Source organism: Hordeum vulgare, chromosome 7H (assembly GCF_904849725.1).
Source record: "Hordeum vulgare subsp. vulgare chromosome 7H, MorexV3_pseudomolecules_assembly, whole genome shotgun sequence".
In the NCBI taxonomy this organism is placed as follows: Eukaryota; Viridiplantae; Streptophyta; class Magnoliopsida; order Poales; family Poaceae; genus Hordeum; species Hordeum vulgare.
The window spans coordinates 366,961,843-367,106,021 of record NC_058524.1 but is presented as its reverse complement, the minus strand read 5'-3'; positions in this window follow the sequence as shown (position 1 = coordinate 367,106,021).

Sequence of the window (144,179 nt, the reverse complement as noted above, 5' to 3'; positions counted from 1 at the left end):
CTCCAACCTCCAAGAGTAACAAGATCATAGGGAATGCTCAAAACTTTCTCAAATCTCAAATAGCTTGGGTTGAGAGGAGGAGAGGGAGACAATCTATCTTTTGATTGGAACAACTCTCAAAGGGGCTCACAAATGCTCTTGGGATCTAAGATTTGGTGTGAGCAAATGTGTGTGAGGTAGAAGTGTGTTCTTATGAGGATAAGGCTGTGTTGGGCACCCTCTCACGAAGTGGGAGAGGGGTATTTATAGTGGGAGAGAAAAACAACCGTTGGGGACACTTTAAGTCACACAGGGTCCGGACGTCCGGCAGTTCTCGGAAGTCCGGGCGTTCGCAAGGGGTCGAACGTCCCAGGGCTGTAGCTATGACTGGAAACACTGTGAATTGAACAGCGACCGAACGTCCGGAGAAGGCCGGAAATCCGAGTTATTCGACTCAACTTCTTCTGGTGGGAGGTTCCGAATTTCCGTAAGGGGACGGACGTCCGGCCTTCGGACGTCCGGAGGGAGCCGGAAATCCGAGTAATAGAGCTCATGTTCTTGTGGTGCAGGGCTCCGGATTTCCGAAGCCTGTCGGTCGTCCGACCCTTGACCGGCCCTCGGACGTCCGGAGGGAGCCGGAAGTCCGAGTTATATGGCTTAAGTTTCTCTGGTGCATAGTTCTAGAATTCCGAAGCTGGTCGGATATCCGAGCCTCGGACATCCGGAGGGAGCCGGAAGTCCGAGTTATATGGCTCTGATTTCTCTGGTATAGGATTCCGGATTTCCGAAGCAGTCGGTCGTCCGGCCCTCGGACGTGCGGAGGAAGCCGGATGTCCGAGGCACTGGTTCTGTTTTCAGATAACAGCAGAGCAGTGGAGATGTAGTTTGAGCAAGTTCATCGCAAAACCTGTGATCCCCTCTTAATAGTGCGGGATCCCTAAAGACTCAAGAATCATAAAAGGGGTACTGATGATCCATACTTGAGTGTATACTTTTATTCGCTGATCATCACTCCGCACAACTAACGTCAAAGGAACTGATACCTTTGAGTTATCCCTTTCACTTGAGCTTGATGTTGTCGTTCCTTCTTGGCTCAAGTGGAAGCAAGACATGATGAAGTCTTCAAGTAGCTCTCCCATACACAATGTAGAAAGCCTAGCTTATGTATTCATCTTCATTTGTCCACCATGTGAACATCCACAAGAATCAAGCATGTAGTGCTCAGGAATGCTTATCTTGATCTTGTCCTTGTTAGCACATGAGCTTGTCCTTATCAACACATGATCATTAACAATAGTTTCAATGATATATTCGTGATGATCCACTTGAACTTGCACACCACAATCTTGATGACGATCGCCACTTGACGTCATCCTTCATGGGCTGTATGAGATCTTCCTTTTGACGCAAGCCCATGGAAGCACACCTAACCCCCACATAGGACTCTCACAAAGACCATGGGTTAGTACACAAACACGTAATGTACAATGCTTACCATACCATGGGATCACTTGATCCCTCTCGGTACATCTTATACGCTTTGTGTGTTGATCATCTTGATTTACTCTTTGTCTAAGATCTTGATCAACCTAGTGTCTCTATGACCATTCTTTGGATAATACCTTGAATACCATCTTGGTCATCATATAAACTCCTTGAACCCAACAGATGGACTTCAAGAAGTGCCTATGGAAAAATCCTATAAATATAACTTAAGGCAACCATTAGTCCATAGGAATTTTCATCAATTACCAAAACCACATATGGAGATATATGCTCTAACAAAAGGAGAACCTTAATATCCCGTAGTTTCCATTAGGACCTCGCTGCCACGGGAGGGATGGACAATAGATGTCATGCAAGTTCTTTTCCCTAAGCACGTATGACTACATACGGGATACATGCCTACATTAGATTGACGAACTGGAGCTAGTTACTTATCTCTCCGTGTTATAACTGTTGCATGATGAATCACATCCGGCATAATCATCCATCACCGATCCAATGCCTACGAGTCTTTTCCTTCTGGTCCTTGCTATGTTACTTTGCTGCTACTGCTGTCACTCCTGCTAGTGTTACTCTGTTGCTACTGCTGTCACTTTGCTGCTACTGGTTACTGTTGCTACTGCTGCTATCACACTACTTTGCGACTGATACTTTGCTGCAGATACTAAATTTTTCAGGTGTGGTTGAATTGACAACTCAACTGCTAATACTTGAGAATATTCTTTCGCTTCCCCTTGAGTAGAATCAATAAATTTGGGTTGAATACTCTATCCTCAAAAACTGTTGCGATCCCCTATACTTATGGGTTATCAAGACTATTTTCTGGCGCCGTTGCCGGGGAAGCACAACTATATTCTCTGAGTCACTTGGGATTTACGTCTGCTGGTCACTATGAAGAACTGAGAGATCAATAAACTAAAGTCTTGACCTCAACTACGAGGACAGGTAAGGAACTGCGATCTAGCCGTGCACTTGATTCACCTTCAGTTATGTGTAAGTTTGCGACACCGCCTCTTCCTAGAAATCGTGATATGTCGCCTGTGCTTGATAATGCTACTTCTGCTGCCCATGATGCTTATGATGATGCTATGCTTGATACTACTTTGCCTGATGATGCTATGCTTGATACTTCTTTGCCACTTGGTGCATTCCTTGATGCACAAATTGCTAGAGTTCCTGCTAGATGTGATGATACTTCTGAAACTGCTGATACTATTGAAGTAGAACCTGCTATTATGCCTGAATTGCCTGATATGCCTGAGCGTTATGTTATGGAGGGAGAGACAGCTGAGGATTTCTTGCATGTAAGGATAGCTATGATGTTGAGAAATTACTGCGCAAGTGAAAAGAAAAATCTCTGAACGCTAGGATGAAATACGACCCGAAGTTTGCTACTTCGCCTATCTTTGTGACCGATAAGGATTATGAATTCTCTATCGATCCTGAGTTAATCACTCTGGTCGAATCTAATCCTTTTCACGGTTATGAGTCTGAAACGGTTGTAGCCCATCTTACCAAACTGCACGATATAGCCACCCTATTCACTAGTGAGGAAAATATCCGCCACTACTATATCCTCAAGCTGTTTCCTTTCTCGCTAAAGGATGATGCTAGGACCTGGTTCACTTCTCTTGCTCCTAGTTGTGTGTGTAGTCCCCAGGATATGGTCTACTACTTCTCTGAAAAATATTTCCCTGCCCATAAGAAGCAAGCTGCCTTGCAGGAAATATACAACTTTGCTCAAGCTGAAGAAGAGAGTCTCCCACAAGCTTGGGGGAGGCTCATCCAGCTGCTGAATGCTTTCCCTGATCACCCTCTTGAGAAGAACGAAATACTTGATATCTTCTATAATGGACCTACCGATGCTTCTAGAGACCACTTAGATAGTTGTGCTGGTTGTGTTTTTAGGGAACGAACCGTAGAACAAGCTGAGATCCTATTGAATAACATCTTGTGCAATGAGAATGCTTGGACTATTCCCGAACCACCTCCTAAGCCAATTCCGAAGAAAATTGGTATTCTATTCCTCTGTCCTGAAGATATGCAAGAATCTAAGAAATCTATGCGAGAGAAAGGCATTAAATCTGAAGATGTCAAAAATCTACCACCTATCGAAGAGATCCATGGTCTTGATAACCCGATATAGGTAGTAGAAGTAAATTCTCTGCGTAGGTTTGATGAGAGTGATATTCCTTTTGATAAACATGCTAGCTTATGCCTGGATGAATTTGATAACTTTGTTGCCAAACAACAAAGCTTCAATGATTATGTTAGCAGACAATTCGAACAGAATGCTTGTATGCTTAGTCATTTAAGTGCTTGTGTGGACAGAAATGTCAATGATCTTAAGCTTCTGAGTAAACATGCCTCTATGGTTACTACTTAGGTAGAACAAGTACTCAAGGCTCAAAATGACTTGCTCAATAAGTTGAATGACAATTCCGTCAGAGTCGTCACTAGAGGCGGTAGAATGACCCAGGAACCTTTGTATCCTGAGGGTCATCCGAAGAGGATTGAACAAGATTCTTAAGGAGTTAGCACTGATGCACCTAGTCATCCTAAAAAGAAGAAGAAAGATGATAGGAACCTGCACGCTAGCAACCCAGATGCTGATACATCTGAGAGTCCAAACGATGTCTCTGTTTCTGATGCCGAGACACAATCTGGTGATGAACATGAGCCTAATGATAATATCAATAGTGATGTTCATGAAGATGCTCAACCTAGCAATGATAAGGATGTGGAGATTGAACCTGTTGATCTTGATAACCCACAACCTAAGAATAGAAGATACGATAAGACTGACTTCACTGCTAGGAAGCATGGTAAAGAAAGGGAACCATGGGTTCAGAAACCCATGTCCTTTCCTCCCAAACCATCCAAGAAAAAGTATGATGAGGATTTTGAGCGATTTGTTGAAATGATTAGACCTGTCTTTCTGCAAATGCGTTTGACAGATATGCTCAAAATGTCTCCGTATGCTAAGGACATGAAGGATATTGTGACTAATAAGAGGAGGATACCTGAGGTTGAGATTTCCACCATGCTTGCTAACTATACCTTCAAGGGTGGAACTCCTAAGAAACTAGGTGATCCCGGTGTGCCCACTATACCTTGCTCCATTAAAGGTAACTACGTTAGAACTGCTTTATGCGACCTTGGAGCCGGTGTTAGTGTTATGCCTCTCTCTTTTTATCGTAGACTTGAACTGGATAAGTTGACACCCACTGAAATCTCTCTGCAAATGGACGACAAATCAACTGCTTTCCCTATCAGCATTTGCAAGGATGTACCTGTTGTGGCGGCGAACGTCACTATCTTAATAGACTTTGTTATCTTGGATATTCCCGAGGACGATGCCATGGCGGTCATCCTTGGAAGACCCTTTTTAAACACTGCAGGGGCTGTTATTGATTGCAACAAAGGCAATGTCACTTTCCATGACAACGGTAATGAGCATACGGTGCACTTTCCGAAGAAACAATATCGAGTACATTGCATCAATGCTATCGAAAAAACTTCATCGATTCTTATTGAGAGCTTTGAATGCCCTATACCTCCTATTAAGATGAAGTATGATATGCTTGTTGGGGAGATACACATCCCCATTGAGGTAACCTAGTGACTATTCGAAAATTCTCCGTTCTCTTTTTGTGATTCGAAAAGGTTTGTCGAGGAGACTTGATCAACCTCATTGACGGATTTCTTTCGATGACCATGAGATGGATGAATCGAGGAGTCAGAAACCTGTGTTCCAAGCTTTCACCTTCGGTTGCTTAGAAGAAAAATGATAGGTTTCGTTTAGTTTCCCCTATTTTCCGTTTTAGCGTCCCGTGGAAAAGTACCCCTAAAATAAAAGTTCTTCGAACGTCCTGAAAATCAAGTATGATTTTTTCTGGATTTTTTTGAAAAATACTGAGATGAAGAGTTAGTCTAGGGGCTGCACCAGTGGGCCACAAGCCCTGGAGGCGCGGGCACCCCCTGGCCGCGCCTACCTAGCTTGTGGGGTCCACGTGCACCCCCTCCACTCATTCTAGCTCCCATCTGCTTCTCCTACCTCCAGAAAAATCATTTCGCAGCTCAAACCCGTGTTCTTGCTCCTCTTGCTGGGATTTTCGATCTCTTTGCTCAAAGCACCATTCTGCGAACTGTTTTGGGGAAATTACTCCTTGGTAAGTGACCCCTCCATTGGTCCAATTAGTTTTTGCTCTAGTGCCTTATACTTCGCGTATTTTTGCTGCCTTGATGACCATGTTCTTGAGCTTTGCATGCTAATTTTAGCTGGTCCCAAGTAGTTTTGATGCGTAATATGGCCTCTAGGCACTTGTTGGAGTAGTTGCTACGAGTTTAGTTGAGCCTTGTTCACTTTTCCTTTGGGTCACTGAAAATTTCAGAAAAGGAAGATGTTCAGGAGAAACTATCATGGTGGTTCCTCAAGCAAGAGAGGTCCCCGTCTTGCGATTCGGGAGCCTGATCCTTACCAACCAAGGGACACGCATGTACAACCATGTGAATGGCCTTCTGAGGAATTCATGATTGAGGCAGGTTTCAAAGAAGAGTTTGATGCACTTGTTCACAACGTCGGACTCGACAAATTCATCTCCGATAAATGTGAACAGTATGTTGCTCTCACTGCCTCTTTTGTTCGTAGATTCAAATTTTCAGTTGGCCGTGATACATCTGTACTGTTTGTGTTGGGGAACGTCGCATGGGAAACAAAAATTTTCCTACGCGCACGAAGACCAATCATGGTGATGTCCATCTATGAGAGGGGATGTGTGATCTATGTACCCTTGTAGACCGTACAGCAGAAGCGTTAGTGAACGCGGTTGATGTAGTGGAACATCCTCACGTCCCTCGATCCGCCCCGCGAACCGTCCCGCGATCAGTCCCACGATCTAGTGCCGAACGGACGGCACCTCCACGTTCAGCACACGTACAGCTCGACGATGATCTCGGCCTCCTTGATCCAGCAAGAGAGACGGAGAGGTAGAAGAGTTCTCCGGCAGCGTGACGGTGCTCCGGAGGTTGGTGATGATCTCGTCTCAGCAGGGCTCCGCCCGAGCTCTGCAGAAACGCGATCTAGAGGAAAAACCGTGGAGGTATGTGGTCGGGCTGCTGTGGAAAAGTCGTCTCAAATCAGCCCTAAAACCTCCGTATATATAGGTGGGAGAGGGGGGACCTTGCCTTGGGGCTCAAGGAGCCCCAAGGGGGTCGGCCGAGCCAAAGGGGGGAAGGACTCCCCCCCCCCCAAACCGAGTCCTACTTGGTTTGGTGGGTGGAGTCCTTCTTTCCTTTCCCACCTCCTCCTTTTTTTTTCTTTTCTCTTTGATTTTTCTTCCAATGCGCATAGGGCCCTTTTGGGCTGTCCCACCAGCCCACTAAGGGCTGATGCGCCACCCTCAAGGCCTATGGGCTTCCCTGGGGTGGGTTGCCCCCTCGGTGAACTCCCGGAACCCATTCGTCATTCCCGGTAACTCCGAAAACCTTCCGATAATCAAATGAGGTCATCCTATATATCAATCTTCGTTTCCGGACCATTCCGGAAACCCTCGTGACGTCCGTGATCTCATCCGGAACTCCGAACAACATTCGGTAACCAACCATATAACTCAAATACGCATAAAACAACGTCGAACCTTAAGTGTGCAGACCCTGCGGGTTCGAGAACTATGTAGACATGACCCGAGAGACCCCGCGGTCAATATCCAATAGCGGGACCTGGATGCCCATATTGGATCCTACATATTCTACGAAAATCTTATCGTTTGAACCTCAGTGCCAAGGATGCATATTATCCCGTATGTCATTCCCTTTGTCCTTCGGTATGTTACTTGCCCGAGATTCGATCGTCAGTATCCGCATACCTATTTCAATCTCGTTTACCGGCAAGTCTCTTTACTCGTTCCGTAATACAAGATCCCGCAACTTACACTAAGTTACATCGCTTGCAAGGCTTGTGTGTGATGTTGTATTACCGAGTGGGCCCCGAGATACCTCTCCGTCACACGGAGTGACAAATCCCAGTCTTGATCCATACTAACTCAACGAACACCTTCGGAGATACCTGTAGAGCATCTTTATAGTCACCCAGTTACGTTGCGACGTTTGATACACACAAAGTATTCCTCCGGTGTTAGTGAGTTATATGATCTCATGGTCATAGGAACAAATACTTGACACGCAGAAAACAGTAGCAACAAAATGACACGATCAACATGCTACGTTTATTAGTTTGGGTCTAGTCCATCACGTGATTCTCCTAATGACGTGATCCAGTTATCAAGCAACAACACCTTGTTCATAATCAGAAGACACTGACCATCTTTGATCAACTGGCCAGCCAACTAGAGGCTTGCTAGGGACAGTGTTTTGTCTATGTATCCACACATGTAAATGAGTCTTCATTCAATACAATTATAGCATGGATAATAAACGATTATCTTGATAAAGGAATTATAATAACAACTATATTTATTATTGCCTCTAGGGCATAATTCCAACAGTCTCCCACTTGCACTAGAGTCAATAATCTAGCCCTCACATCATCATGCGAATTACATTGTAATAAATCTAACACCCATACAGTACTGGTGGTGATCATGCTGTCCAGTGATCCACTCCTGGATTACTCTGGAACCTACCTGCCATACTTATTGCCAGGCTAACGTCCGGTCTAGTGCACAACATTGCATACATGATAGAACCTATGGCTGAAGCATAGGGTACGGAGCGCATATGCTCTCTATCCTCATCAGTTGCTGGGCACTGAGTCTTACTCAATCTCGTACCTTGTAAAACTGGCAAGAACCCCTTCTTGGACTGTTCCATTTTGAACCTCTTCAAAACTTTATCAAGGTATGTGCTTTGTGAAAGTCCTATCAGGCGTTTTGATCTATCCCTATAGATCTTAATGCCTAGAATGTAAGCAGCTTCGCCTAGGTCCTTCATAGAGAAACTTTTATTCAAGTAATCCTTTATGCCCTCCAAAAACTCTACGTTGTTTCCAATCAGCAATATGTCATCCACATATAATATTAGAAACGCCACAGAGCTCCCACTCACTTTCTTGTAAATACAAGATTCTCCAACCACTTGTATAAACCCAAATGCTTTGATCACCTCATCAAAGCGTTTGTTCCAACTCCGAGATGCTTGCACCAGTCCATAAATGGATCGCTGGAGCTTGCACACCTTGTTAGCATTCTTAGGATCGACAAAACCTTCGGGTTGCATCATATACAATTCTTCCTTAAGGAAACCGTTAAGGAACGCCGTTTTGACATCCATCTGCCAGATTTCATAATCGAAAAATGCAGCTATTCCTAACATGATTCTGACGGACTGAAGCATCGCTACGGGTGAGAATGTCTCATCGTAGTCAACTCCTTGAACTTGTGAAAAACCCTTTGCCACAAGTCGAGCTTTATAAACGGTCACATTGCCGTCAGCGTCCGTCTTCCTCTTAAAGATCCATTTGTTCTGAATAGCCTTGCGGCCCTCAGGCAGTACCTCCAAAGTCCACACTTTGTTCTCATACATGGATCCTATCTCGGACTTGATGGCTTCTAGCCATTTGTTGGAATCTGGGCCCACCATTGCTTCTTCATAATTTGCAGGTTCATTGTTGTCCAACAACATGATTGATAAGACGAGATTACCGTACCACTCTGGAGTAGCACGTGGTCTCGTCGACCTGCGTGGTTCGACAGAAACTTGAACCGGAGTTTCATGATCATCATCATTAACTTCCTCCTCAACCGGCGTTGCAACGACAGAGGTTTCCCCTTGCCCTGCACCACCATCCAGAGGGATGAGAGGTTCGACAACCTCGTCAAGTTCTATCTTCCTCCCACTCAATTCTCTCGAGAGAAACTCCTTCTCGAGAGAAGCTCCGTTTTTAGCAACAAACACTTTGCCCTCGGATTTGAGATAGAAGGTGTACCCAACTGTCTCTTTTGGGTAACCTATGAAGATGCACTTTTCCGCTTTGGGTTCCAGCTTTTCAGGCTGAAGCTTTTTGACATAAGCATCACATCCCCAAACTTTAAGAAACGACAACTTTGGCCTTTTGCCATACCACAGTTCGTATGGTGTCGTCTCAACGGATTTTGATGGTGCCCTATTTAAAGTGAATGCAGTTGTTTCTAATGCATAACCCCAAAACGATAACGACAAATCGGTAAGAGACATCATAGATCGCACCATCTCTAATAAAGTACGATTATGACGTTCGGACACACCATTACGCTATGGTGTTCCAGGCGGTGTCAACTGTGAAACAATTCCACATTGTCTTAAGTGAGCACCAAACTCGAAACTCAGATATTCACCCCCACGATCAGACCGTAGGAACTTGATCTTCTTGTTATGATGATTTTCAACTTCACTCTGAAATTGCTTGAACTTTTCAAATGTTTCAGACTTGTGCTTCATTAAGTAGACATAACCATATCTACTCAAATCGTCAGTGAAGGTGAGAAAATAACGATATCCGCCGCATGCCTCTACGCTCATCGGACCACACACATCGGTATGTATGATTTCCAACAAGTCACTTGCATGCTCCATTGTTCCGGAGAACGGAGTTTTAGTCATCTTGCCCATGAGGCATGGTTCGCACGTGTCAAGTGAATCAAAGTCAAGTGACTCCAAAAGTCCATCGGCATGGAGTTTCTTCATGCGCTTTACACCAATATGACATAAGCGGCAGTGCCACAAAAACATGGCGCTATCATTGTTAACTCTAACTCTTTTGGTCTCAATGTTATGTATGTGTGTATCGCTATCAAGATTCAATATGAACAATCCTCTCACATTGGGTGCATGACCATAAAAGATGTTACTCATAGAAATAGAACAAGCATTATTCTCTGACTTAAAAGAGTAACCTTCTCGCAATAAACAAGATCCAGATATAACGTTCATGCTCAACGCAGGCACTAAATAACAATGATTCAAGTTCATAACTAATCCTGATGGTAACTGAAGTGAAACTGTGCCGACGGCGATTGCATCAACCTTGGAACCATTTCCTACGCGCATCGTCACTTCATCTTTCGCCAGCCTTCGTCTATTCCGCAGTTCCTGTTTCGAGTTGCAAATATGAGCAACAGAACCACTATCGAATACCCAGGCACTACTACGAGAGCCGGTTAAGTACACATCAATAACATGTATATCAAATATACTTCATTTTTCTTTGGCCGCCTTCTTAGCTGCCAGATACTTGGGGCAATTGCGCTTCCAGTGACCCATACCCTTGCAATAGTAACACTCTGTTTCAGGCTTAGGTCCAGCTTTGGGTTTCTTCGTCGGATTGGCAACTGGCTTGCCGCTCTTCTTTGAATTACCCTTCTTCCCTTTGCCGTTTCTCTTGAAACTAGTGGTCTTATTCACCATCAACACTCGATGCTCTTTACGGAGTTCATACTCTGCGACTTTCAGCATCGCAAACAACTCGCGGGTGACTTGTTCATCCCTTGCATGTTATAGTTCAACACAAAGCCTTTATAGCTTGGCGGCAGTGATTGAAGGATTCTGTCAGTGATAGCCTCTTGCGGGAGTTCAATCCCCAGCTCAGCTAGACGGTTTGAGCCAGACATTTTGAGCACATGTTCACTGACACACGAGTTCTCCTCCATCTTGCAAGCCTAGAATTTATCGGAGGTCTCATACCTCTCGATCCGGGCGTTCTTCTGAAAGATAAACTTCAACTCCTGGAACATCTCAAATGCTCCATGACGCTCAAAGCGACGTTGAAGTCCCGGTTCTAAGCCATACAAGACTGCACATTGAACTACTGAGTAGTCCTCCTTACGTGCTAACCAAGCGTTCTTAACATCCTGATCAGCCGTAGCGGGTGGTTCATCTCCTAGCGCAGCATTAAGGACATAATCCTTCTTCCTAGCTTGTAAGATTATCTTAAGATTACGAGCCCAGTCTACAAAGTTGCTTCCATCATCTTTCAACTTAGCTTTCTCTAGGAACATATTAAAATTCAGGGTGACTGTCGCGTGAGCCATGATCTACAACACAAATATATTCAAAGTGGACTTAGACTATGTTCAAGATAATTAGAGTTTAACTTAATCAAATTATTCGCTAAACTCCCACTCAAAAAGTACATCTCTCTAGTCATTTGAGTGGTTCATGATCCACTTACACTAGCTCAAGTCCGATCATCACGTGAGTTGAGTATAGTTTCAGTGGTAAGCATCCCTATGCTAATCATATCATCTATATGATTCATGATCGACCTTTCGGTCTCATGTGTTCCGAGGCCATGTCTGCACATGCTAGGCTCGTCAAGCTTAACCCGAGTGTTCCGCGTGCGCAACTGTTTTGCACCCGTTGTATGTGAACGTTGAGTCTATCACACCCGATCATCATGTGGTGTCTCGAAACGACGAACTGTAGCAACGGTGCATAGTCGGGGAGAACACAATTTCGTCTTGAAATTTTAGTGAGAGATCACCTCATAATGCTACCGTCATTCTAAGCAAAATAAGGTGCATAAAAGGATTAACATCACATGCAATTCATAAGTGACATGATATGGCCATCATCACGTGCTTCTTGATCTCCATCACCAAAGCACCGGCACGATCTTCTTGTCACCGGCGCCACACCATGATGTCCATCAACGTGTCGCCATCGGGGTTGTCGTGCTACTCATGCTATTACTACTAAAGCTACATCCTAGCAAAATAGTAAACGCATCTGCAAGCACAAACATTAGTATAAAGACAACCCTATGGCTCCTGCCGGTTGCCGTACCATCGACGCGCAAGTCGATATTATCTATTACAACGTGATCATCTCATACATCCAATATATCACATCACATCGTTGGCCATATCACATCACAAGCATACCCTGCAAAAACAAGTTAGACGTCCTCTAATTTTGTTGTTGCATGTTTTACGTGGTGACCATGGGTATCTAGTAGGATCGCATCTTACTTACGCAAACACCACAACGGAGATATATGAGTTGCTATTTAACCTCATACAAGGACCTCCTCGGTCAAATCCGATTCAACTAAAGTTGGAGAAACCGACACTTGCCAGTCATCTTTGAGCAGCGGGGTTACTCGTAGCGATGAAACCAGTCTCTCGTAAGCGTACGAGTAATGTCGGTCCAAGCCGCTTCAATCCAACAATACCGCGGAATCAAGAAAAGACTAAGGAGGGCAGAAAAACGCACATCACCGCTCACAAAAAATTTTGTGTTCTACTCGAGAAGACATCTACGCATGAACCTAGCTCATGATGCCACTGTTGGGGAACGTCGCATGGGAAACAAAAATTTTCCTACGCGCACGAAGACCTATCATGGTGATGTCCATCTACGAGAGGGGATGTGTGATCTACGTACCCTTGTACACCGTACAGCAGAAGCGTTAGTGAACACGGTTGATGTAGTGGAACGTCCTCACGTCCCTCGATCCGCCCCGCGAACCGTCCCGCGATCAGTCCCACAATCTAGTGCCGAACGGACGGCACCTCCGCGTTCAGCACACGTACAACTCGATGATGATCTCGGCCTTCTTGATCCAGCAATAGAGATGGAGAGGTAGAAGAGCTCTCCGGCAGCGTGACGGCGCTCCGGAGGTTGGTGATGATCTCGTCTCAGCAGGGCTCCGCCCAGCTCCGCAGAAACGCGATCTAGAGGAAAAACCGTGGAGGTATGTGGTCGGGCTGCCGTGGAAAAGTCGTCTCAAATCAGCCCTAAAACCTCCGTATATATAGGTGGGAGAGGGGGGACCTTGCCTTGGGGCTCAAGGATCCCCAAGGGGGTCGGCCGAGCCAAAGGGGGGGAAGGACTCCCCCCCCCAAACCGAGTCCTACTTGGTTTGGTGGGTGGAGTCCTTCTTTCCTTTCCCACCTCCTCCTTTTTTTTCTTTTTTCTTTGATTTTTCTTCCAATGCGCATAGGGCCCTTTTGGGCTGTCCCACCAGCCCACTAAGGGCTGATGCGCCACCCTCAAGGCCTATGGGCTTCCCCGGGGTGGGTTGCCCCCCCGGTGAACTCCCGGAACCCATTCGTCATTCCCGGTACATTCCCGGTAACTCCGAAAACCTTCCGGTAATCAAATGAGGTCATCCTATATATCAATCTTCGTTTCCGGACCATTCCTGAAACCCCCGTGACGTCCGTGATCTCATCCGGGACTCCAAACAACATTCGGTAACCAACCATATAACTCAAATACGCATAAAACAACGTCGAACCTTAAGTGTGCAGACCCTGCGGGTTCGAGAACTATGTAGACATGACCCGAGAGACCCCTCGGTCAATATCCAATAGCGGGACCGGGATGCCCATATTGGATCCTACATATTCTACGAAAATCTTATCGTTTGAACCTCAGTGCCAAGGATTCATATAATCCCGTATGTCATTCCCTTTGTCCTTCACTATGTTACTTGCCCGAGATTCGATCGTCAGTATCCGCATACCTATTTCAATCTCGTTTACCGGCAAGTCTCTTTACTCGTTCCGTAATACAAGATCCCGCAACTTACACTAAGTTACATCGCTTGCAAGGCTTGTGTGTGATGTTGTATTACCGAGTGGGCCCCGAGATACCTCTCCGTCACACGGAGTGACAAATCCCAGTTTTGATCCATACTAACTCAATGAACACCTTCGGAGATACCTGTAGAGCATCTTTATAGTCACCCAGTTACGTTGCGATGTTTGATACACACAAAGTATTCCTCCGGTGTTAGTGAGTTATATGATCTCATGGTCATAGGAACAAATACTTGACACGCAGAAAACAGTAGCAACAAAATGACACGATCAACATGCTACGTCTATTAGTTTGGGTCTAGTCCATCACGTGATTCTCCTAATGACGTGATCCAGTTATCAAGCAACAACACCTTGTTCATAATCAGAAGACACTGACCATCTTTGATCAACTGGCCAGCCAACTAGAGGCTTGCTAGGGACAGTGTTTTGTCTATGTATCCACACATGTAAATGAGTCTTCATTCAATACAATTATAGCATGGATACTAAACGATTATCTTGATACAGGAATTATAATAACAACTATATTTATTATTGCCTCTAGGGTATTTTTAAGAGCGCGGTAACGGGTGATAGAAGTTTCAACATGGGAGCTATAATAGCAAGGAGGCTGAATAATAATGCTAATGAAGGGGATTTCTTTGGTGGGATCTATGCCACCCGCATAGCAAATTGTCTTGGAGTACCCATCCGTGAAGGAGATCCCCCGCTCCATACAGCTTTCCTTGACCGTGTCGCTTTGACACGCTACCAGTTCCTTGAGAGGGATGATTAATCCCTCCTATACTGTTTGATATTTAACCGGTAGCGTGTTTTCCATATTACCCTTCCTGCTCCTGCCTTGTTTGACTTTCAGGTAAAACGGAGATATTACATAAACAGAGGAGAGGCAGAGGAGTATGAGAGGGAGGCAAAGGCTGCTCGTCTCCGTGAGGCAGCTATTCAGGAAGTGGCTGCAGCGCTCCCGTATACCCCCCATTATGATTTTGGGTGTCGCCCGGACCATGCTTGGGAGTAGACCAACTTAGTCCAAAAGCCTAAGCTTGGGGGAGTACGTGTTTCTCACCGACTTTACATTCTTGCTTATGCTTTCACTTTGTTCGTCGGTGTTCACACTTTGCCACTGTATCATCCATGCTAGTTTACTTTATTTTTCTCGTTTTCTTTTCGTGTGTGTGTCTAGTTTGAGAAAATCCAAAAAGATTCCAGTGTAAGCTTTCCCGTGTAAATAGTTTTATTTTTCTTTGGGTCAAGGTATAAGATAATGGCTACAATGTTTAGTGGCTCTCGCATGCATATCTGTTTATCTGTTAAAGAGCCATATTACTTTGTCTTCTCCTTTGTGTTTGCATGCAGATTCCAGCTTAGTCCAATGCACGAGCATGATTATTATTGTTCACATCATTCGGTCGTGCAAGTGAAAGGCAATAATGACGATATATGATGAAGTGACTGAGCCTGGAAAAGCTGGTATGAACTCGATATATTTTGTTTTTGTAAATATGACTAGCTCATCGTTCCTGATTCAGCTTTGTTGTGAGAGAAACATGCTTGCAATGACAACTTAGAGATCATAGTTTGTGATGCCATGCTTAATTAGCTAGGAGCTTATAATGGTTTGTCTTGGATGCCCACATGAATGTTGAGATGACTATGATGTAGTATGATAGGATGGTATCCTCCTTTGAATGATTCAAGTGGCTTGACTTGGCGCATGTTCACGCATGTAGTTGAAACAAAATCAACATAGCCTCTATGATGTTCATGTTCATGGTGATTTATGTCCTACTCATGCTTGCACTCAATGTTAGTTAATCTCATTGCATTTTGATGACTGTTGTCGCTCTCTATCCTAGTCTTTTGCTAGCCTTCACTTGTACTAAGCGGGAATACTGCTTGTGCATCCACTTCCATAAACCCAAAGTTGTTCCATATGAGTCCACCATACCTACCTATATGCGGTATCTACCTGCTGTTCCAAGTAAATTTGCATGTGCCACTCTCTAAATCTTCAAGAAATAATCTGTTTTGCATGCCGCACCGCTCATGTGGTGACAGGGGGCTATCAGTATCTTCCATGCAAGGCGTGTTATCCTCGATATGTGTTTATTCACTATCATTCAATAGAAAGGGGCCAGTAATTGGAATTCCCAGTTCCATGCTCAAATCAAAAAGATAATTACAAACAAAACTCCCCCTGGATTGATGTTGGTATGGATGGCACCCGAGGATTCGGCTAGTCGTGGAGTGTGATTGATTGGTGGTGGGGGAGTCAAAACTTTACTTTTCTGTTTGGGAACCGCCTATAGCATGTGGAGCGTGGAAGATGGTGAGAACTCTTAGTCATTGCATTGACAATGAAAGCATGCCACCCAAAATTATTATCTCTATTTTCAAAGCTTGAGCTCTGGCACCTCTGCAAATCAATGCTTCCCTTTGAGAAGGGCCTGTCTATTTATGTTCCTGTTGAGTCATCCTCCTCTTATAAAAGCACCAATTAGAGAGCACCTCTGTCATTTTTATGCGTTGCTTTTAACTTTATTGAGTATGACTGTGACTGGATCTTCTTTGCCATGAATTACAATGTTTAGTCAGCCCTTGGTCTTTGAAGGTGCTGTGCATTTATGTTTTGCGGTCTCAGAAAGAGCTAGCGAGATACCATCTGTTCGTACTGCTTCATGTTGTTTTGATTGAAGTGTTGACGTTTGAGACTTATTATTATTTGCTCGCTAGTTGATTATGCCATTGATATGAGTTTACCGTGAGACCTAGATGTCATTTGCTTATGCGGTTTGCTTGTGATCTTGCTGAAATTATGGTTATGAGTTAGACATAGTTGCAACAACAAGATCAAACAGAGTTCGTCAAATTTTTCTTTTGTCTCTTTCAGTTTGTCAACTGAATTGCTTGAGGACAAGCAAGGCTTTAAGACTGGGGGAGTTGATACGTCTCCGTCGTATCTACTTTTCCGAACTCTTTTGCCCTTGTTTTGGACTCTAATTTGCATGATTTGAGTGGAACTAACCCGGACTAACGCTGTTTTCAACAGAATTGCCATTGTGTTGTTTTTGCGCAGAAATAAAAGTTCTCGGAATGACCTGAAAATTTACGGAGAATTTTTCTAGAATTTATGAAAAAACTAGCGCAAGAATCAGCGAAGGATGTGGAGCGTGGAGCCCACAAGCCCACCAAGCACGGCCCCCCCTGGCCGCGCCTGCCAGGCTTGTGGAGCCCACGACGCTCCACCGGCTCCAAATCTAGCTCTATTTAGTCTGTCTCGTCTGGAAAAAAATCAAGGAGAAGAGTTCATTGCGTTTTATGATATGGAGGCGCCGCCACCTCCTGTTCTTCATCTGGAGGGCAGATCTGGAGTCCGTTCTTGGCTCCGGAGAGGGGAGATCGTCGCCATCGTCATCATCAACCTTCCTTCATCGCCAATTCCATGATGCTCGTCACCGTTTGTGAGTAATCTCATCGTAGGCTTGCTGGACGGTGATGGGTTGGATGAGATCTATCATGTAATCGAGTTAGTTTTGACGGGGATTGATCCCTAGTATCCACTATGTTCTAAGATTGATGTTGCTACTACTTTGCCATGCTTAATGCTTGTCGCTAGGGCCCGAGTGCCATGATTTCAGATCTGAACCTATTATGTTGTCGCCAATATATGTGTGTTTTAGATCCTATCTTGCAAGTTGTAGTCACCTACTATGTGTTATGACCCGGCAACCCCGGAGTGACAATAGCCGGAACCACTCCCGGAGATGACCATAGTATGAGGAGTTCATGTATTCACCAAGTTTTAATGCGTTGGTCCGGTTCTTTATTAAAAGGAGAACCTTGATATACCGTAGTTTCCATTAGGACCCCGCTGCCACGGGAGGGATGGACAATAGATGTCATGCAAGTTCTTTTCCCTAAGCATGTATGACTACATACGGAATACATGCCTACATTAGATTGACGAACTTGAGCTAGTTACTTATCTCTCCGTGTTATAATTGTTGCATGATGAATCACATCCGGCATAATCATCCATCACCGATCCAATGCCTACCATTCTTTTCCTTCTGGTTCTTGCTACGTTACTTTGCTGCTACTGATGTCAATGCTGGTACTGTTACTCTGTTGCTACTGCTGTCACTTTGCTGCTGGTTAGTGTTGCTACTGCTGATATCACACTACTTTGCTACTAGTACTTTGTTGTAGATACTAAATCTTTCAGGTGTGGTTGAATTGACAACTCAACTTCTAATACTTGAGTATATTCTTTCGCTTCCCCTTGTGTCGAATCAATAATTTTGGCTTGAATACTCTACCCTCGAAAACTGTTGCGATCCCCTATACTTGTGGGTTATCAATGATGCTTCAAACATTAAAAAAATATGCAAATTAAAGACATAGCATAGTTTAATTGCACGACACATCAACAATCATGCCACATCATCATTCAACCTAGTTCATGACACAAAAGTTCACACAAATAAATGTCACATCAACAATCACGCTACATCAACATCGTCCTCCTCTTCATCTGATTCTTTATCCTCATCCGAAGACGATTCTTCCTCCTCTTCATTGTCGCACGCCGCATCATGCGAAGGTATGTGAGGCAAACTGAAAGAAATGTATCCACCCATGTGATCCGGAGGTGCTCCCATGCCTCTGATGAGAGACACAAAACTCATACAATCCATGGTAGGTCCAAGCCCACCCATGGTATCTCCGAACCCACTGCTGGAAATATGCCCTAGAGGCAATAATGAATTAGTTATTATTATATTTCTTTCTTCATGATAATTATTTATTATCCATGCTATAATTTTATTGATTGGGAACTCAAATACATGTGTGGATACACACACAACACACTGTCCCTAGTGAAACTCTAGTTGACTAGCTCGTTGATCAAAGATGGTCAAGGTTTCCTGACCATAGACAAGTGTTGTCACTTGATAACGGGATCACATCATTAGGAGAATGATGTGATGGACAAGACCCAAACTATGAACGTAGCATATGACCGTGTCAGTTTATTGTTACTGTTTTCTGCATGTCAATGCATCTGTTCCTATGACCATGATATCATGCAATTCCCGGACACCGGAGGAATACCTTGTGGGTTATCAAACGTCACAACATAACTGGGTGGCTATAAAGATGCTCTACAGGTATCTCCAAAGGTGTCTGTTGGGTTGGCATGGAACAAGACTCGGATTTGTCACTCCGTGTGACGGAGAGGTATCTCGGGGCCCACTCAAAAATACTACATCACAATAAGCCTTGCAAGCAATGTGACTAAGAAGTTAGTCACGGGATCTTGTATTATGGAACGAGTAAAGAGACTTGCCAGTAATGAGATTGAACTAGGTATAGAGGTACCGACGATCGAATCTCGGGCAAGTAACATATCGAAGGACAAAGGGAATAGCATACGAGATTATATGAATCCTTGACACAGAGGTTCAACCGATAAGATCTTCATAGAATATGTAGGATCCAATATGGACATCCAGGTCCCCCTATTGGATATTGACCGAGGAGTGTCTTGGGTCATGTTTACATAATTCTCGAACCCGCAGGGTCTGCACACTTAAGGTTCGATGACGTTTTAATATAGTTGAGTTATATGTGTTGGTGACCGAAGGTTGTTCGGAGTCCCGGATGAGACCACGGACGTCACGAGGGTTTCCGGAATGGTCCGGAAAAAAAGATTGATATATAGGATGGTTTCATTTGGTCACCGGAAAGTTTTCGGGCTTTACCGACAGTGTATCGGGAGTGATGAATGGGTTCCGGGTATTCACCGGGAGAGGCCCACCCATCCGGGAGTGAGCCCAACTAACCCTAGGGTGGCGCACCATACCTTAGTGGGCTGGTGAGGCCAGCCCAAGAGGGCTATGGCACCACAAGTGAAAAAAACCAAAGGAAAAGAAAAAACAAGGAAAGAGGGAGGTGGGAAGGAAGGAGTGGACTCCTTCCCCCAAACCGAATTGGGGTGGGAATCCACCTCCTCCTCTCTCGGCCGGTGCCCTTGGGGCTCCCTTGAGCCCCAAGGCTAGCCCCTCCCCTCCTCCTATATATACTGGTGGTTTTAGGGTTTCTTAGACACAACTTTGCCATGTGCAACTCAAACCTATACCTCGTAGTTCTTCCTCTAGATTGGATTTCTGCAGAGCTCGGGCGGAGCCGTGCAGGAATAGATCATCACCATCACTGGCGCGCCGTCACGCTGCCGGAGAACTCATATACTTCCCCGTCTCTCTTGCTGGATCAAGAAGGCGGAGATCGTCATCGAGCTATACGTGTGCTGAACGCGGAGGTGCCGTTCGTTCGGCACTAGATCGGAACAGATCGTGGGACGGATCACGAGACGGTTCGTGGAACGGATCGTGAAGACGTACCACTACATCAACCGCATTTCTTAACGCTTCCCGCTTAGCGATCTACAAGGGTATGTGGATCCGATCTCCCTCTCGTAGATGAACATCACCATGATAGGTCTTCGTGTGCGTAGGAAATTTTTTGTTTCCCATGCAACGTTCCCCAACAGTGGCATCATGAGCTAGGTTCATGCGTAGATGTTATCTCGAGTAGAATACAAAAGGTTTTGTGGGTGTTGATGTTCGATTTTCTGCCCTCCTTAGTCTTTTATCGATTCGGCGGTATTGTTGGATTGAAGCGCCCCGGACCGACATTACTCATACGCTTACGAGAGACTGGTTTCATCGACCAACATGCAACTCGTTGCATAAAGATGACTGGCGGGTGTTTGTTTCTTCAACTTTATTTGAATTGGATTTGACCGAGGCGGTCCTTGGAGAGAGGTTAAATAGCAATTTCCACATCTCCGTTGTGGTTTTTGCATAAGTAAGATGCGATCATACTAGATACCCATAGCAGCCACGTAAAACATGCAACAAAAAATTAGAGGACGTCTAACTGGTTTTTGCACGGTATGCTTGTGATGTGATATGGCCAAAGACATGATGTGATATATTGGATGTATCAGACGATCATGTTGTAATAGTTAATATCGACTTGCACGTCGATGCTATGGCAACCGGCAGGAGCCATAGGGTTGTCTTTAAACTAACGTTTGTGTTTGCAGATGCGTTTACTATATTGCTAGGTTGTAGCTTTAGTAGTAATAGCATAGATAGCACGACAACCTAGATGGTGGCACGATGATGGAGATCATGATGATAGAGATCATGGTGTGGCGCCGGTGACAGGAAGATCATGCCGGTGCTTTGGTGATGGAGATCAAGAAGCACAAGATCATGGCCATACCATGTCACTTATGAATTGCATGTGATGTTAATCCTTTTATGCACCTTATCTTGCTTAGAACGACGGTAGCATTATAAGGTGATCCCTCACTTAAATTTCAAGATAAAATTGTGTTCTCCTCGACTGTGCACCATTGCAACAGTTCGTCGTTTCGATACACCACGTGATGATCGGGTGTGATAGACTCAATGTTCACATACAACGGGTGCAAAACAGTTGCACACGCGGAACACTCGGGTTAAACTTGACGAGCCTAGCATGTGCAAACATGGCCTCGGAACACAAGAGACCGAAAGGTTGAGCATGAATCGTATAGTTGATTTGATTAGCATAGAGATGTTTACCAGTGAAATTATACTCAACTCACGTGATGATCGGACTTGAGTTAGTGGATTTGGATCATGCGCCACTCGAATGACTAGAGGGATGTCTATTTGAGTGGTAGTTCTTAAGTAATATGATTAATTGAACTAATTATCATGAACATAGTCAAAAGGTCTTTGCGAATTCCGTTGTAGCTTGCATTGTAGCTATACAGTGTTTATATGTTCCTAGAGAAAATTTAGTTAAAAGATGATAGTAGCAATTTTGCGGACTGAGTCCGTAAAGTGAGGACTGCCCTCATTGCTGCACCTCGAGCGTCGTGTGTGGATGTTGTGAACATCTGACATACACGTTTTTGATGACTACGTGATAGTTCAGTGTGTAATACTTAACGAGTTAGAAGTAAGGCGCCGAAGACGTTTTTTGAACGTCACAGAACATATGACATGTTCTAAGAGATGAAATTGGGATTTCATGCTCGTGCCCTTGTTAAGAGGTATGATACCTCAGACAAGATTCTTTGTCTACAAAGTAAAGGAGAAAAGCTCAATCGTTGAGCATGTGCTCAGATTGTCTGAGTGCAACAGTCACTTGAATCAAGTGGGAGTTGATCTTCCAGATGAGATAGTGATGGTTCTCCAAAGTCACTGCCACCAAGCTGCTAGAGCTTCATGATGAACTATAACATATCAAGGATATATATGATGATCCTTGAGCTATTCGCGATGTTAGACAATGCGAAAGTAGAAATCAAGTAGGAGCATCAATTGTTGATGGTTAGTAAAAACACTAGTTTTAAGAAGGGCAAGGGCTAGAAGGGTGATACGTCTCCGTCGTATCTACTTTTTCGAACTCTTTTGCCCTTGTTTTGGACTCTAACTTGCATGATTCGAATGGAACTAACCCGGACTAACGTTGTTTTCAGTAGAATTGCCATGGTGTTGTTTTTGTGTAGAAATAAAAGTTCTTGGAATGTCCTGAAAATTTACAAAGGTTTTTTCTGGAATAAAAGAATAATACCTGCGCAAAGATCCACCGGAGGAGGTGGACCAGTGGGACACAAGCCCACAGGCCGCGGCCACCCCCCTAGCCACGCCGTGAGGGCTTCTGGGGCCCACGTGGCTCCACCGCCCCCAAACTCAGCTCTATATCTTCCGTCTCACCCGGAAAAAAATCAGAGAGAAGGTTTCATCACGTTTTACGATACGGTGCCGATGCCACCTCCTGTTCTTCATCTGGAGGGCAGATCTGGAGTCCGTTCCAGGCTCCGGAGAGGGGAAATCGTCGCGATCGTCATCATCAACCTTCCTCCATCGAAAATTCCATGATGCTCTTCATCGTTCATGAGTAATCTCATCGTAGGCTTGCTGGACGGTGATGAGTTGGATGAGATCTATCATGTAATCGAGTTAGTTTTTGACGGGGATTGATCCCTAGTATCCACTATGTTCTTGATTGATGTTGCTACTACTTGGCTATGCTTAATCCTTGTCACTAGGGCTCGAGTGCCATGATTTCAGATCTGAACCTCTTATGTTGTCGCCAATATATGTGTGTTTTAGATCCTATCTTGCAAGTTGTAGTCACCTACTATGTGTTATGACCCGGTAACCCCGGAGTGACAATAGCCGGAACCACTCCCGGAGATGACCATAGTATGAGGAGTTCATGTATTCACCGAGTGTTAATGCGTTGGTCCAGTTCTTTATTAAAAGGAGAACCTTAATATCCCGTAGTTTCCATTAGGACCCCGCTGCCATGGGAGGGATGGACAATAGATGTAATGCAAGTTCTTTTCCCTAAGCACGTATGACTACATACGGAATACATGCCTACATTAGATTGATGAACGGGAGCTAGTTACATATCTCTCCGTGTTATAGCTGTTACATGATGAATCACATCCGTCATACTCATCCATCACCGATCCACTGCCTACGAGTCTTCAACTACTGGTCCTTGCTACGTTACTTTGTCTAGGCTTGTCCCTTGCTACAAAAGGGATTGGGCCACTTTGCTACTACTCTTGCTACTGGTATTACTCTGCTGCTACTGCTGTTCCTTGCTACTTCGCTGTTACTTGTCGGAAGATCCTTTTGTCGTCTCCGTTGGTGGGGAAGAATAGTTCCTCGTCCACGTGCAACTTACTGGCGCCATTGATACAACAGTTAGGAATAGTCTGCCGTCAACAGATTTGTTTCTGGCACCGTTGCTATCATACTACTTTGCTACTGATACTTTGCTTGCAGACACTAATCTTTCAGGTGTGGTTGAATCTGACAAACTCAACTGCTAATACTTGAGAATATTCTTTCGCTTCCCCTTGTGCGAACCAACAAATTTGGGTTGAATACTCTACCCTCGAAAACTGTTGCGATCCCCTATACTTGAGGGTCATGAAAGGGATACTTCATGAAACGGCAAACCAGTTGCTGCTCTAATGAAGAAACCCAAGGTTGAACCCAAACCTGAGACTAAGTGTTTCTGTTACGAGGGGAATGGTAACTCAGGCGGAACTACCCTAGATACTTGGTAGATGAGAAGGCTGGCGAAATCGACGGAAGTATATTATATATACATGATATTGATGTGTACTTTACTAGTACTCCTAGTAGCACGAGGGTATTAGATACCAGTTCAGTTGCTGAGTGTTAGTAACTCGAAATAAAAGCTACAGAATTAAACGGAGACTAGCTAAAGTCAAGTTGACGATATGTGTTGGAAGTGTTTCCAAGGTTGATGTGATCAAACATCGCACGCTATCTCTACCATCGGGATTAGTGTTAAAACGAAATAATTGTTATTTGGTGTTTGCGTTGAGCATGAACATGATTAGATCGTGTATATTGTAATACAATTATTCATTTAAAGAGAATAATAGTTATTCTATTTGCTTCAATAAATACCTTCAATGGTTTATTGAATCTCAATTGTAGTGATACACATGTTCATAATATTGATGCCAAAAGATACAAAGTAGTAATGATTGTACCACTTACTTGTGGCACTGCCACTTGAGTCATGTCGGTATAAAATGCATGAAGAAGCTCCATAGTGATGGATAATTGTACTCACTCATTTTTGAAATGTTTGAAACATTCAAACTATACCTATTGGTATTAACGCATGAAGAAACTCCATGCAGATGGATCGTTTGGACTCACTTGATTTTGAATCACTTGAGACATGCAAATCATACCACATGGGTGAGATGACTGAAGGCCTCGTTTTTCAGTGAGATGGAACAAGAAAGTAACTTGTTGGAAGTAATACATTTTTGATGTGTGCAGTCCAATGAGTGCTGAGGCATGCAGTGGATATCATTATGTTCTTACTTCACTGACGATTTGAGTAGATACAGGAGTATTTACTTGACGAATCACAAGTCTGAAATATTGAAAAGTTCAAATCTATTTCAGAGTGAAGATCGTCGTGACAAAGAGGATAAACTGTCTATGATATGATCATAGAGATGAATATCTGAGTTGCGAATTTTGGTACACAGTTAAGACAATGTGGAAATTGTTTCGCAATTCATGCCACCTAGAACACCATAGTGTGATGGTGTGTCCGAAAGTCATAGCCGTGCCCTATTTGATATGGTGCATACTATGATGTCTCTTATCGAATTACCACTATCGTTTATGGGTTATGCATTAGAGACAACCGCATTCACTTTAAATGGGGCACCGCGTATTTCTGTTGAGATGACATAGTATGAACTATGGTTTGGAGAAACCTAAGCTGTTGTTTCTTGAAAGTTTGGGGCTGCGACGCTTATGTGAAAAAGTTTCAGTCTGATAAGCTCGAACCCAAAGCGGATAAATGCATCTTCATAGGATATCCAAAACAGTTGGGTACATCTCCTATCTCAGATCCGGAAGCAAAGTGTTTGTTTCTAGAAACGGGTCCTTTCTCGAGGAAAGGTTTCTCTCGAAAGAATTGAGTGGGAGGGTGGTGGAACTTGATGAGGTTATTGAACCATCACTTCAACCAGTGTGTAGCAGGGCGCAGGAAGTTGTTCCTGTGGCGCCTACACCAATTGAAGTGGAAACTGATGATGGTGATCATTGAGCTTCGGATCAAGTTACTACAAACCTCGTAGGTCGACAAGGTCACATACTACTGTAGAGTAGTACGGTAAACCTGTCTTGGAGGTCATGTTGTTGAACAACAGTGGACCTACGAGCTATGGAGAAGCGATGGTGGGCTCGGATTTCGGCAAATGGGTGGAGGCCATGAAATCCGAGAGAGGATCCATGTATGAAAACAAAGTGTATACTTTGGAAGAACTACTTGATGGTCATAAGACTATTAAGTAAAGATGGATCTTTATAAGGAAGACAGACGATGATGGTGAAAAGTCACTATTGAGAAAATCTCGACTTGACGCAAAGATGTTTCCGACAAGATCAAAGAGTTGACTATGATGAGAATTTCTCACTTGTAGCGATGCTAAAAGTCTGTTAGAATTATGTTAGCAGTTGTTGCATTATTAATGAAATATTGCACATAGGATGTCAAAACATTGTTTCCTCGATGGTTTCCTTGAGGAAAGGTTGTATGTGATACAACCAGAAGGTTTTGTCGATCCTAAGGATGCTAACAAGTATGCAAGCTCCAGCGATCCTTCTATGGACTGGTGCAAGCATCTCGGAGTTGGAACATATGCTTTGATGAAATGATCAAAGCTTTTGGGTTTATACAAGGTTTATGAGAAACTTGTATTTCCAGAGAAGTGAGTGGGAGCACTATAGAATTTCTGATAAGTATATGTAGTTGACATATTTTTTGATCGGAAATAATATAGAATTTCTGGAAAGCATAAAGGGTTGTTTGAAAGGAGTTTTTTCAGAAGAAGACCTGGATAGAGCTGCTTGAACATTGAGCATCGAGATCTATAGAGATAGATCAAAACGCTAAATAGAACTTCCAATGAAATGTATGCCCTAACAAGTTTTTGAAGGAGTTCAAAATAGATCGGTAAAGAAGGAGTTCTAGGCTGTGTTGTAAGGTGTGAATTTAAGTAAGACTCAAAGCCCAACCACAACTGAAGAAAGAAAAAGGACGAAGGTCGTCCCCTATGCCTTAGCCATAGGCTCTAAATTATGCCATGTTGTGTACCGCACCTGATGTGTGCCTTGCCATGAGTCTGTCAAGGGGTACAAAGAGTGACCCAGGATTAAATCACTAAAACAACGGTCAAAGTTATCCTTAGTAACTAATGGACTAAGGAATTTTTCTTGATTATGAAGGTGATTAAAGAGTTTGCCGTAAAGGGTTACGTCGATGCAAGCTTTGACACTAATCCGAATAACTCTGAGTAGTAAACTAGATTCGTTTAGTAGAGCAGGCATTTGGAATATTTCCGAATAGCACTTAGTAGAAGCATCTACAGGATAACATAGAGATTTTCAAAGCACACATAGATCTGAAAGGTTCAGACTCGTTGACTAAAACCTCTCTCACAAGCAAGACGTGATCAAACCCCAGAACTGTATGGGTGTTGGATTCGTTAAAATCACATAGTGACGTGAACTAGATTATTGACTCTAGTGCAAGTGGGAGACTGTTGGAAATATGCCCTAGAGGCAATAATGAATTAGTTATTACTATATTTATTTTTTCATGATAATCGTTTTTTATCCATGCTATAATTGTATTGATTGGAAACTCAAATACATGTGTGGATACATAGACAACACACTGTCCCTAGTGAGCCTCTAGTTGAGTAGCTCGTTGATCAAAGATGGTCAAGGTTTCTTGACCATAGACAAGTGTTGTCACTTGATAATGGGATCACATCATTAGGAGAATGATGTGATGGACAAGACCCAAACTATAAACATAGCATATGATTGTGTCAGTTTATTGTTACTGTTTTCTGCATGTCAATGTATCTGTTCCTATGACCATGAGATCATGCAACTCCCGGACACCGGAGGAATACCTTGTGGGTTATCAAACGTCACAATGTAACTGGGTGACTATAAAGATGCTCTACAGGTATCTCCAAAGGTGTCTATTGGGTTGGCATGGATCAAGACTCGGATTTGTCACTCCGTGTGAGAGAGAGGTATCTCGGGGCCCACTCGGTAATACTACATCACAATAACCTTGCACGCAATGTGACTAAGAAGTTAGTCACGGGATCTTGTATTACGTAACGAGTAAAGAGACTTGCCGGTAACGAGATTGAACTAGGTATAGAGATACCGACGATCGAATCTCGGGCAAGTAACATATCGAAGGACAAAGGGAATATCATACGGGATTATATGAATCCTTGACATAGAGGTTCAACCGATAAGATCTTCGTAGAATATGTAGGATCCAATATGGACATCCAGGTCTCGCTATTGGATAATGACCGAGGAGTGTCTCGGGTCATGTCTACATAGTTCTCGAACCCGCAGGGTCTGCACACTTAAGATTCGATGACGTTTTAGTATAGTTGAGTTATATGTGTTGGTCACCGAAGGTTGTTCGGAGTCCTGGATGCTATCACGGATGATATATAGGATGGTTTCATTTGGTCATCGGAAAGTTTTTGGGCATTACCGGCAGTGTACCGGGAGTGACGAATGGGTTCCGGGTATTCAACGAGAGGGGCCCACCCACCCGTGAGTGAGCCCAGTAACCCTAGGGTGGCGCACCGGCCCTTAGTGGGCTGGTGAGGCCAGCCCAAGAGGGCTATGGCGCTACAAGTGAAAAAAACCAAAGGAAAAGAAAAAACAAGGAAAGAGGGAGGTGGGAAGGAAGGAGTGGACTCCTTCCCCCAAACCGAATTGGGGTGGGAGTCCACCTCCTTCTCTCTTGGCCGGCGCCCTTGGGGATCCCTTGAGCCCCAAGGCTAGCTCCTCCCCTCCTCCTATATATACTGGTGGTTTTAGTGTTTTTGAGACACAACTTTTCCACGTGAAACTCAAACCTATACCTCGTAGTTCTTCCTCTAGATCGGATTTCTGCAGAGCTCGGGCGGAGCCCTGTAGGAATAGATCATCACCATCACCAGCGCACTGTCACGCTGCCGGAGAATGCATCTACTTCCCCGTCTCTCTTGTTGGATTAAGAAGGCGGAGATCGTCATCGAGCTGTACGTGTGTCGAAACTGGAGGTGCCGTCCGTTCGGCACTAGTTCGGAACGGATCGTGGGACGGATCGCGAGACGGTTCGTGGGACGGATCGTGAAGACGTACCACTACATCAACTGTGTTTCTTAATGCTTCCCGCTTAGTTATCTACAAGGGTATGTTGATCCGATCTCCCTCTCATAGATGAACATCACCATGATAGGTCTTCGTGTGCGTAGGATTTTTTTTGTTTCCCAGGCAAGATTCCCCAACACCCACCCATCCTCCCATGCCGCACATGTAGCTCCGAAGCCACCCATGCACGCATGCCACTGATGCCTCCCGTAGATGCTCCCATGCCTCCCATGGTAGCTTCAAAGCCACCTATGACACCCATGCCTCCCATGGTAGCTCCAATGCCTCCGATGCCTCCCATGGCCATTCCTCTTTTTTGGACTAAGACTTATTCACGAGCTAGATTGACATACTCCTTTTGCTTCTCATCGGGGGTAGATGTGTTTGTGAAGAACAAGTTTTTCTCCCATTCCAACAATCTAGATCGCTCCTCCCATTCCAACCTTCCTCTCCTCGACCACCACCCTCCTCTCCTCGACCGAAAACCTACTCTCCTCGGCCACTGCATCTTGGTTCCTTGCCATCATCCTCACCTCGTTCGCTTCCTTTCTTGCCTTCACAATAGCTTCCATAGAATTCTTCAAATCATCATCTCCTCTCTTCTTCTTCTTCTTCTTCTTCTTCTTCTTCTTCTTCTTTTGCATCTTTCTTGCCTTCATTTGATATTTTTGGCTTGGAGTAGGCAACCGAGTGTGGTGTAGGACTTCTCTTGCCACCATCACTTGATGCCTCCTCCTCGTCATCATCCAAATCAATAGTTGGCTTGCTTGTTTTGCTCTCTTCTTCTTCACCACAGGCTTCCATTTCTCTTCATCCTTCAACACATTGTAGAAATGGGCAAACACGAATGGTCTCCCTTTCCTAAACTTCCCTTTCTTGGTCTTCTTCTCTTCTCCTTGAAATAAGTTTTTTGCAATAGTGAGATACAAACAAAAAACAAGTTAGCATTTCAAACAAAAAAAGCATGAACATGGAAGGAACATAAGGAAATGGCACTTACCCTATCTCTATCATTAGTGCCACTTGGGTTTATCATGTCAACCGCCTTAAGTGCCGCTGCCCACCTTTGACAATCTTTGTTGATTGTCGACCATCAGGAGCGAAGAGGTCTCTCTGTGCGGTAAATACCACTTGTGTTGTGTACATAAAAGTGCTCCTTCGTTCGGATCCAATATGCAGCTCTACTTTGGACCCCTCCAACGTTGGCATCCATAGACACTTGCAACCATGTATTGCATAGCAATATGTATTCATTCGTGCTGTAGTTGCCGCTCTTCCTTTTGGTGCATCGACGGTACCCTCACCATCCTCATCCACCTCAAACTCATGATCATCTTCATGCACTTCATTGGTTTGAGACCAATGAGAATTGTTGAAGCCAACACCTATAGTTGACATATATGTCTCATCATTGAAACTACAAAGTATGTACAAAAAAACTAAGCTATCCATATGTAATGTCCAAGATCCGATCCTATCCTTATTTTGGCACGAGGGCCTCGACAGGGATAGAAGTGCATCTCGTAGTTTCGCAAGAACGGATATCGTTACAAGTAGATATACACAAGAGATGAGTATATGGAATTGGCTTACAGTAACGCCCAAGATGCGATCCTATTCTTATTTTGGCGCGAAGGCCTCGAAAGGGATAGAAGCACATCTCGTCGTTTCGCAAGAATGGATATCGTTACAAGTACATGTACATAATAGATGAGTATTGAACTGGATTACACTCGCCACAAGCTACAGGACGATCATCTCAATACAACAATATATTCAACCATCATGTAGAAGAGCAGGGACCGACTACGGACGGAAGAAAACAATAAAAGAACGACGTCCATCCTTGCTATCCCAGGCTGTCGGTTTGGAACGCATCCTAGATCGACGATGAAGAAGAAGAAGAACTCCAAATAGCACAATCATCGTGCTCACGTCAAAGTATCACTTTACCTGTACCTGCAACTGTTGTTGTAAAATCTGTGAGCCACAGGGACTCAACAATCTCATTTCCAAAGGTATCAAGACTAGCAAAGCTTAATGGGTGAGGTATGGTTAAGTGGTGATGCTGCAGCAAGAGACTAAGCATTTATTTGAGTATCTAACTTATGAGTACAAGAATAAGAGGTGGGGGAGTGATCTACGCACAAACAGACGTGACTAATGATGATCAAATGAATGATCCTGAACACCTACTTACGTCAAACATAACCCGATCGTGTCCTCTTCCGGATGCATAACTCATGAGAAGAGACAATCACGGTTACACACACAATTGGCATATTTCAATTAAGTTCACTTCAATTTATCTAGAACCGGATGTTAAACAAAGTTTCCAAGTTTGCCACATAACCGCCGGCACGGCTTTTCAAAAGATTTAACCCTCTAGGGGTGCTCCAACTAGTCCATCACAAATTACCACATGCTAAGTCAGAAACTTCGACCACGGAAAACCCGTGATCTCCTCGTATTCCTGGTGGAAAACCTCAACCTCGAGATAACCCAAAGTATCCTCTGAATCGATCGCACAATACGTTCGAGAAAGGTAAAACAAATCTAGCAAGGCCGCCCGAAGTGCCGACAATCCCGATAGGAGTCGCATATCTCGTTCTCAGGACACGACCGGATGAGCTAGACGTCGAGTTGGATGAGACCCCGGGTGGCTAGGGGGCGCCGGACATAGCTCAGTTTGGACCAACACTCATGAGGAGCAATGGCCCGAGGGTTGATTAATTATCCGCGGGTGATGGCGGGTCCCTATTCTTTTTATTAGTTATTAGGAAAATGTACTACCAATGTTGGGCCTTGCCAGAAGAGTTTTATCCCAAAACCAAAATCTAGGGGGTCCCCATAACAACCCCAATCATGTTAGGAGCACTCAATTATGGAACATAACACCGGTAGCGAAACTAAGATGGCAAAGGTGGAACAAAACACCAGGCTAGAAGGCCAAGACTTCCATCTTTTACCAAGTATATAGGTGCATTAAATTAAATAGCAATTATATGGCGATATAGCAAGGAACCCATGTTCTCACATGGAAAGCAACTGCACCTGCAACTAGCAACACTATAAGAAGGCTGAGAAAGCAGTAACATAGCCAAACAATGGTTTTGTGGGTTGTGAAAAGGTTAGAGGTTTTCATGGCAATGTTGGGAGGCTTATTAAACAGGTGGTAGACAGCAAGACATAGCGAAAGAAACGAGACAACTAGCTTGGCAATGGTAGTAATGGTATGTAGGGAAATGATCATCTTTCCTGTGATTCCGCTTGGAAGAAGAACGAATCCGTGAAGCAGTCGAACCAATGTAGTCGAACGGATCCTCACACTCCGAACCTATTCGGAACTCTATCGAGAAGAAACAATTCAGAACAAGAATCAACACACGATAACACCACACATATGCATGACAAGATGCACAATCAAATATGATGCATGTCCATTTCAATTATGCAAGGCGTGGCAAAGCACAACAACTAATACTACATGTTAAATGAAGCTCAATATGCAACTAGTTGCATATTCACGAAAATCCATGTTCATATATTTAATTCACTCCCAGGTACATATCAATATTAAACGTCGTTTAACATGGCAATGGGTGAGCATAAATAAACTACACTATCTAGGCATTTTAAATAAGGTCGGAAACAACATATAGCATTTCCGAAATAACCCCATATCTTAATTTTGAAATTTGTCGAGATATGATATAAATACATTTTATATTTATTAAATCATAAAATAAAGTGCACCATGTGATTCTACATGTCATTATAGTCGATTTACATATATAGATCATTTAAAATGGAGTTACGACCTAAATGATATGACCAACACAAGATGATATGGCCCAAACGCAAAATGGTTATTTTTTTTAAATATTGCTTTTTTATTTAATTTTAAAAATATTGCGTTGTATCAAAAAATTGTAAAAATGTGATCCTGTCGGCCTAGCCAAAGCAAATTAGCTCCTATCGACTATGGCTGGGCCGACATGCACTTATCGGCCTTGGCGCCGATTAGTACTAATCGGCCTAGCCGTGATCAATTAGTACTAATTGGCCTACTAGTGAAAAATTAGTATTAATTGGTGTTCGCAAAGCCAATAAGTGCACGCATTTTTTTCCCGCATAATGAACAATTTTTTATGTCCATGATATCATAATTGCTCCTTTATAATTTTCCCATGATTTCTTTCCCGCCTTGCTTTCGCGCCATTTCTTTCCGCATTTCTTTCCCGCCATTTATTTCCCGCCTCGTTTTGCCGCCATTGCGCTTGTCATATGAGTCTATAAAACGAGGCATTGGAACAATCTTCCTCCATCGTCCATCCACACTTGAAAACACAAACGCTCTAGTCATTATGAGTTTGCATTGCTCGGATCAAAGCATTAGGCCTAGAAAAATGAAGAGTGCGAGTTTGCCTCCGGGGATGGAAGTAGTGCGTCGTTGGTGGGACGAATTCTGCAAGGTGAAGGAGGTGACAATATTTTCAGATTGGTTGGGCATGAAGGTTTTCATGTGCGCCAATTATGAGGAAGATCCACCTGTTGCTATTTCACCGTACACGAGACCTCCGGTATGCTTAAGTCATCAAGAATAAACATGTTGTTGATATTATTGTTGACTTGATATTTCTATTTCTATTTTTGTTGTAGTCTCCCCCTCCTCTGTGCAAGTACTATTGTTGGATTGACATGGAAATACGAGACTGGGTGGTGACTGAGATTCATGAAAGAGGTCATCGTGCATGGGCTAGTTGGACGCAGAAGAGCACCGTGAGAAGGCGGAAGAAAAGGAGTAGAGAGAGTGGCGAGAGTACCGTGTGAAGCAGAGGGCTATGCTGCTTGATGAGATGAAGAAGAAAAATCGAGAAGAGGCACTTCGACTCGTGAAGGTGCAAAGACAGTAACAAGAGGCCCGTGAGGTTGAGAGGTAGAGAAAGAAAGAAAGGGCTCGTGCGACAAAGTCAGCAGAAGAAGATCGTGATGAAAAGGAAAATATCCACGTTGGACTCAGTAGATTTATGTTATTCTATCCTAGAAAAGGAAAAGGAAAACGAGGCGGGAAAGAAATGGCGAGAAAGAAATGGCGCGAAATCAAGGTAGGAAAGCGAGACGGGAAATAAATGACACGAAAAATTGGTGGGAAAATTATAGAGGGGCAATTTTGATATCGTGGACATCAAAAAATGTTCATTACGTGGGAAATTTTTTCATGCCCTTATTGGCTTTGCCAACACCAATTAGTACTAATTGGTCACGGCTAGGACGATTAGTACTAATCGGCCTAGCCAAGGCTGATAAGTAGGTCTACAGGCCTATTGGCCCAGCCGTAGCCGATAGGAGCTAATTGGCCTTGGCTAGGCCGACAAGATCATACTTTTGCAATTTTTCGATACAACACAATATTTTTTAAATTAAATAGAAAAGCAATATTTTTAAAAAATAGCCGTAAAATGCGTGCAAATGACAGCGACAACATGTTAGTGATGGATGCAACAAGATATTATGGAACTACATAAAATTCGAGGCAAGTTTAAATGAGGCCGGAACAACGAACAACAATTCCGGAAAGTCCCCATGTGAAATTATGATTCGGTACTGTTCTACCTATACACAATTTTAGAGTTGTGAAACAACAAAATAAATGCTACCAGATTGTTCTACGCATTTTTCTAACCAAGTTACATATATGGATCATTTTAATCGGAGCTACAGTTAATTAGTTATGAAATAAATAATTTTAACATGGCATCTATGCAAAACAATGCGAACATCAGGTTAAAACATTATGAAACATGTATGAAAGTTCTAAATTCTTAATCTACACGAAATTCTACCCATTTTTCATATATAAAACATTTTAATATGATGCGCGGTTATTAAGTTATTGACGTTTTAAAATATTGCATATTTCTGAAATTAAAATGCACTGGTTAAATGGGAAAAATTCACAAACATTAAAAAATCGTGATGGACCAAATCTGCACGCGTTGGATACTATATCATGCACACATCGATCAATAGGTGGGGGCGGCTCACCAGATGGGCTGAGGCCCACGCGTTGGAGCAGGCTGGCTCGAGCGATGCGGTGCACCACTGCTAGGCCATGAGGGAGCGCGTGCATGTGTGGTTGGTCTGGAAACGGTCGATTTGAAAAATGGAGAGAATCAGCAACTAGATGATGAATGCAAGTTTTGAAAAAATGACAACAACGGAGTGCTGATGCAATGTGGATGATGTGAATGATGCGATGATGAGTGCGACAAAAAAAAGAATCACACGACAATAATGGAATGAAAGGGAAATCTTCTGGAGCGTCGATTTCGGGCTGTTATAATTCTCCTACACTAACAAGAGATCTCGACCCGAGATCTTAGAATGAAAAGGGGAAGAGGAAGAGGAAATGAAGAGGTGAAACTTAATTTCTTCTTTGACAAATGAGTGAAACCACCTGAACTTGGATGATGCAATAGATGAAGAATGATATGAGAAACAAGCAAGAATTCAAAAGAAATTTGGGCAACACTTCGGTAGAAAGAGAGGCAAAACTTGCTTAGATGTAAAGAACTTGAAAAGAGAGCCACAAAACTCCAGTGAAATGTATAAGCAAGGAAGAACATGATATGACAAGACGAGATGATGGGCCGAAGAGAGCAACATCACAACGCCTCCTAAACAAAAGAATAGAAACTAGAACATTGAGAAGGAAGAATGGAGAAGAAAATGACAACTTCTACCACAATTGAATTGAAGAGCATCCTTACAATAAGAATTGAACGGAGTTGTTGAAAAATCAACAACGAAAAGAACAAGCTTGTTGTGGGCTTATGAGGTGACAATCCGTCACTAACAGAAACAAGGATTGCTTGGAAGCAACAAGACATGCACAACTTCTTTCACCAATAGGATGCATTGAGAACATGGTTCAACTACAATCACCATAATAGCAACAATCCTAAGGAAAAGCTTTAGGTGAAATCTAATCCAAGATAGCTCCAAGGAAAACAAATGGGTTTACATAGCCCATTCTTGACAATTCTCGTCGAGACCCCTCATGAATCAAGAATGCTATAACACCATCTCAAAAGATAATGGAGGAAAAAATGCTCTTCGAAATGCAAGAGAAAGTTTACTTGAGCTCCTCAAACAAGAATATTGAAGAACACTTTGAGAATGAATTAAATCCTTGAAGAACCACCATGAAGAACCCTTATAAGAACTCCGGAATGAAAGGATGATAGAAAAGAATTGAAGGTGGCAAAAGAATAAGATTAACCTTGCAATATTTAGATGGAACCTCGCTCTGATACCAACTTGTAACGCGTAAGATGCGATCCTGCCCATATTTTGACACGAGGGCCTTGACAGGGATAGAAGTGCATCTCGTCATTTTGCAAGAATGGATATCGTTACAAGTGTACACGTACGGAAGATATGAGTATATGGAATTAGCTTACACGCACCACAAGCTACAACATGAACAACAGAATACAACAATATATTCAATCACCATCAAGAAGAGCAGGGTCCGACTACAGACGAAATCAAACTATAAAAGAATGACGTCCATCCTTGCTATCCTAAGCTACCGGCCTGAAACCCGTCCTAGATCGATGAAAAAGAAGAAGGAACTTCAAATAGAACAATCATCGCGCTCACGTCAAAATATCGCTTACCTGTCCCTACAACTGTTGTTGTGGTAATCTGTGAGCCACATGGACTCATCAATCTCATTTCCAAAGGTATCTAGACTACCAAATCTTAATGGATGAGTAATGGTTAAGTGTTGAGGCTGCAGCAAGCACCAAACAATTATTTGAGTGGCTAACTTACAACTACAAGAATAAGAGGGGAGTATCTACGCATAGACACACGAGAACTAGAATGATCATGAACTGATCCTAAACACCTACTTATGAGTTAGACATAACCCCGTCGTGTCCTCTTTGGATAAGAACTCGCGAAAAGAGATAGGCATGGTTACACATACAGTTGGCACATTTTAATTAAGTTAACTTCAAGTTTGCTATGACCGTGTGTTAAACAAAGTTGCTAAGTCGCCACATAACTGTGGGCCCAGCTTTCCCAAAGATTTAACCCTGGATTGGTGCTCCAACTAGTCCATCACAAACTACCACAAACTGCATCGAAAACCTCAACCACAGAAAACCCATGATCTCCTCTGATTCCTGGTGGAAAACCTCAACCTCGAGATATCCCAAAGTATCCTCGGAATCCCTTGCACAAGACGTTCGAGAAGTGTAAAACAAATCCAGCAAGACCACCCGACATGGCGATGACCCTGATAAGAGCCGCATATCTCGTTCTCATGACACATCGAATAATCTAGTGTACATGTCCTTATAGAAATCACCCAAGTTTCCGTGGGTTGGCCCCACACAGTCCTCTGGGTTGGACCAACACTCATGAGGACCACTAGCCTAGGGGGTTGATTAATAGTTGTTATTAAGCATATATTACAAATGTTGGGCCTTGCCAGACGAGTTTTATCCCAAAACAAAAATCAAGGGGATACCCATAACAACCCCAAGCATGTTAGGAGCGCTCAATATGGAACATAACACCGGTACACAAGTAACTAGGGCTGCAAAGATGGAACAAAACACCGAGCTAGTAGGCCAGGCCTTTCACCTTTTATCAAGTATATAGGTGCATTAAATTAAATAAAAATAATATGGTGATATAACAAGGAATCCATGTTATCACATCGAAAGCAACTGCACCAGCAACTAGCAAAGCTATAAGAAGGCTGAGCAAGTAGTAACATAGGCAAACAAGGGTTTGCTCGTTTGTTGAGGGGGTTAGAGGCTTTTCATGGCAATGTTGGGAGGCTGACATTTAAGTGGTAGGCAGTGAGACATAGCAATAGAAATGAGACAACTAGCATAACAATGATAGTAGTGGTATATATGGAAATGGTCATCTTGCCTATGATCCCGCTTGGAAGAAGAACGAATCCGTGAAGTAGATGAACCAACGTAGTCGAACGAATCCTCACACTATGAAGCGGTTCGGAACTCTATCGAGAAGAAGCAACCCGGAAATAACAATCAACACACAATAAACACCACAACATATTCATGACATGAGGCATAATCAAATATGATGCATGACATGGTAAAGCACAACAATCAACTCATTCACATTAGGTGAAGCTCAATACGCGACGAGTTGCATATTGATGAAACTCCACACCTGAATTACCTAGTTCACTCCCATTTAGGTACATGATAATATTAAATGTTTTGAAACATGGCAAGAGGTGAAGCATCAATAAACTACGCTATCTACACATTTTAAATGAGGTCGGAAACAACATATACCATTTCCGAAACGATCCCATATGTGAATTTCGAAATTGGTCCAGATATGAACTAAACATATTTTATATTTCGTAAACGGCAAAAGTAAAGTGGATCATGTGATTCTACACGTCATTCTACTCGATTTACATATATAGATCATTTAAAACGGAGTTACAGTCTAAAAGATATGATCATCAGAAGATATTATGGCATGGATGCAAAATGCATGTTAACGACAAAACAAACATGTTAAAGCATGGATGCAAAGAGATATTATGGAACAACATGAAATTCTAGAAAAATTTAAATGAGGACGGGGCAACGAATAACAATTCCGGCAAGTCTCCATATGGAAATGAAGATTTGGGTAATGTCCTTCCTATAACTCAATTTTAGAGTTGTTGAACAGCAAAATAAATGCCACCATGTTATTCTACGCATTTTTCTGATCAAGTTACATATGTGGATCATTTTAATGGGAGCTACAGTTAATTAATTATGCAATAAATCATTTTAACATGGCCTTAATGCAAATTAAATGAAAACAACAAGTTAAACATTTTAAACATCGATGAAAGTTTGTTATGGTGAATCTACACCGAATTCTAATTTTTCATGTAGAAAGTTTTTAAATCCGATGCACGGTTATTTTGCTATGAATCAACTCATTTTAATATGGCAACACGCAAAACAATGCAAAAAGTAAGTTTAAATATTTTTAACATGTGTGAAAGTTGGATATTATGAATCTACATGAAATTCTTGACATTTTACATATATAATTTTTTACATGCGAAGCACGGTTAATTAATTATGAGTAATACAAATTAATGGACTTTTTCCGAAATTTGTAATTCATGGTTAATTGGGAAAATTCGCAACAGAGAAAAAAACATGCACGGGCCGAATCTATGATAATATGATACTATACTACGAGCAGGGCGAGGTTTAGTTAGGGCGCCTCACCTTAGCGGGCCATGGCTCGTTCGATGGAGCGGTTGGGCTGCGGCCTACTAGGCCGGTCGGGCGAGGTGAGGCGGCCAGTCGCGGTCAACCGGCCCATGCGCACGAGCGAGCGAGGGAGACGCGGTTAACGGGTGCTGGCCCAGGCCTTGGCAAAGGAGGAGGCAACTGGGCCTTGGGGAGGAGCCGGTCCACGCGGCCGATGCGGACACCGGCGGGAATGGGCCAAGGCCCTCGGAGGGTAGCGGAGCATGTGCGGGCAAGGGGCTGGCATCGCCTCCCCGCTTCCCCGAGGGAGTGCCCATGGCAACGCTTGGCGGCGACAAGTACTCAGGCTGCTCGAATGGCGAGGAGGCTAGAGGAACGTACGGATTCGAGGCTAGGCACCTCAGATTCGGCGACGGCGTGGTGAACGGAGGCCGGATCTTGCGGGCAACCCCGATGGCGCCATGGATGAGCTCGTGGGCCTGGAAAATAGAGAGAGATTAGAGGAGGAGGAGAGCATGAAGGAGAGAAGCGGGAGGGGCGAGAGAGGGCGACGTGCGGCCGCTCCTTAGTCACCGGCGACGCAGCTCCGACGAGCTCCGACGGTTGCAGGGTGAGCGAGCGATGCGCGGGAGTTGGGGCGGCGTGTCGTGGAGAGAGGCAAGGGCGAGCGAAGGGCATGCAGCGGCGCGGCTCAGCCTGATCCGGGCCCGGGTGGGCCGGAGATGGGCTATGCGGGCCTTGGCCGGCGGGAGGAGGAGGCTGCATGTAGGTGGCGACTCGGGGATGATCCGGCGCGGGTTTCAAGGAGAAGCCTAGGGTTAGCCAGAATTTGGACGCTAGGGTGTCTATTTATAGCAACTAGCGCTATGGTAGTGGTTTTGACCCGTTTTCGGACCGTTGGATCTCAATCGGACGGTTCGAAACGGAGGGGTAGGCTAGGTTGTGTTGGAATTATGCCCTAGAGGCAATAATAAATATAGTTATTATTATAATTCCTGTATCAAGATAATCGTTTATTATCCACGCTATAATTGTATTGAATGAAGACTCATTTACATGTGTGGATACATAGACAAAACACCGTCCCTAGCAAGCCTCTAGTTGGCTAGCCAGTTGATCAAAGATAGTCAGTGTCTTCTGATTATGAACAAGGTGTTGTTGCTTGATAACTGGATCACGTCATTAGGAGAATCACGTGATGGACTAGACCCAAACTAATAGACGTAGCATGTTGATCGTGTCATTTTGTTGCTACTGTTTTCTACGTGTCAAGTATTTATTCCTATGACCATGAGATCATATAACTCACTGACACCGGAGGAATGCTTTCTGTGTATCAAACGTCACAACGTAACTGGGTGACTATAAAGATGCTCTACAGGTATCTCCGAAGGTGTTAGTTGAGTTAGTATGGATCAAGACTGGGATTTGTCACTCCGTGTGAACGGAGAGGTATCTCGGGGCCCACTCGGTAATACAACATCACACACAAGCCTTGCAAGCAATGTAACTTAGTGTAAGTTGCGGGATCTTGTATTACGGAACGAGTAAAGAGACTTGCCGGTAAACGAGATTGAAATAGGTATACGGATACTGACGATCGAATCTCGGGTAAGTAACATACCGAAGGACAAAGGGAATGACATACGGGATTATATGAATCCTTGGCACTGAGGTTCAAACGATAAGATCTTCCTAGAATATGTAGGATCCAATATGGGCATCCAGGTCCCGCTATTGGATATTGACCGAGGAGTCTCTCGGGTCATGTCTACATAGTTCTCGAACCCGCAGGGTCTGCACACTTAAGGTTCGACGTTGTTTTATGCATATTTGAGTTATATGGTTGGTTACCGAATGTTGTTTGGAGTCCCGGATGAGATCACGGACGTCACGAGGGTTTCCGGAATAGTCCGGAAACGAAGATTGATATATAGGATGACCTCATTTGATTACCGGAAGGTTTTCGGAGTTACCGGGAATGACGAATGGGTTTCGGGAGTTCACCGGGGGGGGCAACCCACCCCGGGGAAGCCCATAGGCCTTGAGGGTGGCACACCAGCCCTTAGTGGGCTGGTGGGACAGCCCAAAAAGGGCTCTATGCGCCAAGAAGAAAAAATCAAGAGAAAAGAAAAAAAAGGAGGAGGTGGGAAGGAAGGGGGACTCCCTCCCACCAAACCAAGTCCAACTCGGTTTGGGGGGGGAGTCCTCCCCCCTTGGACTCGGCCGACCCCCTTGGAGCTCCTTGAGCCCCAAGGCAAGGTCCCCTCCCTCCCACCTATATATACGGAGGTTTTAGGGCTGATTTGAGACGACTTTTTCACGGCATCCCGACCACATACCTCCACGGTTTTTCCTCTAGATCACGTTTCTGCGGAGCTCGGGCGGAGCCCTGCTGAGACAAGGTCATCACCAACCTCCGGAGCGCCGTCACGCTGCCGGAGAACTCTTCTACCTCTCCGTCTCTCTTGCTGGATCAAGAAGGCCGAGATCATCGTCGAGCTGTACGTGTGCTGAACGCGGAGGTGCCGTCCGTTCGGTACTAGATCGTGGGACTGATCGCGAGATTGTTCGCGGGGCGGATCGAGGGATGTGAGGACGTTCCACTACATCAACCGCGTTCACTAACGCTTCTGCTGTACAATCTACAAGGGTACGTAGATCACTCATCCCCTCTCGTAGATGGACATCACCATGATAGGTCTTCGTGCGCGTAGGAAATTTTTTGTTTCCCATGCTACGTTCCCCATCAGTGGCATTATGAGCTAGGTTCATGCGTAGATGTCTTCTCGAGTAGAACACAAAAGTTTTTGTGGACGGTGATGTGCGTTTTGCTGCCCTCCTTAGTCTTTTCTTGATTCCGCGGTATTGTTGGATTGAAGCGGCTTGGACCGACATTACTCGTACGCTTACGAGAGACTGGTTTCATCGTTACGAGTAACTCCGGTGCTCAAAGATGACTGGCAAGTGTCGGTTTCTCCAACTTTAGTTGAATCGGATTTGACCGAGGAGGTCCTTGGATGAGGTTAAATAGCAACTCATATATCTCCGTTGTGGTGTTTGCGTAAGTAAGATGCGATCCTACTAGATACCCATGGTCACCACGTAAAACATGCAACAACAAAATTAGAGGACGTCTAACTTGTTTTTGCAGGGTATGCTTGTGATGTGATATGGCCAATGATGTGATGTGATATATTGGATGTATGAGATGATCATGTTGTAATAGAAATATCGACTTGCACGTCGATGGTACGGCAACCGGCAGGAGCCATAGGGTTGTCTTTATACTAACGTGTGTGCTTGCAGATGCGTTTACTATTTTGCTAGGATGTAGCTTTAGTAGTAATAGCATGAGTAGCACGACAACCCCGATGGCAACACGTTAATGGAGATCATGGTGTGGCGCTGGTGACAATAAGATCGTGCCGGTGCTTTGGTGATGGAGATCAAGAAGCACGTGATGATGGCCATATCATGTCACTTATGAATTGCATGTGATGTTAATCCTTTTATGAACCTTAGTTTGCTTAGCACGACGGTAGCATTATGAGGTGATCTCTCACTAAAATTTCAAGACGAAATTGTGTTCTCCCCGACTGTGCACCGTTGCTACAGTTCGTCGTTTCGAGACACCACGTGATGATCGGGTGTGATAGACTCAACGTTCACATACAACGGGTGCAAAACAGTTGCGCACGCGGAACACTCGGGTTAAGCTTGACGAGCCTAGCATGTGCAGACATGGCCTCGGAACACATGAGACCGAAAGGTCGATCATGAATCATATAGATGATATGATTAGCATAGGGATGCTTACCACTGAAACTATACTCAACTCACGTGATGATCGGACTTGAGCTAGTGTAAGTGGATCATGAACCACTCAAATGACTAGAGAGATGTACTTTTTGAGTGGGAGTTTAGGGAATAATTTGATTAAGTTAAACTCTAATTATCTTGAACATAGTCTAAGTCCACTTTGAATATATTTGTGTTGTAGATCATGGCTCACGCGACAGTCATCCTGAATTTTAATACGTTCCTAGAGAAAGCTAAGTTGAAAGATGATGGAAGCAACTTTGTAGACTGGGCTCGTAATCTTAAGCTAATCTTACAAGCTCGGAAGAAGGATTATGTCCTTAATGCTGCGTTAGGAGATGAACCACCCGCTACGGCTGATCAGGATGTTAAGAACGCTTGGTTAGCACGTAAGGATGACTACTCAATAGTTCAATGTGCAGTCTTGTATGGCTTAGAACCAGGACTTCAACGTCGCTTTGAGCGTCATGGAGCATTTGATATGTTCCAAGAGTTGGAGTTTATCTTTCAGAAGAACGCCCGGATCGAGAGGTATGAGACCTCCGATAAATTCTATGCTTGCAAGATGGAGGAAAACTCATCTGTCAGTGAACATGTGCTCAAAATGTCTGGGTACTCAAACTGTCTAGCTGAGCTGGGGATTGAACTCCCACAAGAAGCTATCACTGACAGAATCCTTCAATCACTGCCGCCAAGCTATAAAGGCTTTGTGTTGGACTACAACATGCAAGGGATGAACAAGTCTCCCGGCGAGTTGTTTGTGATGCTGAAAGTCGCAGAGTCTGAACTCCGTAAAGAGCATCAAGTGTTGATGGTGAATAAGACCACTAGTTTCAAGAGAAACGGCAAAGGCAAGAAGGGCAATTCGAAGAAGAGCGGCAAGCCTGTTGCCAATCCAACGAAGAAACCCAAAGCTGGACCTAAGCCGGAAACGGAGTGTTACTATTGCAAGGGTATGGGTCACTGGAAGCGCAATTGCCCCAAGTATCTGGCAGATAAGAAGGTGGGCAAAGAAAAATCAGGTATATTTGATATACATGTTATTGATGTGTACTTAACCGGCTCTCGTAGTAGTGCCTGGGTATTCGATACCGGTTCTGTTGCTCATATTTGCAACTCGAAACAGGAACTCCGGAATAGGCGAAGGCTGGCAAAAGATGAAGTGACGATGCGTGTAGGAAATGGTTCCAAGGTTGATGCAGTCGCCGTCGGCACAGTGTCACTTCAGTTACCGTCAGGATTAGTGATGAACTTAAATCGTTGTTATTTAGTGCCTGCGTTGAGCATGAACATTATATCTGGATCTTGTTTATTGCGAGATGGTTACTCTTTTAAGTCAGAGAATAATGGTTGTTCTATTTCTATGAGTAACATCTTTTATGGTCATGCACCGAATGTGAGAGGATTGTTCATATTGAATCTTGATAGCGATACACATATACATAACATTGATACTAAAAGAGTTAGAGTTAACAATGATAGCGCCATATTTTTGTGGCACTTCCGCTTAGGTCATATTGGTGTAAAGCGCATGAAGAAACTCCATGCTGATGGACTTTTGGAGTCACTTGACTTTGATTCACTTGACACGTGCGAACCATGCCTCATGGGCAAGATGACTAAGACTCCGTTCTCCGGAACAATGGAGCGTGCAAGTGACTTGTTGGAAATCATACATACCGATGTGTGTGGTCCGATGAGCGTGGAGGCACGCGGCGGATATCGTTATTTTCTCACCTTCACCGACGATTTAAGTAGATATGGTTATGTCTACTTGATGAAACACAAGTCTGAAACATTTGAAAAGTTCAAGCAATTTCAGAGTGAAGTGGAAAATCATCGTAACAAGAAGATCAAGTTCCTACGGTCTGATCGTGGGGGTGAATATCTAAGTTTCGAGTTTGGTACTCACTTAAGACAATGTGGAATTGTTTCACAGTTAACACCGCCTGGAACACCACAGCGTAATGGTGTGTCCGAACGTCGTAATCGTACTCTATTAGAGATGGTGCGATCTATGATGTCTCTTACTGATTTGCCGTTATCATTTTGGGGCTATGCATTAGAAACAGCTGCATGCACTTTAAATAGGGCACCATCAAAATCCATTGAGACGACACCATACGAACTGTGGTATGGCAAAAGGCCAAAGTTGTCGTTTCTTAAAATTTGGGGATGTGATGCTTATGTCAAAAAGCTTCAGCCTGAAAAGCTGGAACCCAAAGCGGAAAAATGCATCTTCATAGGTTACCCAAAAGATACAGTTGGGTACACCTTCTATCTCAAATCCGAGGGCAAAGTGTTTGTTGCTAAAAACAGAGCTTTTCTCGAGAAGGACTTTCTCTCGAGAGAATTGAGTGGGAGGAAGATAGAACTTGACGAGGTTGTCGAACCTCTCATCCCTGTGGTTGGTGGCGCAGGGCAAGGGGAAACCTCTGTCATTGCAACGCCGGTTGAGGAGGAAGTTAATGGTGATGATCATGAAACTCCAGTTCAAGTTTCTGTCGAACCACGCAGGTCGACGAGACCACGTGCTGCTCCAGAGTGGTACGGTAATCCCGTCTTATCAATCATGTTGTTAGACAACAATGAACCTGCGAATTATGAAGAAGCAATGGTGGGCCCAGATTCCAACAAATGGCTAGAAGCCATGAAGTCCGAGATAGGATCCATGTATGAGAACAAAGTGTGGACTTTGGAGGTACTGCCTGAGGGCCGCAAGGCCATTCAGAACAAATGGATCTTTAAGAGGAAGACGGACGCTGACGGTAATGTGATCGTTTATAAAGCTCGACTTGTGGCAAAGGGTTTTTCACAAGTTCAAGGAGTTGACTACGATGAGACTTTCTCACCCGTAGCGATGCTTAAGTCCGTCAGAATCATGTTAGCAATAGCTGCATTTTTTGATTATGAAATCTGGCAGATGGATGTCAAAACGGCGTTCCTTAACGGTTTCCTTAAGGAAGAGTTGTATATGATACAACCCGAAGGTTTTGTCGATCCTAAGAATGCTAACAAGGTGTGCAAGCTCCAGCGATCCATTTATGGACTGGTGCAAGCATCTCGGAGTTGGAACAAACGCTTTGATGAGGTGATCAAAGCATTTGGGTTTATACAAGTGGTTGGAGAATCTTGTATTTACAAGAAAGTGAGTGGGAGCTCTATGGCGTTTCTAATATTATATGTGGATGACATATTACTGATTGGAAACAACGTAGAGTTTTTGGAGAGCATAAAAGGTTAGTTGAATAAAAGTTTCTCTATGAAGGACCTAGGAGAAGCTGCTTACATTCTAGGCATTAAGATCTATAGGGATAGATCAAAACGCCCGATAGGACTTTCACAAAGCACATACCTTGATAAAGTTTTGAAGAGGTTCAAAATGGAACAGTCCAAGAAAGGGTTCTTGCCAGTTCTACAAGGTACGAGATTGAGTAGGACTTAGTGCCCAGCAACTGATGAAGATAGAGAGCATATGCGCTCCGTCCCCTATACTCCAGCCATAGGTTCTATCATGTATGCAATGCTGTGCACTAGACCGGATGTTAGCCTGGCCATAAGTATGGCAGGTAGGTTCCAGAGTAATCCAGGAGTGGATCACTGGACAGCGGTCAAGAATATCCTGAAGTACCTGAAAAGGACTAAGGAGATGTTTCTCGTGTATGGAGGTGACGAAGAGCTCGCCGTAAAAGGTTACGTCGATGCAAGCTTTGACACAGATCCGGACGACTCTAAGTCGCAAACCGGATACGTATTTATTCTTAATGGGGGTGCAGTAAGCTGGTGCAGTTCCAAGCAAAGCTTCGTAGCAGATTCTACATGTGAAGCGGAGTACATGGCTGCCTCGGAGGCGGCTAAGGAGGGTGTCTGGATGAAGCAGTTCATGACGGATCTTGGAGTGGTGCCAAGCGCACGGAATCCAATAACCTTGTTCTGTGACAACACTGGTGCCATTGCCTTAGCAAAGGAACCACAGTTTCACAAGAAGACCAGACACATCAAACGACGCTTCAACCTCAAAGTGCACACGGATCTGAATGTAGCGGACCCGCTGACTAAACCTCTTCCACGGCCAAAGCATGATCAACACCAGAACTGTATGGGTGTTAGATTTATTACAATGTAATTCACATGGTGATGTGAGGGCTAGATTATTGACTCTAGTGCAAGTGGGAGACTGTTGGAATTATGCCCTAGAGGCAATAATAAATATAGTTATTATTATAATTCCTGTATCAAGATAATCGTTTATTATCCATGCTATAATTGTATTGAATGAAGACTCATTTACATGTGTGGATACATAGACAAAACACCGTCCCTAGCAAGCCTCTAGTTGGCTAGCCAGTTGATCAAAGATAGTTAGTGTCTTCTGATTATGAACAAGGTGTTGTTGCTTGATAACTGGATCACGTCATTAGGAGAATCACGTGATGGACTAGACCCAAACTAATAGACGTAGCATGTTGATCGTGTCATTTTGTTGCTACTGTTTTCTGCGTGTCAAGTATTTATTCCTATGACCATGAGATCATATAACTCACTAACACCGGAGGAATGCTTTGTGTGTATCATACGTCGCAACGTAACTGGGTGACTATAAAGATGCTCTACAGGTATCTCCGAAGGTGTTAGTTGAGTTAGTATGGATCAAGACTGGGATTTGTCACTCCGTGTGAACGGAGAGGTATCTCGAGGCCCACTCGGTAATACAACATCACACACAAGACTTGCAAGCAATGTAACTTAGTGTAAGTTGCGGGATCTTGTATTACGAAACGAGTAAAGAGACTTGCCGGTAAACGAGATTGAAATAGGTATACGGATACTGACGATCGAATCTCGGGTAAGTAACATACCGAAGGACAAAGGGAATGACATACGGGATTATATGAATCCTTGGCACTGAGGTTCAAACGATAAGATCTTCGTAGAATATGTAGGATCCAATATGGGCATCCAGGTCCCGCTATTGGATATTGACCGAGGAGTCTCTCGGGTCATGTCTACATAGTTCTCGAACCCGCAGGGTCTGCACACTTAAGGTTCGACGTTGTTTTATGCATATTTGAGTTATATGGTTGGTTACCGAATGTTGTTCGGAGTCCCGGATGAGACCACGGACGTCACGAGGGTTTCCGGAATAGTCCGGAAACGAAGATTGATATATAGGATGACCTCATTTGATTACCGGAAGGTTTTCGGAGTTACCGGGAATGTACCGGGAATGACGAATGGGTTCCGGGAGTTCACCGGGGGGGGCAACCCACCCCGGGGAAGCCCATAGGCCTTGAGGGTGGCACACCAGCCCTTAGTGGGCTGGTGGGACAGCCCAAAAAGGGCTCTATGCGCCAAGAAGAAAAAATCAAGAGAAAAGAAAAAAAAGGAGGAGGTGGGAAGGAAGGGGGACTCCCTCCCACCAAACCAAGTCCAACTCAGTTTGGGGGGGGAGTCCTCCCCCCTTGGACTCGGCCGACCCTCTTGGGGCTCCTTGAGCCCCAAGGCAAGGTCCCCTCCCTCCCACCTATATATACGGAGGTTTTAGGGCTGATTTGAGACGACTTTTCCACGACAGCCCGACCACATACCTCCACGGTTTTTCCTCTAGATCGCGTTTCTGCGGAGCTCGAGCGGAGCCGTGCTGAGACAAGGTCATCACCAACCTCCGGAGCACCGTCACGCTGCCGGAGAACTCTTCTACCTCTCCGTCTCTCTTGCTGGATCAAGAAGGCCGAGATCATCGTCGAGCTGTACGTGTGATGAACGCGGAGGTGCCGTCCGTTCGGTACTAGATCGTGGGACTAATCGCGGGATTGTTCGCGGGGCGGATCGAGGGACGTGAGGACGTTCCACTACATCAACCGCGTTCACTAACGCTTCTGCTGTACGATCTACAAGGGTACGTAGATCACTCATCCCCTCTCGTAGATGGACATCACCATGATAGGTCTTCGTGCGCGTAGGAAATTTTTTGTTTCCCATGCTACGTTCCCCAACAGGTGGGCTAGGTGAGATGTGTAGAGGGGGTTGGCCTGATAAGAGAGGGAACTTTGTGGCCCGAGAGAGAGTTTTAGAAATCGAAATCGTGTGCGAATTAAGCTGGCGATAGTGCCGCTATAGGTTTATCGTTTCGGTTATCAAACGGACTCGCATTGCGATGGAATTTGGCAGGCGGCCTACCCACACTATCATAAGACCGCACGCTAAATTTCAGCGGAATCAGAAAATGTTTTATACACACTTATAAAAACAAAATATTAATGGTGTCGCGGGCGTGTGCGTGTTTAGTTAGTCTCGAAACGGTCGACTACAAAAACGGAGAGAATCGACAACTAAACAAGGGATGCAAGTTTTGAAAAAATGACATTAACAGAGTGTCGATGCAATGCGGATGATGCGAACGGTGCGATGATGAATGCGACAAACAAACGAATAACACGGCGAAAATGAAATAAAAGGAAATTCTTCAAAAGCGTCGGTTCTGGGCTATTACACCATAAGTATCCATTCATGCAAAAACAACAATGAAGAAATGAAGCGAAATCATACCTTGTGGGCATTTCATCAAACACCTTGTGCACATCGGCCGTCGGCGCAACAAGCGAGCTCGTCGGCGCTTCGGTCGGCGTCGCATCCGCCACACGTCGTCCACCGCTTTGTTCTTCTTCCCGAACCTCTTTCCCTCCTTCACCGCCGCCGAATTTGATGTCTTGAAGAGGGGGACACGTGGCTTCATGGCGGGCGCCGGAGCGACTCCACCCGGTGAGGTTGTACGTGGCGACATGAAAAGACTGTGCGCGAGGCCGATGCTTGGAGGAGGGACGGCTGCGGCGAAGCCAAAGTTCAACCCCACGCTAGGGTTTGTGTCTGCGGTGGTAGCAGCGGCGGAGGGGTTACGGGTGTAGGGACGCGTGGAAGGGACGTTAGCATGGCCTTCCATCGGTCGAATTTCGCTGATGGCTGCGCCCGCTGAGCGAAGGTGGGATGGTTGGAGAGGGTGGCGAAAGTCGGTCACGGGCGCTCGAGTGCCCGGCACGCCGGAACAGACGCATGAAATAAATGACACGCGATGTCGGTTTGCTCCGCGGGTTGAACCAATTATGCGGCGTTTAAGTTTTTTGCGCGTTCGTTGAAGCACCCACAATGATCGCGTGTTTAAAAAGTCTATTTTTCGAGCGGGGCACTAAAATCGCGCCCATGTTGGAGATGCTCTCATCCACGCGCACTGCCCAGCTCCTCCGATTGCAATTGACGGCAGCGGATGAGGAACAATTAGGAGGAAGATGCACAAGAGCAAGGGCCTCCAGTACCGTTCCCGTGCTCGCGTAGCCGGAGTAAGGAGGAGCGTCGCGTCGCCGCCGCCGCCGCCGCCACGTGAGTGTGACAGATGCGAAGAACTCCCCAACTGAAACGCGCGATGGTAGTGCTCCTCATGTCACTCATCACCACTCTCTTCTTTATCCACTTATTCTTCATCAGTCCATTTACACTCGCCATTGTGGCCGCGAAAACTCCCCCGAGATTTGCCGTTGATGTAACTGAGTGCACCTTTGTGCCGGCCAGGAGTGGCAAGCCGAACGCCCAGGCCCAGGTGACCTAGAATGTCTCCATGCTACAGCTTGACGGTGAGTAAGAGCATGCTCCTGTGTCAACATCAACTGTGGTGATCGATAGCTTGACGGTGAGGAAGAATAATGCTCATGTGTCACTGTTAGCAGACTCGGCATGGCCGTCTTCCACAGCGCCACAGTGTGACCATGCTCCCCGCACACGCGCACGATTCTGAGCCTTGCTCGGCCGCTCTGTGCCACAACTTCGTGGCACCGCCATGCTTGCGCTGCTCGGCGGCTCCGCTCTGCAGATCCTTGTAGTCCGTCGGCTTTCACCGTCAACCGAGCCAGCTCGGGCATACTTTTTTTGAAAAAAAAGAAACAAAGTCTTTGGCATCTGTATCAATCGATGCATGCAGCCATATCTCGGCCATACCTTGGAAGCCACATAGACGTTAGTGCAATCCCCCAAGCCGATAGTCACAAGCGACCCGCACAGGTGATCTTTTACGTAAGATGGGCCCCGTCGAGCTTGGCCAGGAGAGACAGGGTAGAAGATGGTTATGACCTCCTCGTCCATGTTTTCTTTAGAAAAGAAGGATTATCTTCTGCCTCTGCATCACTACAACGCATGCAACCTGTTTATTAATAAAAACAAAGATATAGTCTGAAATTCCAAACAATCTCTGATTTATAAAAATAAAGAGTGCCACAAGCGGTTAAAATAGACCAAGATGCCGAGCCAAACCGGTTGTAGATATCCCGAACTATCGTCTCCCAACGGATAGACCCAGTAACCAAAGGCTTCCTGGTTTCCGTAGGAGTGAGTAAGGACCATGTACGGATCAATGCCGATCCCCTGTGAAGTACCTGCAAAAAATATATATGTGGTTGTCCGTAAAAAATCATGTCATTCCTGTTGTTCCATATCGCCCAAAGAAGTGCACATACTGCTATGCGAATATGTCTAGCCATAGTTATGTCATTTCCATGGAGCCACGTATCAAACAAACGTGCCAATGCTACCAGGAGGTATGATATTAAAGGCTATGCGGACTGTTTGCCATAAACTTTTTGCTAGCGAGCATTGGAGAAAAAGGTGTTTGATTGTCTCCTCATGATCACAAAAGCTACAACGTATACTTCCCTTCCAATTGCGCCTTGCTAAGTTATCCTTAGTGAGAATCACCTTCTTGTGAACAAACCACATGAAGACTTTGATTCTTAAGGATATCTTAACCTTCCAAATGTGAATCGACTTGGATATTACTGTTGTGTCAATAAGGTTCACATATATGGTTTTTACTAAAAATATGCTAGTAGTTGTTAGCTTCCACTGAAGCCTATCAGACTCGTTCGGTAGGTGAGCATCCATGAGTCTTCCGACTAGGTGTATCCACTCAACCCATCGATGTCCTATCAAAGTACGTCGAAATTGAATATTTAGAGGATTTGACTGTAATAATATGACAAGTATTATAGATAGACAAATATTGTATGGATAGAGGCGTCTCCCCCAATCACGTATCCTCCCTGAATCTCGTGGGCTGACCATTTCCACCGATAAATTTAGTTCTATGGAAAAAGGATGCTTTCACTTTCATCAAACCTTTCTAGAATGGCGAATCATTGGGTCTTACTGTGACCTGGGCCAAGGTTTTAGATTGTAGATACTTATTACGTAAAATTTGTACCCACATACCTTCAGTCTCCATAGATAGTCTGAATAGACACTTACTAAACATGCATCTTTTCTTAACCTCTAAATTCTCAATTTCCAAACCTCCCCAGTCCTTGGGTCTACATATAATGTCGGATCTAGTAAGTCTGTATTTCTTCTTAACTTCACCACTGCGCCAAAAGAAGCAGGATCGATAAAAGTCCAATCTTTGCTTACTCCTACCGATATCTCAAAGAAGGTGTGACACCCCGAGACCGACGTTCCAGAAGATTCCCCTTCTATTCCGTTTTCGTCGTGTGTATATTTTCTTTTGTGGCATCATCATCGCATCATGTGCATCATCAGCATTGCATCGGCATCCCGTTACCGCCAGTTTTCAAAAGATGCATCCGTTGTTAGTTGTCGGCTCTCTTCGTTGTCCGTTCTGAGCCCGACCATACACGCACGCGCCCGCGACATCGTCAAAACCCTATTTTAAAAGTGTGATGAAAACTTTCTCTGATCGAGGTGAAACTTGGCATGCGGTCGAGATTAGTTATAGCTGGGTCACCTGTCGAATTTCGTCGCGATCGGAGTCCGTCTGGTACCCGAACGGTCGACCGTAGCGGCACCGTATTCGGTCTACCGTGGGACGGCTGTTGGTGTTTTAAAATTCGTTGCCGCGCCGCCCGTTTTCCCTCTCGTCTCCGGTAAACCACCCTACACGACCACTTACCCGTTCTCGCGTGCGGAATCGTCCTAATCCGACCGCACGGTTGGATCAGGAACGCAATTCCGGCTAACCTAGCCCCCCGTTTGTCTATATATAGACCATGTGCATATTTTTTTTAGACAGCCCCTCCTTCCACCTCGGGAAACGCGCCCACCTACCCCCTAACCCTAGCCGCGCAGCCACTCTCTCCCACAAGCCGCCACCCACCGCGGGCCCGCCGAGCCCATCAGAGGCCCGCCCGGGCCCGAGCCGCCGCCGCCCACGTTGTGCCCCCGATCTCCCCGAGCTCGTCTGCTCTGCGTCCCCATGCCCGCCGGCCGCCGTTGCGGATGCCTGCGCGCTGCCCCGTTCCCGTGCCGCTCCGCCCTGGGCCTCGCCGCAGCTCGCCGGAGCAGGCCAGTCCCGCTGCCGCCGCCCTCCCAGGTCGGAGCTCCCTCTTCTCCTATCTTCTTCTTCTATCTCCCAGCGCTCACTCTCTCCCTCGCAGGTCCCGGGCGCCATGGACGCGCAGCTCGCAGCATAGGGCCTCGCCCTCGCCGAAAAGGGACGGATCCAGTGTCGTCGGTCCACATCTGCCCGTCTCCCCTCGGGTCCCGCCGATGGGCTCGCTCGCCGGAGCCCCCAGGAACCACCGCCGCCGGCCTCCATGTTCGAGCGAGCACGGAGCCAGCGCTCGCGCTAGCGTGCTGCTCGCGTCGCGCTAGTGGGCCGCGCCACGCTCCTAGGCCGGCCTCGCCCTGCCTCGCCTCTCTTGGGCCGTGACTCCCCAAGGCCCAGCCGAGCGCCTCCACCTCCGTGCAGCCTTCCTTCACGTCTGGGCTGCAGCCCACTAGGGTGAGCACCCCCTGCCCTGATCTATATGGCGCCTAGGCGCATTTTAGATGTCTTGCGCCACTGTTAGGCCCGTTAGTGTATTAGGTTATTTTTGGATTTTTATTTAATCCAAAAAATAGGTAAATATTTAGATGCCCGTATCTTTTATTCCGTGTGTCGGATCACGACGTGTAGCATATGGTTTCGGGTAGTTTTGCGCGTAGAATCCGATTATAAAACTTGCATATTTGTTTGACGTCGTTTAGCGTGCAATATGCCTAGGTTTACGTGTTGTCTAGATAGGATAGTGCCCGTATTTATTTTTCACGCAAGTACGGATTTCCCGTATGCCGTAGTAGAAATGTTCATGTTTTAGGAACACCATTGCCATGTATTTTAGAGTAGAAGTTGGTATTTTTGCGTGTAGGGATTTGCCGCTAGTTTATTTTCCGTGCTTAGGACATTATCTCGCATTTACGTGTGGCATTATTTTTATTGTGCAACCCCACATATTTTATATTTTTTCGGGGTAGAAAAATCCATGGAATTTTTCTGTGCAATTAGTTTTAGCTTTGGAGTAAGTTAGTTCGTGCGATATTTTGCTATGTAGCCCTATTGTCTTTTTCGTAGGATTTATTCCGTGCTTCGTTTGAAGGAGTTGTCAACTAGAGAGTTGTTCTTGGGTGTTTACTCTAGCCCCTGGTATTTTTGGTTGCAATAGATATGCATGTTTAGGTGTGGTTTTCTTGCTCTCAAGTTGCTAGAAATAGTGCTGATTTGGAGGTGCTGAAATATTTCTAAGTCTGGAATCTGATATATTTTGTTGCTGTCTTTTCTTGCTTGTATCTTGTGATCTGTAGCTCTTTTGAGGTAGGTGCAATGGAGTAAGTTGTAGACCTTGTGTTCTCTAGCTTGCTGTGAATTTTCATGCCATTTGGAATCCTGTAGCTTATGGTTTTGTTGCTGTCAATATGGTTTCAGATGGAAAACTGTAGCTTCATAAACTGCAATTTTCACTAAGTCTGAAATAGTGTGTGGAAAGCCATTTTGTGACTTCTTTTCCTAGTGTTCCTTGCTGCCATGCTAGTAGATGTTAGTTGGTTGTTGTAGTGCTTCTTTCCCTCTTTCATGTCATGCCTTGATTGATTATATTTGAGTTGTGTAGCTCATAGTTGTGGGGTGTAGAAAAAGCTATGTGGCTGATTTTGGCTGATTGTAGTGATTTCTTGTTTTGCTCGTAGATGTTGAACCGTAGCTCCGATTTGATCGTGTCCTACATGAAACTTGCTTAGAATCTCGTGTAGTTTCATTTTCTCTTGCTGGTTGTATGTTTTGAAGTGCTCGTGATCGTCGTTGCACACATACTGCATCCATGCCATCATATCTTGCGGTGCTTGTATCTTTTGAACCGTAGCTCCGTTGGAGATGATCTCTATGTGTAAATTGCTTGTCTCGGTGCGTAGAATCACGTGAACCTATTTGTTTTTCTGTTTAACAACTAATTAAATGTGTTAGTTCAGATCTGGACAGAAATGTAAATTAACATGTGAGGTCGTTTCGGAGGTGCTATATGACATTTCCGACCTCATTTAAAATGCCTAGATAGGTAGTTTATTTACGCTTCACCTATTGCCATGTTTAACCACATTTAATATTGTCATGTATCTAATCGGGATAGAACTAAATAAATAAACATGGAGTTTCGTCAATATGCAACTCGTTGCATATTGAACTTCACTTAATGTGTAGTATTTGGTTGTTGTGAATTGTCATGCCGTGACTTGCATGTATTCAGCTGCTCATGCATCATATCTGTTGTGCATCGTGTGGTCCATTCCGTGTTGATTTGTGTTTCCGGTTTGCTTCATCTCGATAGAGTTCCGCAGCGTGCCGGATTGTGAGGACCCGTTCGACTACATCGGTTCGTCTGCTTCACGGAGGCATTCTTCTTCCAAGCGGGATCTCAGGCAAGATGACCATTTCCTCAGATACCATTACTATCATTGCCATGCTAGTTTTACCGTTTCTATCGATTATGTCTCGTTGCCTACCACATGTTAAATATCAGCCTCTTAACAATGCCATGAAAACCTTCAATCTGTTCAACCTAGCAAACCACTGATTGGCTATGTTACCGCTTGCTTAACCCTGTGTTAGCGTTGCTAGTTGCAGGTGCAATGCTTCCATGTGAAAACATGTGTTCTTTGTTATATCACCCTATTAAATGCTATTTAATTTAATGCACCTATACACTTGGTAAAAGGTGGAAGGCTCGACCTTTCTAGCCTGGTGTTTTGTTCCACCTTTGCCCCCTTAGTTTCGGCTACAGGTGTTATGTTCCATAATTGAGTGCTCCTAACACGATCAGGGTTGTTATGGGGACCCCCTTGATAATTCGTTTTAGATTAAAGCGGGTCTGGCACGGCCCAACATTGGTACTACATTTTCCCAACATAATAATTCTGTTAAATTGAAATGCATAGGGAGTTAGCGCTACCCGAGGAGTAATTTTAAATAATACAGGTAGCGCCAGTGGTGATGGAACTGGTCCAAAACAGAGCATCGTGCGGGGCCAACCCGGGGCAACTTGGGAGATTTCTATCAGGCCACCGTACGCTTCGCTTATCCGTCGTGTCCTGAGAACGAGATACGCGGCTCCTATCGGGATCATCGACACGTCGGGCGGCCTTGCTGGATTAATTTTACCTTTGACGAGATATCTTGTGCATCGGGATTCCGGTGATGCTTTGGGTAATCTCAGAGTTGAGGTTTTCCACTAGGGAATCCGACAAGATCGCGAGCTTCGTGATTGAGGATTTCTATGCGGCTTGTGGAATTTGTGATGGACTAGTTCGAGCACCCCTGCAGGGTTAAATCTTTCGGAAAGCCGTGCCCGCGGTTATTGGGGAACGCGGAAACTTTGTTTAACACTGGTTCTAGATAACTTGAAGTTAACTTAATTAAAATATGCCAACTGTGTGCGTAACCGTGACTGTCTCTTTCGTGAGTTCTTTCTCCGATCGAGGACACGGTGGGGTTATGTCTGACGTAGGTAGGTGTTCAGGATCATTCATTTGATCATCCGTAGTCATGTCCGTTATGCGTAGATCTTCCCCCTCTTATTTCTTGTACTCGTAAGTTTAGCCACCAAATATATGCTTAGCCATTGCTGCAACCTCACCACTTAACCATGCCTCACCCATTAAGCTTTGCTACTCTCGATACCTTTGGAAATGAGATTGTTGAGTCCCCTGTGGCTCACAGATTACTACAACACCAGTTGCAGGTATAGGTAAAGGTTACCTGACGCGAGCGCGTTGATTGTTCATTTGGAGTTGCTTCTTCTTCTTCTTCTTCATCGATCTAGGATGGGTTCTATGCCGACAATCTAGGATAGCAAGGATGGACGTCGTTCTTCTTTTCTTGTTTGTTTTCGTCCGTAGTCGGACCCTGCTCTTCTTCATGATGATTATGTATTGTACTGTTGTGACTCTGATGTAGCTTGTGGCGAGTGTAAGCCAACTCTATTTATATACCTCTTCTTTTCAGTACATCTACTTGTAACGATATCCATTCTTGCGACACGACGAGATGCGCTTCTATCCCTGACGAGGCCCTCGTGCCAAATTGAGGATAGGGTCGCATCTTGGGCGTGACAAGTTGGTATCAGAGCAGTACCGACCTAGGAGCCCCCTTGATTGATCGAACTTGCCGAGTCGAGTCTAGTGAAAAACTGCTTTGAGTCTAGTTATATATCGGAGAGTAGGATTCTTTTTTCTCCTCTTCTATGCTCTAGTGAGGAATCTTGACGTAATAATTTAATTTTAGTCCTCTTCTCACTCAAATTTTTTTAGGATCACGCGGATATTCTTGGGATCTATATGATGCCGATGTGACGGAGTTCTGTCTTGGTGCCTCCTGTCTGACTTGATTTTCTTCCTGGGAGTTGAGCTCCATGGGATTCTCGAGCATATCATTATCATTCAGATTTCTTAGTATCTCAGAACGAAGGATGTTCGTAATTGCTTCAATACTAGTAGTGGCAAGATAACCCCGATGTCCCTAGTACTGGTGCAGATTGTTCGGGAGTACTGCCATACTTTGTATCGTTGTGATCATGAGGGTCTGTTGTAGATGAAGGTTCGAGATTCTGGTCGTGTGTTGACGGATGTGATACAGGTGACGGGTTAGTATAGGAGTTGTGTGTTATTACTCCTTGTTTCCGTGTACTAGATTGCATGACCAGATATTTCGGGAATTCTTAGGTGGAAATTCAAGTAGTTGCTTATAGGACAATCTTCCAACAAATGCATGATGTAGGGTTGGGGTTCGACATCTAGTGGATTCGTTTGTTGACGGTCGACTTACAACGGTACACGTTGTGTCTTAAAGAGTCCTTGTAGCTTGCTACGACTCGGGGACACTTCGTATGTCGGGTGCACTGCCTTGCACTTGATGGCTACTATAAAATCGAGCCCGTGCGATCCTGTCCACGAAAATATCAAACGGAAATCTGTCTCATGAGTTTGTTCTCGCTTGTTTCATAAGCCTCACCCTTTATTTTGTTGAAATATGGTAATTCGAGTTGCTTCGATGTCAAGTGGTGATTTCAGATCTTTCTAGTGGTGTTCTCATATTTTTATGTGAATGCTAATTCTTTTGCTCAAATCAATTCTCTTGTCAATTCTTATCAACCGGAGTCGTCTTGTTAATTCTTTTTCAACCGGTGTGTTTCTCTTCAAGTGGATTCCATCCTCTCCAATTTTGCCAGATCAATCTCTCAATTCTTACCGGAGTTTGTCTCATCTGTCCCAAGTTGTCTTTGTTTTTCCCCGCCATCCCGCCCTTTTTCTTCAGTGATTCAATTTTCATCCAAGAGTTTTCTTTTCATTGTGCTTCCGCTGTCTGTTCTTTTCTCTCTTACCCGGTGATTCATTGTGAAAATTCTCAGCAGATTCGTGTCATATTTGTTCATTCTTGCCATCCTTACCGGTGAACTTAATTCAGCTATCCGTGTTCATCATATCCTAATTATCCTTGTAATTCTTTTTCATGTTGGAGATTCTTTCAGCCTATCTTGGTTATTCATTCCTCTCTTTTCATCCGGAGTGTTGAAGATATCTCGAAAGTTTCGTGTTTTCAATTCTTTTAATTATTTCGAGGTTCTCAACCTCATCTAGTTCTCTTCATAACGGTGCAATATCTATCTTCCAAGTAATCTTTCCAACGGTGGTTTCTTTGAGTGGGCCCATAACCCACAGGTTCTTTCCCAGGATCTTTCCTGGCTCTTTTAATTTTTTCCCGGAGATCCATAATTCTTTTCAACTATGACGTAAGTATGAATTTCATCAGTCATATTCCTTCTCAAGATCAATTTGAATTAATTCTCTTATTTGGCTCAACCTTGCATTCTTATTTGTTCTGGAGTGTCTCAGTAATTCTTGGTGTTGTTTCTCGTCATCATTCTCACCTTGCAAATTCGAAGGAGTGTTTCTCTCAAATCTTGGTCTATTCTCTTGGATATTCGTCATTTCAACTTTGTGGCATTATTTTGAATTGTTCAAATCATGAGTAATCCCTTTCTTGCTATCCGGTGCATTTCTGAATTGTTTCATTCTCGATCCTCCGAAGGCCATCATTTTAGAAGATTCTTCGTTCTCTGCTCTCAGCTTTCATCCTCGATTCTTCTCAATTGTTGTCTCTTCGTTCGTCTCTCGATTATCCGGTGCCTTGTTCTAGTTTTCTCTCACGTGGCTCATGATCTCTTCTTTCTCATGTATCTCCAGTCATTCATGGTTGCCTCATTCATTTCAATTCTCACCGGTGCCTCTTTCAAGATTTCTTCTAGTTTGTGCTCATATCTCTCCTCAATCATTTCAAGAAGAATAAGTGGTATGCTAAATTCGTTGCTAGTCATCAATTAAACTTGATGAAGGATGAGCATAACATAATTCTTATTCTTGTTCTTCCTTCTTCCAAGAGATTTCTATTCTTCTTCCGGAGCGACTCATGATATCAATTCTTTTCTCAAGTGCTTATCTTTCTTTTCCGAAGTTCCAAGTCTATCAGTATCTCTTTGTGAAGCTTCATCTAAATGATTGCAAGGTCATAATCTTATTCTTTTCTACCTTCATACCTTTGCATCATTCTTTTGTATACGGTGGTCCGTCATGGTGGTTCTTCAAGGATGTGATTCATTCTCAAGTGTTCTTCAAGATTCTGTTGGAGAACCTCAAGTTTTCTTCTCTTGCATCTCCAAGTGCATTGGTTCTTCCTTTATCCTTTGAGGTGGTATTATAGCACTCTTGTTAGTGTAGGAGCCTCGAAGAGTTTGCCTTTCAAGTATGAGATAATTAAACCCACCAATTCTATGATCATGAGATATTTTCAACCCATGATTTCTTCATTGAGCTATATGGTTTGGATTTCACCTAAAGCTTTCCTTTGGATTGTTGCTATCATGGTGCTTGTCATTAATCCAAGTTCTCAATTTATCCTCTTGGTGTAAGAAATGGTTCATATCTTGTTTCTCCCAATCAATCCTTGTTTCTGTTAGTGGCTGGTTGTCACTTCATTAGTTTGAAAAGATTTCCATAAGCCCACTACTATCTTGTTCTTTTCGTTGTTGTTTTTCCTACAAATCCATCCAATTCTTCTTGTAAGGATGCTAGCAAGTTCATTGGAGTTAGTAGTTGTCATTCTCTCTTCATTCTCTTCTTTCATATGAGCTAGTTCCCATTATAGTGTTCCGGAGGCATTGTGATGTTGTTCTTTTGGGTCCATTATGTTGTTCTACCAAGATCATGGTGTTCCCTTGTTCTATTTAGTTGTTGATTGTGAATATTGTCTATTTTTCCCATATTATCGAATTTTTTGTCCCATTTTCCTACCGAAGTGCTGCCGAAATTTTCCGTGAATTCTTGCTTCTTTCCCATATCATTCCTCATCGCTTTGCAACCTTCAAAGATCGTTGGTTTCAGTCGTTTGTCAAAGAAGCGACTAAGTTTTTACCTCTTGTTCTTTATCATCCTCTCCCCCTTTCATTCTTGGATCTCGGGGCGAGATCCTCTTGTAGTGTAGGAGAGTTGTGACAGCCCGAGACCGACGTTCCAGAAGATTCCCCTTCTATTCCGTTTTCGTCGTGTGTATATTTTCTTTTGTGGCATCATCATCGCAGCATACGTATCATCATCATCATTGCATTGGCACCCCGTTGCCGCCAGTTTTCAAAAGTAGCATCCGTTGTTAGTTGCCGGCTCTCGTCGTTGTCCGTTCTGAACCCGACCACACACGCACGCGCCCGCGGCATCGTCAAAACACTGTTTTAAAAGTGTGTTGAAAACTTTTTCTGATCAAGGTGAAACTTGGCATGCGGTCGTGATTAGTTATAGCGAGGCCGCCTGTCAAATTTCGTCACGATCGGAGTCCGTATGGTACCCGAACGGTCGACCGTAACGGCACCGTATTCGGTCTACCGTCGGACGTGTGTCTGTGTTTTAAAATTCGTTGCCGCGCCGCCCGTTTTCCCTCTCGTCTCCGTTAAACTACCCTACACGGCCACTTACCCGTTCCCGCGTGCGGAATCGTCCAAACCCGACCGCACGGTTGGATCCGGAGCGGAATTTCGGCTAACCTAGCCCCCCCATTTGTCTATAAGTAGATCGTGTGCATATTTTTTTAGACAGTCCCTCCTTCCACCTCGGGAAACGCGCCCACCTACCCCGTAACCCTAGCCGCGCAGCCACTCTCTCCCACCAGCCGCCAGCCACCGCAGGCCCGCCGAGCCCATTCGAGGCCCGCCCGGGCCCGAGCCGCCGCCGCCCACGTTCTGCCCCCGATCTCCCCGAGCTCGTCTCCCCTGCGTGCCCATGCCCGCCGGCCGCCGTTGCGGATGCCTGTGCGTTGCCCCGTTCCCGTGCCGCTCCGCCCTGGGCATTGTCGCAGCTCGCCGGAGCAGGCCAGTCCCGCCGCCGCCGCCCTCCTAGGTCGGAGCTCCCTCTTCTCCTATCTTCTTCTTCTATCTCCCGGCGCTCACTCTCTCCCTCGCACGTCCCGGGCGCCATGGACGCGCAGCTCGCAGCATAGGCCTCGCCCTCGCCGGAAAGGGACGGATCCAGCGCCGCCGGTCCAGATCTGCCCGTTTCTCCTCGGGTCCCGCCGATGGGCTCGCTCGTCGGAGGCCCCATGAACCGCCGCCGTCGGCCTCCATGTTCCAGCGATCACGGAGCCAGTGCTCGCGCTAGCGTGCTGCTCGCGTCGTGCCAGTGGGCCGCGCCACGCTCCTGGGCCGGACTCGCTTGGGCCGCGACTCAGGCCCAGCCGAGCGCCTCCACCTCCGTGCAGCCTTCCTCCACGTCTGGGCTGCAGCCCACTAGGGTGAGCACCCCATGCCCTCACCTATATGGTGCCTAGGCGCATTTTAGATGTCTTGCGCCACTGTTAGGCCCGTTAGTGTATTAGGTTATTTTTTGATTTTTATTTAATCCAGAAAATGGGTAATAATTAGATGCCCATATCTTTTATTCCGTGTGTTGGATCGCGACGTGTACCATATGGTTTTCGGGTAGTTTTGTGCGTAGAATTCGATTATAAAACTTGCATATTTGTTTGACGTCGTTTAGCATGCCATATGCCTAGGTTTGCGTGCTGTCTAGATAGGATAGTGCCCATATTTATTTTTCGCGCAAGTCCGGATTGCCCGTATGCCGTAGTAGAAATTTCCATGTTTTAGGAACCCCATTGCCATGTATTTTAGAGTAGACGTTGGTATTTTTGCGTGTAGGGATTTGCCGCTAGTTTATTTTCCGTGCTTAGGACATTATCTCGCATTTACGTGTGGCATTATTTTTGTTGTGCAACCCCACATATTTTATATTTTTTTGGGGTGGATTTTTCTGTGCAATTAGTTTTAGCTTTTGGGTAAGTTAGTTCGTGCGATATTTTGCTATGTAGCCCTCTTGTCTTTTCCGTAGGATTTATTCCGTGCTTCGTTTGAAGGAGTTGTCAACTAGAGAGTTGTTTTTGGGTGTTTACTCTAGCCCCTGGTATTTTTGGTTGCAATAGATATGCATGTTTAGGTGTGGTTTTATTGCTCTCAAGGTGCTAGAAATAGTGTTGATTTGGAGGTGCTGAAATATTTCTAAGTCTGGAATCTGTTATATTTTGTTGTTGTCTTGTCTTGCTTGTATCCTTTGATCTGTAGCTCTTTGAGGTTGGTGCAATGGAGTAAGTTGTAGACCTTGTGATTCTCTAGAATGCTGTGAATTTTCATGCCATTTGGTGTCCTGTAGCTTATGGTTTTGCTGCTGTCAATATGGCTTCAGATCGAAAAATTGCAGCTTCATAAACTGCTATTTTCACTAAGTCTGTAATAGTGTGTGGGAAGCCATTTCGTGACTTCTTTTCCTAGTGTTCCTTGCTGCCATGCTAGTAGATGTTAGTTGTTCGTTGTAGTGCTTCTTGCCCTCTTTCGTGTCATGCCTTGATTGATTATATTTGAGTTGTGTAGCTCGTAGTTGTGGGGTGTAGAAAAAGCCATGTGGCTGATTTTGGCAGATTGTAGTGATTTCTTGTTTTGCTCGTAGATGTTGAACCGTAGCTCCGATTTGATCGTGTCCTACATGAAACTTGCTTAGAATCTCGTGTAGTTTAATTTTCTCTTGCTAGTTGTATGTTTTGAAGTGCCCGTGACCGTCGTTGCACACATATTGCATCCATGCCATCATATCTTGCGGTCCTTGTATCTTTTGAACCGTAGCTCCGTTGGAGATGATCTCTATGTGTAAATTGCTTGTCTCCGTGCGTAGAATCACGTGAACCTATTTTTTTTGCTGTTTAACAACTAATTAAATGTGTTAGTTTAGATCTGGACAGAATTGTGAATTAACATGTGAGGTCGTTTCGGAGGTGCTATATGACATTTCCGACCTCATTTAAAATGCCTAGATAGGTAGTTTATTTACACTTCACCTCTTGCCATGTTTAACCACATTTAATATTGCCGTGTATCTAACCGGGATAGAACTAAATAAATAAACGTGGAGTTTCGTCAATATGCAACTCGTTGCATATTGAACTTCACTTAATGTGTAGTATTTGATTGTTGTGAATTGTCATGCCGTGACTTGCATGTATTCAACTACTCATGCATCATATGTTTTGTGCATCGTGCGGTGAATTCCGTGTGTTGCTTTGTGTTTCCGGTTTGCTTCGTCTCGATATAGTTCCGCGGCATGCCGGATTGTGAGGACCCGTTCGACTACATCGGTTCGTCTGCTTCACGGAGGCATTCTTCTTCCAAGGGAGATCTCAGGCAAGATGACCATTTCCCTAGATACCATTACTATCATTGCCATGCTAGGTTTACCGTTTCTATCGATTATGTCTCGTTGCCTACCACATGTTAAATATCAGCCTCTTAACAATGCCATGAAAACCTTCAATCTGTTCAACCTAGCAAACCACTGATTGGCTATGTTACCGCTTGCTTAACCCTGTGTTAGCGTTGCTAGTTGCAGGTGCATTGCTTCCATGTGAAAACATGGGTTCTTTGTTATATCACCCTATTAAATGCTATTTAATTTAATGCACCTATATACTTTGTAAAAGGTGGAAGGCTCGGCCTTTCCAGCCTGGTGTTTTGTTCCACCTTTGCCCCCTTAGTTTCGGCTACAGGTGTTATGTTCCATAATTGAGCGCTCCTAACACGATCGGGGTTGTTATGGGGACCCCCTTGATAATTCGTTTTAGATTAAAGCGGGTCTGGCACGGCCCAACATTGGTACTACATTTTCCCAACATAATAATTATGTTAAATTGAAATGCATAGGGAGTTAGCGCTACCCGAGGATTAATTTTACATAATACATGTAGGGCCAGTGCTGATGGTGTTGGTCCAAAAAAGAGCACCGTGCGGGGCCAACCCGAGGCAACTTGGGAGATTTCGATCAGGCCACCGTACGCTTTGCTTTTCCGTCGTGTCCTGAGAACGAGATACACGGCTCCTATCGGGATCGTCGACACGTCGGGCGGCCTTGCTGGATTAGTTTTACCTTTGACGAGATATCTTGTGCATCAGGATTCCGATGATGCTTTGGGTAATCTCAGAGTTGAGGTTTTCCACTAGGGTATCCGACGAGATCACGAGCTTCGTGATTGAGGATTTCTATGCGGCTTGTGGTAATTTGTGATGGACTAGTTGGAGCACCCCTGCAGGGTTAAATATTTCGGAAAGCCGTGCCCGCGGTTATGTGGCAACGTGGAAACTTTGTTTAACACTGCTTCTAGATAACTTGAAGTTAACTTAATTAAAATATGCCAACTGTGTGCGTAACCGTGACTGTCTCTTTTGTGAGTTCTTTCTCCGATCGAGGACACGGTGGGGTTATGTCTGACGTAGGTAGGTGTTCAGGATCATTCATTTGATCATCAGTAGTCACATCCATTATGCGTAGATCTTCCCCCTCTTATTTCTTGTACTCGTAAGTTTAGCCACCAAATATATGCTTAGTCACAGCTGCAACCTCACCACTTAACCATGCCTCACCCATTAAGCTTTGCTAGTCTTGATACCTTTGGAAATGAGATTGTTGAGTCCCCTGTGGCTCACAGATTACTACAACACCAGTTGCAGGTACAGGTAAAGGTTACTTGATGTGAGGGCATTGATTGTTCATTTGGAGTTGCTTCTTCTTCTTCTTCATCATCGATCTAGGATGGGTTCCAGGCTGGCAGCCTGGGATAGCAAGGATGGATGTCGTTCTTCTTTTCTCGTTTGTTTTCGTCCATAGTCGGAACCTGCTCTTCTTCATGATGATTATGTATTCTACTGATGTGACTCTGATGTAGCTTGTGGCGAGTGTAAGCCAACTCTATTTATATACCTCTTCTTTTCAGTACATGTACTTGTAACGATATCCATTCTTGCGACACGACGAGATGCGCTTCTATCCCTGACGAGGCCCTCGTGCCAAATTGAGGATAGGGTCGCATCTTGGGCGTGACAGAAGGACAGAAGGAACATAGGCATACTCGTCAGAATCGAGTTAATCAAAATCAGCCCACCTCCATAAGACAGAAGCTTGCCCTTCCAGCAACTTAGTTTTTTCCTCAAAACGATCCTCAATACACTTCCACTCTTTATTAAAAATCTTACGATGGAGAATGTGTATTCCTAAATAATTGAACGGTAAGCTCCCCAACTCACATCTGAAGAGTTGTTTATAGGCATCTTGTTCATCTTTGGCTCTCCCAAAACAGAACAATTCACTCTTGTGAAAATTAATTTTTAAGCCCGACAACTGTTCAAAGGCAAAGGATAAGTTTCATATTTCCTGCTTTTGCTATATCGTGCTCCATAGACATGATAGTATTATCAGCATATTGTAGAATAGACACCCCACCACCCACTAGATGTGTTACCAGCCCACCTACTTGGCCTTCCTCTTTAGCCCTTCCTATTAAAATTACTAACATGTTCACAATTACATTAAATAGGATGGGGGACATAGGGTCTCCCTGCCGCATCCCTTTGTGCGTTTGGAAAAAATGACCAATGTCATCATTGACTTTAATTCCAACCCTACATTTTTGTACAAATGATTCTACATGCCTCCTCCATATGTCATCGTATCCCTTCATACGCAATGCTTGTTGTAGGAATGGCCATTTAACCTTATCATATGCCTTGTCAAAATCCACCTTGAAGATAACTGCATCCAGTTTCCTCGAGTGGATTTCATGCAGGGTTTCATAAAGGACAACCACACCCTCTAGTATATTTCTACCCGTCATGAAGGTTGATCGACTAGGTTGCACCACAACATGTGCAATCAACGTCAACCTATACGTTCCTACCTTTGTGAAAATTTTGAAGCTCACATTAAGAAGGCAAATTGGTCTGAATTGTTCAACGCACACTTCCCTCTCCTTACTGGCCCATGTGGTGAGTGAAAGAAACATATGATCCTTGTCGGGAATGTGCTTACATACATATTTAGGATTGGTTTAGGGTTAAAAATAACTGAGATTGATGAGCATAGGGTATCAATTTCAGGGATTGAAAGATGTCGACGGGCTTTCGATTCGAGTACTATTCAACTCCCGATCGACCGATTAGCTCAGCTAGCGAGGAGTAGGAGACTCTTTCGTTCCTCTTGACACCAGATTTTGGATGCAAGAAAACATAATTAAGATGGCTTCAAATAAGGAAGTGTTCTACATGAAAAAGTTTCGTAGTGTTGACGTGAACGTTTTCTAAGTTTGGGCCATCATGAGCTGATTTCATCTCGAAGGCCAAAGCTGTGCTCAAAATAGAGATATTTCATATTCAGAGTACTGTTCGGACGATTAAGCCCCCAATACGTCCTCACATGAGAAACTTTCCTACACGGATTATCTTCGTCTCATCGAAAAAATCGATTTTGATAGAAAAATCATGTCGATCGGAGATCGTATGCAAAAGTTAGAGCCATCGGAGTGGGGCCCTACCACCAGGCGAAATATGGCGCGAGGGATCACACAAATGTTTGATGGATGTCGCGAGGGATCAGACAACTGTCTGATGGGTCGTGCGAGGGATCAAACAACTGTCCGATGGGTCGCACGAGCTATTCGGCCCTCTTGGACGTGATTTGGTGTATTTTCCTTGTAAGGAAAGTCCAGATGAGTCCTTTGCTTGTACGGAAAGTCCAGCCGCCTCTTATATATATTGGAGGTGATGGTTGGTTGAAACAACACATAATCGAACCAATCTATCTACTACTTTTCGTGTTCATCTACTTTTATCTCCTACCCTTGTATCTTCTTCTTCCTCGTTCTTCGTTCGTTCTTCTCTTGGAGGGCAACGATCCACGAGGCCCTAGGGGCGGTCAAGCCGACCTAGGGCAACCCATAGCCGCCGCGCGCCATGACGGGGTCCCTCCCGGGCATGTGGGGGTTTCTGGTATGAAAAGTGCCTGCTGGATGGTGTGCGTATCGCGCTTACGGACAGATCTCCTTTGACATGGGCGCGGTGTATCACCCCTGGCATCGAGGGTTCACGGTGCCGTGTTCGTGTGCAAACACACTTTTTGGCGACTCCGCTGGGGACGAAGCTTTGAACGGTCTCGATCCCGTTCCTTCTACGAAGAGATCGTCATATAGGGTTCGCAATCTACAATGTAACATGAATACCCAATTCACTTATGTAGATGCAAATAATGCATATGTTGTTGCTAGATCGTTTAATGAGCATAATGTATCAGCTAGCCCTAGTTTTATCCATCATGCATCTAAATATGTGCAACAATCAATTCAGAATGATCTCCATGTTTCAACTTCATGTAATTTTAGCAACATGCAACATATGTATCCCAACTCCCATGCACCGGCAACCCCACAAATCCAGATGCCGATGAACAACATGATGAGTTCAGTTAATCAAGCTGAAACACCCCATGTAGGAACTTTCAATAGCATGCAACAAAGTGTTTCACCTTTTTATTCATCGGCAACTAACTTGCAATATGTTGATCCAAACATGCCGATGGATAGGGGTATTGGCCATGATACTACTAGTTATTCGGCCAATTACCCTCAAACATCATATGCTACACCCCGTGCTACTACTTCATTGGTGCCTATGCAATTGCGGATATTCATAATTCGGCTCCGCACATTCATGCTAATGGCCGAATAAGTGAAAGTTCTACTAGAGCAGATGTGTCTTCACCTAATACCATAGCATAGAATGTTGCCCGTCCACAATTACAGAATTTCGGCAACATCTCATTGCCAGAAGAGTCTACAATCATTGGGGGGGCAACCATATCGAAACTGGGTAATTGAGAACAAGTTTACATTCTCTTGGGATTTGTGCAACTCTATTCGCCAGGAACTAATAGATGGCGGGAAGTCACGTGATTTTGCCGCTATAAAATCTAGAGTTTTACAAATGATGCATTTTCCCAGTGCTGTAGCATCCTATGTACACCCTAAACCATTGCAAAGTTTCGACACCTCATTGCCGAAAGAGTCTCAAAACATTGGGGGGCAATCTCATGAAGAGTCGATTGGAATTGAGATGAAAAAGTTTAAAGCTCGCCAAGCTGACATGTGGGCGAAAATTAGAGCAAGAAGCCTTACAAATTATAAAAGCAAAAAGTATTGTTCGGATAACAAAGACAATTCGGTCATTGAAAAAGCCGAATCAAATAGTACATGTACCGAATCTATTCAGGAAAAAGTGGATGACAGGTTGTTGGATAGATATTCAAAAAAGGAAGAAGATATCATTCAAGTCGTACAACATCATGCTGTTTTAACATATTTGAAGAACTATGTCTAGCACCTATTTTCTGATTTGGTCGTAACATTATTGTTTATGCTTCTATAAGAAACAATCTCACAAGTAATGTTGAAAGACCAATTAAGAAGGGTAATTTATCTGTTAGCAATAAAATCATTATAGAACATATCGATCAACACATTGTACCATTCATAGAGACTGGTAGTGACTTATGATTGCAGCCAAAGCTTTCCTCATTGCTTTACTTAAAACTTATATCCAAATGGGTAGCTTTGTTTGTTTCATACTTGGCTTACATAATGTCTCAATTGAGACATGTATGTTCTAACTATTTTGATTTCAGAAAGTTAAAGCCAAGGTTATGTTCTATTGATAAAACCTATGCTGACATAATATCTTATCCAAAGATATCGGAGATAGAGTGCAAAATACAATGCAAAGCCGAATGGGGAGATTCCAAATCTGAACCATTCGTTATCTTACCTCCAAAGCCGTTTGCACACTAAGATCGGCTGGAAAACAAGAAGTATACCTTCAATTCAAGCACGCGTGATCAAATATTTGATTTATTGATGAAAACTAATTACATTAGAATTCTTGATCACCGTGTCAAGCCATCAATTCAAGGACGAATGTATTGTAAGTTGCATGATTCGTCCGAGCATAATTTTGAGGATTGCAACATGTTTCATCAAATAGTTAGATCGGCCATTGATAATGGACGATTAAAATTTGTGGAAACACCAAGGGATGGCTAGTGTATTTAGATTGGTCCTGATGGTAAACGGTTTTTTGCATCAGTTCCTTCAGGTTGATCCATTTAAGAAAGAGAAGATAAAAATTGTGGAAAGTGGGATCAAGCTTTCAAGTAAGGAAGTTGTTCAAGTGCCCAATGATAATGTTCTTGAGGGCAAAAATTCCATCAAAGTTGCAATGAAAACACCAAATACTGGGGGCATCAAGACGATCCAAAGATCGGTGCGAGCACAACGAAAGAAAGCAAAGGCCGAGGCAAGCGCAAAGGTAAAAAACTGAAAGTCACTTTCACGCAGCTATTGGAAAAATATCAAAAGATAAGTGAGGATGCGAGTGCTTGTTGGCCAAGCAATTCAAAAGCATCAAGATTACCCCCTAGGAGCAAATCTGAAGACCGGTATTGGCAAAGGTAGAATTTCAATGCATCATATTCATATCTATATTTTGGTCCGCCAATGCCAATGCAATGGATACCTCCCTATGCTCGTGTCGATCCATATCTATCATGTGACATTTATGATAGAATGGCACGTTCTCCATCTTATGTTAAACCATATCACCAATATTATGCAGCTCCAAGAAGATCAACATTTGAACAATCACATGTCAAAGACCGTTTTGATCATAAAAGAACAGGTTGGAGCTCATGAAAGAAGAAAGAAGTGGTCAAGCAAGTCTACCGAGTCAAAAGAGATGGTCGTAAGAGTGTCACTTCAGAGTTGACCTCAAATGAAAAAGAACCAATTAAAGTATTGACACTGGCTGCTAAAGGCCATGAGGCAAATCAACCAAGTGCTAAATCTAAAGAAAAGAAGTCAAGAGTGCACAAGGCCAAAAAAGAATTGCCATTGAATGAAACAGGATCACAACCGAGGTGCCCACTCGGCTTATCATATTGGGAAAAGAAGAAATTACAAAAGCTTAGTGCACAAGAACTTGAAAAGAGGAACATGGCATGGGTTCCCAAAGGAGGCATTCAAAAGAAAAGTGATGTGCAAGGTCCGATTGCAACAAGTACAACAAATGCAAAGAAGGAGAAAAATAAAAGCAGTAAACAATTCAGCCGAAGGTTTCCATCACCCCATCAAAATCTTCGGTCCAGACATTATCCATATTCTTCAGCTATGCCACCAATGCCAATGCCATGGAGTTCATCCTTAAGTATGATTGGTTATTTTCCATGGACTTATTTTGACCCATGGTGTCGGGGAGAACCAACACCTATGGGAAAATTAAGGAGTCCCTTGACTGTTTGGCGGGGAGAGAGAGGTATGGCGTCGAGAGCAGAACTAGCGATCAACACCGGCAAGGTCTTGTTTACCCAGGTTCGGGCCACTTGGCGCGTAAAACCGTACCTCTGCTTAGTTTGTATTGTGTGCTTACTGTAGGCTGGTTTTTCTACAATAACTTAGAAAGTGATTAAGGAGACTCTGATCCCTAAAAAGTCCAACCCCTAAGAATGAGCTTTGGGCCTCCTTTTATAGGCAAATGGGTCACCAAGAGTGTGCTCACGGGATGTACACTGAACAGTTTTCACCGCTCTACTTCTCCGGTGGTGTCAGGGGCACTAAATGCCTTGTCTGACCACTGACCCGCCGCAAGATGGTTGCGACACGTACCCAGGTGAATCAACACATGTGCCTTGCGCTAGCACAGGAGGGATGTGCTGGAGCGGTTGGATTGTGGTAGAAACTGGTGGGGACACCTGGCGAGCAAACAAGGGCTTGCTGGCCTGGAGCCTCCTTTGGGTGACTTGGTCACCTCCCGGCAAGGAAGGCTTTCCGGGGGCCTTGAACACTTTCCTGGCAAGGAGGGCTTGCCAGGGCCCTCGCCAGTCCGTGCGAGTCTTCCCGGCAAGGGAGACTTGTCGGTGTCTTGCTATTTTTCGGATAGTCTTCCTGACGAAGCGGGCTTGCCGGGGCCTTGCGTATCTTCCCGACAAGGAGGGCTTGCCGGGGCCTTGCGCCTGGAGCCTTTGTACGTCACGCCCCTAGAGAAGGGGGAAGGGCGTGGTCTTGGACTGCCTTCCTGCTGCTCTTCCCGGCACACTGTTTTCGGGGGCGTCGCCGATGCCCGTGCACAAGTGTGGGGCACGAGGGACCCTAGTCTCTAGTGCACCGACACATTGATGCAATATAATCTCTTATATCTTGCAAGAGGGTTACCACATCATCATACATTCGATTAACTGCACTTTTGCTGCTAATGGCCGATGGAGTGTTGACATTGTCCTTAGAACAAACACCGAACAAGTTATTTTTTGGCACGCAAGCTTCGCCGAAAATCAGGGGGGCATGTGTTGACACCAGTTTTTGGCATGCAAGAAAACATAATTAAGATGGCTTCAAATAAGTAAGTATTCTACATGAAAAAGTTCCTTAGCCTTGATGTGGACGTTTTCTAAGTTTGGGCCATCGTCAGCTGATTTCATCTCGAAGGCCGTAACTGTGCTCAAAGTACATATACTTCATATTCAAAGTACTGTTTGGACGATTAAGCCCCAAGACGACCTCGGTGAGAAAATGTTCTACACGGATTATCTTCGACTCGTCGAAACGATCGGTTTTGATATAAAAATCATGTCGATCCGAGATCGTATGCAAAAGTAAGAGTCATCAAAGTGCCATCGAAGTGCGGCCCTATCACAAGGCGAAATATGGCGCGAGGGATCAGAAAAATGTGTGATGGATGGCGCGAGGGATCAGACAACTGTCGGATGGGTCACGCAAGGGATCACACAACTGTCTGATGGGTGCGCGAGCTGTTCGGCCCTTTAGGACGTGATTTGGTGTATTTTCCTTGTAAGGAAAGCCAAGATGAGTCCTCTGCTTGTACGAAAAGTCGACCTGTCTCTTATATATATTGAAGGTGATGGCCGATTGAAACAAAACACAATCAAACCAATCCATCTACTAGTTTTCGTGTTCATCTACTTTTATCTCCTACCCTTATATCTTCTTTTTCATTCTTCGTTCGGTCTTTTCTTGGAGGGTAGCGATCCACGAGGCCCTAGGGGCGATCAGGCCGACCAAAGACAACCCATAGCTGCCGCGCGCCCTGACGGGCTCCCTTCCAAACGTGTGGGATTTCGGGTCTGAAAAAACGCCCGTCGGATTGTGTGCGTATCGCGCTTTTGGACGAGTCCCCTTCGACGTGAGCTGCGGTGTATCAGGCCAACTCCACCGTGCGACCACATCCTGTTCGCGCGTGTCCGTTTGGGGTAAAACGGACAAAACAGACGGCCCAGCGCGCGGGAGCAAATGGACGTTTGTTCGTTTTGTGTCCGTTTTCAACCCATCCCCAACCCAACTTTGCACCGATTTTGGGGTGAAAAGGACAGCGCGCGGACAGGTGGGACACGCGCGCTCGTCCGCCCCTGGCCCGCCTATCGGTGGCACAAAGTAAAACCCACCCCGCCCCTTTTGGCACCATTTCCCCCCAAACCCTCCCACTTCCCGCCATCTCCCTCTCTCTCCCCCGTCCATGGCCGACACCCAACCGAATTCCGGTTGTCCGGCGTCGACCAACCCGGAATGGCCAAGAAGAAGAAGGCCAAGGCGCCAAGGAAGCCGCGGGCGGAGTGCACGCCGGAGGAGATCGCCAAGTTGGACGCAGAATCGGCGAAGAGGAGGAACCGGAGGGCGGCCATGAAGAACAACGCCGCCGCGCGCAAGTTCGTCGCCGAGCGCGATGCGATGGAGGCCGCACGGTGCAAGATCAAGGTCGAGGAGAAGGAGGCCATCGTCAACAAAGCGCACGTCCTCCTCATGCTTGGCATTTGTCGTCCGGCCGGTTTATGTGCAGTGGCCGTCGGCCCGGCGAGCACAGGCTCGTCGGTTGCCCGGTCTCTGCACTGCCAGTCGCGAACCACGGTTGTGTCGCCCGGCTACCCCCGCCAAGGCACGACACCCACACCCGTTTCTCAGGGTCGCTGGACGTGAGCGTGATCGTGCCTTCCACCCCACGCCCTCGGCCTGCATCGACCTCAACATCGCACCTCGGTCCAGCAGCCGCGGCCGGGCGTCCGTCGAGATGCAAAGAAAGCAAGCACGACCGCCGTTTGCGGGCACCATGCCGTCCCCCCGCATCCTGTTCGACGAAATGGCAACACCAATGCCACCGGTCGACGACACCTACGACTAGTTCATGGAGGACGTGATCTACAATGGTGAGCATGTCCCTGCCTACGACCCCGACGAGACCCAAAGTCAGGATGGCCGCACCCAGTTCGTTGCCGATGAAGAGGCCGACGACCGTGCTGCCTACGACCATGGTAACTCGTGGCATGGAGACGATGACATCTATTGCGAAGGTGATGGCGGTGAAGATGAAGTCAATGACACTGATATTAGTGGTGAGCCATTGTTCATCGACGAGCTCACCCAAAGAGCGGAAGCACAAAAGAAGAAGAAGAGCATTCACACGGGTTCATACACCCAAGATGAGGACAAGCTGATTTGCAACTCTTGGATGGAGATTAGCCAAGATCCGAGGACGGGAGCGCAACAAAAGGGCCTAGTTTTTTGGACGGGAGTCCACAAACTTTCCATGAAAGGAAGATGTTTGAGCCCTATCAAATAACAAGCGACCGTGGCATCACCTCGATTCAAAAGAGGTGGTTGTTCATCCAACAAGAGTGCAACAAGTATTGCGCCACATTGAAGAGCATTGAAGCACGGCCCGTGAGTGGCCTCGGCATTGGGGACATGGTATGCTCTCCTCATCCTAGTCGTTTCATTGCTTCGGCCTTGTATATGTTTGCATGTCCAAATCTTTGTTGATCATGTGGTGTAGGCATTTCAATCTTTGGAAGCATTCAAGGCCCGGCACAACGACAAGCCATTCACGCTGATGCATTGTTGGACGATCATCAACGATTGCCCTAAGTTCAAGGATCAATACCGTGAACTTCAAAGGAAGAGAGGCAAGAAGACGGCCAAGTTCGCCGGAGGTGGAGATGGCGAGGCGTTGAAGAGGCCGAGGGGCAAGACCAACTCCAAGGTGAACGACATATGTGATGCCGCATCCATGACCTTGCATGAGACATTGCATGGCATGGTGTCTCAAAAGGACATGAGGGACGAGAAGAAGCGGCAAAGCAAGGACGAGCAAATGAAGCAATACCTGGACCTTCAAAGGAAGAAGCTAGAGATGGAGGAGGCGGCCAAGAAGAGAAAGATCGACCTGAAGAAGGCGGCCCGACAAAGGCAGCTTGACATCGAGACCGCCAATGTCGAGGCCAGGAAGAGGCAGCTGGACATTGAGGTCACCAATGCCGCAACCAAAGCGAAGGAGGTGGCCCTTGCGATCATGAGCGTGGACTTGACGAAGATGAGTGAGAAGACGAGGAGCTGGTTCGAGGCCAGGCGGAAGGAGATGTTCGACGCCGACGACCTGAACTAGGTCGTTCGATCGGACGTGGCCGTTCTTTTTTGAAGGCTGGCATGGGTGCCGCCCGCTGGCTGTGTCCCGCTGGGCCGCTGGCTGTGTGCCGGCGAGAAACAAATTCATTTTGTAGGCTGGCTGTGTTACCGGCAAAGGAAACTATTCATTTTTGAGGCTGGCTGTGTTGCCGGCGAGGACGTGTAAGCCGCTGGTTGTGTTGCCGGCGTGAACTAGGGCCGCTGGCATGAACTGGCCGCAGACATCTGAATCGTTGTTCTATTTGGACGCGGACAAGATAGGGCAAACGGATGCGGCCGCGCGGTCAGCGCATCCCAGGACAGACCTAGACACGACTCCATCTCCTTACCCAAACGGACAAAATCCGGACAAAACGTACATTCGTTTCGAGTCGCGCGATGGAGTTAGCCTCATCCCAGCTTAAGGATACACGGTGACGTGTTGGTGTGGGAAGAATGCCCTTGTTTACCTAGCTATTCGCTTTTCAGACCGCGCTGGCCGCTCGGACTGTACATGGTGTGTGTAGGCGTCACAATCGAACCCGTTCCCATCGCCAAGGAATAAAGCACGGGTGACATGGTTTCTGCCGCGAAACAGCAATGCCGCAACCGACCCGATGGATACGCTGCGCGGTGCCTGAGTTCCTCGGTGGACGCTAGCGCGCGCGCCCAACGGGGCATGACATTCCCGGCGACAGGAACGCCGCAACCGCCGCGCCCCCACACGCAAACGAATTGACACCACTCTCGTTCCGTTTTCCCCCTTCCATTCCACCCATCCTCTTCCTCGGCGCACGACCCTTGGGTTAACGCGGAAGGCGGGTCGGTTCGTCACGTGAAGGCCGGATGCGTGCGAGGGCGGGTTCGTACCGTGTCGGAGCCGGGGACAAGGGCCCGCGACCTACCGTGCACAGGACGTCATCGCCGACCATCCTCTTGCCTGTGCCACTCGCTCGCAGCGTGTACACGACGCCGCCAGGCGGGCGGCGACGTACGGCTCTGTCCGGTGCGCCCGCCCAATGCCGCGTGGTCGATCCATCTACCAAACCCGACGCACTCTCTTCGACTACTGCTACCACCACTCTACCTGTCAGGCGGCAGCAGCAAGGGCAACGCAAACGTAGCATTTTTTTCCATCTACTCATTGTTTTTTTTTATAACACACCCGCTTTATAAATCATCGAGACATAATGTCCATACAAATAGTTTTCCGGATGCATTCCGGAGACACACCATGCCAAACACGACACCCTAACTGATTACAAGATCGAGCTAACATATGTGCAACCACATTTTGTTCACGTAGCACGTGAAAAATAAAACAAGAATTGAAAGAAGTTCTAAGTTGCTTGATGTCTTGAATCACAGGACCACAAATAGATTGATCCAGGTCAGGCAAATTAATACGCTGCACAACCGACAAACAATCTGAAGCGAGTGAGACCTCCTGTAGACCTTCGCTCAACGCAAATTGCAAGGCTCTCTGGATTGCAATTGGCTCCGCTAGCTCAGGTATGATTACCTCAGGAACACCAATACCATAGCAAACAATGCAAGATCCAGAATTCTCTCGCATCACCACACCTTCCCCCATGCTCCTGGAATTAGTAAAAAGGGCAGCGTCAACGTTGATCATCACCATACCTGCCAGCGGTGGAACCAGGATGTTGTTGTAGAGGGTTCACGCCTATGGTTGATCTTGGTAATGAACAAGTGCTCCGCTATCATGTCAACATATGCTTTAATTTTCAATGCAAGACTAGAAGGAGCCAGATTAATATTTTCTTCTCGGAGTTTGTTACGAGCGTCCCAAATATGCCCACACGTCACTGCAAGAACTGTAGCAGCAAGATCATCACAACGAGCCAGAAAGTCAAAGATCCATGTTTTGCTATTTGTGAACCCTTTCCGATAAAGATGCACGTTGTAGTAATCTTTGACATCAGACCAAACAGCTTTTGCATATGGGTAGAAAAGCAATGCATGTTCAACACGCTCGTCAACAGAACAATGGACACAAGCTTTTGATGCAGGAAAATGTCTCCGATGAAGCTGCATCCCGGATGGCAAACAATCATGAGCGAACCTCCATAGAGTTATCAACATTTTCCCCGCCGCCTTGATCACCCAGATTTTCTTCCAAGAGGTGGCTTCACTTTGGAGATCAGATGGCATACCACGTCCCGAAATGCTGCGAGAGGCAATCGCCTTTGCCATCCTGGCCAGATGATATGCAGGACGAACCATGTATGTACCAGAACGAGTATGCGGCCACGATACAAAATCATTGTCGCCAAAACGTCTAATGGGTAGCTGAAGCACTTGATCCGCGACCTCTTCCTCGAAGACTGATCGAACCAGCTGGATGTTCCAATTGGTTGGTTAAGCGCAGTCGCATGCCACCCTTCTGGTTTCTCACGACACCTTCCACGTGGATCACCAATGGCCATCGCTAAAGTTTCATGTGTACGTTTAGATGTGTCTATGAATAATAGGGTGGGGGTTTGTGTGAGTACTCGAACAATAGATCAAAGGAGTTGAGATCCACCGAAGTTTAGGGCCTCTTTGATTCGGAGGATTTTCAAAACGCAGGAATAGTAAAAATAAAGGATGAGAGTGGCATGTTTATTTGAACCATATAGGATTAGCAAGGAGTATGTGATGCCACAGGAAAAATAAATGAATTATAAAAAAGGTTAGAGTGGGTGTTAGATTTTCTATAAAATGTAATACAAAAGTTTTCATAGAAAAAATTTCTATAGGATTCAACCCTATGATTCAAAGGACCAACGTAGAAGAAAACCTTAAGAATTTCAATCCTCCAAAAATCCTATAGAATTCCTCTGAATCAATGGAGCCCTTATCTATTACAGGGCAGAATGTGTGTTGGTATTATACTAGAATTCACACGACGACAACCACTTTGCGCAATGATGAGTATGATCACTTATGAAACAACATACCTCTCACTTATTGGTTAAGGTGTTGAGTATGCCCGTCAGTCCATGGATGTTGTCCTAAACTCATGCGCAACTTGATACCCACTTGCTTACAGAATTCTCGCCAAAAGTTGCTAGTAAACAGAGGGTCTCGATATAAAAGTAGGGATAAATGCAACCCATGAAAACGGTAAACCCTACCGACAAACACCTATGCAACTTTGCTAGCAGTGTAAGTGTGTCACAAGGCAATAAAATTACCGTACTTAGCAAGCTTGTCAATCACCGCAAAAGTGGAGTTGAAATGCCTTAATACTAGAAGCCAATCTATGAAATTCATTGCCATCATTTCCCACGGTAAATTGGGTATAGGCAAGGGTTGTAACAAACCTGCATAAGGCGCTCCTTTTGGCTTAGTGAGTTGACAAGTTTCACAGTGTTGCAACCTGGTTTCCACCAAATTCTTCAACTCTTTCTAATTTAATAATTGAGATAGGTAACAAGAAAACATGAATGTTCCCCACCAGAAGTGGCATGCAAACTCCAAAGAATTTTCTGGTAACTCCATATCTTGTCCAATCTAGATGCATCCCTTGTGGCGCAGTAACCCACCTTGTGATGTGAAAGGAGACATTGCATCAGGATCAATCGCCAGCTTCTGAATAATGCCAACAGCCTTGCTGTCCTTACTATAACTAGCAAGAATTTCCCTAATCCAAACAGGTCGGACAGAAACCCTCACCAAAATAGTTGAATTACTCGTAGGTCATCGCGAGAGAGGGCTGTGCAACCTTATTTCCAACACCTTCCTTGTAAACTATCTTATAATCCAAACCAATGTGTTTAGTTAGAGCCTTTTGCTAGCATTCATTGTGTAATCAATGTTTCTTGTTGTTTACCGGTGCCCGCTGATCGGTATGGATAAAAAATTATACGATTTGTAAATAGGACCTCCATTGGTCCACAACAAAGTAAAATAGCTAAGAATTCTTTTTCACACACAACACAAAGTATGGTTCGTGGGGCCAAAAGCTCCACTCACATATGCCAACAAATGGCCATTCTGAATTAATACTACCCCAACTCCACTATCACATGCATCTGTTTCAATTTGGAAGTACTGTTGGAAATTGCGTAAGGCCAACAATGGAGTTGAAGCCATGGCATTTTCAAAGTCCAAAATGATGTTTTATCCACCGCACTCCAAATAAATAGTGTATGTTTCGTCAGCAAATTAGTGAATACTTTTGAGATAATACCATGATGAATGCATTTTCTATAGTATTCTACTAATTAAGGCCGAGAATTTCCCACTTCCTTAGCAGATCTCGGTGAAGGCCATTATTGTGCAATTTAGGCGTCATGAGTAGCAAGCCCATCTTTATTGATCACATAGCCCTCATAGTGTAGTTGTTTATTTGCAAAGTGACACTTAGAGGGTTTCAAATACCACTCATCTTTATTAAGCAACTATATAACTTGCGCTAGATGCTAAAAATACAATTCTAGGGAAGCGCTAATACCAAAATATCATCAAAGAAAACAATCACATACTCCCTCAAACATGGTTATAAAGTTGTGTTTATTGCTCCTTGAAAAGTATTGGGCCCACTCAGGGAGTACAAGACTAAGGGGTCCCTAGGCCGCCGATCTATCTCTATGGGTCGAACATGTGGGCCGCTCTATGAGTATTTCTGAAGGGCCGAGCTATAAGAAGACACCGTGTTTAGGAAGAAAACCTCTGGAGCCTTGGTGTGTGCTCCAAGTCAAGATGGTAGAATCAACATGTTTATTCCCTGATGGTAACTGACCATATGTAACCCTAGGTACCCATGGTGTCTATATAAACCGGAGGGTTGTAGTTCATAGAGGACATAATCATAATCCTATCCATCTAGGGTTTAGTTCATCCGATCTCGTGGTAGATCGACTCTGTAATCATCATACACACATCAATATAATCAAGCGGGTCGTAGGGTATTACCTCTTCAAGAGGGTCCGAACCTGGGTAAATAGTGCCCCTGTGTCTCGTGTCCCCCATTGATCCAAGATCCACAACTCGGGAACCCCTACCCGAGATCTGCCGATTTTGAAACTGATATTGGTGCTTTCATTGAGAGTTCTGCTATGGGATCGCCAAATGATCGATGGCTTGCTTAGTCATCAGCGATAGCATCCACATCGGGGATGTCTTAGTCCCCGACCAGCTCTTCACTCTCGACAGCATCGTTCTACATGCCGATGCGGCTAGTCACCTCGACCATATCATCGGCTTCACCCTAGAGCAGAAGATCAGGTTCGGAAACGTAGAATACGTCATCGATGTCCGGGACGATCTGGTCCTTACAAGGCTCTCAGCCTCACTCGATGAGTGCAGAAACCCCGAAGTTTTAACTTCGGGCCTCCTGCCCAACCCCTTCACCGGGTCGAGTCTTACCTCAGATTCATCTTTGAGCTCAGATCCATTTAAAGTGTCCGAAGACGAGGGTACAACCTTGGCCGAGCATGCTCCCCGTGCCGACGCATCAGAGGTCAACTCCGCACGGATTCAGAAGACAAGCCTGACGGACCTCTCGCTATTGAACGAGACGCTCGTCCGGATCTAGGCAATGAAAATTACGGAGGACCCGTCCTTGACTTATGCTCGAATCGGTCTTGAGGCAGGCCATGAGGAATTTTACGTCCCACACACCGCCCACTTGGTATCCACTGTTGAAGATTTAACTAATATTTTGGACTAAGCCTTCGAGGAGGCCGAGGACATGGACGAAGAGGCCGACGCCACTGCCCCTCCAATCGTTGGACGGTGCACAACCACCTCCACCTACAATGTCTATATGATGGACACCCCTGATGATAAGGGCGACGACACCATGGGGAAGAGAGATGACGACACCCCGAGAAAGAACGGCGACAAGCCCGGGGAGGAGCCACCTAAGCGCCGCATGAGCGAAAACGGTCTAAGGGGCGCAAGGGTAGAGAAAGCAACACGGACGCGAGAGAAAATGATACCCCGGACAATCTAGAAGATCTCGTCGACCCCGTTGCCCTGAACAACAACTCGATGACTCAAAGGGGCGCCAGGACCAGGATAACCCGGAGGACCTCAACGACTCCAAAGACAACAACTACCTTCCTCTCTCTGAGGAGGAGGATAGTCTCGGAGACGAGGATTTCATCGTCCCCGAGGACTCGCTAGACCAGGACCAGTTCAAGCGGGAACTTATAGCCACCGCCCAAAGCCTGAAGAAGGAACAAAAGCAGATCAAAGCCGAACAAGACACCCTTAACGACAGATGGACGAAAGTCCTAGCAGCCAAAGAAGGGTACGACAATGAATGGTGGGATCAAAACACAAGTTACCCACACCGAAGTTTCTCTACCATAGTTTGACCATGAGGCCTTCGTGCCCACACCCCTCGAGACGCACTCAGGCCAACCAGCCAGACCACCCCCCTCAGGGATGGTACAAGATGGCCGGAGAAGTCGAAAATTGACCCGAAGCCCCCATAGAAGAAGGAAAGAGCCAATACAACCCAAGGACCCGTATGACCTATGAAACAACCTGAATGCAAGAGAAGGTGACACAAGATCCATTTATGGATCTAGAGGGAACACCCCACTAGATGGGACGGGTACCAAGCTTGGCTTGACCAAAACGATAGAGCTCGGGAAAACACCGGGTCCGGATGACAACTAACCTCCAGCACGACATAGATTGGGTCAGGGCCGCCTCTCACCCAATGTGCTTTACATATGTGATGATGCAACATCAGTTCCCCGAAGGGTTTAAAACTCTAAACTTTGAACAACACGACAGGACAACGGACTCGGTCGTGTAGATTGAAGACTTCTCCACATCCATATGGCCCGAGGAGATGACCTCCACACCATTATGCGTGCATGGGATAGCCCAAATCATGAATCTTACCCCTTAAAAACTGGGCACCATCTCTATATCAATGGGACATGCCAATGAAGTTACTGCCTCAAACCACAAATTGAGTTTCCGTAACTCGTCAATGCTATTGACCGACCGCAAATTTTCGCTAAAAGTGTCAAATGAAGGCACACTCGAGTGGTTGCATTTGAGGCTAAGTAACACATACTGCATGTAAATCGGGAAATCATCGGTGGCCGAACTGGTGTTGGCCGAACATAGATGGGGAGAAGAACTCGCCCTGCATGTGACAGCCCGAGACCGACGCTCCAGAAGATTCCCCTCTTTTCCATTGTCACCGTGTGCTTATTTTTATTTGTCACATCATCATCGCATCATGTGCATCATCCGCATTGCATTGGCATCCCGTTGCCGCCAGTTTTCAAAACCTGCATCCGTTATTAGTTGTCGGTTCTCTCCATTCTCTTTGTTGCCCATTTTGAGCCCAACCACACACGCACGCGGCCACGACATCGTCAAAACATTGTTTTCAAAATCGTGTATAAAATATTCTCTGATTGAGTTGAAAGTTGGCGTGGGGTCTTATTTTTAATATAGGTAGGCCGCGTGCCAAATTTCGTCGCAATCGGAGTCCGTCTGGTACCCGAACGGTCGACCGTAGCGGCACCGTCTTCGGTCGGACGTTTTTCGGGGTTTGCAAATACGTTGTCGGGTGCCCGTTTTCCCTCTCATCTTCACTTAGCCACTCTACATGACCTAACCTAACCTTATGGCATTTCCGGAGAGTCCGATCGAGATCGGAAGGTCCGAAAACGCCCCATTTGGCAAACCCTAGCCCCATTTGCCTATAAATGAACACCCCCGCGTCCACAAATGGCCTTCTCCCACCTCAGCCTCGAAATCTGTGCCCCACCTAACCCTAGCCGCCTCCCAACGCCTCCTGTTCCCTCCTCAGCACCGTTGGCCCGCGAGGCCCAGATCGGGCCTGCCCGGGCCCGGATCGCCCGTCGCCGCCCGAGCGCCTCCCTGCCTTCCTGCTCGCATTCATGGAGGAGCGGAGAGCCTCCCTCGTGCAGCCCAAGCCGGACCTCGTCGGATCCTCAGACCGGAGCCCCGCCTAGCCCCTTCGCCCCTTCTCCTTCCTCCTCCCTCTCGCTGGTCCCCTCTCTCCCTCGTGTGTCCATGCCTAGGGAGCCGGAGCTCGCCATCCATGGAAGAGCTCGCCGCCGACCCTTCCCCCGTCGGGAACGGGCCCCTTGGACCTGGATCCGCTCGGATCTGCCGGCCCCGCTCCGCCAAGCCACCGCCCCGCGCTAGAGAGACCCACGCCACCGCCGCTGGCATTGACCGCGCCCCAGCCTCCTGCTCGCGCGGAAGCACGAGGGAGACGACGCTCCTGGGCGCTCGCCAGATGGGCCGGCCTTGCCCATGTGGCCGCGCCAGCAGCCAGGCCGCCTCGGCCCGAGCCTCCCCAGGCCACCTCTCCCCCCACATGGGCCGAGCCCACCATGGTGAGCAGCCTCCCGTGCCCCTCTTCTCCTCGCCCGTGGCGCAATATAGTATCGTGCGCCATAGTTTTGGCCCGTTTAGTATTTTAGGAATTTTTCTGCGAATGATTATATTTTAGAAAAATGCTAGATATTAAAACATTTGTATCTCTTTATTCGTGCGTCGGATCGAGGCGAATTATGTATGTAACTCTTATAGAATTTCGCGTAGATTATGATTTTACAACTTGCATGCATGTTTGAAGTTGTTTGACCCACTGGATGCCAAGATTTGCGTGCTGTCCTAATAGGGAATTATTCTGTAGCTATTTTTATGCGTGTCCGGATTTTTCAAATACCATAGATATAACGTTCATGTTGTTTGGGACCCTTTCTCGTGTATTTTAGAGTAGTTGCTTGCATTTTTGCATGTAGGTTCTGTCGCTTGTTTGCTATGACGTGTTTAGGACATAATTTCGCATATACGTGTGGCGATATTTTAATTTTGAACCCCACATATTATATATGTTTCCGGGGTAGAAAAATCCATAGAATTTAACTATGCATGTAGTTTTAGGTTTTGAGCAAGTTAGTGCGCGTGATATTTTGCCACGTTGCCCTTTTGTTTATTTTGTGGGATTTATTCCTTGCATGATATTAATGAGTTGTAAACTAGAGATACAGTACATGAATTTGAGACTTTGCCGTCTGCCAAGGCTGACGGCAAAGGCGGAAACCCTGGACGGCAAAGGCTTTGTCGTCCGTCAGCTGACGGCAAACTAGATGGCAAAACAATGTCTGGTGAAGAGGTTGTTTGCCGTCTGCATTTGGAAGGCGGACGACAAAGAATCTTTGCCATGCGGGGGGGGGGGGGGGGGGGGGGCAGACGGTAAATAAAATGGGGTGGTAGATCCGCAAACGCTCCCGTCAAGTGCTAACGACAAGTTGCTGGGCCCACCTATTCTTTGCCGTCTGCCCTCCCCTCTTTGCCGTTAGCCATGTGTGAGGCCGACGGTAAAGGGGGGCACCCAACCCCTTTCTCCCTCCACCTTTGTCGTCAGCCCCTCCCACCAGCCCCTCCACCCTTTGCCGTCAGTTGTGTTGGAGGCCGACGGCAAAGGGGCAATCCCAGCGTGTTTGAGCAAGGCTGTTTTGAGCCTTTGTCGTCTGCCGCAAGGCCTTTGCCGTCGGTGGGTGGACGACAAAGGCTCAAAACCGCACCTGTTTATTTTATTTTCTATTATATACAAAAAATTTCACAATAATCAAGATATATATATATATATATATATATATATATATATATATATATATTTGACAGAAATAATAATTTGACAGAAATAATTTTGTTTCCGTACTCATAACCATATTAAAATAACTTTCATCCATAATACATACATATTATGCAAGTTGCATCCGTACCAAACGATATATTACACCGTTTTCATCCATGCATACAAAGTTTCATATATATCCATATAATACAATAGTTCAATCTAAGATTCCGTGAAGCCATGGTAGAAGAAACCAGATTCAAGCATTCCATCAATATAATCCAAGCTTCCCGTGAAGTGAATGTAATATGCAAAATGGCAAATAAGAAAGTTAGAAGAAGAAGACTAGATGAAGAAGAGAATTATAGGTTATTTCGGAGAGAACTTAGCTAAGTATAGGCCATTTAATAGCTAAGTTAGGTGGAATAGGTCATCTTGGAGCTACATAGCCTTATTATGTTATTTAGGAGAGAACTTAGCTAAGTATAGGTCATTCTAGAGCTAACTTGGATAAAATATGTCATTTTGTAGCCAACTATGATTATTAAGACATTTTGAGCTTATTATGTTATTTTGGAGCTAAATTAGTCATTTTAATGAGCTAACCAAGGTTCTTATGACGTTTTTACCTAACTAAGCTAATTATGTCATTTTGTAGGATAATTAGCTAAGTATGTCTTAGTTGGATGAGTCTAAGTTACGTAGAAGAAGAAAGAGAAGAAGCAAGAACCGAATAAGAAGGAGAAGAAAAAGAAGAAGAAGAAGGAGGAGGAGGAGGAGAAGGAGAAGGAGAAGGAGAAGGAGAAGGAAGAGGAGAAGAAGAAGGACAAGAAGAAGGAGAAGAAGGAGGAGAAGAAGGAGAAGGAGCTTCTCCTTCTCCTTCTCCTTCTCCTTCTCTTCTTCTTCTCTTCTTCTTCTTCTTCTTCTTCCTTCTTTTCATTTTTCCGATATCTTCTCCTCTTGTCCTCTTCTTCGAGCTAGATTAGCTAATCATGCCTTTTTGGAGCTAATTATGTCATTTTGGAGGATAATTAGGTAAGTATAGGTCATTTTTATTAAATAGGCCATTTTCGAGCTAACTAAGCTAATTATGTCATTTAGCTGGAAGCCAAGCTAAGTATAGGCCATTCTAGAGCTAACTTGGGTAAAATATGTCATTTTGAAGCCAACTATGATTATTAAGGCATTTTCGAACTAAATTGGCTAATTATGTCATTTAGGTGGAAGCCAAGATAAGTATATAATATTCATGAGCTAACCAAGGTTTTCATGCCATTTTGAGCTTATTATTTCATTTTGGAGCTAAATTAGTCGTTTAATGAGCTAACCAAGGTTCTTATGGTATTTTTACCTAACTAAGCTAATTATGTCATTTTGTAGGATAATTAGCTAAGTATGTCTTTGTTGGATGAGTCTAAGCTACGTAGAAGAAGAAAGAGAAGAAGCAAGAAGAGAAGAAGGATAAGAAAAAGAAGGAGGAGGAGGAGGAGGAGAAGGAGAAGGAGAAGGAGAAGGAGAAGGAGAAGGAAGAGGAGAAGAAGAAGAAAAGAAGAAGGAGAAGGAGGAGAAGAAGGAGAAGGAGCTTCTCTCCTCCTTCTTTTCCTTCTTCTTCTTCTTCTTCTTCTTCCTCCTTCTCCTCCTCTTTCTTCTTCTCTTCTTCTTCTCTTCTTCTTCTTCTTCCTTCTTTTAATTTTTCCTCTATCTTCTCCTCTTGTCCTCTTGTTCGAGCTAAATTAGCTAATTATGCCTTTTTGGAGCTAATTATGTCATTTTGGAGGATAATTAGGTAAGTATAGGTCATTTTTTATTAAATAGGCCATTTTCGAGCTAACTAAGCTAATTATGTCATTTAGGTGGAAGCCAAGCTAAGTATAGGCCATTCTAGAGCTAACTTGGGTAAAATATGTCATTTTGGAGACAACTATGATTATTAAGGCATTTTAGAGCTAAATTGGCTAATTATGTCATTTAGGAGGAGGAGGAGGAGAAGGAGACCATTATGGAGCTAACTACGGTTAAATATGTCATTTTGAAGCTAAGTATGCTTAATCAACCATATTGGACCATTATGCGGTTGTCAAGCAAAACGCTAGAAATAACATACCATTATCGTCATCACGGCGGTGAAGCACGGTGGCTCTGGCTTGTTTGACCTCGAGAAGGCTGCGCTGGATAAGGCTCCACTGTAGAAGGGTCGTGCAATGCGTTTCGGGAGATATTCTGCACCAAACATCATTTGCAATGTGTCGTTAGCATGATGACACTCTTAAGATCACTGCATTGAAATGAAACTCATCGTCCCCGCCATGTTAATGACTGGCATCGCCGGAGGGACTTGGCCGGTATTCTCGCACATAGACTGTACATTTGGTTTCGACAAGTCAAAGTTTTTAGTTATTAATGAAACGAACATTAAAATGCAAGATTTGAAATAATATGAAGAAGAAACTTATCACGAAGAGCTCGTATATGGCCCTCTTAGACGCATCATTCCGTGCCCTCTCCACCTTCACCAATGCAGTCGTCCTCTCCTCCAGCTGCTTCATCTCCTTATCCTTCTCCGCCAAAACCGCGTGCATTGCTGATACGTCTCCAACGTATCTATAATTTTTGATGGTTTCATACTATTATCTTGTGAAACTTTGGATGTTTTGTATGCCTTTTATATATTTTTTGGGACTAACTTATTAACTCAGTGCCAAGTGCTAGTTCCTGTTTTTTCCATGTTTTTGACCCCTTTCAGAGGAGGATTTTGAACGGAGTCCAAAGGGAATAAAAGTGCCAAAAAGATTTTTTCTGAAACAGAATAAGATCGAGAAGCCGGAGAATCAGGGTAGGGGGCCTGCAAGGACCCCACAAGCCCCCTAGCCGTGGCCAGGGGGGTCCGCGCCTCCCTGGCTTGTGGGATCCCTGATCCATCTCTGCCCCTAGGACTTTCGCCTATAAATTTCCTAAAATCCTAGAAAAAATCAGGAGATCATCGAAAGTACTTTTCCGCCGCCGCAAGCTTCTACCTCCGCAAGATCCCATCTGGGGCACGTTCTCGTGCCCTGCCGGAGGGGGGATTCGGATATGGAGGGCTTCTTCATCAACACCATGACCTCTCCGATGGTGCGTGAGTAGTTCACCATAGACCTACGGGTCCATAGCTAGTAGCTAGATGGCTTGTTCTCTCGCTTGGATCTTCAATACAAAGTTCTCCATGATCTTCATGGAGATCTGCTACTGCAACAAAAGACCTTCCAACGGCGCTAGAAACAAGCGTGCTGACGGGAGACTATTCTTGTCTTGATTCTCCTTAGCAACGGCACCAGGAATCCTTCTGCTATGGTTGCGCCTTTTGGAACTTCCTAGGAAAATATGCAAAGGATTCCCCCGTGGCCTTGGAGCCTTGCGTTGGTGTTCCCTCGAAGCGGAAAGGGTGATGTAGCACAGCGGCGGTAAGTATTTCCCTCAGTTTTGAGAACCAAGGTATCGATCCAGTGAAGGAGTATCACAAGGTCCTGCACAAACACAAAGAGCTTGCTCCCAATGCTATGAAGGGGTTGTCAATCCCTTATAGATTGTTTGCCAAGTGAGAACTGAAAGCAACAAAGTAATAAAGCAAAGTAAAAGCGAAAGTGGAAACGATAGGTGTGAATAGACCCGGGGGCCGTAGTGTTCACTAGTGGCTTCTCTCATGAAAGCAAGTAGACGGTGGGTGAACGAATTACTGTCGAGCAATTGATAGAACCGCGCAAAGTCGTGACGTTATCTATGGCAATGATTATATCTATAGGCATCACGTCCAAAACAAGTAGACCGATACTTTCTGCGTCTACTACTATTACTCCACACGTCGACCGCTATCCAGCATGCATCTAGTGTATTAAGTTCATGAGAACAGAGTAACGCCTTAAGCAAGATGACATGATGTAGATGGACAATCTCATATCTACGACAAAGCCCATCTTGTTACCCTTGATGGCAACTACACGATGTGTGCCTTGCTGCCCCTACTGTCACTGGGAAATGTCACCACACGGTATGAACCCAAAACCAAGCACTTCTCCCATTGCAAGAATCATATATCTAGTTGGCCAAACAAAACCCAAGATTCAGAGAGACTTACAAGGATATCAAATCATGCATATAAGAAATCATCAAAGACTCAAATATATATCATAGATAATTTGATCACAAATCCAGAATTCATCGAATCTCGACAAACACACCGCCAAATAAGATTACACCGGATAGATCTCCATGAAGATCATGGAGAACTTTGTATTTAAGATCCAAGAGAGAGAAGAAGCCATCTAGCTACTAACTACGGACCCATAGGTATGAAGTGAACTACTCACGAGTCATTGGAGGGGCGATGATGTTGATTAAGAAGCCCTCCAACTCCAAAGTCCCCTCCGGCAGGGCACTGGGAAGGGTCTCCAGATGAGATCTCACGGAAACGGAAGCTTGCGGCGGCGGAAAAGTGTTTTCGTGGACGCCCTATTTTTTTCTGGATTTTTAGGGAATTTATAGGCCAAAGACCTAGGGCAGGGGAGCGCCAGGGAGGCCACAAGCTTGGTTGCCGCGGCCTCCCCCTGGCCGCGGCAACAGGGCTTGTGGGCTCCCTGTGGGCCCACTTTCTTGGCCCTCAAGCCTCCCGATCTTCTTCCATTCTGGAAAAAATCATTTTGGGGATTTTATTACGTTTGGCCTCCGTTCCAAAATCAGATCTGATAAGAGTGAAAAACACAGGAAAAATAGGAACTGGCACTTGGCACTGAGTTAATAAGTTAGTCCCAAAAAAGATGTAAAAGGTAAACAAAACATCCAAAGTTGACAAGATAACAACGTGAAACCATCAAAAATTATAGATACGTTTGAGACATATCAAGATCTATCCGATGTAATCTTCTTTTGCGGTGTGTTTGTCGAGATCCGATGAATTGTGGATTTATGATCAGATTATCTATGAATCTTATTTGAGTTTTTTCTGATCTCTCTTATGCATGATTTCATATCCTTGTAATTCTCTTCAAGTTGTGGGTTTTGTTTGGCCAACTAGATCTATGATTCTTGCAATGGGAGAAGTGCTTGGTTTTGGGTTCATACCGTGCGGTGACCTCACCCAGTGACAAAAGGGGTAGCTAGGCACGCATCGTGTTATTGCCATCAAGGGTAAAAAGATGGGGTTTTCATCATTGGTTTGAGTTTATCCCTCTACATCATGTCATCTTGCTTAAGGCGTTACTCTGTTCGTCATGAACTCAATACACTAGATGCATGCTGGATAGCGGTCGATGTGTGGAGTAATAGTAGTAGATGCAGAAAGTATCGGTCTACTTGTCTCGGACGTGATGCCTATATGTATGATCATTGCCTTAGATATCGTCATGACCTTGCGCGGTTCTATCAGTTGCTCGACACTAATTTGTTCACCCACCGTGATATTTGCTATTTTGAGAGAAGTCTCTACTGAACACTATGGCCCCCAAGTCTACTCCACACCATATTTTCAGCCTTACACCTTTTCTTCGTTGCACTTTCCGCCTTCAGATCTCACTTTGCAATAAATCTTGAAGGGATTGACAACCCCTTTAAAGCGTTGGGTGCAAGCTCTTTTGTGTTTGCGCAGGTACTCTGGACTTGACGAGATTCTCCTACTGGATTGATACCTTGGTTCTCAAAGTAAGGGAAATACTTACTGCTCCTGTGCTGCATCACCCTTTCCTCTTCGAGGGAAAAACCAACGCAAGCTCAAGAGGCAACAAAGTTATCAAATTCATCCAGGCATAAGCTAGCAGGTTTATCAAAAGGAATATCACTCTCATCAAACCTACACAGAAAATTTACTTCTACTACGTGTATCAGGTTATCGAGACCATGGATCTCTTCGATAGGTGGTAGATTTTTGACATCTTCAGATTCAATGACTTTCTCTCGCATAGATTTCTTGCCTTCTTACATATCTTCAGGACTGAGGAATAGAATACCTCTTTTCTTCGGAGTTGGCTTAGGAGGTAGTTCGGGAATAGTCCAAGCATTCTCATTGCACAAGATGTTATTCAGTAGGATCTCAGCTTGTTCTATGGTTCGTTCCCTAAAAACACAATCGGCACAATTATCTAGGTGGTCTTTGGAAGCATCGGTAAGTCCATTATAGAAGAGTATTTCATTCTTCTCAAGAGGGTGATCAGGCAAAGCATTCAATAGCTGGATGAGCCTCCCCCAAGCTTGTGGGAGACTCTCTTCCTCAGCTTGAGCAAAGTTGTATGTTTCCTGCAAGGCAGCTTGCTTCTTATGGGCAGGGAAATATTTTTCAGAGAAGTAGTAGACCATATCCTGGGGGCTACGCACACAACCAGGAGCAAGAGAAGTGAACCAGGTCTTAGCATCATCCTTTAGCGAGAAAGGAAACAAGTTGAGGATATAGTAGTGGCGGATCTTTTCCTCACTCGTGAATAGGATGGCTATATCGTGCAGTTTGGTAAGATGGGCTACAACCATTTCAGACTCATAACCGTGAAAAAGGATCAGATTCGACCAGAGTGATTAACTCAGGGTCGATAGAGAATTCATAATCCTTATTGGTCACAAAGATAGGCGAAGTAGCAAACTTCGGGTCGTATTTCATCCTAGCGTTCAGAGATTTTTCTTCCCACTTGACCAGTAATTTCTCAACATCATAGCTATCCTTACACGCAAGAAAATCCTCGGCTATCTCTCCCTCCATAACATAGCGCTCAGGCATAACAGGCAATTCATGCATAGTAACAGGTTCTACTTCAATAGTATCAGTAGTTTCAGAAGTATCATCACATCTAGCAGCAACTCTAGCAATATGTGTATCAAGGAATGCACCTAGTGGCAAAGCAGTATCAAGCATGGCATCATCAGGCAAAGGAGTATCAAGCATGGCATAATCAGGCAAAGCAGTATCAAGCATAACATCTTGATAAACATCATGGGCAGCAGAAGTAGCATCATCAAGCACATGCGACATATCAAGATTTCTAGCAGGAGGCGGTGTCGCGAACTTACTCATAACTGAAGGTGAATCAAGTGCAGAGCTAGATGGCAGTTCCTTACCTGTCCTCGTAGTTGAGGGCAAGATTTCAGTTCTTGGATCTTTCGGATTCCTCATAGTGACCAGCAGACGTCAATCTCAAGTAACTCAGAGAATATAGCTGTGCTTCCCCGGCAACGGCGCGAGAAAAATGTCTTGATAACCCACAAGTGTAGGGGATCACAACAGTTTTCGAGGGCAGAGTATTCGACCCAATATTGTTGATTCGCTCCCAAGGGGAAACGAAAGAATATTCTCGAGTATTAGCAGCTGAGTTTGTCAGATTCAACCACACCTGTAAGATTAGTGTGTGCAAGAAAAGTATCAGTAGCAAAGTAGTATGATAGAAACTGCGTCAGAAAGAGAACTGTTGACGGCAGACTAATCCTAACTGTTGTATCAATGGTGCCAGTGTTGCACGTGGACGGGGAACTATTCTTCCCCGACAACGGAGACGAAAAAGGATCTTGCGACAAGTAACAACGAAGTAGCAAGGAACAACAGTAGCAGCAGAGTAACGGCAGTAGCAACATAGTAACAGCAGCAGCAGCAAAGTGGCCCAATCCCTGCAAGGTTCAAGCCTAGACAAAGTAACGTAGCAAGGACCAGTAGTAAAAGACTCGTAGGTAGTGGATCAGTGATGGATGAGTGTGACGGATGTGATTCATCATGTAACAACTATAACACGGAGAGATATGTAACTAGCTCCCGTTCGTCGATCTAATGTAGGCATGTATTCCGTATGTAGTCATACGTGCTTAGGGAAAAGAACTTGCATGACATCTATTGTCCATCCCTCTCGTGGCAGCGGGGTCCTAATGGAAACTACGAGATATTAAGGTTCTCCTTTTAATAAAGAACCGGACCAACGCATTAACACGTGGTGAATACATGAACTCCTCATACTATGATCATCTTTGGGAGTGGTTCCGGCTATTGTCATTCCGGGGTTGCCGGGTCATAACACATAGTAGGTGACTACAACTTGCAAGATATGATCTAAAACACACATATATTGGCGACAATATAATAGGTTCAGATCTGAAATCATGGCACTCGGACCCTAGTGACAAGCATTAAGCATAGCCAAGTAGTAGCAACATCAATCTAGAACATAGTGGATACTAGGGATCAATCCCCGTCAAAACTAACTCGATTACATGATAGATCTCATCCAACTCATCACCGTCCAGCAAGCCTATGATGAGATTACTCACGAACGGTGAAGAGCATCATGGAATTGTCGATGGAGGAAGGTTGATGATGACGATGGCGACGATTTCCCCTCTCTGGAGCCCAGAAAGGACTCCAGATCTGCCCTCCAGATGAAGAACAGGAGGTGGCGGCGCCTCCGTATCGTAAAACGCGATGAAACCTTCTCTCTGATTTTTTTTCCGGGCGAGACGGAAGATATAGAGCTGAGTTTTGGGGCTGTGGTGCCACGTGGGCCCCACAAGCCCTCACGGCACGGCCTACGGGGGTCGCCGCGGCCTGTGGGCTTGTGGCCCACAGGCACGCCCCCTCCGGTGGATCTTTGCGCAGGTATTTTTCTTTTATTCTAGAAAAATTCTCAGTAAATTTTCAGGACATTCCGAGAACTTTTATTTCTGCACAAAAACAACACCATGGCAATTCTGCTAAAAACATCGTTAGTCCGGGTTAGTTCTATTCAAATCATGCAAGTTAGAGTCCAAAACAAGGGCAAAAGAGTTCGGAAAAGTAGACAAGTTGGAGACGTATCAAATTCCTGTGCTGAGGCGAATCAGCTTGGGGTGGCGGCGAGGAAGGCGTGGCAGCCACCGCCCTACCTCTCCCGTGGGCACGTGTACCTTTAGTAGAACATAAATACCAACATGAGTAATAAAATGTATATAAATACCAACATGACTACAACATAAATACCAACCTGAGTACAACATAAATACCAACCTGAGTACAACATAAGTACCTCTCGGATTCGCGGGGGGTCGACCTCCTCTCACGGGGGCCGCGAGAGTCGAAGAAGTGGCCACTCCATGTAAGTAAGAGAGCAAGGCTCTCCGAAGAGGCGAGGTAGGAATGGAAGTACCCATCCCACCACCCGCCGACGAAGGAGCCGCGGAGTGCTTTCGACCCTTTCCCACCTTCTTTCAACACCTGTCATGACAAAGAGTAAATGAAATTAGTACAACATAAATACCAACATGAGTAATAAAATGTATAGAATGTAAGTGTATCATCGTCATAAATACCAACATGACTTATAATAATTGAATACCTAACATGAACTCAAAATTTATATATAATAATAGTTGAATACCTAACATGAACTAATAACAATCGTGCTCGTCTATATATGCTTCGGGGTCAATAAATGCACCATGATCATCACTATCATCAATAAATGCATCATCATCATCACTATCAGGAAGAACATGTGGAAGGCCACCATTATGTAATCAGTCAAGAAGTGACAGGTCATCCGCAGTAGTAACCTCTTCTTCTTCCGGCTCTTCCTATTCGGGCTCAGGGGTTAAGACAGATTCACTGTCGCTGTCTACTTCAATGTTCTGGGGTGAAGTAGAGCGGTTCTTGAAATGTTTCTTGGACATACGTGTTTCTTGGAAGAATTCTCCTTCATATATGTCTGGGTTAATGTGAGGTTCGTAATCCTCTTCATTGAGGGTAGGTGGTCTAAAATGTGGTGGCACTTCATAAACGACATCCCAAGCTTTGAGATTTGGATGAGTTTGGCAGACCCACGGTATATAGAAAACTTGCGTCGCCTATTGAGCCGTAATATAGACATCGGGAACATCTAAGTGGGTGTTTTGATTGATTTCGACTAGTCCTATATGTTCATGAGTCCTTCTAGTCTCCCTCGGCTCAAACCAATAACATTTGAAGACTACGACGGTCGATGGGTTTTCACCATAGAATAGAAGTTCATAAATTGCTTCAACTCTTCAATAATACTCAGTGCCTCCTTCGCCGATAGCAGAGACAGAACAATTTGTAGTCTTTAGGTCGGGCATAGATAGCTCTGTCCCAAAGGTACGAAAGTGATACCCGTTGATGTTGTATTTGTCAAATGAACGGACCTTATAGTCAAAACCATTAGCGACTTGTCTCAACTCGACGTACATAGACTCTGCATCAGCCTACAAGTTTAATAAGAAAGAATGGATGCATTAGCTGCAAATTATCCCAAGAAATCAAATGGACCATTAATGGTAATTAATTACCGTTTGTTTGAACCAAGAGATGAAACCGGGATAGTCACCTCCATGCTTTGCGAGAAGCTCAAACTCTTCGACGAAATCCTTTTCAATGACCGCTCCATCCGAGAATTCGGCGACGTATCAACTATATCAAATATCCTGGAATAAGAGTAGTTGAAAGGAATTAGAAGTTGCGGAACAATAATTTACCGAGAACTTACTCAATGCACGGCCACACTTCTGTTAGGTTGGTGAAGATATACAATGAAATGGTCCGCCATTCTTTGACATCCAACGATTTCCCTTTCGAAGCACCGGATGGTGCGAGCTTCCCTTTGAATAGGCTGAGGTTGGATCGACCTTTTTTTGGATCGCCATCATTGTACCGAGGCTTCGGGTTATCCAAATGATGATTTTTGGCTTCGTAGTGTGCTGTCACGAAGTTTCCCGCCTCCTCAGTAATGAATGCCTCGCCCATGGGATCTTCAATTCTATGTTTATTTTTACACTTAGATCGAAGCGTCTTATGCATCCTCTCAGTTGAGTAGCACCATCGATTTTGAACGGGCCCCCCCAATCTTGCCTCAGTCGGGAGATGCAAAATCAAATGCTGCATTGGATTAAAGAAGCCCGGTGGAAAGATCTTTTCTAATTTGCAGATCAACTCCGCCGCCAACTCTTCCATTTCATCTAGGACGCCACGCGATATTTCTTTCGCACAAAGAGAATGGAAGAAATAGCTCAACTCTGCCAATACTAGCCATTCATCCCCAGGGATAAAGCCACGCAACATCACCGACATTACCCACTCAATCCATATGTGGCAATCATGACTCTTGAGATCAAATATTTTCAATTTCTCAAGACTCGCTCCCCTCTTTAGATTCGCAGCATACCCATTGGGGAACATCAACTGCATTTTCACCCACAATAGCATTTCCCTCATAGCTGGCCTTTCAAGATTGAACCATGCCTTTGGCTTCGCTATGCTTTGCTTTCCTTTCCGTTGTCGCAACTTTTGTAACGGTCTATCACATAGAGCCTCCAGGTCGATTCTAGCCTTAGGATTATCTTTTGACTTGCCCTCTATGCCGAACAATGTACCAAAAATGGCCTCCGCAATATTCTTTTCAGTGTGCATCACGTCGATGTTGTCTGGGCAAAGGAAGTCTTTGAAGTAAGGCAGACCCCATAAGCATGACTTGTGAGGCCAGGCGTGTTCCGTATTATACCCTTTGAAGCATCCTGGACGCAAATGATCAGGCTCGAGAGCGTTTAACTAATCAAGGGTTTGTTGGCCTGTCAACGCAACTGGTGCAATGTTTTTGACAACTCTACCTTTGATGAAATTCTTGTTGTCTTTTCTGAACTTACGGTCAGGATCTAGGAATTGTCTATGCATGTCGAAGCAAGAAAACTTACGACCAGTCTGCAGCCAACGAAACTGAAGAGCTGCCTTGCATGTGGTGCATGGGAACCTTCCACGCACACACCAGCCAGCGAATAGAGCAAACATCGGATAATCATGCATCGAGTACATGTACCACACATGCATTTTGAAATTTGTTTTGGTAGCGGCGTCGTAGGTCTTGATCCCATTATCCCAGGCTTCTTGCAACTCATCCTTAAGCGACTGCATGTACACATTCATATTCTTCCCTGCATAGTTGGGCCCTGGAATTATCAACATCAGGAAAATGTTCTTTCGTTTCATAATCTCTCTGGGTGGGAAATTGAGTGGAATGACAAATATAGGCCAACAACTGTATTGTGCTGCCGTCATACCATTCACATTGAACCCATCCGTGCTGATGGCAACTCTAGGGTGCCTTGGATCTTCCGATTTATCCTTACATAATGCATCGAAGTGCCTGCACGCAAAACCATATGAAGTGTGTACCAACATCTTGTTCCCATCCGCATCTAGTTCGATTCTTTTGCCCCATTTGTGCCATGTCATATGTCTGGCCGTCTCTTCGACCATGAAAAGACGTTGAAGTCTTGGTACGATTGGCAGAAACCGAAGAACACTAATGGGGATTTTGGTCTGATTCTTCTCACCCATACCGTTGTCTACCACAATATACCTGGAAGAATTGCAAATGGAGCAATAGTTCAAGGCCGCATACTCAAGCCTAAATAAGGCACATCAATTCTCACATGCATGTATCTTCTCATAGGGCATCTTAAGTACACGGAGGATTTTCTCTGACTAGTACAGGTTTGCAGGCAGTACATGGCCTTTGGGTAGAAAGCGTATATCGCCATCATCGCGTCGTAGCATTCTCTGCCTAGGTTGAATTGAGCCTTCAGAGCCATTACTTGCGCGATGGCATCCAGCTGACAAAGCTCAGTCTGCTCGTGGAGAGGACATTTTGAAGACTCCAACATTTCATAGAAGGCCTTTGCAGATTCCTCCATCTCATCGTATGAATCCCGAGAATCATCAAAGTCTTGCACCATGTCTTCGATCCCGGTACTATTCTCGTCGGTGCGATGACGAATCACCTCAACTCTGGCACGTTGGTCAGACTCACCATGAAAAGTCCACACCATATAAATAGGCGTAAAACCCCATTTCTGCAGGTGTTTACCCATTTCAAACTCTGTTTGCTTTTTCCAGTTGTCGCCATTGGGACAGGGCCACCATGTTTTTTGCTGGCCATTTGCAAATGCGGCTCTCACAAACCCCCTGGTTTTTGTTAACCATTCATTGGTCAGGTCTTTCTCACTAGGGTGACCAGTGTACATCCAAGCACGATCACTCATGTTGCCTATAGCTACCTATGGGCGCACAAGAAATAAATATATAATTCATCATCTATATTCATCCGCTAATCAAGTTTGTCAGTTTTATTACGTCCATGCAACCTACACACTAATAGGTAAAGATAGGTCCTAATCCCACCCGAGTATGTGTAGATTGGGTTCATTTTCCCATGCTCTGCTCTAGATGCGACACAGAATTTCGGCAGCACCTCCCCACTGTTCTGCTGATACACGTCTCGGTAATAAGCAGAGAGGATGTGTACCCGGAGAACAACAGGGAGGCACTGATGAAATTCCGCATCGGATCCGGAGCACAGCATATGGGAAAACGAACCCAATCTACACATACTCGGGCTGTCCATGGATAACGTTGGACAATTCGAAAGGATGGCGGTTATAAATATGCAAAGACATGCATATTTATAGATGTCGCCCTTTCGAACGGGAGACGCATACTGGTCACGCATAGTCATGATTTAAGAAACCTATAGCTACCAAGTTTCATCGGCACGAAGACCGAAACATAGGAAATTAAGGGGGTAGGAGGAGAAGTCATTTGTGCTCACCAACAAACGTAGGGACAGAGCTCGTCCAACGCACGTGGAGGTCGTCGAACAACTGCACATTGAAAGTCAACCGATCAACACAAATATGAATTTTTCATAATTAACATAATTGAAAAATATGTGACCTAACTCATAATTTACAAAACTATGACCCCGTGAGCCTCGGGGATTAGTGGCATCGGTAGTCGGGCGTCGGTGTCGTCGGGGGTCGAGGGTCACTGGCATCCGGGGTCGGGGGTCTTTTCGGTCAACAAGAGGCCGAAGAGGTGTCGAGGGTCGGGGGTTGGGGGTTAGTGGCGTCGGGGGTCGGGGGTAGGGGATCGGGGGTCGAGGGTCGAGGGTCAGTGGCGTCAGGGGTCGGGGGTCGAGGGTCAGTGGCATCGGGGGTCAAGGGTCAGTGGCATCGGGGGTCAGTGTCGTCGGGGGTCGGGGGTCGGGGGGCAGTGGCGTCGGTTGTAGGGGGTCGGGGGTCGGGGGTCAGTGGCGTTGGGTGTCAGGGGTTGGGGGTCGGTGACGTCGGGCATCGGGGTCGGGGGTCAGTGGCGTCGGGGGTCGGCCACTACTTACTCTACTTTTTCTTCTTCTCCTTCATCTTCTTCTTCCTCCTTCTACTTATTCTTCCTAGCAGTAAACCTAGCACTAAACTAATCCAGCACTAAACCTAGCACTAAAATAATCTTATCTAACACTAAAGCTAGAACTAAACTTCATACATAATCTAAACTAACAATTAAACAACAAAAAAGAAGAAAACAAAACAAAAACAAAAACAAAAGAAGAAGAAAAAACATACTGGAGGGCGCCGGGGTGCCGGGGCGGCATGGTGCGAAGGAGGGCGCCTAGGTGCCGGGGAGGGGGTCGTTGGCACTGGGCAGGGGCACATGCGGAGAGGGGTCGCTGGTGCAGGGGAGGTGGCACACGGGGAGGGGGGTAGCCGGTGCAGGGGAGGTGGCGCTGGGGCGGTGGCTGGGAGGGAGGTGGGGCTGGGGCGGCGGCCGGAAGGGAGGCGGGAGAAGGGAGGGGGTTGGAGGGAGAAAGTGGGAGGGGGGCGGCGACCGGGAGGGAGGTGGGGCTGGGGCGGCGGCCGGGAGGGAGGTGGGGCTGGGGCGGCGGCCGGAGGGAGCAGGTGGGAGGGGGCGGCGGCCGGAGGAAGCAGGTGGGAGGGGGCGGTGACCGAGAGGGAGGCGGCGCTGGGGCGACGGCTGGGAGGGAGGTCGTGCTGGGGAGGCGGCCAGGAGGGAGGTGTGGCTGGGCCAGCAGCCGGGAGGGAGGTGGGAGGAGGGCGCCGGCCGGGAGGGAGCAGGTGGGAAGGGGGCGGCGACACAGGTGGCTAGGTGAGAGAGAGAGGGGGTGGAGCGGGTGAGAGAGAAGGGGGTTGGGGGTGCATTGGGGGAGCGTCGGCCGTTAGGAGCAGGTGGAAGGGGAGCCCTTTGTCGCCTAGGTGCGGACGGCAAAGAGGTGGTGGGTTGGGGTAGAAAACGACCGTTAGGAGCGCATGGGGGCACCTCTTTGCCGTCCGCCATGGTTTTGTTTGCCGTCCGCCGGCGGACGGCAAAGAGCTAGCACCTCTTTGCCGTCTGCCTTTGGTTCTTTTCCATCTGCCAGCAGACGGCAAATAAAAGGAAGATGGAAAACAATCTCTATCCCATCTGCCTTCTCTTTGTCGTCTGCCACTTGTAAGCTGACAACAAATATCTTCTTTGTCGGCAGGGGGCGGACGACAAAGACTAGGCCCATGGCAAATTTCCTTTTTCCAGTAGTGATATGCTCTTGCATGTGTAGGCTAGCCCCTTATATTTTTGGTTGCCTTAGAAATTCATGTTTAGGTGTTGTTTGATTGTTCTCAACATGCTAGAAAATAGTGCTGATTTGGAGATGATGAAATATATTTGTTGCTGTCTTGCCATGAGTTTTTCTGGTGATCTATAGCTCTTTTGAGGTTGGTGCAATGGAGTTAGTTGTAGTCCTTAATATTCTCTAGCATTCTGTAGATTTTCATGCCATTTGGTGCCCTGTAGCATATAGTTTCGCTGTTGTCAATATGCCTTCAGGTCAAAAACTGCACTATCAAAACTGACATTTTCACTAAGTCTGAAACTGTCTGAGATGCCATTTTGTGAGTTCTTTTCCTAGTGATCCATGCTTCCATGCTAAATGTTATTAGTAGGGTGTTGAAGTGTATCTTGCCTCTACTGTCTCATGCCTTGTTTGAGCATTTTATATTCATTTAGCTTGTTATTTTGGGGTGTAGAAAATGCCATGTTGCTGTTTTTGGGAGATTGTATCTATTTCTTGTGTAGCTTGTATTTGTTGAACTGTTGCTCCGTTTTGATCGTGTCCTATATGAAAATTGCTTAAAATCTCATTTAGTTTCACAATATGTTGCTGCCTTCTTGGTTTGGGGTGCTTGTGACTGTCGTTGCACACATATTGCAATCACGCCATCATATCTTGCGGTAGTCGTATCTTTTGAACCGTAGCTCCGTTGGAGATGTTATCTATGTGTAAATTGATTGGAACGAGGCGTAGAATCACGTGAACCTAGTTATTTTGCTGTTTAACAAATATTAAAACATGTTATTTCAGATCTGGTCAAAATTATAAATTAACGTATAAGGTCAGTTCAGAGATGTTATAAGTCATTTCCGACCTCATTTAAAATGCCTAGATAGGTAGCTTAATTACGCTTCATCTCTTGCCTTGTTTAACCACATTTAACATTGTTGTGTACCTAATCAGGATAGAATAAAATAATCCATATGTGGAGTTTCGTCGATATGCAACTAGTTGCATATCGAACTTCACTTAATGTGTAGTGTTTGATTGTTGTGAATTGCCATGTCATGTCTTGCATATATTCAACTGATCATGCATCATATGTGGATTGCATCTTGTCGTGCATGTGCCGTGGTGAATATCGTGTGTTGATTCTTGTTTCCGGTTTGCTTCGTCTCGATAGAGTTCCGCAAGCGTGTCAAATTGTGAGGACCCGTTCGACTACGTCGGTTCATACACTTCACGTAGTCATTCTTCTTCCAAGCGGGATCTCAGGCAAGATGACCATTTCCCCAGATATCATTACTATCATTGCCATGCTAGTTGTTCATTTCTGTCGCTATGTCTCGTTGCCTACCACCTGTTAAATATCAGCCTCCCAACATTGCCATGAAAACCTTCAATCTGTTCACAACCTAGCAAACCACTGTTTGTCTATGTTACCGCTTGCTTAACCATGTGTTAGTGTTGCTAGTTGCAGGTGCAGTTGCTTACATGTGTTAACATGGGTTCCTTGTTATATCACCCTATTAATTGCTACTTAATTTAATGCACCTATATACTTGGTAAAAGGTGGAAGGTTCGACCCTTCTAGTCTGGTGTTTTTTCCACCTTTGCCCCCTTAGTTTCGGTTACCGGTGTTATGTTCCATAAAGAACGCTCCTAACATGCTTGGGGTTGTTATGGGGACCCCCTAGATTCTTGTTTTAGGATAAAGCTCGTCTGGCAAGGCCCAACATTGGTACTATATTTTCCCAACATAATAATTCTATTAATACTGAAAAGCATAGGGATTTAGCGCTACCCGAGGAGTAACTCAACATAATACAGGGAGGGCCAATGATGATGGTGCTGGTCCAAAACAGAGCACCGTGCGGGGCCAACCCGGGGCAACTCGGGTGATGTCTATCAGGCCACCGTAGGCTTCGCTTATCTGTCGTGTCCTAAGAACGAGATACGCGGCCCCTATCGGGTTCGTCGATACGCCGAGCGGCCTTGCTGGACTCGTTTTACCTTTATCGAGCGTTTTGTGCGAGGGATTCCAAGGATGCTTTGAGCTAACTCGAGGTTGAGGTTTTCTAATAGGGATCCAAGGAGATCACGGGTTTCCCTGATCGAGGTCATTCCGTCACAGCGTGTGGTAGTTTGTGATGGACTAGTTGGAGAACCCCTGCAGGGTTAAATCTTTCGGAAGGGCGTGCCCGCGGTTATGTGGCAACGTGGAAACTTTGTTTTACATCCGATTCTAGATAACTTGAAGTTAACTTAATTAAAATATGCCAACTGAGTGCGTAACCGTGACTGTCTCTTTCGTGAGCTCCTTCTCCGATCGACGGCACGGGGGGTTATGTTTGACGTAAGTAGGTGTTCAGGATCATTCATTTGATCATCAGTAGTTCACGTCTGCTATGCGTAGTTCATCCCCCTCTTTTATTCTTGTACGCGTAAGTTAGCCAATAAATAAATGCTTAGTCGCTTGCTGCAGCCTCACCACTTAGTCATACCTGACCCATTAAGCTTTGTTAGTCTTGACACCTTTGGAATGAGATTGCTGAGTCCTCTGTGGCTCATAGATTACTACAACACGAGTTGCAGGTATAAGTAAGGTGATTAAGATGTGAGCGTGACGATTGTTCATTTGGAGTTTATTCTTCTTCTTCATCGATCTAGGATGGGTTCCAGGCCGGCAGCCTGGGATAGCAAGGATGGACGTCATTCTTTTCTTGTTTGTTTTCGTCCCTAGTCGGACCCTGCTCTTCTTCATGATATTTATGTGTTGTACTGATGTGACTCTGATGTAGCTTGTGGTGAGTGTAAGCCAATTCCATATACTCTTCTCTTCAGTACATGTACTTGTAATGATATCCATTCTTGCGAAACGACGAGATGCGCTTCTATCCCTCTCGAGGCCCTCGCGCCAAAATAAGGATAGGACCGCATCTTGGGCGTTACACTGCAAGCCAAAGACTTTGGGCGCATGAAGATGCTGGGGATCAAGACCCCGGAATCGAGGCTAGTTCAGGGCTACTGAGGGAGTCTAGGACTAAGGGGTCCTCCAGCCGCCGGTCTATCTATATGGGCCGGACACGTGGGCCGCTCAATGATACTTGTGATCTGCGTTGGGTTTTCCGTGAAGAGGAACGGGTAAGCGCAACACAATGTGGGTAAGTATTTCCCTCAATTAAGAAACAAAGGTCTATCAAACCAATAGGATTATCAATCCTCAAAAGTATTCAGCGGGTGCACACAAAAGAGCAAACAACTTGCACCAACGCGGGCAAGAGGGTTGTCAATCCCCTTGATCTTGTTATTTGCAAGAAAATAAGCTGTGTAGATAATTGTAACTTGCAAAATAAAAAATAGACAAATTATAACAGCGAGGAAATTATAAGTTTTGTCTAGTGACATCTCTCATGAATACATTAGTGAATAGACCTAGGGGCTATAGTGTTGTCTAGTGGCATCTCTCATGAAAGCAACATATGGTGGGTAAACAAATTACTGTTGGGCAATTGAGAGAACAACAAATAGTTATGTGATTTTCATGGCAATGATCATATGTATATAGGCATCACGTCCATAAGAAAATAGGCTGACTCCTGCCTGCACCTACTACCATTATTCCACCCATCGACCACTATCCAACATGTATCTAAAGTATTAAGTAAAACAGAGTAATGTTTGGAGAATGGTGACATGATGTAGACAAAGTAAACCCAACCAATATGAATAAACCCCATTGTTTTATCCTTACTGGAAGCAACACAAAGACGGAACTTGTCCCCTTATGTCACTGGGATATAGAAACTCGCCAGGTTGAACCCACTAGAATGTACCCCTCGCAGTGAAGAAATACGAAACTACTTGGCCGAAGCAATTCAATAGATTAGAGAGAATTAGGAAACTAAGATGGTCGTGCAAATAAGAGTCATAAAACTCATAGAAGACTCATATACTTTTCATGAATAATCTGAACATAAACCCACAATTCATCGGATCCCAACAAACACAATATAGAAAATAATTACATCAGAAAGATCAAAGCAAAGATCGATGATCATTGTATTGAATATCAAGATAAAGAGAGAGATAGCCATCTAGATACTAACTATAAACCCGTAGGTATATGGTGAACTACTCAAACATCATCGCGAGGGTAGCATGGTTGATGAAGAGGCCCTCCATGATTGATCCCCCCTCCGGCCAGGTGCCGGAACGAAGCTCCAGATGGGATCGCCGTGGAACAGGGACTTGCGGCGGCGTTAAGAGTGTTTGGCTCTTATATTTAGTGTTTCTGGAACATATGCCAATTTATTGGCCGGAGTACGGAACAAGAGGGGCCACCAGGGAGGGACAAACCATCAGGGCATGGCCACCCACTGGTCCCTCCCTGTTGGCTTGTGCCTCCCTCGGGTGGCTTCACGTCTCCTCCCGAAGCTTCCACGTTTCCGTCGAGAAAAATCATAAAAAAATCGTGGCAATTGGACTTCATTTGGTGCTAAAAACCTGAAAAACAAAAAAAACATGCAAAAAACAACAACTCGCAATGGGTACTAGGTTAATATGTTAGTGGTCAGAAATAATATAAAATCGTGAATTATGGCACAAAACGTATCCTCGGATGATAATATAATACCATGGATCAATAAAAAATTATAGATACGTTGGAGATGTATCAAGTATCCCCAATCTTAATTCTTGCTCATACTCGAGTAGGTAAATGATAAAAATATAATTTTGGATGTGACATGCTATCCAATATGTAATCTTTTGCATGTATGCTCACTAATAAACAATGAATTAACAAACATCAACATAGTAATAATTATAAGCACAATTAACAAAACCATCAATCTTTCAAAGTATACGATCCTAAAAGAATGTTTACCCCCATTCATGTTTCATATTACCAAAGCATGGCTCCGCCTTCAGCACATTAATACAAATGTTAAACAACATAGTGTCCAAGTGAGGCAATTGGATAATACATTTTCAAAAAAAATCAACTTTTTATTCTTCATGCAATACATGAGCGGGAGCCATGTACATAACATAAGGTGGAATAGAATATGGTGGTAGATATAAAAGGGGTAAAAGTTGAGAAGACATCAACTAGGCGTACCAACGGGCTATGGAGATGCCTATTGGTAGATGTCAATGCAAGGAGTAGGGATTGCCATGCAAATGATGCTCGAGAGCTATAAGTGTATGAAAGCTCGAATGAAGCTAAGTAGGGGTGTGCATCCAACTTGTGCTCTCATGAAGAACTCAGGCATTTGAGGAAGCCCATCATCGGAACAAGCCAAGTTTATAATAATGATAATATGATTCCCACTACCAGATGAATATGACATATCATGAGACTGTCTATATGAGGAACATGGTGCCACTTTGAGGCAAAAGTGTGGTAAATGATAGTAGCAAAGTCCCGTCTCTCATTTTCTCTCATTCATTTTTTCATCACTTTTTTATGGTGGGCTCATCTGTCCTCCCCAATTTTTATTTTTCGTCTAGAGTCTCTTCCTGACTTGTGGGGTAATCATAGTCTCCATCATCCTTTCGTCACTGGGACAATGCTCTAATAATGATGATCATCACACTTTTATTACTTACAACTCATGAAAGATCGATATGAAGAACTATGACTCAATATGAATGCCTCTGGAAGTGTACTGGGATGTGCAATGATCTAGTGTGACATGCATCAACAATATAATGAATGGTGGGTTTGCCACAAATTCAATGTGAGCTCTATATGATCATACAAAGGAATATGATGATGAATGGACTAGTCATATGATGTAGCAGTGGAATTTGCATGGCAATATATCTCAGAATGGCTATGGAAATGCCATGATAGGTAGGTATGGTGTGTGTTTTGAGGAAAATATAGGGAGGTTTATGTGTGACAGATCATATCATGCCATGGGTTTTGGATGCACCAGCGAAGTTCACACCGATCCTCGAGGGGAGAATGGGCAATGCACGGTACCGAAGAGGCTACCAAAATATTAGGAGGTGAGATTGTGTATGTCCATGGTTTCACATTAGTCATGAGGAACTCATATAATTATTGCAAAGTTTTCTTAGTTTCATCACAAATCAAAGCATTACCCGCATACCCCGAGGGAGACGCTTGGGTGGAGTTAACCATCGCGTGACTCCGACTCGAAACAACACTAGGATTTCAATGAGGAATAGAAATGCTTACACATCCCCGTCATGCCTTTTTAATATTCATAAAAACAAGAAGTTAACACCTATTAATACCGATACTTCTACGAACAACAATGATGCACTCTCACAATTTTCATATTACCACATCAATATCATTAACGCGCAATTTCTCTTCATGTGTTACATGATGGTTTTGATTGTCATTCATTGAATACCTATTATTTTTGGACTAGTCTTATGACCCAAGAAAATTACCGCTACTGTTTATTAACTCTCAAACAAATATAAGTGAAGAATGATAGTGGAAATATTTCTATAAAATCTACACACCACCGTGCTCAAAAAGATATAAGTGAAGTACTAGAGAAACTGCTTAGCTCAAAAGATATAAGTGAAGCACATAGACTATTCTAACAAATCATGATAAATGTGTGTCTCTCTCAAGTTGGTATGTCCAGAAAATTATGATTGTGGAAAACTAAAACCGAAAAGCAAACTAAAGCAAACAACGCGCCAAGCAAAACTCACATCATATGACGAATAAAAATGTAGCTCCAAGTGACATAACGATGAATCAAGACGAAAGAGGGGATACCTTCCAGGGAATCCCCAAGCTTAGATACTTGAGTATTCTTAGAATATTACCTTGGGGTGCCTTGCGCATTGCCAAGCTTAGGCTCTTGTGCTCCTTATTCCATTGTCCATCGCGACAACACCCAAAACTTGAAAAGTTCAATCACACAAAACTCAACAAAACTTCGTGAGATCCGTTAGTATAAGAAACATATCAAATACCTAGGTACTATTGTAAATCATTTAATATTTAATTATTGCATAATAGGTAATGTACTCTAACTTCTCCATGGCTTATGCACCCCAATACAATCCATAGCATCATCGAAACAAGCAAACTATGCAAGCAAAAAATAGAATCTGTCTAAAAGAGAACAGTATGTAGTGATCTATAATGAACCTATACTTCCGTAACTCCAAAAATTCTTAAATATGTGAAACACCTGAGAAATGTATACAACAATACTTTGTAAAAAATTCATCTTAAAAATACATTCCGGTAAAATCAAATAAATTCTGCACTAGACATCAAAGATTCTGTTTTTTTGCATCGTATCAATTATACTTGTCATACAAGTCATCCCAAAGGATTTACTTGGCACAAATATAATTTAAACATAAAAAAACAATCATTACAGAGGCAACGATCATGTCATCACACCAAGGTAGAAAGTAAAAAGCAAAAATTAAGATAACTATTGGGTTGCCTCCCAACAAGCGCTATTGTTTTGTGCCCCTAGCTAGGCATAATGCATATGATCAAGTGTTGTCATATTTCCGAAGATGACCAATCATGCTATAATCATATTCCCTCCTTTAAGCATAAAATTTTCTAATTGGTAAGCAAAAATAATTTAAAGTGCTAAATTGCACAACACAAGGATCCGAGAGATCTACCACGGGAGGAACATTAGGCTCTTCTTTAGTATTTTCATAAGTGATAGTCAACTCCTCATTGTATATGTTCCGATAGATGTATTTTCTAAACTATATTTACAGTTCATAGCACAATCCAAGTTTTGGTATATAAAATTGATTATTTTGTTCAGAAATCTTATCAACTAAGACATTACGTGGAACCTTCTTCTAAGGTTGTCATCATAAGGAATATAGTTCGTGGATCTTAGTTTCCTTATTTCTTCTAGCTCATAAAGAATACACTCTATGGGTGGGCAATCAATGTTAACCCTATAATGAGCAAATATATCTCTAGTGTCTTTCATGATATTACTAAATTCTTGATTAGGAAATATAGTGGCTAGACGTTTGGTAGAAGCTTCATGGATATTAGAGATTTCTAGAAACAACCATTTTATGAAAGGATGGATGTGCATAAATTGTCATTCCAATTGTACTATAAGAAAAGATATAGCATACACATAACTTGTAGTTCTAGAAATAATAGAACCTCATATCAAGGGTAGTGATCAGGCACAAGCGAAAAAAAATCTTGAATCACACTCTTTCCAATAATATTACCACTACCTATGTGGAGTTTCTTAGTTTGCATAATAGGTCCTGCCTTAGAAGGATCATTGGTCATAAGATTATCAAGTGTTTCATTATCAACTTCATCAAAGTTTCTTTTGGCATTATCGTCACAAGGTGAAGTTGGATAATCAAGGGCTCCCGCACTAGAGGTGGAGGCATCACTTATTTCAAACTAAGACATGATAGCAACTTTCAAGCAAACGTGACAAGCAAAGCAAGCAAAGGACTAAAAAGAAAAGACTAGAATTTTTGTATTTTTGATGATTTGAAGTAAGCAAGATTGTAACGACTAAGATGCGGTCCTTTCCAATTATGGGAACGAGGCCCCAAAATGGAAAGAAGCTCATCTAAGCGTTTCGCAAGCACGATAATATAGCACATACATAATAATAGAATGACAAATAGGGATTCATCTGCCATCTCATAAATTATATCAGAGTTTACATCACACATTTATTCAGACAAGGTAGTTCCGCTACGAACTACAAAACATGAGAAATGGCTATGCTACCCTGCATGCTTGCCCACGATCAAGACCACACCTCAGTCTTCTGGATAGTTCACGTATAGGCGGTCGTTCTCCTCATCATACTGCCACGCCAGCTGCGTGCCGTCGGGATCACCTGTCTCGGGCGTACCTGTACCTGTTGGTGTTGAAGTAATCTGTGAGCCACAGGGACTTAGCAATCTATGACCTCGGTGCCAGAACTAGTCAAGTTATTAGGTAAAGAAGGTTCAGTGTTTAGGTTGCAGCATCCTAAGCTTTATGGTGGCTAACTTACGTAGAACAAGTATTTGAAGGTGGTCTGTACTAGCTGGCGAATTCTAGCTGATCAATAAGTGATCCTGAACACCTACCTACGTCAATCACAACCCCACCGTGTTCCCGATCAAAGAGAGGTCTTCGAAGGGGACAGTCATGGTTACGCACACAGTTTGCAATTTTATTAGATTAGTTCAAGTTATCTAGAACTAGATGTTAACAAATATTCCAAGTTGCCACATAACCGCGGGCACGGCATTCCGAAAGATTAAACCCTGCACGGGTGCTCCAACTAGTCCATCACAAACAGTCACGGGCCGCAAAGTAATCCTCTATCACGAATCTCGTGATCTCGTTGGATTCCTTAGAGGAAAACCTCAACTCTGGGGAGAACCAAAGCTTCACCGGGATTCCTATACTCAAGATATATCCCTAAGGTAAGACAAGACTAGCAGGACCTCCCATCGTGTCGACGACCCCGATAAGAGCCGCGTATCTCAGTCTCAGGACACAACAGATGAGCGACGCGTACAGTGGCCTGATAGAAATCTCTCAAGTTGCCCTGAGTTGGCCCCGCACAGTGCTCTAGTTTGGACTAACACTCATGAGGAGCATTGGCCCGGGTTGTTGGTTAATTCCTCGGGGTAGCTATTCCCTATGCAGATTATTATTAAGTCATTAGCAGATTAAAACTAATGTTGGGTCCTGCCGGACAAGTCTTAACACTACACGATTTATCAAGGGGGTCCCCATAACAACCCCGAACGTGTTAGGAGCGATCAGTTATGGAATCAAACACCGGTAGCCGGTAACTATGGCGGCAATAACGGAACAAAAGACCCGACAAAAGGCTAGGCCTTACATTATTTACCAAGTATATAGGTGCATTAACTAAATAACAGATTTAACATAATGATATAAAACTCATGTTATCACATGAGACAACTGCACCTGCAACTAGCAATGCTAACATTAGAAACTGAACAAAGCCTACTTAGCCATTAAAGATTTGTTAGGAGGGGATAAGTGTTTGGGTTTCATGGCAATATCAGGAGGCAATTATTTCAGTGGTAGGAAGCGATCATATGACGAAGAAACGTGAATCTAGCATGACAAGTCTAGAGATGGAATCAAGGTCATATCATCTTGTGTGTGATGTCCTCAGCTTGGAACTACTCTTGTTCGTCCTACACGTACTCTCCCGGATCCACGTACTCGTTCTCCGATCTCGATGCTACCCAACAAAAAAATAGCATCCAATGAAAAATAGCACAACAAGATGCAACAAGCACATGATGCATGAGATGAAAATGAACATGCATCTCTATTCTAGTAACTAGCACATGCACGAGAAGAAACTACAAACTCCTGGACAGAACTGCACTCTAAGCTATCTTGACATGCATGAGGATGACATGAACAGATGCGTCACGCGAAAACGATGCAAAAACATATAAAGAATGTTACGAACGGAGCTAAGGTTCAACCGGAAACAACGAAACAAGAAATGGAGTCCTGCTGATCAAATCCATCACAACACACTCCAATGGCATACTTCTGGTATTCCCAGGTTGCCAAATCACAAAACAAACAAGATTGGATGGGGTGGTGCAGGGAATATCACCACACCACCAACTATGCACTCACAAGCATCAAAACATCAAACCTATACAATCTGCCATAAACAGCATCATAGCAGTTTGAGAGCTACATGCAAAGCACCTACATCCACTCAAATGTGCCAAATAGGATATGTGACAGAAGCTATTCAAAATATCTACAAGCATCAGCAAAAAGATAATGCAAAGGAGTTTCACACAGAAAGTTCTACATCTGCTAACTTGGCCAAAAATATTAGTTTTCACGGACTTCGTGAAAATTCCAGATTCTCACTAGCTGTCTATGCTCTGAAGCATTTTGACAGCACCCAAAACAATATCTACAGGAAGCCAAATGGAATGAAAATTGACAGAGAGCTAGACAAACACAAAAGCTACAACTTCTCAGTTGATATCAAAGGCTGATTCCCAACACATGGACTTCTACAAGCACAACAACAAGAGAAGAAAATATAAGGAGACTCTCAGACTTGTGAAAATCACAGATTTTCACTAAACTGGAATTTTCAGCCACATGCCTACTTTGACTAGGCACAACATGGACATATGAACTACTAAGCATGAAACAAAACCAACATGTATAGAGGGGGTCACCCTCTAATGCCACAACAAGGAATCAACCTCTTGGGCTCATCACATCACATGGAACCAAGCTCTAAACATTGAAAAAAACAGAAATATGACATTCCCAGCAAGTATTCCAAAGGCAAAACCGATTCTACCAATGGATTCCTGGGATGATTCTACCCCCAAAACATATATAATACGTAGGCACTTGCGTAGAACAATTGGGCACAAAGCTAAGAAAAAAGAGAGCATGGAATCACATAGAGGTGAATAGTGCATCATAACATGTGCTTCTCTCTAGAACACCACCTACACATGCACTTGCACACTCTCACAAATCCAATGGCGACATGAGGGTTTAGACCTCATGTGTGTGTGCCATAGCACATTATGATTCACACACACCATCATCAAGCATATACCACTCACATAGATACACTACATAACATGCATCCTACACCCACCATACTAGCTTGCTCATGTGCTCATCAAGGCACATCATGCTTGGGCATGTGTGTGACACACTCACACAAGCACAATCATAAGTAAAACTCACAATCACATGAACATGGATATGTGCATATACACCACCCTTGGGTGCTTGCACCACACAAGTAAACATGCATAGGAGTTGCAACACAAGTAGTCATAAGCATAAGCACAAATAAACACAAAGTATGTGGGGGGGGGGACCCACACACACACACAAACACTCTTGCACACACTAGGGCATGAGCTCAACTCCAAGCATAAGAATAACACATACACATGCAACACTCTAGTGCTAAACACACCTAATACACACTCATGCACACAAAGCCTACATCAACTTCACTAAACATACTAGCAATAAAAATAACTAGGCATCATGCTGGTTGTGAGGAGTAACCAAAAATACCTCACATGGTAACCAAGCAGCTACAGCAACTATACAAGCACACATATGCAAAGCATTAAAAGAAAAGAAAAAGAAATAGAAGGATGGGGAAGGGATTCGAAGCCTAGACCCCGTGGTCTCCAACAACAGCTAACACCACTCTGCTACTTGCCACTTGCTCGACAGAACAGGGTATACTTGCAAGGTAAACAGACTCCCCTGCGCTACTGTGCCGAAACATGGAATTAAAAAGGGGTGCAGCACTGCGATTCGAACCCACACCCTCAAGCCAACACACGCACGGCAAACCACTGGGCTACGAACGGATACTCGACAGAACAGAGGGATTCTACAAGGTAATCAAAGCCAGAGCCGCCCTGCTCTGCTCTGCACAGAGACGACGGCAGCATGCCACCGGAGCAAGGCCGTCTACCCTACTACTGTGCCAGAGGGAAATCAACTATGGCTACTACTCTTAACACGTTGGAAGCAACTGCCCCGATCACCGGGACGAGCCCGAGCACACCACACAACGAACACACATGCACATCCGAGCTCATCTCCGATCAGAGAGGCTCGGCCACGAGCATCTAGGCACATCTACAGAGGGGGAAGGGAGGAAGGTGCTAGGCTCGTCGAGAGGAAGGATTGGAGAGGGTGCCGGACAGAGGAAGAAGCCTGAAGAAGAGCGAAGACGATCTGAAGATGCCTGATGCAGAATCGAAGCAGGGGGAACAGGGCCGCCGGGAACACGCTGGAGAAGAGGAGCTGCCCGTCGGTGTGGTCGCTCCCCGGCCTCACCGATGACGGAAATGGAAAGAGGGCGCCTTCCCCGAGCTCCCTGACATGCCTGTCGGCGCCGGAGGCGAGGGACGCACGGTGGACGATGGCGGCGCGCTTGTGCTCTCTCTTTGCTACCTAATCTACAAAGAGCTTACCTGGGGAGGAAGAAGGAGATGGAGGGGAAAGTGGCGGCGCAAGGAGGGGGACGCGGAATCGTAGGCACAAGGGCACGGACGCCAAGGCTATATGAGCCGCGGATGGGACGGCACCGCAAACTCTCCCGCTCTCTCTCTGAAGTTCCTGACGGAAAGCAAACACAGGGACGACGTGTGTCAGGAGGAAAGGGATGGATGTGCTAGGTGGGTTCTCGCTGGGGAATAGAGAGAAGAGATGGGCCTCGGGAGGGGGTGAGAGGCCCATGCTGGCGCCTCATAGAGAAAGGAGAAAACCTACTGGTTTTGCAAAATAAATCAAAGCTAGAGCAAATAAACCCCTAGGAAAATCTGTGGACTAAGGAAAAATAAAACAAAATGACCCTGGGCAAGAAGGAATAAAGACCTATTTAAATAAAATATAAAAGGAATATTTGGAGCAATTAAATATTTACAAAACATAATTTAATCCTCTGTTTTGTGAATAATTGCACCACTAAGACATAGTTTTAAAACAACAAATACATATCATCACATTCACCACAAAACATACTAAAACATGGGCACTTTTGAATCAAGGATGGGACAAGTGAATCTTGGCTTTGAGATAAATAAAGAGGAAGAGTTCTGAAACTTAGAAGCAACCAACATAGGGCTCCCTACTATCAAATGCACTACTCCACAACATATCACTTAGCAACACCTATGAACACACATCACCACATCACATACCACTAGTACACATGGATTCACAAAGGCACAAACACAAAGACATGGATGAATGGAATGGATGCATGCATGCAAAGGCAAACAAAACAAGGGAAGCATCACATGAAATGACACATGCATATAATCTCATGGCACTGACAAGATGGACCCACATACAGAAGGTTCCAAATAAGGCAAGTTACACTCTTGGGGCATTACAAAGATATAATAGCAAATAAAAAGAAGAAGAAGTGAATGATAATTGTGTGAAGTTACTTGATAGTTGGTGATGATATTCCCCGTCAATGGCGCGAGAAATCCTTCCTAATACTTGTCATCTGTGTTGTGTTTTCCATGAAGAGGAAGGGGTAATTGTAGCACAATGCGGGTTAGTATTTCCCTCTATTAAGAAATCAAGGTTTATTGAACAAATAGGAATATCAATTCTCATCCGTCTTGAGTGGCTCCACACAAAAGAGCAAACAACTTACACCCAACGTGGGCAAGAGGGTTGTCAATCCCCTTGATCTCGTTATTTGCAAGAAAATAAGGTGTGTAGATAATTGTAACTTGCAAAATAAAATAAAAGGAAAATATTAAAAGCAAGGAAATTATAGGGTTTCTGATCATATAAGTGAGTAGAATCGAGGGGCATAGTGTTCTCTAGTGGCATCTCTCATGAAAGCAACATATGGTGGGTAAACAAATTACTGTTGGGCAATTGACAGAACAATGCATAGTTATGCGATTTTCACGACAATGATCATGCGTATAGAGGCATCACGTCCATAAGAAATAGGCTGACCTACCCGCACCTACTACTATTACTCCACCCATCGACCGCTATCCAACATGCATCTAGAATGTTAAGTAAAACAGAGTAATGGTTGGAAAATGATGACATGATGTAGACAAAATAAACTCAACCAATATGAATAAACCCCATCGTTTTATCCTTAGTGGCAGCAACAATAAGACACAACTTGTCCCCTTCTATCACTGGGATATAGAAACTTGCCAGGTTGAACCCACTACAGCGCACCCCTCTCACTGAAGAAATAGCAAACTACTTGGCCAAAGCAATTCAACGGATCAAAGAGAATTATGAAGCTATGATCATCATGAAATTAAGAATCGTAAAACTCAGACAAGACTCAAATAATTTTCATGAACAACATGAACATAAAGCCACAATTCATCGGATCCCAACAAACACACCATACAAAATAATTACATCGGATAAATCAAAGGGAGTATGAGATGATCATTGTATTGAAGATCAATAGAGAGAGAGAGAGAGATAGCCATCTAGATACTAACTACGGACCCATAGGTGTATGGTGAACTACTCACACATCATCACGAGGGCAGCAAGGTTGATGAAGAGGCCCTCCGTGATCGACGCCCCTAGGACAGGGTGGCGAAATGGCACTCAACATGGGATCACCGTGGAACAGGGAGTTGCAATGGCGTAAAAAGTATTTGGATGTTATATTTATAGTTTCTGGAATATATAAGAATTTATAGACCGAAGAATGGAGCAAGAGGGGCCACTTGGGAGGGACAAGCCATTAGGGCGCGACCACTCCCTAGCCACTCCCTATTGGCTTGTGACTCCCTCGTGTGGCTTCACGTCTCCTCTAGAAGCTCCGAGATCCTCTTTTGGTCCAGAAAAATCATAAGAAAGTTTTGTGGAAATTGGACTTCGCTTGGTACTGAAAACCTGAAAAACAAAAAGCATGCAAAAAACAACAAATCGCACAAGGTGCTAGATTAATAGGTTAGTGGTCAGAATATAATACAAATTGGTGAATTATGACCCAAAAATTAGCCTAGGATGATAATATAATATCATGGAACAATCAAAAATTTAGATACGTTGGATACGTATCACTCTGTGACTATTTATCAAGGGCCGAGATATAAGACGACACCGTGTTTAGGAAGGAAACCTCGGAAGCCTTGGTGTTTGCTCGAAGTCAAGTTGGTGGAATCAACATGTTTATTCCTTGATGGTAACCTACCATAAGTGACCTTAGGTACACCTCGGTAAATAATGTCCCTGTGTCCCCTGGTCCCCATTGATCCAAGATCCACAGCTTAGGAGCCCCTACCCGAGATCTATCGGTTTTGACACTGACACCCACTAGTCAAGCCAAAGGCCATTACCTTGAATTCAAAGTGGCTTCAATTCAAAGTGGCGATGATGAGTTGGAAAAGCAATTTTAAACTGTCCCCCTTCTGCAAGCTTGATATGATGATATCCATCTTGTAAATCCAACTTAGGAAACATTTGAATCCATGGAATTCATCAAATAATTCATCAAGAATGGTCCTTGGAAATTGTCCTTTGAGAGTGAGGTCTTTAAGTGTCTATAATCCACAACTAGCCTCCACATCCCATCTTTCATTTTAATTAGCAGAATTGGAGAACCAAAAATATTGTTTCTTTTTTGAATGATGGAAACATTCAAAAGTTCATGAACCTGCTCCTCCACTTTATCTTTTAGAACAAGAGAAAATATGTATGGTATCTAGGAAAAGGTATAACACTAGGCACTTATGCAATAGTGTGGTTATAGTCTTTGTGTGATGGTAATCCTGTTAGTACAACAAATACTTCAGGATAGCGGTCCAAAACTGATTGAACTCTGGGGAGAATGCTTTGTTCAACAGTTTCAGTTACAACAGGTAATTCAATGCCAGTATAAGAAAATTTTCTTTGTAATCTCTTCAACCGATTGAAAAGACTTGACAACAAAAATGTGTAGCAAACCTTCATGGCCTAAATGATATCTCCAATGAGCTTCAAGCTCTTAGGGCTAGTGACATCACCGACCATAAGGTGGTGAAGAAACTGATGAGGTTCCTTGATCTACATTTTATGCACTATCTTTGATGATTCAAGAGTGTCGTGATTACAAGTCATTGAATACCGTTGACATTCTTGAGATGCTCAATACTCATGAATTCCAATAATTTGAGAAGAGAGATCTTTACGGGCTAAGCTATGGAAGATCTTGTGCATTGAAGGCAAAAACAATTTCCTCATCTGTTGAATCTGACACCAGTCTTGGTGATCCTGATGAAATTGGTCGTGAGATAGCAATGCTCGTGAGGAGATTCCAGAATTTCTCTCGAAGAGGTCAATTTGGAAAATTGTAATGAAACGATGTGAAGAAATCAGAATCTTCATGACGTGACTACAAGAAGAGAACTTATCAGAAATGCAAGAAGTCTGGCCACTACATAGCTGATTGCCCTCTCTGTGAAAAGGAATCAAAGAAGAAGTACAAGGATGACAGTTCTGACTACAAGAAGAAAAATAATCTTCAAAGTATTCATCCTACAAGAATAGCAGCTCGAGGAGAGAACATGCACTCATTGGCGATGAAAGGGACTCTCCTGAGCAATCATGATGCTACATGTGAGGAGGAATCTAATGAGGAGTTAGACTCGGATGTGGCCAGCCTTGCTCTTCCTTCTATTATCCTTAGCAAGTCCATCTTCACCGTGAAGAAAGTGAGAACGTCAACATCACTGATGACCGCGATGACAACTTTGCTCCCACCTATTGTTTCATGAAAAAAGGTGACAAGATACTCAAACTTGCTTCCTCCATTGAATCAAGTGAAGGTGAATATGATGACAATATCAAACCTAGTTATGGTAAACTTGCTAATATTTCCACTAAGCAACATGTGCCATGGAAATGGTTCAAAAATTGTCAATACAAAAGTGATGACATGTTGAACAAGGAAATGGATCGGAATCAAACTATTAGTGATGGCCTTTTGTTGGAGATATGCCCTAGAGGCAATCATGTATGATGATATTTCCTATGTGTTTGAATAAAGATGGTCCTTGGACATTGCCAGTGATGTGTATCAACAAGTACGTAACTTGTTTGTGAGACTATGCATTGTATGATGACTGTCTTAAATGGTCCCTAATCGAAAGGGTTGTGTGGACGCGCAACCATTCAGATTAGCATATGACATGGCGGATGATTTGGTCTAACTAACCATGTAGGATTGGATGCTAGACAGATAATATGGACTCAGAAATATCTGATCGGATTCGATGTAGTCGGATACGAGTCGAGATAAGGTATGAGTTAGATAAATCCAACTATGAGACGCAACGGTAGGTCATCTGTTAGTGTCTTGTACAATATACGTTCTATGTCCTATGACCTGGGTTGGCACATGTATTCGGGATGGTTACATACTAGATTTGGGCCGACCAAATGCTACTCCTTGACTGGGTAGTTACAAAGGTAAGTTTCGGGCTTGTGCAGACCCATGCTGCGAGACATGGTCGAGCAAGATGGGATTTGCCTCTCCGATCAGCAGAGATATACTTTGGGCCCCTCGGGTGATCCGACCTGGATAATCATGGCCATGCAATGAGGATTATGATATAATTCAAAGTGTTGGTCAGATTCATTGGAACGAGAAAGAGGTCGTGCTGAACAAGAATGACCAGGTCGCCTTGTGCACAACAACATATATCGTGTGGCAAAGCGAGCATAAGTATGAAGTACATGTTCGCCTAACAAACTTCATTAGACACTTGGAGTCGACATGGTTTGCTAGAGGCCGCTACTGACTAGGCGAGATGTGTATGAACTAAGAAATGGGGTCCTTCGCACCCACACTTAGGCACGGGGAACGGTGGCCCCTAGGCCGACAACTCCTTGCCGGGCTCACACCAAAGACCAAGACCAAAGCGGGGTTGCAAGACTCTCACCAGTTTCTAAATCCACCCACAAGCAGCGCGTGACAAGATTCCAGCCCACCAAGCCATCGCTCCACCTCACTAGGGGGCCGATTATCTACATCAGCCGAGGTGTCCAGCCGACACGTGGACATGCGGGGCTGGCAGGGGCACGTGGCCACAGCGGCGGGTGTGTTGCAGCCTTAATGACACCAGCCCCGTGGCATGGCAGAAGAATAGGAGGTATCTGGGTGGACGACACAGAAGGAGTGGAAATCCTTGCCGGGGAACATAGCGAGCGCGCCACCTCATGTCGTATTAAATGCGCCTGTCCTAGTGGGTCATAATTAGGTATTCCCAACTACATATCCTGAAAAGCAGTCCCTGTAGTTGTAGGACGCACTGTATACCTAGTAAAATACCATTATAGCCATTCTGGTAACCGCTTGAGCTATAAAAGGAGGCCTAAGGCTACCTTTGAGGAGGTCGACACTCTTTTCAGTTGCACGCATTGCTGCACCTCTCGAGCATCCTTGCCGGGTCGTTGTGCTCCTGTACTTGGACCCACATAATCAACCAGGCACTGACATGACATAGGGTTTTATGCCCCCGAGCGGACGAAACCTGTATAAACCCTCGCACGCGATTTGATCGACTGATGCTCTTTGTGCACCTTGATCCCCGTGCAGAACCATAACGGGACCCTGCATGTATCATAGATAATCATTTCCACAACATCTTTGGCATGCGAGGTAGGGGGACTTCCAGTGCACGAATGTTCACCGACCTTTCTGCGTGTCTTCATCAATGCCCATGGCACCCAAAAAGGCCAAGGGTGTCCCGGTGACCACCCCTTCAACGTCCAAGCTGCCCACGACGGCTACAATGGGCGACGAAGGTGGGGCCAGACACCATGTGCGTCACATCGGTGAACGCAACCGCAACACTGCGCGGAGCTCCGCGGACCACAACCCGGACTGTACCATCGTGTTAGAGAAGTATGCGCCGGCGGCGGCCGGGCGCGACACCACAACTTCAGCGGCGGCGGCTGCGACCGGACCTCCACCACAACCTTCAGAAGATAACCGCACCCTGCACCCGCGAGATGATGACCCGGGGTGGCACGCGGACAAGACCCTTGAACAAGGAGCACAAGGCGAGGCTCTACCACCTCCCCTGGTGAGGACAAGCGGCAGGTGACGGCGCGGGAAAGTGCTCCTTCTCGCACTGCCAGGAGTAAGAGCACTACCCGCGCCTCGCCCCGTCCGGTCCCTAAAACCACGGGGGAAGCTTTGGCAAAAGCCCAGCTACTCCTGACCTTTCCGCGTGCGCCAGAGATGATGGAGTGGAGGCTGACCATACAAAGCATGTTGAGTTTCGCAAACAATGACAACCAGACACGGTGGCTTCCTCATGAGCACGGCGCACGACTCCTGCAGGGACCACCGCCGGCACGATGTTGGCGGAGCACACACTATGCAGTCACCCCCACGACAGGAGGGAACTACCCACTAGATTGATGTACAAGACGCGGTGTCCCAAGCCTCAATGGACCCTCTATTGAAGGAAGATCAACGCCAAGTCTTGAAGGACCGACCCAAGGAGGACACGCATACCACAATCGAAAGGCAACAGGAAACTCGTCGCCACTCCTATGGTCGCACATATCCAACCATTGACGAACCCACGCCCGGGTCACCTCGTAGCCTACCTTATGAGGTCGGATGCACAACGTTCACCCCTGAGCTGCGGCAAGTCCGCTGGCCTTCCAGCAGGGCCTTCAAGCCGGTGTTGCCGGACAAATACGACGACAATGTCAATCCGTCGAAGTTCCTAGGCATCTACACCATTGCGGTGCAGGCTGCCAAGGGAGAAGACAAGAAGGTGCTCGCAAATTATTTCCCATTGGCACTCAAGCCTAACATGTGGAGTTGGATGATGAACTTGCCAGAAGGGTCCATTTCCTCTTGGGAGGATATGTGCAACCTGTTCATCGGGGCATCCTAGCGACTTGCACGTGCTCGCCCAACGAGATGGCGAGGCCCTCCGCAAGTACATCCGGAGGTTCAACTGCGTGCAACACAACATCTTGGACATCAACCTTGTTGTGGTGATCTCTGCGTTTCACACGAATGTACGCAATCGCCGCATGCGCGAGGAGAGGAGCATCAACAAGGTGCGGGACCTCGCCGAGCTCTACGGCTGGCTGACAAGTGCGTGTGGGATGAAGAAGGAAGAAGGCTCTTGGGGGAGGACGCTCACGCGGAGGTAGACTCTAACAATGACGAGAACACGCCTGCCCCCTCGTAGAAGGGACGCAAGCGTAAGAACGGCGCAAAGGAAACGTAGTAATGGCCGTCGAGAGTTTTGGCAAACCTAACACCGACAAGAAGGCCAAATATGAGGAGTCCGACAAGGATGTTGCCGCGTGCTCCGGAGACGACGAGACTGTGGCAAGCGAGAAGACCGGCCAGCCGGACTGCAAGTTCCACCTCACCAAGGGCCACGACATCACCGAAGGCCTCCAAGTAGAACAACATGCCGAGAAGCAGAAGCAAGAGTACAAAAGGCGCGATAAGGAAAAGGGTCGGGATGGTGTGGGTGGATCCGACAAGAAGGGCCGCATCGGGCGAGATGGCCACGGCGACAAGGCCAAGAAGGAGAAAGAGGAGCCTGCTAGAGGCTGAGACGACAAATCTGACAGCGATAATGACGAGGATGGATAAGAATCCGACAAGCAAGATTTCCAGAAAGGTATAAATGCTATGTGCGTTGACGAAGACACATCTTTGCACTCCTCCAACAGGCAGCTCAAGCAATGGGTCGGTAAAGTCAATGCGGTAGAGCCAGTGGCAAAAGCAAGGAAGTCCCTCAAGCAGTCGAACACTCCCATCATCTTCGCGTTGAGGATCGCCGTGAACGCATCATCGCGGCCGGGTGCGTGTCATTGTTGGTCTCACCAAAAATTCGCAACCTCAAGGTCATGAAGATGTTGGTCGACAGTGGGGCCGGCTTGAACCTGATTTCGCTAGATGTGATCAAGCTGGTGCAGATCCCCAATTCATACCTTAAACCAACGAGATCCTTCCAAGGAGTGGACATGGGGAGATTTTAGCCAAATAGAAAGGACAGAGAGGGCTACCTTCGATGTCGCCAAAATGTCGCTGCCGTAGAACGGAATGTTGGGCCGTCCCGCACTCGCAAGGTTCATGGCGGCATCGCACCATGCCTACAACACACTCAAGATGCCAGGGCTGATGAGCATCATCACCATCCCTGCAGACAAGAAAAACGTAGTCCTCTGCGTCGACAAGATCTACCACGAGGCAGTTGCAGCGTTCATCGACAAGGCACCTGCTCCATCCAAGAACAAGTCCAAGACCTCCGACAAGACTCGTGATGAATCAAGGAAGCGCACCGTAGAGCGCAACACGCCCGTTGATGACTCAACTCAGACTTCTCCCGCTGAGGCCAAGAAAAATAGAGTGACCATCCCCAAGATGAAGCAAGTGGCTGTGCGAGAGGACGGTAGGGGGGGTTACTTTCACCATATGTGCCACCCTCGACAGAAAATAGGAAAGCATGCTCATCTCTTTCCTGCAGGTGAATATCGACATGTTTGCATGGCAAACTTCTGACATCCCCGGTGTTCCCAGGGAGGTGATCGAGCAGCACCTTCCTGTTTGTCCTCATGCGTGCCCTGTCAAGCACACGATCCAAAAGCAAGCACTAGAGTGGCAAGAGCTTATTGCCGAAGAGATTAGGAAGTTGGAAGCAGCGGGGCTAGTCAGGGCTGTGCTCCACCCTACATGGCTGGCAAATCCCGTGGTGGTGCTTGCGCAGGGCAAGCGGGAAGTGGGGGCTCTGCATCGACTTCACAGATGTCAACAAGGCATGCCCGAAGGACCCCTTTTCCTTGCCATGCATCGACCAGATAGTGGACTCGACTCTCGGTTGCGACCTATTGTCGTTCCTTGATGCCTATTCTGGCTATCATTAGATCTTCATGGCTGAGGAAGACGAAGAGAAAACAACATTCATCCCCCCCGCGACACATACTGCTTCAGGCGCATGACTTTTGGCTTGAAGAGTGCAGGTTCAACATTTGCTAGGGCCGTCCAGATTGGTCTTGGACCACAACTACACGGAAATGTGGAGGCCTACATGGAGGACATCATAGTCAAGACCAAGGACTAGGCCACTCCAGTCCAAGATCTGGAAGAGACCTCTACGAATTTGCGCAAAATCAACTTGAGTGTTTGTGAAGAGACAGATGGAGTTTGAACCTCCTCCCGCCCGTGGCGATGCTGCCGGCGACCCCGGTCCCTCACCGCTGCCGTCCCTCTTGGCCGCGCTGAACGGGGTCCCCGCCATCGCTCCGGCTGCGGCCCCTACCATCCTCCCTCCCCCCTTGGCCATATCCTCGCCATTGCCCTCCTCGTGGGCGGATCTGGCGGAGGAGAACGACGAGGCCGAGGAGGAGTCATTGGCGACGCCACCGCTGCCCAGGTCTTCGTCGACTTCCCCTACGTTGTCTCGCGTCGCCGCCACCGGTGCCGCCTCTCGTTCTGATGGTACTCCCACGGGTGGGCCGCACTTGGGTGCAAATGCCGGTGTCGGCGATCCCGTGTGCTACCTCACCGGCCAATGGCCGCACCGCTCCTTTCGTCTGCCGTTGGTCCTCCCCCTCCATGCCCCGATGTCACGCCGCTCCTGCTTCCGCTCGTTTCGGGTCAGGCCTCCCCCGGCTGCGTGTCGGCCCCTTCTGCCCTTTCTGAATGGCTCCGCCGTGCTGGCACCTATCGTTGAACCGGCTCTGCCGCCGCGGCTCCCGCCGGCACTCGTGTGGGACGAAGTGTCTTGGGATGCTGCTTTGGTTGGGGCAGGACCTATGGTTCTCTCGGCCCAACTTGGGGGTGGGGGGGGGGGGGGGGGGGGGGGGGAGGCCCATCGTCAGCCCGACTCCCAATACATTCGTTGCCAACTAGCAGGCCATGGGCCCTGCTCCTGTGTCGCTGGCCCAGCGGGGCTGTGTTTGGCTACCGGTAGGTTTCCCCTACAGCTAACCCCGTGCCACATACTCGGCTCCCTCGTCCCTGCTCTCGACGAGACGCCGCCACCACCTCCTCTCGCGTCCGCCTCAGCTCCTGCTCTGTCCGGGGTTGCCCCGCTCCAGCCGCCGCTCCTCCCCCTGCCTTCCACGGCTCCTCTGGTCGGCCCCATGCCGTAGGACCGGGAAGACAACATGCTTCGCGAGCAGCGCCGGCTGGATGACCGGGACGGCCGTTCCTCCTCTCGACCCTCCGAGGACGGGGCCCGTCATGAGGCTGACCTGCGTTGGCAGCTGGAGCAGCCGGCGGCCTCCTCCCGATCTGTCCGGCGGTCTGCCCTGCACAGTGACAGTCGCCACTCTCCCTCCCGGGGCGACAAACGCTCGCCTGTCCGCGACCGCTCCCCTACCCGGGATTGGTTTCACTCCCCGGCTCGGGACTCTAGCTGGTTCCCCGCCCGCGACGGCCGTCCGACTCGCCGCTCGCCATCCCATGACCGGCGCCACGACCGATCCCTCTCATCGGCCAAACAACGGCTGTCGGCTAACGCCTCTCCCTCACGGCGCTATGTGTTAGCTCGCTCCCAGCCGCAGTTTCCTCCTCCTAAGGGCCCCTACCAATGGGCGTGGTCGTCAAGGGGACAAGAAGAAGAAGCGCAAGGGCCCCCTCCGCAACCCTGCCCCTACCACCCCGGTGATCGAGGGCTCAACCGCGACAGCGTGGGATGGCCCCCCTTGCTTCAACTGCGGCCTCTCCGGCCACTTCTAGGTGGCTTGTCCTAACCCACCGACTTGCTACCTCCACAAGGACGCCAGTTAGCCCGCCATTGTTTGCCCGGATCAGCCGATGTCTGAGGAGCTAATGGTCTATGGCCATGGCATCGAGGGGTTGGCATTCTTCCACATGGAAATGCACGACGTGCCACCGCCTATGCCCACCCTCTTGGCCATCGTCACTATGCTGGGCAATGGCATAGCTCCCCTAATATGATTGAAGCGGAGCTCAACCATCTCTGCTGGTGCCAGTGGGACATGCAGGTCACCGCGATTGCCGACCACCAGTTCTCTATGGTCTTCCCCGACATCGCCAGTCACGACCTCTGTAGCCGGAGTGACGAGATCACTCTGGCCCTCAACAAGCTCGCGGTCGACATCTTTGAGCTAAAGCTTGACCCGAAGGCAGTTGCGGACCTCGACACGGCCTGGATCCTGATCGCAGGCCACCCTGATATCGTTCGCTCTGAACGGGTCATCCACAACATGGCGCGGATCCTGGGCAAGGTGGTGGTGGTCGATGAGCTTTCCCTCCGCAAGGAGGAGGAGGTCCGTGTCAAGACGAAGTGTCTCGACTCTGACAAGCTCTGCGCCACTCTCTGTGTCTTCTTCAATGACCTCGGCTACGACCTCAAGATTCGGCCAGAGCCCCCAACCACACCGGTCGCCCAAGATCCCGTGATGATGGATACGACGGTGCGGGCGACACTAGGGGTGGCGGGCGGGATGACCACTCTGGCCGTGGCTGTCATGCCCGCTCTGACGACGAGGAGGATTTCTTCGACCACTCCCACTCGCCATCTCAGGACCTCCCCCCTCCCACCAGGGTGGGGGTTCCTCTGGAGGGGACGTCACTCACATGATGGCTCCCCCTGCGTCCGACTGCCACCTCTTCCCCGGGAGGTAGTGGGGCCTCGGGTGACAACATGCTGGTGGCCCCCGCAGAGTTGCCCTGCTCCACGGCCTCACCTTCGCTCTTCGATGTTCCCCATGATGCCCTCTCCGTCTTCTCCCCTCCCTCCCAAGTCTCGCGCTCAGGGCTGGTGCAACATCTGTCCACTCCTGTGATGACGAGTGTGCAAGGGGTGATCAGGGTAATCAGACCGAACGGGCCCGCCCAGGTCTCGTGCACCGGGCTGGTGCCGCCCTTGTCCACTCCTGAGGTGATGGTTGGGCCAGTGCTATTCGGGGAGAGTGGACCAGATGTGGCGAACGTCCCCCACTCCGCCAAACCATCCCCTCCCCTCGTGATGGCCTCCTCGCCGCCTCCGCTCCTCGTCCTAGACGTGCCTCCCCCTGACCATCTGCCGCGTCGCCTGGCATTCGGGTAACCCCTGCTTCGGTCCTCACCCCCTTAGCTGGTGGTGCTTCTCGGGGCGGGGACTGTGGAGGTGTCCACTCTGGTGGCCGTCCACCCTGACCCACCCAGGTCTGCTGCGGTCTCCACGTGGGAGCGATTGGCGACGACTCCGGTGGCTTCCTCCTGGCCCAGTTGCAGGATCGACACCGCTCACCCGGTTGGCCGCCCGGCCCCATCCATCTCCGAGCTTGCGGAGATGCGGGCTGTGGCGAGGAACCTTGAGCCAAGTACTCCAGTGCTTTCCGCTACTACTACTTCATGCTCTTTCTCCGTGCTAGAATATGTGCCTCCGGGCCGCCTCGCTAAGGTTGCGATCGATACTGCAATCGCCTATAGAGCGGAAGTGGGCCCCACTTACAGCAGATTGAGGCCATTAGGGCCACTGAGCTCCTCGAAGGGAAACTTGCGGAGTCTCGTGCCTGCCTTAGCCGTGCCCATGCCGCCGTCTACCCCTCCCGCTCCACTGCTGCTGGCGCAACTGGGACTGAGATTCCTGGCCGCACGCATTCCCGCACTGCCGCACTTCGTGCCCAAAGTGCCTCCCTTGTGCTGGGGTGAGCAGCCCCTTCATGGTTGCTTGATGCGGGCTCTCTTCTAGAACATGCACGGTTTTGGCCAGGATGGCCAGCGCCGTCAACTCAATGAGTACATACGCGATGAGCGTATTGATATTGTTGTCATCCAGGAGATAATGCGGATGGACTTCTCCCTACAAGAGTTGGAGCAACTGAGTGCGCACCTCTTTGCTTGGCACTGGCTCCCTTCTAGTGGGACCGCTGGCCACTCCGGTGGCATCCTTCTAGGTGTGAAGGATGCCACCTTTGATATAGGTAGCATGGACTGGGGTGAGTCCTCTCTTAGTATGGAGATCTATGAACGTGCCATCAACTTCAAGTGGGAGATTGTGGTCGTCTATGGCCCGGATGACCACCACTGCTCCACAGCCTTCCTTAAGGAGCTTCACAGCAATATCTCCTCAGCCACTCTCCCGCTGGTGGTGGGCGGTGACTTCAACCTCATTTGTTGTGTTGAGGACAAGAGTAATTGTTGGGTGAACTTCCCACGCATGCAACTCTTCATTGTCTGCATCACGGAGCTCGGCCTGCGGGAGCTCGATCGGGTTGGCGCCAAATTAACCTAGACCAACCACCAGGCAGACCTGACGATGTGTATCCCTGACTGGGTCTTCGTGGATACGGAATGGGAACTCAAATGCCCCCTTGCCTCCCTCCGGGCCATAACCCGCATTGGATCGGATCACGCTCCCCTTCCGCTCTCCTCGAAGAACGATAGACCTCCTCCTCTGCCGAGATTTAGGTTCGAGACCTTCCGGCTTAACCAGGTCGGCTTTGCTGATGCGGTGCACGCTCGGTGGGTGGCTGCGCATGACTCCCCCCACTGCTCTGTCTCTGCCATCGACTCTTGGCAGCTCTGGGCTAAGCTGGCCCGCAAGTTTATGAAGGGTTAGGGGCCAACTTGCGCCGCAATCTCCGTGAGCGGAAAAGGAGGCTCCTCAAATTCATCTAGGACCTTGACCTTCGAGCCGACTCCTCGGGCCTGGCCCCAAACGAGTGGATCATCCGCTATGACCTTGAGGACTAGCTGGCGGTGATCTACTCCGATGATGAGGCTTTCTGGCGCTAACACGGAACCTAATGCTGGGTTCTGCGGGGCGATGCCAACACCACCTACTTCTAGGACATTGCAAATAGACACTGTCGTCACAACTCCACCCCCTCCTTTGGGATGGGCACACCCTTCTCTAGCGCCCCATTGAGATTCGTGCCCACATAGACGGCTTTTTAAAGGCCCTTTTTTGTCCTCCTCTCGTGGAGGGCTGTCCCTGGCTCAGTCCTTCTGGGATATCCACATGCGCGTCTCCAACTCGAAGAACACAACGCTAATAGCTCCATTCTCTATAGACAAGGTCTTGGCGGCCATTAAGGGTATGAATCCCGCTTCCTCTCCTGGACCGGATGGCCTCCAGGTGAAGTTCTTCCAGACTGTCTGGGATGTGATCAAGCCGGAAGTGATGGACCTGTTCGATGAATTCTACGTGGGTTCCATTGACCTCTCTCGTCTCATCTTTGGGAACATTTCCCTTATTCCAAATGCGGTGGGGGCATTTGACATCCACCAGTTCAGGCCGATCAGGGTGATCAACGTCATCTTCCGTATCTTGGCTAAGGGGTATGCCAATAGGGTGACCCAACTGGCTGACCGTATTACCCATCGTAATCGATCGGCCTTCATCCAAGGCCGATTCATCCTAGATGGGGTCTTAGTCTTCCATGAGGCCCTGCACGAGGTGCGCACTAGGCGACAACATGCGGTCTTCTTGAAGATCGACTTCCACAAGGCCTATGATACCGTCTCTTGGACCTTCCTTCGGGAAGTGCTCCGGAACCGCTTTGAAACGATGGGTGACCCGCGTGTTGCAGATGGTTCCATCTGGCCGGACCGCTGTTAACATCAATGGGGAGGTTGGACCATACTTCCGCACCCAGTGTGGGGTTTGGCAAGGATATACCTTCTCCCCTTTCTTGTTTAACATGGTGGTGGACGCCCTTGCCACCATCCTCGATAAGGCCAAGGCGGCCAACCATATTCATGGTGTTGTTAATCATCTCGTAGGAGGGGGAGGGGTTTCTCTTCTTCAATATGGTGATGACACCATTATCATGGTGCAGGGATCGGAGGATGACATTATCAACCTCAAATTCCTCCTCCTTTGATTTCAACAAATGTCCGGGCTCAAGATCAACTTCGACAAAAGCGAAGTCATGATCCTTGGCTACTCTCCCGACGAGGCCCTTATCATCGCCGACCGCCTTAACTCCCAGCTTGGGTACTTCCCCTCATCCTACCTGAGGGTACCCATTAGTGACCCCCACCTATTTGTCGCTGACCTACGACCTATGGTGTCTAAGCTTCAACACCGAATAGAACCATGGCAAGGTCGGTGGTTATCCAAGGCGGCCAGAATAGTGCTCATCAACTCCTCCTTGCCCAACCTTCTCATTTTCGTGATGAGCTTCAACAGTCTCCATGAGACCTTGCATCACGAGATTGCCAAGTACAAGTATCGATTTACTAGGCTGGCAAGGGCGATAAACAGAAATACCGCATGGTCAGCTGGCCCGACATCTGCAAGCCCCACGACCACGGTGGTGTGGGTATCATGTCGACGAAGCGCATGAACATCGCCTTGTTGACCAAGTGGCTTTGGAGGATTACCAATGGTGATGGTGGTTTCTGGCTCGACATAATTAGGAGCAAGTATCTTCGGGGCCAGCCGCTGGCTTTCTGCCAATGGTCTGGTGGCTCGCAGTTCTGGCAATTAGTCATCCAGTTGCTTCCTTTCCTTCGCATTGGATCTTCCATCTCGATTGGGTCCGGGTCCACTACACTATTTTGGCTTGATCAATGGGCCAGTGAACTGCCGTTCACCGTTTGATTCCCGATTTTATTCGCCATCGCGGTGGAGCCTAGGACCTCGGTTGATGTAGCCCTTATGGATCTTGGGCGCCTCGCGTTCCTCCGCCCTTTAGGGCCTCCTAAGCTCGCGACCTGGGATGAGATGCTGGAGCGCATCGCCACCCACTTGCCGGACATCGACACCGCCGCAGACCGCACATCTTGGTGCCTCAAACCCTCGGACCACTTCTCTGCTAGGTCTCTGTACTAGGCCATCGCCCAGTCGTCTGCCCTGGAGGCCCTCACCGATGTGTGGGGCATTAGGTTTCCACTAAAAATCAGAATCTTCTTTTGGCAATAGATCTGGGGCCAGGTTCCTTCTGAGGTGGAAGTGCTCAAATGCAATGGCCCTGGAGACGGGATCTACCATCTGTGCGACGTGATGGAGGACTCCAATCACATCTTCTTCACTTGCGTTACTTCTCAATTCCTCTGGAGTTGCTTTCGTGAAACCGTCAGTGGTAAATGCTGAAATATCAATGTCCGTGACATGTTTGCCGAGATTCATTCCGTCCCCTCGTCGGCCCGCCACATTAGGTGGCTGGCCATAGGGGTGCTCAAGTGGACTCGATGGACTATTCGCCACAAACTTGTCTTCCAGCGCTTACCCCTTCACCGTGCCACTGACACATTTTTTAAAATGTGTGGTTTCCTGCACCTCTAGAGGCCGCTTAGCCGCTCCTCCGATCGAGACGCCATCAACAACATCATTGCCAACCTTTGTATGATGACTCTTCGCATGGCGCCCCCGCTTCCGCCGCCATTACCAGAGCCAGATTAACCTGCCCTGGCTTTTGCACCCTCTCGATGTTGGATTTGGGTGTGGGTGTGTATGTTTCTTAGGGCTTGTTGAGCTGTGCCCTCGGCAGAATCCTTTGCTGGTGTCTTGTTCTACTTATGTGTGTGCGTGTGCGTGTGTTGAACTTGTGTGGAATGTTGTGATCTCGTGGTTTGGTTTATTTATAAAGCGGGGCGAAAGCCTTTTTTGGAAATCAACTTGAAGCTCAACCCTGAGAAGTGTGTGTTCGGGGTCCCATCAGGAAAGCTTCTCGGTTTCTTCATATCTTAGTGCAAGATGGAAGCCGTACCCGCCAAGATAGAGGTGATCAAGCAACTGGAGGAATCGAAGCGTGTCAAGGACATACACCGGCTAGCGGGCTGTGTTGCTGTTCTCAGTAGGTTCATCTCCAAATTCGTATAACATGCCATGTCGTTTTTCAAGATCCCAAAGAAAGCATGCCAAATGACGTGGACTCCGGAAGCAGAGGCGATGTTGCAAGACCTGAAGAAGTACGTGTCCTCGGCCCTCGTCCTAGTCACGCCAAGGCCGAGGAACCGTTGTTGTTATAGTTGGCAGCAACGAACCAGGTGGTCAGCGTTGCACTACTGGTAAAAAGGGAAGCTCAAGACGACAAAATGATGACCCTTGAACCTACAGCGAGCGAACCCAGGACAAGCCCATCGCGCCAAGAAATCAACACGGAAGCAGCACAGGAAGTGGAACATCAGGCAGTGCAGAAGAAGAAGGTGGTGCAACGACCAATGTACTTTGTCAGCTGCCTCCTATAGGGGGCTCTGTCAAGGTACCGTGGGATCCAGAAACTAGTCTTCGGCCTTCTCATGGCCTCCCGCAAGCCGCACCACTACTCCCTAGTGCACCACATCACAGTCGTCACCCGCTTCCTTCTGTTGCAAATCCTAAGGAATCCGGAGGTGACCGTCCGGGTTGTTGAGTGGGTCCTAGAACTAACCGGTTTTGATCTATACTTCGAAAGCATGGTGGCCACCAAGAATCGAGCATTGGTGGAATTCATTGTCGAATGGACGCCAACACCAGATGAAGAAATCCCACGATTAACCCTTCACAGCAAGGAAACACCTCACGCATGGGTCATGTACTTTAATGGAGCTTTCTAGGTGCAAAGCGCCTGTGTCGGAGTGCTGCTCATAGCACTCATCGGAGTACACCTCAAGTATGTGATCCAATTGAACTTCCCTCGAGAGGTGTCTACCAACAAAACATCAGAGTATGAGGGTTTGCTTGTCGGGAAGTGGATAGCGGTAGACTTAGGGATTAGGAAGCTAATAGTCCGACGAGACTCACAGTTGGTTGTGCGCTAGGCAAATACATATTACCAAAGCCCCCTGATGGAAGCATATGTTGACAAAGTGATGAAGTTGGATGAATGTTTCGATGGTCTATAAATGGAACACATCCCGGGATGTACAACAACATCACCGATGACCTTCCAAAATGAGAAGCTCAGAAGTCGCCTATGGAATCAAACACCTTCATGCTTAGACTCACTTAGCCTTCATTTACACCGTCAGGACGGTAAGCTAAGAAGAGAAAGATGAGCTCCGGTGACTATCTCCCGGCAGATCCACCCGTGTCCGCCAAGAAGGTTGTCAAAGGTGACAAAGCACTTGATGATGAGCGCCAAGATCCAATGGGACAGGCAGTCCTTGCCGCTGAAGCTAGCGCTCCCGCGGCGGAAGAGACGCCTTTAGTACTTGTCGTCAAGCCCCGGGCTCCGACATGGGCGCATCAGATTGTCCAATACCTCCAAACAAGAGACCTCCCCGAACAGCAAGTAGAAGCCAAAAGAGTAGCCCGACGGTCAAGCATGTATCAGTTCAGGGACAATAATCATTACAGGAGGAGACGCAATAGGGTGAAATTAAGGTGCATCGCTCGGGAGGAAGGACAACGACTGCTAGCAGAGATACACGAGGGGGTTTGTGGCTCATACGTCGGATCATGCACACAATGTCAGAAAGGCGTTCCGACAAGGCTTCTACTGGCCCACAACCCTTCAAGACGCCTTGGCTGTGGTGAAGATGTGTGAAGCATGCCAATACCACAACAAGGAGATGCACAAACCAGCACAAGCCATTCAAACCGTACCGCTCTCTTGGCCATTTTTGGTTTGGTGGCTCGGCCCCCTCCCCCGTGCTACCGGGGGTTTCGAGCTCTTGTTCGTCGCCATCGACAAGTTCATGAAGTGGACCAAGGTTGAGCAGGTGAGGAAGGTAAAGGCGCTGGCAGCACTCAAGTTCCTCAGAGGGATTGTTCGCCATTTCGGGGTCCCAAACAAGTTCATCACCGATAACGACACGCGGTTCACTAGCAGCACTTTCATGCAATACTATAAAGATATCGGCACCAAGGTCTGCTTCGCGTCCATTGCTCACCCTAGGAGCAACAGGCAAGTGGAGAGGGCAAATGATGAAGTGTCGTGGGGCCTCAAGACGAGGACTTTTGACAAGATGCGCAAGCACGAAAGGCGATGGATTGATGAACTATCGGTGGTTCCTTGGTCGATCAAAACGACGCCAAATTGAACCATCGACATGACACCCTTCTCCTTGGTCCTTGAGACAGAGGCAATTCTCCCCATGAAACTCATGTACGGGTCACCAAGAGTGCATGCCTTTGATGAGGACCATCAAGAGCGGCTATGGCATGACGATGCCACGCTCCTCGAGGAAGATCGTCTCTAGGCTGCACTACGCGCTGCTAGGTACGAGAAGGCCTTGCGCCGCTACCATAGATGCAAAGTGCATGCTAGGATTGTTGAGGAAGGTGACCTTGTCCTCCAAGGGATTCAATTCGTGAAGGGATCAAACAAGTTGACGCCAAAGTGGGATGGCCCTTACGGGGTAGTGCAAATCAACATGCCTGGCAGAGTCCGTCTGGAGACCGAGGATGGCACCTCGGTTCAAAACTCGCGGAATATCGAGCATCTTCGTCAGTTCTACCCATGAGGCACGATTGTCGTGCTTCACGACAACCACTTTTGTAAAAGCCTCACCGAAATGCATGTAATCCTTTGTACAAAGGCATGTGATGACTCTGTGCGCAGTTAATAAAATTAGATATCCCACAACTTTTTTCTCCCTAAGTACATATTTGCATTATGTTCATTGTACGGATTATTGTGGTAGTTCATAGATGGTATAAGGTCATTGTCAGATCGCTAAAGCTCTCTAGCGCATTCTATTTTTCACTTCTTTCTTTTCTCAAAATAAAGCAGGGTTCTCGCGGAAGAGCGCTCCCCAAGCACAAGTCATGTCGGTGGAAGAAGTTGCGGGCGGATGCGTTCGAGGGAACCACCTCGCGGCAAGGAAGTGTGGAGAGGGAGGAAACATTACGTAAATTCTTTCCATGATGCATAGTTACCGTGTGTATGAGAAGACCTGCACACGATTGAGCCCTTGTCAGAATCGTTGTGCACCAGGGGGGTGTGTGTGTGGTGGAAGCATGCCCAATACCCTGGGTGATCGCGACGAGGATAACATGTCAGCCTTGCCGGGCAAAGCACCGCCGAAGGGTTTCTTGAGATCTATCTTTAGAAGCGCCCCACGGCAAGATGGCGCACACCAAAAAGCGTTCCTGAACACACATAGAAACAAAAAAGCAAGACAAAACCTTGACAAACCAGGGATACCCAATGTTTTTCTTTGATTTCCCTTCAGGATTACATTGCGTACTATTCAAATACACAAGGAGCACCCCGAGGTTAGCGGTGATGGTGATGAGGTCAAGTCGGAGTATGATTTCCTCTAAGGTCACCGTCGGTGTGTGGGAGGAGATCTTCCACTACAGAAACAGCCCCATAAGCACGATCTTGCTTTCCGGTTCCCTCCATGACACCAGCCGCGCTACTCAGAGTCGCGGCCCTCTAGATTGAAGCTGGAGATGCTGCTGTCATCATCACTATCGCTGGAGGAGGCGAGGTCGCTGCTGCTCGAGCTTTCAGTGGAGCACTCGAGGAGGACGCCAGTCGCTACGAACAAATTCACTAGGAGGGTGGCAGAGCAGTCGAACCAGAAGTGAAGGAGATGCCCGGGTCCGAGTCCTCGTAAGCGGGGAACGACTTCTAGCCCCACGTCAAGAACATGCCACTTTCTAAGGAGAGGTCGACTGCCGCCCACACGGGGCCGTTGCAGCAAACATCTGCCCGGAGCCACAAACCACACGATCGGCTACCTTCCATGGCCCTCGTGGAAGGGTCAAGGAGTCGCAGCCAGCTCTGGTGCCGCCGGGGGACCACCAGGACGAACTCCTACACCTCTTCCCCCACATGGATGCCCGCATGGGGTTGCGGGAGAGGAAGGCTTCCGTGACCACAACCACGACTGCCGCGGTTCGACGGGGTCGCCCCCGCCGGACCTGTGGACATTGGCCTTCCCCGAGAGATGGAGCCAACCACCACCGCCATCACCATAATGCGCATCGGGCTCTGGGGGCTACCCTTCCCGACGCCCGTGCAACCTCGTGCGCACCCACGACCTCTCGTCATCGCAGAAGGATTGCGCTGGAGGGGTGGTGGAGAAAGAAAATGGAGGCACACAGTAGTGGAGAGGAGCAAGAGACCATGGATGAGTTGTTCCCCCTTCAATCGTCCCCTATTTGTAGGGCCGAGTGCAAGGAGAAGAAGAGGGGGTTGGCTCCTCATGGTCCAAGATGAGTGCGCATCGGCGCGTGCACGGGGCCCCGACGACCTCCCTCTTCGACTAGTAGCAAATCGCATGTCACCCAAGGTGCAGTCAAGGCGGAAGGGGGAATGATTCCATTTAATGGTGAAAGGCAGACAATCACCACATCATTTCCCCCACTACTTACCTCGAGGAAGGCCAGGGACTGGCCGACCGTGTAGCAACATGACCACTCGCTCCAAAGCGTGCCGCTTGGGCGGCCGCCCCTCTCCACCAATGTCGTCCCTCGCGGGACTGTGCATCATGGGAGAAGTACCCAAAAGTCATCATAACTACAAGGAAACGCAACCATGCATGCCCTTGCATTGTTCACTGCGTGCGCGCCTGTATGTCCCAGGCCCGGGGCTACTGTCGTTGTACTAAGAAATGGGGTCCTTAGCACCCATACTTAGGCACGGGAAACCGTGGCTCCCAAGCCGACAACTCCTTGCCGGGCTCACACCAATCCCTAAAGAAAACCAAGACCAAGACCAAACCTAGGCGGCAAGACTATCACTAGTATGTAAAGTCGCCCATAGGCAGCACCCGAGAAGATTCCAGCCCACCAAGCCACCGCACCACCTCACTAGGGGGCTTATTGTCGACATCAGCCGAGGTGTCGAGCAGTAAAGCAGTTAGGAGGGGCTGGCAAGGGCACGTGGCCACAACGATGGGCGTGTTGCAGCCTTACTCACATCCGTCCCGTGGCATGGAAGAAGAATAGGAGGTATTCATGCCATGTTTACAATAATTTTATATGATTTTGGTTTGATTTGCTTAGAACTAACCAGGACTGACGCTGTTTTCAGCAGAACTATCATGGTGTTGTTTTTGTGCAGAAATAAAAGTTCTCGGAATGGGCTGAAAATTTACAAAGAATATTTTTGGAAAATATAAAAAATACTGGAGCAAAAAGATACCGGAGAGAAGTCCTGAGGCAGTCACAAGCCTAGGGGGCACGACAACCGCAGGGCGTGCCCCTAGCTTGTGGGCCCTCGGGAGTCCCCTTGCGTGAGACCGATGCCAAAAATTCCTATAAAAACCAAAACCCCCAGAAAGAATCCTAGATCGGGAGTTCTGCTGCCGCAAGCCTCCAGATCCTCGAAAAACCAATCGGGAGCCCGTTCTGGCACCCTGCGGGAGGGGGAAACTATCACGGGAGGCCATCTTTATCATCCCGGCCGATCTCCATGGCGAGGAGGGAGTAGTTCACCCTTGGGGCAAGGGTATGTACCCATAGCTATGTGTTTGATCTCTCTCTCTCTCTCGTGTTCTTGAGATGGCACGTTCTTGATGTATCACGAGTACTATTAATATAGATGAATCATATAGAGTTTTCCCCTCTCTATCTTCTTCTGATGAATTCAGTTTCCCTTTGAAGTTTTCTTATCGGTTGAGTATTTAAGAATGTGACAACACTTGATGTATGTCTTGCGATGGGATATCCTGGTGACAATTGGATGTTCTGTTGATCCTATTGATGTATCTTTTGGTGATCAACTTGCGGGTTCCGTGACCTTGGGAATCTTTGCATAGGGGTTGGCACACGTTTTCGTCCTAGCTCTCTAGTAGAAACTTTGGGGCACTCTCTGAAGTTCTTTGTGTTTGATTGAACATGATGAATCTGAAATTGTGTGATGCTTATCATATAATCAAGCCCATGGGTACTTGTGGTGACATTGGAGTATCTAGGTGGCATTAGGGTTTTGGTTGATGGGTATCTTAAGGTGTTATTTTAGTACGAACTCTAGGGCTGTTTGTGACACTTATAGGGATAGCTCATAAGATGGATCAGAAAAGATAGCTTTGAGGTGGTTTTGTACCCTAAATAATTTCTTCGTTTGTTCTTCGCTATTTGTGACTTTGGAGTGAACTCTTTGTCGCACGTGAGGGATTTATATATGATTCAACTATGTTCGTATTCTTGAGAGAACTTGCACTAGTGAAATTATGAACCCTAGGCCTTGTTTCTAAGCATTCCGATACCATTTTTGCTCACTCTTATCATTAGTTACCTTGCTGTTTTTATATTTTCAGATTACAAAAACCTATATCTACCATCCATATTACACTTGTATCACCATCTCTTCGCCGAACTAGTGCACCTATACAATTTACCATTGTATTGTGTGTGTTGGGGACACAAGAGACTCTTTGTTATTTGATTGCAGGGTTGCTTGAGAGAGACCATCTTCATCCTACACCTCCCAAGGATTGATAAACCTTAGGAAATCCACTTGAGGGAAACTTGCTATTGTCCTACAAAACTATGCGCTTGGAGGCCCAACACGAATCTACAAGAAGAAGGTTGTGTAGTAGACATCGAGCTCTTTTCTAGCGCCATTGCCGTGGAGGTGAGTGCTTGAAGGTATATATTTAGATCTTGCAATTAAATCTTTTAGTTTCTTGTTTTTCACTAGTTTGGTTTTATAAAAGAAAACTACAAAAGATGGAATTGAGGTTGCCTCATATGCTTAATCTTTTCAATGTCTTTCATGAAAATGATGGAAAGGAAAATTGTGCTCAAGTGTTAGAAAAAGAAGTTATTAAAATGTTTGGCACTAAATTTTTGAGTGACGAGCATGATAGCAATATTATTATTATGAATTCTCTGAATATTCATGATGCTAATGGTATGCAAATCCACAAGATTGCGGATGCTATGCTTGATGAATATGATAATTTTAGTCCCCCAAGTTTTGATGGGCAAAACTATTATAATGATTGCATGCCTCCTACTTATGATGACTATTGTGATGATACTTATGCGATGAAAAAGAGTGATGATTACTATTATGATACTTCTCATAATTATGAATATCATTTTACTGACTATTACTCTTTTAATGTGAAACCAAGTTGTAGTATTCAATTCTTTTATGATACTCCCACTATTAGTCATGAGAAGAAATTTTCTTGTGTGGAGACTAGTAAAATTTCTATGCTTGTAGATCATGAAAGGAATGATTTATGTGCTGGTTATATTGTGAAATTCCTTCACGATCCTACTGAAAATTATTATGAGCGAGGAACATATGCTTGTAGGAATTGCAATAATATCAAGTTTCGTCTGTGTGTGTTCAAAGTTTTGAAGTTATGCTTGTTTTGCCTTCCTATGCTAGTTGATTCTTGCTCCCATAATTTTTTTGTTCAAAAAATTCCTATGCATTGGAAGTGGGTTAGAATTAAATGTGCTTGTCATGAGATTCATGATGCTCTTTTGCATGTTTCAATTATTATTCTTATATGAACATCATTGAAATCATCATGCCTAGCTAAAAGGCATTAAAGAAAAGCGCTTGTTGGGTGACAACCCAATACTTTTACTTCCTGTTTTGATGTGTTCACATGATTAAGCTACTTTAGTAATCATGTTAAGTGTCTTTTATTGCAATAAAGTGCCAAGTAAAGCCTTTGGGATAGTGTGGATGATAGTTGACTTAATTCTGTGCAAAAACACAAATGTTTGCTCTCAGTCAAGGAATTTTGTAAATTCATTGGAATGTTCTTTTGATCTGAATTTTTTTACACATGATTGATATACAAATTTCATTGAATGTACTAATGTTTCAGATTTTTTAGAGACAAGGAAGTATGGTTACACTATAGATCTTCAGAGACTGTTCTGTTTTTGACTGATTCTGTTTTGCATACATAGTTTGCTTGTTTTAGTGTTCCCATAGCTTATATTTAGTGATATAAATTATGGGCATAGTATAATATAGTAGGTATTATGTGGTAACAATTATGAATCTTGTCTTGACAGTAACTAAGTGAATGATCATTATTTATTATACTAACCCATCTCACGAAGTTTCATTAAGTTTTGTGTGATTGAAGTTTTCCAGTTTTGGGTGGGACACCGATATGAGGAGAATAAGGAGTAAAAATAACCTAAGTTTGGGGATGCCCAAGGCACCCCCAAGTTAATATACAAGGAAGCCTCAAGGGCCTAAGCTTGGGGATGCCCCGGAAGGCATCCCCTCTTTTGTCTTCAACATTATCGCTCTATCTTACTTGGAGCTATATTTTTATTTGTCACATAATATGAGTTTTGCTCGGAGTGTCATTTTATTTTTTTGTTCTATGTTAGGTGTTATTTATAATCTTGTTTTTCAATAAAAAGTTCCAAGAATTGCATTAGGATGCTTGCATTGCATGTTTTGATTAGTGCTGTGTAAAAACAGAAACTGGTGTTGTAGTGTTAGAATTTTCATATTTTACTGGAACGTGGAAGTTTTCTGAAATTTTTACACAGTGTTTTCATATAAATTTATAGCATGTTCTAATACACTTTTTCATAAATTCCTATAGATTGTTCTGTTTGGACAGATTGTTGTCATAGTTTTGTTATCTACTTATCCTATAGTTTCCATAGCCTATATTGATAGATATAAATTTTGGAAATGATAGTTAACAATAGATGATGTTTGCAATTATTATGCAACTTGTCTTGGCAGTACATAAAGAGTTGATTTATTATTATGTGCACTAACCTATCTCACTAGTTCTTTTCAAGTTTTGTGTGGATGAAGTTTTTTACAACAGGTGAAACCGGGTTACGAGAGGATTGAAGAAGATACAAAAGCTCAAGATTGGGGATGACCAAGGAACTACAAGTAAATATTTCGAGAACTTTCAAGGATCTAAGCTTGGGGATGCTACGCATCCCACCTCTCTTCGTCAACTATCGGTTAGCCTATGTTGAGCCTAAATTTTTATTCGTTCACATGATGCGCCCTATTCTTGGAGTGCTATTTTTATTTTGCTTGCTGTTTAAATAAATACTCAGATATGAAAATATTTATTAAGGGAGAGAGAGAAAGTCCTCACATGGATACTTAATTGTTTGACTACTCATTGATCTTCACTTATATGTTTTGGAGTAGTTTTTTCATTTACTCTCATGCTTCACTTATATCCTAAGAGTAAATGGTTGAATGGATTGAATATCATAAATCTCAGATTATATATGTTTTATATGCTTATACCATGGGAAGTAATGACTTCACATATAAGAAGTATAGGTGGTAAAATTTATTGAAAGTTGGCAAACACCGCTTTGGTCACTTGAACAATCCATGAAAGAATATTTAAGGAAGAGAGATTTCACATATAAATATACTATCTTGGAAATATTCTATGATTGTGAATACCCGTTAATTATTTTCAAACTTGAGCAAATTAGTTGAAGTTTGACAAGGAAGACAACGTATTGAGTTATGCTTGGGTATATTTCTTTAAAAGTTATATAGTTATGGATCCTCCAACATGTGGTGCTTACTTCCACCTCATACAAGACAAAACTTCTGCAGCAAGTGGAAATACTACTTGTGCATCCAAACACCCTTAAACCCAAGTTGTTCCATGAGTACACCATACCTACCGATATGCGGTATTTACATGCCGTTCCAAGTAAATTTGCATGTGTCAAACTCTAAACCTTCAAATAATATTCTTTTTTATATGCCCAAATCGCTCATATAGTGACTAGGGTCTGTCAGTATCTTCCATGCTAGGTGGGTTATTCTCACAATATGTGTTGATTCACTATCATTCACGAGAAAGTGGCAGGTATTCGGGATGCCCAGATCCATGCTCAAAAATCATATCAAAATATAATGAAACAAAACTCCCCCAGGATTGTTGTTTGTATGGACGGTACCCGTGGATTTGGCTCGCCGTGGAGTGTGATTGATTGGTGGAGGGGCAGTAAAAACTTTACCATTCTGTTTGGGAACCGCCTATAATGTATCTAGCATGGAAGATACCGAGATTTGTCGGCTGTTATGTTGACAATGAAAGCATACACCGCTCAAAATTATTATTCGTCCCTGTTTTGAAAGCTCGAGCTCTGGTACGTGTGCAAATCAATATTTCCCTCTACGAAGGGCTTATCTTTTACTTTCTAGTACTTACCTTCATACAAGACTCATGGTGATCTTCACCACTTCCTATATTTTGCCTTTTTCTCTTGGCAAGCATCATGTGGTGGGGAAAGATCCAAGTATATATGGCCATTCAAATATATTTGATCATGAATTATTGTTGTTGACAATTATCTATATGATAAATAAGTTGGGAGGTGGAACTTTAACCCCTATATTTCTCTGTGTTCCACGGATGCCATTTGCTCTAAAAATATGCTTTGAGTGTTAGCAATCATGGAAGACTATATGATAGTTGAGTATGTGGAATTTTCTAAATCAAAGCTCTTACCTAGACCCTTCTTGAAAACAAGTGAATAGCTTGTTACTTGATCATCAAAAGTTTTATGAGATGAGCTACTGTTTACGGTTTATATTGATGCTAGAAAAAGTGATTGGAAGTATCATTGATCAAACTTGTGAACTTGCTAGCATTCACACTTCATAAATTATTTCTTTTATCATTTACCTACTCGAGGACGAGAAGGAATTAAGCTTGGGGATGCTGATACGTCTCCAACATATTTATAATTTATGAAGTATTCATGCCATGTTTACAATAATTTTATATGATTTTGGTATGATTTGATTAGAACTAACCCGGACTAACGCTATTTTCAGCAGAACTACTGTGTTGTTGTTTTTGTACAGAAATAGAAGTTCTCGGAATGGGCTAAATATTTACAGAGAATATTTTTGGAAAATAAAAAAATACTGGAGCAAAAATATGCCAGAGAGGATTCCCGAGGTAGTCACAAGCCTAGGGGCGCGCCCCCATAGGGCACACCCCTGGCTTGTGGGTCCCTCGGGAGTCCCCTTAACGGGAGATCGACACCAAAAATTCCTATAAATACCAAAACCTCAGAAAGAAACCGAGATTGGGAGTTCGGTCGCTGCAAGCCTTGAGAGCCACGAAAACCAATCGGGAGCCTGTTTCGGCACCCGGTCGAAGGGGGAAGCCATCACCGGAGGTCATCTTCATCATCCCGGCAGTCTCCATGATGAGGAGGGAGTAGTTCACCCTCGGGGCTAGGGTATGTACGAGGAGCTATGTGTTTGATATCTTTCTCTCTCTGTCTCTCCCTTTCTCTCTCTCTCTCTCTCGTGTTCTTAAGATGGCACGATCTTGATGTATCGTGAGCTTTATTAATAGAGATGAATCATATGGAGTTTCCCCCTCTCTATCTTCTTGTGATGAATTGAGTTTTCCCTTTGAAGTTTTGTTATCGGATTAAGTCTGTTACAATTTGAGAACACTTGATGTATGTCTTGCGATGGCATATCCATGGTGACAATCGGATGTTCTATTGATCCACTTGATGTATGTTTTGGTGATCAACTTGCGGGTTCCGTGACCCTGGGAATCTCTGCAGGGGGGTTGGCACACATTTTCATCTTGACTCTCCACTGGAAACTTTGGGGCACTCTTAGAACTTCTTTGTGTTGGATTGAACATGATGAATTTGAAATTGTGTGATGCATATCGTATAATCAAGCCCATGGGTACTTGTGGTGACATTGGAGTATCTAGGTAGCATTAGGGTTTTGGTTGATATGTATCTTAAGGTGTTATTTTAGTATGAATTCTAGGGTTGTTCATGACACTTATAGGGATACCTCATAAGATTGATCGGAAAAGATAACTTTGAGGGGGTTTCATACCCTACAATAATTTCTTTGTTTGTTCTCCGCTATTTGAGAATTTGGAGTGAACTCTTTGTCGCACGTGAGGGATTTATATATGATTCAACTATGTTAGTATTGTTGAGAGAACTTGCACTAATGAAAGTATGAACACTAGGCCTTGTTTCTAAGCATTGCAATACCATTTGTGCTCAATTTTATCATTAGTTACCTTTCTGTTTTTATATTTTCAGATTACAAAAACCTATATCTACCATCCATATTACACTTGTATCGCCATCTCTTCGCCAAACTAGTGCACCTATACAATTTACCTTTGTATTGGGTGTGTTGGGGACACAAGAGACTCATTGTTATTTGATTGTTGGGTTGCTTGAGAGAGACCATCTTCATCCTACGCCTACCACGGATTGATAAACCTTAGGTCATCCACTTGAGGGAAACTTGCTATTGTCCTACAAAACTCTGTGCTTGGAGGCCCAACACGAGTCTACAAGAAGAAGGTTGTGTAGTAGACATCAGCCACCTCTTGACATATTCAATGCGCCTGTCGTAGTCCATCAAAGTTAGGTATTTTCCATCAAAGCAGTCCATGTAGCTGTAGTACGCACTATACACCCAGCAAAAGACCATTATAGCCATTGTGATAACCCCTTGATCTATAAAAGGAGGCCCGAGGCTACCTTTGAGGAGGTCGAAACTATGTTATATTGGACGCATAGCTGCACCTCTCGAGCATCCTTGTCGGGTCGTTGTGCTCCGGTACTTGAACCCACATAATCAACCATGCAAACACGGGACGTAGGGTTTTATGCTCCCGAGGGGGCAGAAATGTATAAACCCTCGAGCGCGGTCTGATCGACTAATGCTCTTTGGGCACCTGGATCCCCCTGCAGAACCGTAAAGGGACCCCGCAGGTCCCATAGATCGTCATTTCCCCCAACACAAGTTAGATATGATCTGACTTGTGACCAAGTGAACGAGAACCTAAGGGGTCGCACACTTAAGGGAATGAAGTACTTGTGGGCTTCAGGACCCGTGCGAGGCCGAGGAGTTGAGCCTGTGCCACATGCCTATATACAGTGGAGGTGCGGCATCCTCATTCAATTGATAGGTTCAGCACCATCATTAGGGCTTTGCATGTGTTGCAACTTGAGACCTCCACTCGACACCGATTGCGTGATCGGATCTATCAGCCCGCCACACGGTGTTCCTCCTACACGTGCAGATACCATTAGAGGCGGTCCACTTTTGCCACTTCGACGAATCTGTATGTGTGTCGGTGTTGTGGGAACAGGGGTACCCAGACCTGCCTGCGTGCGGCCCAGGGCTGGCCCGCTTCGTCTACACAAGTTCGGCAAGGAACATCACCGCTTTAAACAAGGCCCTCGTGAGGGGCCAAGCCTCATGAGGAGGAACATCATCAAGACCCGCACGGAGGCTTCCTCACGACTCCTCCATAGCAGCGGATATTCCAAGGTAAGGCTGGGCCTCAGGAGTCAAGGGTGATGCCAGAAAAGGGCAGGTGATCAGAAGGTGGGAGAGCAGGACAGCTTCCCCTTTTGGTGCAAAGAAGGCAGGAGCGAATCAGGACCCCAAAGGCATCTTCTAAAGGTTTCCTTTTTGGTGCAACAAGAACCTGGTCGCTCGCCAGCAGGACGGACATCATCCCTGCGCTCACCTCTGCGGTGCTGGCAGCAGCTTTGCAGGCGAAGACCACTTTTGGCAGGGGAGGCATGTTCCATTGTCTCCCACCGAAACTGGCCGTTGTGGGATCCCTTCCCGCCTACGATAAGGGAAGAGGACCTTGGCTTCCACTATAAATAGAGAGGGTAGGATACTTGAGGCGGAAGGACGATCGGAACACTAGAACAACACACCTAGCCACTTGGCGTCCGGAGGCACAAAAGCACTGTA